Here is a 144,179-nt window from a genome sequence, read left to right as displayed (position 1 = left end):
CTGCATATAAGGATGAAAACGGTCGGAAACGGTCGAAAAACTCCTAAATTATTTTCTACTTTTACATTTGAAATACGAAAACGAAAACGGTAAAGTCGGACACGAAAACGAACGCGAACTTACGAAATATCGAGAATTCCGAAAACGAACCAATTCGAGCGGATTTATGTCGAACACGGTCGATATACGAAAACTCAATACGAAATACCGATATGTATTACCAAGTGCATGACTAAGTATATACATGATCAAGTTTAAGTGCATATAATAATTAAAAAGTGCACGATCCTTGGTCTTAGTTATTTAATACAATAGCCCACACATAAATAAGAACAAACAATTAATAGCTAGCAGGAACGCAGCTAGCCACCAATAGAAAGAACGTAGATGCATGATGAGTCGTCTGTAATTAGGCTGTGTGACCGTTGCAGTTGACTAAATTCGGTTTAAACCAAATTTTGAATTCGAAATATTTCAAGTTAAAAGTAGAAAAGTAGAAAACGGTCGAAAAATGTCTAAACCGTTTTCTACTTTTACATTTGAAATACGAATCATCTAAAATACGAAAGCAAAAACGGTAAAGTCGGACAAGAAAATACGAATTCGATCGGATCAAATATAGAAAGCGGTTCGGTTTGGTTCGGGATATTTGCGTTCCGTTTTCATCCTTAGCTGCATACACTTAGTTATATCTTTCTATGAATATTCACTAAAGAATAGCCATACAGAGATCCTCAACAAATTGCATGATGTCCAAATGGGTACGAATAGGATGTCGTCTTTGCTTGCCAAGATGTAATGCAAAATCATGTACGGAGTATTGATCCTTTTTTAATTGAAATTCATAGGCATGCATAAGGTCTAACTTATGGTGCATTAAACCAGATACAAAATTGCAGCCTGTCTCTGACACAAACAATGAGATAGCACGAGCTGCCCTGCCTCAGTGGAGTCGATCACAACAAATCGGATCGAAGGGAAGGGATCACCGCGCCACCCTTGGCCTGCTCGGTGGTGACGCCGTAGTTGTCGCTGCCACCGACGAACCTAGCCCCGTCGATCGATCGAGGCACGGAACTCCTCACGGTCGGTGCCGCCGAACCTGGCGGCTCCCCGTTCACAGGGGCGCAGGCGGCTCGTCGGCGTGACGGGTGCGCGGACAGGCGCCTCCTAGCCGGTGGCGCGGGCGGGCGCCTTCCCCAGCTGGTGGCTCGACGGCTTGCAGGCTTCTCTTCCTCCACAGTGACAACGGTGGCGCCGAACCTCGACGCCGACTACTATCACAAGGAAATAGGCTCCGGGGAGGACAGGGAAGGAGGTTCCGCTGTTGGGGGATGGCCGCCGCAAGCGGCAAAGGGCAAGCGACCGTAGGAGAGAGCAGACGCGCCGCCCGCAAGGGAAACGGCGGCGGCGTCAACACGTCAATTTCCCTCTGCGGGCTGGTCTTGGACTGGACTTGGACGGGCTGGGCCCAGACGGGACCCAGTTGTAAAATAACATAAAAAATAATTTAATTAGCTGCATTAAGATTCGTGCATTTTTAAAAAGAGGAGTACCGGAGCAGTTCTCATATTATTTATTTGGAAATAGAGGGAATACTAGAAGGATGTCCCATGTGTTGTTCCGAGGACCACGAATGGTTTGGAATAAAAATTATACAGCGTATAATTATTTGCTTATGTTGCTTATTATTATGGACATGTTACATAAATAGATGGACTATGATAAATGAATATTAGTGGATGACATGGCTCATTAATTTATATCGCTAAAATATTAGATGATATGGCTAACTAGCGTGGATACTCTGCATAAAAAGGTTGTTACGCTAGTTGTATTTTCTTTTATATGACACATATTTATAAATTTAATAACGCTGAAAAAGTTTTATTCAGCGCTGCTTCGTCGATCGTGTCCACTTCTATCTCTAAGTTAAAAAAAAATGCGTACCTTCAGATCTTTCTTATGCTTATTTTGGGCTGATCCACTACTTCTTCCAAAAAGTCATTAGAAAAAGAAAAACATAGCTAGCCTAAATAAAAGTTGAGCTAAAAGTGTAAAACTTGAGAGAAGATTTGTAAGGTAAAGGGTCTTCCCCGCTTTGGAAATACAAAGTTCACATGCATGTTTTAATGTTTTCAATTTGGCACCACTCATGACCTAAGGCCAGTCTCAATACATAGGTTCATAATACAGTTACCAAGACTATAAACTAGGTAACCGAGCCACACTGATGAAATTCCTTTATTCAATGACCCTGCCAAGTCAGTAATTTTACTTATGTGGCACCATATTTAATGTGCATGACACTCTTATAAAACATGTATTGAGACTGACCTAATAACCAACGTGTGAACGCTGCAGCCTCAGAATCTGCAGCTTGTCGCCAAAAAAAAAGGCCCTTCACATACTCCCAAGTCCAAAGTCAGTCCACACCTCTATTTATAGATTTTTCTTATATGATATTTCTCTAAAATCAGTCATCACCTGCTAAAAGTACTGCATATCAAAAAGTATATATAGGTCGTTGATGACTTGGAACGCATATCCGATCCCTCACTCCGTCCAAAGCGTGGTGCTATATTGCTTCCGTAATCCGTACAATACTCGCCACCAAGTCACCAACCTTGTGAAAGCAATCGTCTCATTATCATGCGTTGACGGCTTGGCTGCGACAGCGTATTTGGCCCTATTTATTTGGGCTTTATATTGGCTTTTGGTTCTTAGAAATTAAAAGCCCAGACAAATACATGGCTTTTGGTTTCAGTTTTCACAAGCTTGGAAACTTACAAAAGCCACCGTAACACAGAAAGTCTATCTGAAAGCCCAAAAGAACAAGCCAAGGTGTCACCCATTATTTTACCGAATCATCATTTTTCATTAGACTTCTTTCTCCGGAAACTCTAATTGATGACTCGCCGTGCTTCTGCTTGAGTGCACGACCCATGCTCACAAGGTTTGGCCTGCCTTAGTGCCTGACGCCCATGGGCCCTGGGGTCCTGGCCCATCTAGCGCATGGGAGCGTAAGCTGTGAGATTGCAACTTGAGAGAGACACAAGTAGGCTGCTCCATACATTTTTGTTTTGCTTTTTTTCCTTTAAAAAATACATTAACTTTCTTATACTTTAGTCTAGAGCTCCTAGGTTCACCATTGTATTTTTTTATGATTAGATCTATAAAACGAGACTCATTAGACCATTATACCTATATTTTAATATATATATTTAATATAGTGGTAACTTATATTGTATATATAGTAGCTACTTACGTATTTTATATATTATGGTGATCAAAATAAGTAGCCTCTTGCTAAAAAAATAACTTACCGCGTACACAAAATTATACTTGACACAAGCACATAATTTTAAATGAATTTGGGGAAAAGTATTGTTGAGGCTCTGGATTGACAATTCTTTGTGTTTTCTTGCTGATCCAAGTATTATAATAAGTATTTATGTATTATTTGGAATGTTTTTTCTTTAGTTTTCATTTTATACTTTGTCAGTTTTAGTTTAGTTTTATAGTTGTCAATTTATGTTTCATTTACTTATTTTTCATTGTGTCTACTTCAGTTTCAGTTTTATGTTTCTTCTCTTTATTTTTCATTGAGTCCACTTTAGTTTTCAGTTTTGTGATTTCAGTTATATTTTCTGGTTATCAATTTCTGTTTTGGTATTTGGTAATTTCAATTTCAGTATTATATTTTAGTTTATTGTTTTTCATTGTGTTTACTTTAGTTTTTGGTTTCTACTCATAATTTGTAACTGCATTTGTCTCATATAACAAATAAATATTTTGATACTCACGTTCACCAAAGAAGCTCGCTGACTTCTTTTTTCACGTCTGTTCATATGTCATGACTCATGAGTATAGGCCCAACCGCCCAAATTCACTTTTGCGTTAAACAAAGAACAACATTGGGCTAAACAAATACTAGGCCAGCGAGTCCAAATAAGAGCATACACCTATGGCTGACCGAAACACATAAAGATCATAAAAAAAAAATAGAAAGCGTCAGATTAAAATCTGATGGCCCAAAATTCCAGTGTTTCCTGTATGTCTTCCACACTCAGTTGTCGTAAGACTTTGTTTAGTTTTCAAAAAGTTTGCAAAATGAACATGGTAGTACTTTCATTTGTATTTTTGATAAATATTGTTCAATCATAGACTAACTAGGCTTAAAAGATTTGTCTCGCAAATTACATATGTGTAATTAGTTATTTCTTTTATCTATATTTAATGCTCCATACATGTGCCGCAAGATTCGATGTGACGGGAAATCTAAAAAATTTTATAAAACTTTTTGGGAACTAAACAAGGCCTTAACCGAACAACAGGTAGACATCCCCTTGTGTTATTATGCACTAGTAAATATGGCCATGCGTTGCAACGTGAGAAAAACATCAAATGGATGTTAAAAGTCTATAATTTATTTTATTGATAACCATAACATATATAATATTGGATAGTTAATATTTACAATAATATATAGTTCGGAGATATATTTATTTAATAATAAAAATAGAAGTTAGTTAAACCTTATCTTAATCTAATATTACCTCTTAATATACCTTAGTATTATATTAAAACATGAGAAGTTTGTTGCTAGCTTTATTTTTTTATTTATATTAGGATTCCTATAAAATATGATATACCAGTTAAATGCATGTAGATTATAAATACATGGGCTTATGAAGTGTTCATATGACATAACAACACATCGTACAAAGGTAGTGGAAGCATCCTCAAACATAAATTTAGTTAAATTAGTAAATTAGTGAGATATGTAGGAATGGTGCTAAAAGTTTTACCATAAATCAAGCATCACATTATAGGCTACTATAAAATTTCCATAATAATTGGAGCAGATAACTACAATTTCAATTTTACACTAAAAAGCATAGGCAAGCATCTCCAGCAAAAAAAATATACTAAAATTTGTGATATTTTTATTTACTGCATGGATCTACATATGTGGAGCTGAACAAAATTTATTTTGTAATTTTTAGGTTTTTGTATGAGTTACTACGCATTTATAAATTTTCAACTGATCAAATTTACACTAAAAAGCATAGGCAAACATCTCCAGCAAAAAAAATGTATTAAAATTTTGATATTTTTTGTTTACTACATGGATCTACATATGTGGAGCTGAACAAAATTTGTTTTATAATTTTTAGATTTTTCTATGAATTATTACGCATTTATTAATTTTCAACCGATTTAAAGAATAAAAGAAAAAAAATTAATAGGATAAACATTTTATACCTAGACTCCTGTACTTTTTTTGTTTTTAATATATTTTGATGTGTATAGAATATTTTGTATTGGAAACCTTAGAAAATTTCTATTTTATTTTTGCACCACCGGTTCTGAACGGCTCGACGGAGGCGGACTCAGCAGCGGACAAAGAAAAGTAGGAATACTTTGCACCTAGATCTTTGTATTTTCCTTATTTTTCAATGTGTTTTGATGTGTATAGAAGATTTTACATTGGAACCCTAGAAAAGTTTGTTTGTTGGACACCGGTTCCGGGCGAAGGCAGACAAATTTTTTGGACAGATGAAATTTTCACAATTTAATAGTAGGTATAGATTTTAATTAAGGATGAAAACGGATCAGATACGAACGGACAACACTGATATCATAATTGTTTTTATATTTCTAGTTGGATTCGGATTCGAATACAGATAATGTCAACTAAGATACGATTGGATGTCAACATCATAAATATACAATTTAAATATTCAGATTTTCATACGGTATCAGATATTGAATATTCAAACTCAGATACGGACAGATCTAAACACCTCTAAACAAATTTGGTCTCGAATACGGTTAAAAAACATCCATACCATTTTCATCCCTAATTTTAATTCATTTTGGGATTGGATTTTGAATTGCGTGTCTTGATACGTTGCTCTTAGAAGAGAGTAACAAACCACAGAAAAGACTCCTCCATCTATATTCTAACGCCTTGTTTAGTTCACCCTGAAAACCAAAAAGTTTTCAACATTCTCCGTCACATCGAATCTTGTGGCACATGCATAAAATATTAAATATAGACGAAAACAAAAACTAATTATACGGTTTAGCTGTAAATCATGAGACGAATCTTTTGATCCTAGTTAGTCTATAATTGGATAATATTTGTCATAAACAAACGAAAATGCTACGGTACCGAAAACTTTTCACTTTTCAGAACTAAGGCCTTGTTTAGTTCACCCCAAAAAGCGAAATCTTTTCAAGATTCCCCGTCACATCGAATCTTACGCCACATGCATGAAGTATTAAATATAGATGAAAATAAAAACTAATTGCACAGTTTACCTGTAAATCACGAGATTAATCTTTTGAGCCTAGTTACTCTATGATTGAATAATGTTTGTCAAAGAAAAACGAAAATGCTACAGTTCCGAAAACTTTTCAGTTTTCGGAACTAAACAAGGCCTAAACAAGACCTAACTTACCTTAGGATTAGACCGAGGAAACGTACGACAATTCAATATTATTATTATTATTTAAATATAAGGTGGTGGTATGCATGCAATCAGATCCAATTAAACAATACAGAGATATCATAAGATATGATAATGTTTGTTTTCACTTTCCAGGCTTACCGAGGCCTTGTTTAGTTTCGAAAAGCGAAAAGTTTTCGGTACCGTAGCACTTTCGTTTGTTTGTGACGAATATTATCCAATTATCGACTAACTAGGATCAAAAGATTCGTCTCGTGATTTACAGCTAAACTGTGTAATTAGTTTTTGTTTTTGTCTATATTTAATGTTTCATGCATGTGCTACAAGATTCGATGTGACGGAGAATCTTGAAAACTTTTTGGTTTTGAGAGTGAACTAAACAAGGCCCGAGTATTCTGACCATTTGAACAACCTTGCTGACAAGTCTATTATATTTGTCGTTTATCTTGGGCCTTGTTTAGTTCACCCCAAAAAGCAAAAAAATTTCAAGATTCTCCGTCACATCGAATCTTGCGGCACATGCATGAAGTATTAAATATAGACAAAAGCAAAAACTAATTACACAGTTTAGCTGAAAATCGCGAGACGAATCTTTTGATCCTAGTTAGTCCATAATTAGATAATATTTGTCACAAACAAACGAAAGTGCTACAGTGCCGAAATCCAAAATCTTTTCGGAACTAAATAAGGCCTTGGTGCGATTTCTGCATCAGCCAAAATTCTCTTTCCCACCATCAACAGTCAGCATGTATAGTAGTATAAAATAGATTTTGCTAAATCATGTCAGAAGCACATGAGATCAGGCCAGCTCCAAGTTCAAGGACGTCTTTGCGCCATTCCTGCCTAGCTTCTCGGGTCGGGAATGGAGGCGGCGCTCCTCGATGCCACAGGCACTGGGAAGCATGGTAGCAACAATGAGGCGGAGGCCGGCGCTGTGGTGCGCGAGGTCAAGAAGCAGCTGTACCTCGCCGGGCCGCTCGTCGTCGGGTTCCTCCTGCAGAACATGGTCCAGATGGTCTCCGTCATGTTCGTCGGCCACCTCGGCGAGCTCGCGCTGGCCAGCGCCTCCCTGGCCACCTCCTTCGCCGGCGTCACCGGCTTCAGCTTGCTGGTAATTAACCGCGCTCCTCCCAATTGTTCGTTCCCCAGCTAGCTAGTGTGCTACTGCAGATCGATACATTTGTCAGGCAGGCATGGCGTGCAGCCTGGACACGCTGTGCGGGCAGGCGTTCGGCGCGGGGCAGCACCACCAGCTGGGCGTCTACAAGCAGCGAGCCATGGTGGTGCTCGCTCTCGTAAGCGTCCCGGTGGCGGTGGTGTGGACTTACACGGGCGAGATCCTGGCGTGGTGCGGGCAGGACCCGGAGATCGCCGCGGGCGCCGGCAGCTACATCCGGTGGCTGATCCCGGCGCTGTTCGCGTACGGGGCGCTGCAGTGCCACGTCCGGTTCTTGCAGACGCAGAACCTGGTGGTGCCCGTGATGCTGAGCGCCGGCGCCACCGCCGTATGCCACCCGGCCGTCTGCTGGCTGCTGGTGCGCGCGCTCGGCCTGGGCCGCAACGGCGCCGCGCTGGCCAACGCCGTCTCCTACCTCGCCAACCTCTCCTTCTTGGCCGTCTACGTCAGGGCGTCGCCGGCCTGCAAGTCCACCTGGACGTGCTTCTCGGCGGAGGCGTTCCGCGGCGTCCCCGACTTCCTCAAGCTCGCCGTGCCTTCGGCTGTCATGGTGTGGTAATGGATTATCGCATTCTTCCAATTTCTTTCTCCATGCAATTGCAAATTGCGATCGACAGATCATCAACCTCATCTGGTTGCATTGCAGCATGGAGTGGTGGTCCTTCGAGCTCCTGGTGCTGCTGTCCGGACTGCTCCCAAACCCCAAGCTGGAGACGGCCGTGCTGTCCATCTGGTGAAGATGAACATCATCATTCCACAATTCCCTGCAGCTTTACCTCGTTGCGCCCTGCCCGAAGAATCCCATCCCATGCCCGTTTCTGTGATTCTTGCAGCTTGAACACTAGCTCATTGGCGTTCATGGCCCCGCTTGGGCTTGGTGCTGCCGTAAGCACGCGCGTGTCGAACGAGCTTGGAGCAGGGCGGCCTCAGGCGGCGCGACTGGCGGCGCGGGTGGTGGTGCTCCTGGCGCTCATTGTGGGCATGTCGGAAGGCCTGGTCATGGTGCTGGTACGCGATCTGTGGGGGTACGCGTACAGCAACGAGGAGGAAGTGGCCAGGTACACCGCCAGGATGATGCCGGTCCTCGCCGTGTCCGTCATGCTCGACAGTCAGCAGTGTGTGCTTTCAGGTGTCGTTAGGGGCTCTGGCCGCCAAAAGACCGGCGCTTTCATCAACCTTGCTGCCTACTACCTCGCTGGTATCCCTGCCGCGTTCGCTTTCGCCTTCGTCTGCCATCTCGGGGGAATGGTAGTCTTCTGCTTTCTTTGTTACAAATTTGATTGGGAGCAAGTTTAGCTTTCAGTACATATCATCCTTCAGTTGAACAAGATCTTGTTCAAACTCTGAACAGGGTCTCTGGTTTGGGATCTTGTGCGGCCTGGTGGTGCAGATGCTCTCGCTGCTCTCCGTTACCTTATGCACCAACTGGAATGAAGAAGTAAGCACCAGTTATTAAGGTTCCACACGTGCTGTTATTGTTACTTGTTTTATCCTCTTGTGTCCTGAATGTTGCTTTTGGGTCTGCACTCTCCAGGCACTGAATGCGAAGAGCAGAGTTTTCAGTGATGCTCTTCCTGTAGACATGGAAACATGAGATCCTGTCGACGACATTCGCTTGAACTTATCCGCCATGGCATAGTATTTTTCTCTCACAACAAATAAGCATCAGTCTTGCAAGCGTTTAAACTGGAGAGGGAAGCCAAACGTGGGAATTGTGTCTGACTAATAACATCATCGTCGTCTAGAGTCTTCATTTTTCTCAAGTACTCTCGATTCCTCTTTGGGCGTGGTCGATGGAGAAATCCACATATGCACAACTTGAGCTCCAGTGTTCGATGCGAACATAACTTGGATGGATCCCCATGCCTCAACTGTCGTGGAACATGCATGTGGTGACCTGGGTGAGGATGTACGTATCTGCTGGTTAGAGACGAGCCCCAGGACCTGCTGTCATCAAATACCAGATTTTGACGCCATCACTTCTTTGCCGTTAGTCCTTTTGATGGTCATCTCGGCGGGGAACGCCGATATATATGAATGAAGAAACGAACAGTGTATGATTGCTCTTGATAAGCTCCTCAGAAACAGGTTGGACAATTATATTAAGACAGAGTTTAGTTTATGTCTGATGAACTTGCCATGATAAATTATCTACGGCGATGTGATCTGTTTTGAATAGACAAGCTCTAATTACCATGAACGACTGAAAAGAAAACAGAGGAATGGAAGACGGTAGAACACCAGCAACCTATCCTAGGGTCATGTGCCTGGCACGAAACAGCCTATTGCGTGGCCCTTTAGGCCCTGTTTAGTTCCCTGTCCAAAATTTTTTCATCTATCCTATCGAATCTTTGATACATGCATGAAACATTAAATGTACATAAAAAAATAAACTAATTACACAGTTTGGTTGAAAATCGCGAGACGAATCTTTTAAGCCTAGTTACTCCATGATTAGCCTTAAGTGCTACAGTAACCCACATGTGCTAATGATAGATTAATTATACTTAATAGATTTGTCTTTCAGTTTTCTAACGAGTTATGTAATTTGTTTTTTTATTAGTATCTATAAACCCCTCCCGACATCCTTCCGACACATTCGATGTGACACCCAAATAATTTTTATCTCCAATCTAAACAGGCCCTTACATAGCATGGCGCAGTCGATCATACCAGTATATATGATGGCTACAATCTTATCATATCTACCAAGTTGTCGTCAATCGTCATCTCCTTTTTGTTCAAAAACAAAAGTTGTTAGAGCAACTCCAAGAGTTCATCAAAAATATAACCCCCAAAACTTTATATTAAGAGCTCTCTTAAATAATTATTTTCTAAAAACTAGTTTCCTCCACAGCAGCTCTCCAATATTTTACACCCAAAAATATTTTGAACTTGCCACAACGTTAGTTAGTTGGACGAGGACGGGGCTAGAAACAAAATTAGTTGGATTAGGACTTTTCCATCCGCTTGACTTGTTCCGTTGGCCAGTTGTTCCATCCTTCGTAGCTCCTCGAGTCTCACCTTTTCTTATGAACGGGAGAAGGAGCACGGGAATTTTCTACCAGAACGGGGCACGAGCGCGGGAAAAGAAGCACCGAAGAAGATTGGGGGCACGCCGTCGGTCTGAACATATGAGGGGCGCAGGCTCAATTTTCCAGAGCGAGTAAATTTTGGGAGAAGGTTTGGGGAGCTATTGAACCCATAGGTTTTCTCCTAAGCACGCAAGTTTTAGTTTTGGGAATATTATTAGCCTTCTCTTGGAGATGCTCTTATCTCCTAGATTCTTACTAGTTGGTTGCAATCATACCCCGCAAAAAAAGAGAAAACATACACCCTTGTCCTAAAATAAATGTATATATCGATTTTGATACTATATTTATAATTTTACATTAGATCGATATGAATATATTTTTATAACAGATTTGTTTGTAATCAAAATATTAATATATTTTTCATATATTTAGTTGAACTTAAAAATGATTGACTCATAATATATAACTGATTAAGTATACAATATATCTAACACAAGAGCATCTCCACTAGATTGAGAACGATCCACTTTCTCTATAATAAAAAATGATGGGGATACACACAAAAAAAACTCTAGCAGATCCCCTTCTAAATCCTATTTCCTTAGTTTTTTTTCTCAATTGAGAAAACAAGCCCCTTTCCTTGATTTCCTATCAAATATCTCCATATCTCCAAAGCCCACATTGGGAGAGTTGCTGCCCACGCCAATTTTTGCATTTAGGGTTTGTATTTTTGTGATTTGCTAAAATTATCGAAATGAGGTATCCAACCGTTTTGCATTTGTGTTTTTCAATTTTAGGCAACTTGGCAATTGAGATAGGGAACTTGGCATAAATGCGAGGCCATGAGCCGCTTGGCAAACACCGATCGAGCGCTCCTCCCGCGCTACTCCCGCGTGTGGGGAACTCTTCGCGCCGTATGTAGTCCGTCTAGTACTTTGTCGCGACAGAAACTTCCTCCTCTGCGCCGCCGTTCTATGCCGCAAGGGTTTGCACCGTCGTTCTTTGACAAAGTTGATCGCGCCGTCCTTCTGTGCCACAAGACATCGCAAGGTACTCCACGGCAGCAGAACGAAGGACTCTATGACAAGAAGGACTCTATGGCAGGAAGCGCTCGATGACGATCTGCAACGTCTTGGTTACAGGCACCAAGAAACGGTGGCGACTTGGATGCTTGCGAACTGGTAGCACAGCGATGAGAAAATGCCGCGAAGAAGAAACGCGCGCGACTAAAAGCGCGGGAGCGCGGGACCAGATACGGCGCGGAAGAAAAGTCGTGGCAAATATAGTTGAGTCCATAATTTTGGTTTCTGTCAAGTCAATTATGCCAAATACTTGGAAATGATCTTTTTTCCACTTGCCATATTATTTTGGGAGTTGGCAAACTATAACAAATGACAACAAAAAATACCAACCTGTTAGAGATGCTTAGTTATTCCCACGTTGGGAAAGGGCGCCGCCACACCAGGAGGGCCACGCCACTGCCCCATGCCCCACTCTACGCCTGTGGGTAGCATACCAGGCGAGCCTGCGCCACCATGCCAGGGTGCACTACTATATTGCATTCGCTGATCATTGAGGGTTGTGCCACATCGCGTCTCGGTTAACATATTAACGGAAGCGGTTGCTTTGAAACAACCGCCTCCGTTAATCTTATTAACTAGAGCGATTACATAACAGCGGTGAAGGGTCAAGATGGCGGACTAGAGGGGGGGGTGAATAGTCCTTTCTAAAACTTATCACGCCGGCATACCGAAACAAATGCGGAATTAAAACTATCGGTCTAGCCAAGACTACACCCCTTTATCTAAGTTCTCTAGCACCTTGAAAAGATCCTAAACAAGCAAACAAGGTGCTACCTTAGCAAGAGCTCACCTAACCAATTCTAGGAGCAAGGTCACACAAACCTATGCAACTAGTACTTTGCAAACTGGGGGAGCTCCTATTCAAACTAGTGAGGCAAAGCGCACAAAGCCTAAGCTCACTAGCAAGCTCAATAACAAGGCAACTAATGCCAAATTAGAGAGCGCAAATTACTTAGCTACACAAACTAAGCAATGCGACTAACAAGGTTACACAAACCAAATTAGTCACGCAAGGGAACTACTTCTAGCTACACAAGCAAGAAGGTAACTAGCAAGCTACACAAGCTAACTAATTACAAGAGCAACTACACAAGCACAAGTATATGAGTGTAAGAACAAGCTTGTGTTAGGGAATTGCAAACCAACGGGAAGAACAAAGTTGACATGATGATTTTCTCCCGAGGTTCACTTGGTTGCCACCAAGCTACGTCCCCGTTGAGACAAGCTCCAAGGTTGCCGCCGGTCCTCTTGCTAGTGGTGACCCACAAGTCACACTCTCCCACGTGGAGTGCTTACCACAAGCTCTAGCACTTGACCCGGCCGGACCACTTGTCGCTCTTCACGTCTCGCTCAACTAGAGTTGCTCTTCGCGATCCCCGCGGGGTGAGCACCGTACCCCTCACAATCTCTTCTCCGGAGCACCGCACAATCTCCTTGCGTGCTTCGACGGAGTCACAAGCCACCAAGCCATCTAGGAGGTGGCAACCTCCAAGAGTAACAAGCACCACCGGCTTGCAACACAAACACCTAGTGCCACTCGATGCAATCTCTCAATGCAACACACTAGAATCACTCACTCGCTATTGATTCGCACTCTTGCAAGCACAAGTGAGTTAGAGGCTTTCCTAGCACTCCCCAACCATGGACACTAAGTCCCAAGGGTGCTCAGCACCAGCCAAGGCCGGTCACCACTTCTATTTATAGCCCCAAGGGCTAAACTAGCCGTTGCCCCTTCACTGGGCAAAACACGTGGGCACTGGACGCTCACAGGGAGCCACCGAACGCTCAACACCCAGCGTCCGGTGCTCAGCTAACCGCCACGTGTCACTAGCCATTTGAAGTCGACCGTTGCCGCCAACGGCTACTGCGCACGCGCGCCTGCACGGCACCACCGGACGCTCTACTGCGTCACACCGGACTCGTGCGCAGAGAGCTCCGCAAAGTCGCGCGGTCACCGGACGCAAGCCACCGGACGCACCCTGAGCATCCGGTGCTCACCGGACTCATGCGCAGAGAGGGTCGCCAAACCGCCCGCCACCGGACGCTGAGCACCGGACTCTCTCCGGTGCGTCCGGTGCACTCTGCTGCACCCGACAGCACACCGGACTCTAAAGGCCAGCGTCCGGTGCCTCCGCGCAGAGCGTCCGTTGAGTGTTTCTAACTGAGAAACACTCCCGCGACTTCTCCAAAAATTCCCACCGGCGCAATAGAAAATATGCACTTAATTTTCTCAAAAGTGCCGAATCCCGCCGAGCTCTCAACCCTAGGAACTCCACCTCCTTTGCAAATGTGCCAACACCACCAAGTGTACACCACCATGTGCAAGTGTGTTAGCTTTTCACAAACATTTTTCCCAACGGAGTTAGCCTCTCAAACTTGCCACGCCACTCGATCCTAACACGTATGCAAAGTTAGATCGCTCAAGTGGCACTAGATGACCGATATGCAAACAAGTTTGCCCCTCTTGATAGTACGGCCATCTATCCTAAATCCGGTCATAAACTTCTCTACACACCTATGACCGGTGAAATGGAAATGCCCTAGGTGATACCTTTGCCTTGCGCATTCCATTCCATCTCCTCCAATGTTGATGCAACACATGCACCAACCAATCACCAAATGATATGATCCACTTCATATCATCACGTGACCATATTGGTTCATCGATCTTGACCTCACTTGCTCTTCACCGTTGCCTCGGTCCATCGGCGCCAAGTCTTGCTCAAGCTTCACCGTCACACGCGGTCCCTCGCTTCAAAGCCTCCGACTTGCCCTTCACTCTTGCAACCGGTCCATCAAGCCAAGCCTCATCTTGATCTTCTCCACCTTGGTCACATGACTCTATGTCATGTCTCATATGCAATGAGCTCCTTCATCATCACATCATCACCTGTGGACTAATCTCCTGTGTATCTCACATAAACACTATTAGTCCACCTAAGTTGTCACTCAATTACCAAAACCAAACAAGGACCTTTCAATCTCCCCCTTTTTCGTAATTGATGACAACTCTACAAAGATATGGAAATTAAGCTTTTTCAAGCTAGCACTTCACACAAGTGTAAATTGCTAACTTGTTTTGGATTTTATGCTACTTATCCAACGTTTAAGCTCTATGTCAAGATTTGGATAAGCACCACAAAACCCTACTAAGTGCTAAGGTGTATAGAATAAACCTTTGTAGCTCGATACCTAAATCGATAGCATTTGAAGCATTCAATGTACACCATCCTTAGCACCATGAGTAGCTAGACAACAAAAACACTAGAAAACCCCGTGAGATCCACATTAAGAGCAAGGGTCTAGTTTTGACTTGAAAAACACAAGTCTAGCTACCAACCTATGCATGCTAGTTATGATATCATCAATCAAGTTCTATAACTAGCATACACCACACAAGCATGCATATTGAATTTAAAAACTTATGCAATGCAAGCAAGCACATGAATATGCACAAATCAAATGCAAACAAACAAGGTTCATGAGCTTGCTCCCCCTACTTGTGTGCTTCTCATGTTCAAGAATTTTGATCCAACTCTTTTTCCTTAATGTTGCTCCCTTGTCCATGTCCATCTTTGATCTCTCCCCTTTGAAACATATCTTTTGTTGTCCAACTTATCCCATGATCATATCTTTGTTCCAACTTCTCCCCCTTTGTCATCAATTTCCATAAAAGGTATGTGATACCAATTAAATCACATGACACCAATTGTAAAAATGTGAATCTCATTGTGACAAAGGATTGCATTGAGATAGATGGTTGAGGCTTGAATCTTGTATTTTTGATGGACATCACCATGTGTTGGAATGACATTACTTAAATTGCTCTTGAGATACCACATAGGATCTTTGACCTTGATACCATTTGGTGGGGCACTCCCCCTATGTCATATCATGGGTCATTCACTTGTCAATCTTGTTGGTGAGGGAACTTTCTTTGCTTGATGATCACTTAAAGTTGAGGATCACTTGTGGAACCACCTTCTTGTATGATAGATACCATATGTATAAATGTCATATTTGAAATGTCTTGTCCGATACCATATGGAAATCTTCTACCAATTAAAGGTCTTCTAGTATGGAACCACTTGTTTACTTTCTTGAACATTTGCTATCAAGAGTACCAATTGTAGGATACCAATTGAAGAACCATTTAGGTCTAGATATCCATTTGCATAGTTGTCTTGCTCTTGTACTCTAATCATCATGAGCTTCTAATTGTTGACTTGAACTATGTTGATTTGTCTAAGCTTCCAAGTCCGGTTTGAACCAATGACAAGCTTTTTCACACCTCACATTAAGGGTTATCTTGCCAATGTTGTACTTGTTACTTGTTAACAATCCAAAATAGATCAAGTACTTAGGTTCACTAGCTCATGAACAAACTCATATACATACCACTAGATCAAATAATCATTCAAGCAATAGTGGTAAGCCATGAATTTAAAACTTTTCATTTGTCATGCATGATCCTATTAAGCATGTACTATATGCACTAACCGCATACTAGTAAAGGATGAAATGATCATGCACATTACAATGATACCTTTGCTATCTTGGAGTAGAGGATAGTCAATAAGATTCCAATTTAGCTCCAAATAGCAATGTGAAGTCCAACTATAAGCTTGGTGAAGACCAAATATAAATGCCAATTGATAGATCAAATCTTCACCCACATGAATGGAGAACCACTTATTGATCAAGTGCATTGTCTTGTTGTGGTTGGCTTGCTTTTTCTTTTGACCATTGCTTGCATGAGAGAACTAATAAGAATATCACTTGAACATCATGACTAGCTCTCTTTTGGGTGTTGCTTGCTCTCTTGATCAATCCTTTTGATTGCTTCAACTAAGCATCTCAAATGTCCTTTAGATCACCACTTCCATGTTAGCCTTCCAAGCACCACACTTGGTTTACCCACTCCTTGGGCGGCACGCCCCTCACATAGGGAGAAGTGACCTCTCTCCAAAGAACTAATTTTGATACTCACTTGAATTGTTTTGATTGATTGATTCAAGTGATGGACTTAATATGATGAGTAACCATAAATCCTTCTTTAAGTCATTTTCTTTCTTCTTGTTTAAGTTCTTTTCTTTCTACTAAATGATCTTCAATAGTCACTGTTGACGGTATTTATACCATGTTTTCTACTATCATAACCGTCAACATAAGACTCATTTTGGGAGAAAACAACCAAACAAAGTAGTAATATAGGTACATATAACCTAGTTCCACATGTACATGCTACTATTTGGTTGCAGGAGTAAGAACAGGTACTTTTCAAGGGTCCAAACACTAAGAAGGGGTGAATAACTAAAGATCAGTGACACCAGTAACCAAGACAACATTATAGTCATGAAGAGGAAGACATGTAGGACAGGGCTGACACCCTAACCCCATAGAATTGGGGTCGGGCGACCCCACTTTGGTGGGTCCCACAGGTCAGCTCAACTCCACCGACATCAGAGAGCCTCCAGGACACTGCAGGTGGGCCCAACCAGCCAGATAGGGGGTCGGCCGACCCCACTTCATGGCGGTTCCAGGGTCGGTTGGCCTCCCACCGACCTTGCCCACATGTTGCACATGTTAGTTTGCCTCTACCGTTGATCAGATGGCGGTTGTGAAGTCGGTTTGATCCAATGGTGCATGATGAAGATGACGCGGATCGCTGACGTGGCACCGGAGTAGCCCCTACTCCATCTCCCACTATAAATACCCCCCTATTCCTTCACTTAAAGGTCATGTATCTTAGGAGTAAACTACTTTAGTAGCTTAGTGCTATCATAGTGAGTAGAGAGTGAGGAGTTCCAAGGAGGAGTCCCGGCCTGTCGGGAGTCTTCTTCGCGGAGCACCTCAGCGGAAGCAGGTCTTCTTGTAAGTCTTACTTCTGAGTCTTTTCTAGTATTTAATATTTGGTCTGGTACTTTAAGTATAAGAATCCTTTACTGGCACATTGCTTGATCTTGAGTGCTCTTAGCTTTAGCTAAGCTTAGGGTAGCAAGAGCTAGTTTAGACGTGGTGTCTAGACTACTTCTTGCCAGTGTGGACTCCTTGTCGCAGTTGTGTAGACACCTAGTGTGAGAGTGACAGTCCTCGCTAGGCGGAAAGCTCCTCGCATCTGTTGTAGGCAAGTTGCAAATAATAGTTGGGCTGAGCAGGGTAGTCGCTTAGGAGACGGGGAGGTGAAAAACCTCGTTAACTCAATCCTCCTTTTCGGGTATCGCCCTCAGTAAAGAGTTAGGTGAAAAACCTTGACTATACTTAATTACCAAGACCAGGCATTAATACTAGTTAGACCTCTCTACCCCATTATCCTAGACCCTTTGATCATCACCTAACGATCTAAAGCCTAGTTAATTCACTTCGCGTTCCCCGTGGAAATCACGATACCTGGAATACTCCCGGTGAAGGCTACATTGACTACCGTACGCTTGCGGTATAACCGTTTGCCACTTCTGGTGTCAACAAGCTTTCTGGCGCCGTTGCCGGGGAACGGTAGCTGTTTTAACTAGGACAAAAAAATCGTTAAGTTATCTTTGTTTGATTTAAAACTTTATACACATATCCAAATGGATCAAACAACCCTCTTCGATTACTCTGCTCCAACGGGCGCTGAGTTGGAGCCAGCGAGTTCATCAAAAGCCATTTTGGCCTGTCACTATGAGCTTCGCCCGAGTCTCGTAGCGATGGTTCAGGAGAATCCCTTTTCGGGAGAAGGAGATGAAAATCCTTACACACACCTACGAGATTTCGAACAACTTTGTTCATGCATCCACATCCAAGGGATGAGGCGAGTTACCCTCAAGTGGAAGCTCTTTCCGTTCTCTTTGACAGGAAAGGCCAGACGGTGGTACACTCGCTATGCAGGTAGTGTAGGAGGAGAATGGGAAAAGCTGCAAGCCAAATTCTGCCTCACCTACTTTCCCATCTCTAGAATAGCTCGTCTCCGTAGAGAAGTCCTAGACTTCAAGCAAGAAGGGAAGGAGTCTCTAGGTGCGGCCTGGGCGCGTCTCACCGACTTAACATCATCTGGCCCAGACTTAGGTATAACCGAGCCAATTCTTATGCAACATTTTTACCTCGGACTTAGCCAACAATCCGCACAATTCCTTGATTTAGCCTCTAAGGGAGCATTCCTTCATTTACCTATCAGTGAAGGTAAGGCCATTCTTGGGACTATTCTCGAGAATACCCCTTACACTGATGATCATATTGAAGCTCCTGAGGAAGATCGAACTCCTAGGGATGAACCTTCGACAGCCAAAACTCCTTTAGCCGCAACCCAAGCTGTCGAACCTAAACCAATACCACAAGCACCTCCAAGGGAAGAAGTAATTCATCCCTTGGATTACCCACTTAACATCGAGACTGATCTATTTGCCGATTTTGGCAATGTCTCGAATCAACCTGTGCAAAGGAGATCTACATCACGCAGAGCTCCGAATAGCCATATCCCAGCTCATCTTGAGGCTGGTTACCTCAGGGCAACTGCCCAAGAACTCACGGCTATTATGAGTAATGAATGGTTTAGAGAAGTTGAGACATCATCTGATGTCATCAAACTTCTCTCGAGTTTTACACCCATTCCCTGTGTCATAAACTCCACTCCTATAGAATCCCTTTATGACCCTGCTGTAGGAGTAAGCCTAATGTCCAAGACATTAGTACTGACACTCCTAGGCGAGGAACCATTAACCCCGACCAGCAAATTTCTTAAATTACCCTCTGGGGGAATGGTCGAGAGTTGTGGGATTGCACAGAATATTCTTGTCTCCATTAACAAAGTCAACATTCTGCTAAACTTCTTTATCTTTGATATGAAAGAAGTTGACTTGTTAATCGGGCACCCCATCATGAGGTTCCTAAATGGATTTCATGAAGGGCGTTTCAAGGGTAACCTCGGGAAGGGCTTAGACCTTTCTATGCCTTTTGCCGGCTCTATTAATTCTAAAGCCGAGACCCCGCCCGAGCCTGACCCAATAGAGGAGGTGATATCGGCATCTCTTCTGGACACTTCTCAGCCTGACTTAGAAGAAGACGCCGAAAACTTCATCCAAGAAGAAGATGAAAGCCCTAGTTTGGTTTTTGGATAATTGATGAAACCCTAATACTAACCTCTATACTAAGTGTGTGTAGATTTAATGAGGTTGGTACATGCCAAGTGATGGAGCAAGTGATGATCATGGTGATGATGGTGACGACCACAAGATGATCAAGTGCTCAACTTTGAAAAGAAGAAAGAGAAAAACAAAACCCTATGGAGATCAAGGCAAAGGTATTGCTTAGGGTTTTGGTTTTGGTGATCAAGACACCATAGAGGGTGTGATCACATTTAGGATAGATAGCCGTACTATAAAGAGGGGAATTCTTTTGCTAAGCGGTTATCAAGTGCCACTAGGTGTCATTGTTCATGTGCATGCATTTAGAACCTAGTAAGCTAACTTAACTCCTTCAAAGAAAATGTTTGTGAAAATGCTAACACACGTGCACTTGGTGGTTTACACGTTGTGGTGTTGGCGCACTTTGAGAAGGAGGTGGAGTTTGAAGGAGGTGGAGTTTGATTCGGCGCTTTTCGAGAAAATGAAGTGCATATTTTCTATTGCGCCGGTGGGAAATTTGGAGAAGTCGCGGGGGTGTTTCTCGCTGAGAAAACACTCACCGGACGCTGGCTTCTGGAGCACCGGACGCTGTGTCTGAGCGTCCGGTGCAGACAGTGCCTGGCCCAGCTAGGGTAAGGCACCGGACGATAGGCACCGGACGCTGGCTTGAGCGTCCGGTGGTTAGCGTCCGGTGTGCGGGCGTTTTGCGACCCTCTCTGCGCGTGGGTCCGGTGAGCACCGGACGCTGAGGGTGCGTCCGGTGGCTTGCGTCCGGTGATCCTGCAAGTTTGCGACCCTCTCTGCGCATGAGTCCGGTGTGCACCGAACTGTCCGGTGCTCACTTCCTCAGCGTCCGGTGCACTGCAGGTGACCGTTAGATTCTGACACGAGCGTGACACGTGGCTGACGTTGGAGCACCGGACGCTGGTATTGTGCGTCCGGTGCCCCTTTAAGAGCGTCCGGTGACCCCGCAGTTTGCCCAGTGAAAGAGCCAACGGCTCTATTTGCTTGAGGGGTTATAAATACGTGTTTGGCCGGCTTGGGGCTGACACTCTTGGCATTCTAGCATACATAACATCCTTGTGAGCCTAAGCAAACACCTCCCACTCATCTCCTTCATAGATTATACATCTTTGTGAGATTGGGAGTGATTCCAAGTGCATTTGCTTGAGTGATTGCATCTAGTGGCACTTGGGGATCGTTTTAGCTGCGGTTTTCTTGTTACTCTTGGTGGTTGCCGCCACCTAGACGGCTTGGAGCAGCGGAGGAGCTTTGGCACGAGTTGGTGATTGTTCGTGGCCATCTCCCGGTGATTGTGAGAGGTTTGTGCCTACCTCGGCGGAGTGCCAAAGGCAACATTAGTGGATTGCTCGTGTCATTGAGCTACCTCACTTGTGGGTAGGTTCTTGTGGTGTCCTAGTGAGGACGAGGTTCGTGCTACACCTCTTAGTCACCGAACCACCAAGTGTTGGTCGACACAACGGGGACGTAGCGTGCCGGCAAGCACGTGAACCTCGGGAGAAAAATTGTGTGTCTCCATTGTGATTGTTCATTGGATTTCTCCCGGTGATTGGACTTCATATTATTGATTGGTTCATCCCCTCTACGCGGCGGTATAAAGTTCAAACCATCTCTTTTACTTTCCCGCAAACTAGAGTAGCTTACTTACTTGTATAGAAACTTTAGGTAGCTTTCTAGTGTAAGTAGTGACTTAGTTCTTGTGCGCATAGTGATCATAGCAACTAGAATTGTTGGGTAGGTGGCTTGCTTACACCCCATTAGAGCTAGAGCAAAAAGCTTCGCTTTGTTATTTTCTAACCTCTTGCTCTAGTGAGTTTGTAGAATTTTTAAATAGGCTATTCACCCCCCCCCCTCTAGCCATATTAGGACCTTTCAGAAGAGAACAAATTAGAAGAACCATTAGACTTGGATGAATCTAAACCACCACCAAAACCCTCTATAGAACTTAAGCCACTTCCCTCTGGACTTAAGTACGCCTTCCTTAATGGTGATAGAGAGACTCCGGTAATCATTAGTGATCAACTGACAGAAGAAGAAGTCACCAAACTCATCACCGTCTTAGAAGAACGCCGCTCTGTCTTAGGATACTCGTTAGAAGACCTTAAGGGAATTAGTCCTGCACTCTGCACTCATCGCATCCCTATCGAACCCGATGCTATACCTTCCAGGGAGCCTCAGAGAAGGCTAAATAATGCGATGAGAGAAGTTGTGAAGAAAGAGGTCTTAAAACTATTGCATGCGGGCATAATCTACCCTGTTCCGAACAGTGAGTGGGTCAGCCCCGTTCAAGTAGTTCCTAAGAAAGGAGGAATGACGGTCGTTAAAAATGACTACAATGAACTCATTCCTCAACGGACCGTCACGGGATGGAGAATGTGCATAGACTACCGAAAACTTAACAAGGCCACTAAGAAAGACCACTTTCCGTTGCCATTCATCGATGAGATGCTGGAACGGTTAGCCAAACACTCTTTCTTCTGCTTCCTTGATGGGTATTCGGGTTACCATCAAATCCCAATCCATCCCGACGACCAAAGTAAGACTACATTCACATGCCCCTACGGAACATATGCATATAGGCGCATGTCTTTTGGCCTATGCAATGCTCCTGCCTCTTTTCAAAAGTGCATGATGTCCATCTTCTCCGATATGATCGAGGAAATCATGGAAGTTTTCATGGACGACTTCTCCGTCTATGGGAAAACTTTTGATGATTGCCTAAAGAACCTGGACCGAGTCTTACAAAGGTGCCAAGAGAAGCACTTGATCTTGAACTGGGAAAAGTGCCATTTTATGGTTCGAGAAGGGATAGTGTTAGGACATAGAGTGTCCGAACGTGGGATAGAGGTAGATAGAGCTAAAATTGAAGTTATAGAACAGCTCCCTCCTCCCACAAATGTTAGGGGCGTCCGTAGCTTTCTTGGCCATGCAGGCTTTTATAGAAGGTTCATACAAGATTTCTCTCAAATTGCTAGACCTTTAACAAACCTGTTAGCTAAGGATGCACCCTTTGATTTTAATGATGAGTGCTTGGATTCCTTTTACTATCTTAAGAAAGCACTTATCTCTGCACCAATCATTCAACCCCCTGATTGGTCGCTACCTTTTGAGATAATGTGTGATGCTAGTGATTACGCTGTAGGTGCTGTCTTAGGACAGACTAAAGATAAGAAGCATCATGCAATATCTTATGCTAGCAAAACACTAACAGGACCACAGCTGAATTATGCAACAACTGAAAAAGAACTGTTGGCTGTAGTGTTTGCTGTAGACAAGTTTAGATCTTATTTAGTTGGAGCAAAGGTGATTGTTTACTCCGATCACGCAGCTCTAAAATACTTGCTCACTAAAAAAGATGCTAAACCAAGATTAATAAGATGGATCCTACTACTCCAAGAATTTGACTTAGAAATTAGAGATAAAAAGGGAGTAGAAAACTCGGTAGCCGATCACTTGTCTAGGATGCAAATCGAGGATAAACAGGATCCACCTATCAACGACTACCTTCGAGACGACACACTCCTCCGAGTTTCAGAAGCCTACCCATGGTATGCAAACATAGTCAACTACCTGGCGTCCGGATACATACCACCTGGGGAAGACAAGAAGAAGCTTGTTAAAGAGAGTAGGGTGCACCTATGGGACGATCCTTACCTCTACAGAGTCTGTCAAGATGGCATACTCAGGAGATGTGTTCCCATGGACGAGGCAGTAAAAATAATGGAAAAATGCCATGGGGCAGAGTACGGAGGCCACTATGGAGCATTCAGGACCCATGCCAAGATATGGCAGAGTGGATTCTACTGGCCTACCATGTACGAAGATACAAAGAACTTCGTGAGGAGATGTGCAAGGTGTCAGAAGCATGGGAACATCAATACTCGTGATGCAATGCCACTCACAAACAACTTACAAGTCGAGATATTCGATGCTTGGGGCATAGACTACATGGGGCCATTCCCTTTGTCACAAGGGTGTGAGTACATCCTAGTGGCAGTAGACTATGTGTCCAAGTGGGTCGAAGCAATGCCCTGCAGAGCAGCCGACTCTACACATTCGATAAAGATGTTCAAGGAAGTCATATTTCCACGCTTCGGCACCCCCAGACTAGTTATCAGTGATGGAGGGAGCCACTTCATTGACAGAAGATTCCGACGGTTCTTAGCTGAAGTGGGGATAAGGCACAACATTGGAACACCCTATCACCCTCAAACGAGCGGACAAGCAGAAACATCTAACAAACAAATCAAGAACATTCTGCAGAAGACTGTCACTAAGATGGGAACCGGCTGGAAAAGCCATCTACCAGATGCACTTTGGGCATACAGGACCGCATACAAGACCCCAATTGGTATGACACCATACCAACTTGTATACGGTAAGACATGCCATCTACCGGTAGAGCTAGAGCATAGAGCTCACTGGGCAATCAAGAAATGGAACATGGATTTGCCCTCGGCCGGAAGAAATAGAAAGCTCCAAATCTCCGAACTAGAAGAATGGAGAGATAAAGCCTATCACAATGCCAGGATCTACAAAGAGAGAACAAAAAGATGGCATGATAAAAGGATCAAGCAAAAGGAATTTCATCCTGGGGATAAGGTTCTCATGTTCAACTCAAGGGTCAAGTTATTTGGCCATGGAAAGCTAAGGAGCAAATGGGAAGGACCATTCTTCGTTGTTGACGCCGCGACTCATGGAGCGGTAACACTGCGGGACGACGACGGTAACATCTTTAAGGTAAATGGTCATCGTCTTAAAGTTTTCCATGAACATGAACCTTTAGAAAAAGAAGTTGATATGATAGAATTTGAATCTGACATAAAGTCTTAAAATCCACATGTCCTTCTTTTTACCTCCTTTTGTTAAAAAAAAATTTTGCTAAACCAATATATTTAGTTCCTTTTGTTTGGAAATAGGTTTTAAAAGGGTTTTAGATGATGTAGGATCGAAGTTGGGCCGCCGAACACCCCAAATGGGGGTCGGCCGACCCCTCTTCTAGGGGTTTTGGCCCAAGGGGGAATAGGTTTAGAAAGAGGGGAATGAATAGAGTTCGGTGGTGAAATTCAAAATCCTGAAATATAGGGGTCGCCCGACCCCCAATATTTTGAGTTTTGAAATCCCCTGGAGTCTCGGATCGTCCCTCAAACGTTCCACGACGCTCCTTTTCAAAATTCAAACTCTCAGGCTCCAAACACATCTATTTATCCCCCCTCTTCTTCTTCTTCCTCCCCTCAATTCATTCCTTCTCATCTTCACCTCGAACCAGACTCTCCTAGCCTCCATTCCTTGCCAAGAGATCCATCTCCATGGCTCCTCCAACTAAATCTTCCAACCAAGCCATTCGCTCCAACTCCCCACGTCCGCAAAGGTCTCTAACTGAGAGCATGGAGTTTGCCCTAGCCGTCAACGTGCTGGAGCCTGAACCACTAGCCATGGTGCCGCCGGCTGGAGGGCCGACGGGCCCCATGTGGGGGTCGCCCGACACCAAGAGGGGTCGCCCGACCTCGCCCCGGGTGACCCAGCGCTCCGCGTCGGCCTCTCGTTCGCTCACACCGCGCAGGGGCATCGGCAAGTCCCTGCTCGAGCCGTAACGCCGGTTCGACCTACCACGGGCCAACTTGCGCTGCGGGAGAAGGCGCCGATGGCCACCAAGCAGGCTATCACCATCTCCTCCGACACGATCCACACCTCTTCCTACTCGCCGTCCACCCCAACCTTTTGGAGGAACCAAGTGGTGGGCGGTGGGCCGGGAAAGGGGAAGGTGCTGATCCCGCCGTTGAACTCTAAGGAAAAGATGGAGTTGCGAGAGTCCTTTGACTCGTCAGCAAGTCCATCCATCCGGCGGAAGATGGATCCACCTCCGATCAACGGTGCGCCTGGCAAATACGAAGAAGATCCAGAAAAAGGCGACATCGAGAAGCTCCTGGAAGTCACAGCTAGCCTTAGAAAGAAAAATAGGATCTTAGAGGAGACAGTGTCGGAGCTCAGGATGGAGAATCTTGAGTTAGAAGATCACTTCCGCCACCTGCGCATTAGCACCAGCGCTAAAATCAAGCGTTTGGCACAAGCAATTGGGCGGGAGGATCTCCTCAAACCTCCATCTCCCTAAATAAATTAGTTAGTTTAGGTTATAGGCACTATTTGATTATTTAGGTTTGATTACTCAATTTTATTTTCCAATTTGTCACTTTGAATTTCACAATGTAAAAGTGCCTATACAATTGAAATTTGATTTAATAGAGTTGTTTTTGGTCCTGCTGGTGTGTTGCCACCAGCAGGACGTCTGCATTTGATCATCTCTCTCTGTTGTAAGTTCAGCTGCACGAAAACTGCAAGTATGGGGGGGTCGCCCGACCCCCCAACTTCATCTCTGAACTGCCGTGAGCATGGAACAACACTGCATACACCTCGGCACGTCATGGCACCAAAAACAGGCGCGATGAGGGGGTCGCCCGACCCCCTTTCTATGGCAAAAGGAAACGACACAAGTGCAGAAAGACTTCCCGAGGGACGTAGAATCGAGTGGCAGGGCCAGGAACCTCCAGGTGGGGTCGGCCGACCCTTCCATGGAGCCCTGGGCCCACCAGGCAGCTTCTATACGACGAAAGACATTTTTCCTGCCCGGTTTGCTAATTCTTCCCCCTCTCAGTCTGTCCAATTCTTTACCTTTGTGTCACAATTAAAATAAAATTTGATAGTTTAAACTTGTTTGCAAAATAAAAAGTGAACTGGTACATGATTTAAGAGAAATAGTGACATAAAGTATAGTTCTTACAATTGTTCATCCTCATGGGTAAAAATCTATAGGAACCATATTGACTAAGTTGTTGATGAAAGTGATATAACTCTTGGCTAAGAATTCATAACATTTCTATTCAAGGTACTTAGAGAATTGTTTCAAAAATATCACAAAACCATAGTATCATTTACTCCTCATTAGCAAGAAATTCCCACTAAAAGCCATACACTTAGATATTCAAGTAATCATTTTATGAAATACAACCTGCTTTTGTAATGAGTTTTGTCAAAACCTTGTTGACCCTAGTGAGAGTTGTATCATAGTCACAAGATCAAGATCACGTACACACCACATATATATATGCTGCTTCTACACTGGAAGTACGCAACCACATGTATTGTGCATCCACTAAATAGGTTGCTCCATACTCTAAGTGTTAGAACACCTCTCTAAATATTGTTTAGAAAATGAGACATAAAAGGGCTTGGCAAAATAAAAGAAAAAGAAAAGATGGACATGTGCAAGTCCATGAAAAAAAAATTGAGCACATAAAGCTCGAAGAAAAAGAAAATCTAGCCATGTCTCAATATACAAGTAGAGAGAGTGTAGTAAATAAAGGAGCAACCTAGTCCACCATATAACACACTTGCACATCTTGATCTATGACTATGACACTCCTCTCTTTGGATCCTTGTTTTTGACTTAACAATATTTGCAAAGTAGAGTATGCTACCTTGTTTATCCCTACCAAGCCCCATATAAGCCTATAATTATAGGATGAAACAAGTTGGCATTCATGCCTTGGTGAGGACTACTAAAAAAAAACTTTGAGTGATCTAGAGCGCTAAATGAGGAGTAGGATTGAACTATGTGACTTATTTTAAAAAGTGTCATAAAAACTCTAAGTACCAAGAATATGAAATTGGAATTTGATCTTGTTCTGAGAGTTGTTCCTTTTCTCAACCTCTGAAGGATATATGCTAGACACTTACACAAAAACCCATTTGGATGAACTATGTTCGAACTAGCATTTTATGCTCACTACTATCTTAAGTTAGAAACCATTGATCACTCATTTTTAACCTTTACTCGAGGACGAGCAAAGACTCAAGTGTGGGGGGTCTTGTTGACGGTATTTATACCATGTTTTCTACTATCATAACTGTCAACATAAGACTCATTTTGGGAGAAAACAACCAAACAAAGTAGTAATATAGGTACATATAACCTAGTTCCACATGTACATGTTACTATTTGGTTGCAGGAGTAAGAACAGGTACTTTTCAAGGGTCCAAACACTAAGAAGGGGTGAATAACTAAAGATCAGTGACACCAGTAACCAAGACAACATTATAGTCATGAAGAGGAAGACATGTAGGACAGGGCTGACACCCTAACCCCATAGAATTGGGGTCGGGCGACCCCACTTTGGTGGGTCCCACAGGTCAGCTCAACTCCACCGACATCAGAGAGCCTCCAGGACACTGCAGGTGGGCCCAACCAGCCAGATAGGGGGTCGGCCGACCCCACTTCATGGCGGTTCCAGGGTCGGTTGGCCTCCCACCGACCTTGCCCACATGTTGCACATGTTAGTTTGCCTCTACCGTTGATCAGATGGCGGTTGTGAAGTCGGTTTGATCCAATGGTGCATGATGAAGATGACGCGGATCGCTGACGTGGCACCGGAGTAGCCCCTACTCCATCTCCCACTATAAATACCCCCCTATTCCTTCACTTAAAGGTCATGTATCTTAGGAGTAAACTACTTTAGTAGCTTAGTGCTATCATAGTGAGTAGAGAGTGAGGAGTTCCAAGGAGGAGTCCCGGCCTGTCGGGAGTCTTCTTCGCGGAGCACCTCAGCGGAAGCAGGTCTTCTTGTAAGTCTTACTTCTGAGTCTTTTCTAGTATTTAATATTTGGTCTGGTACTTTAAGTATAAGAATCCTTTACTGGCACATTGCTTGATCTTGAGTGCTCTTAGCTTTAGCTAAGCTTAGGGTAGCAAGAGCTAGTTTAGACGTGGTGTCTAGACTACTTCTTGCCAGTGTGGACTCCTTGTCGCAGTTGTGTAGACACCTAGTGTGAGAGTGACAGTCCTCGCTAGGCGGAAAGCTCCTCGCATCTGTTGTAGGCAAGTTGCAAATAATAGTTGGGCTGAGCAGGGTAGTCGCTTAGGAGACGGGGAGGTGAAAAACCTCGTTAACTCAATCCTCCTTTTCGGGTATCGCCCTCAGTAAAGAGTTAGGTGAAAAACCTTGACTATACTTAATTACCAAGACCAGGCATTAATACTAGTTAGACCTCTCTACCCCATTATCCTAGACCCTTTGATCATCACCTAACGATCTAAAGCCTAGTTAATTCACTTCGCGTTCCCCGTGGAAATCACGATACCTGGAATACTCCCGGTGAAGGCTACATTGACTACCGTACGCTTGCGGTATAACCGTTTGCCACTTCTGGTGTCAACAGTCACTAGAACTTAAACTTCATCTTCTTCTTGAGTTTGATCTTGATCTTCAATTTGAGTACTAAATGTGTACACCAAGTACAATTCACAATCAAATGACCTTGTACTCATTAATTTTCATGCTTCTAGATCAATTCAAAACCAAACTTAGGTGCCTCAAATACTTATAATCATAATTCCAACTTGAGGACCTTTCAATCAAAGTGACTCTAGATCAATCCGATAATTGTCACTTTTCTGGCAGATTCTGTACTCTTTAAATAAATATCCATATCTCACAATGTACAGATCCAAATACCACAAAATTTGGTGGAGATGTGGCTCACTACAAAAATTTGAGCTTCTTTTGACTTCTAGATTGCTACCAGATTTCAGTTCTTCCACCACTGCTATATGCTAAGAACTGCTGCACTATAGCTGATAAGATCCACTCCAAAACTAGAGTATTCCTTATCCAATTTCCATAAAATTTCTACAGCACTTTCTATCATAACTGTACAGCATGCACACCAAATTTAAAGCCATTCCAAATAGATATGATCACTCAAACTCAGACTTGATCTCAGCTAGCTCAGATTTTCAATATTGGACAGATTTCAAGCAATTGAGCTATACTTGTTCAAATTGAATCAAACTTGAAATCAACTTGATTAAATGCATTCACAAGACATATATCAATTCAATCCACTTACTAAAAGTCATCTTATGAACTTATCCAACCCAAATCAATCCAAACTTGATTACTAAGCATTTATCCATTCAAACACCTTATAGCAAGCAACATTGCATATATATCCAATTCAATCAACTCATATGCACCCAAATGAATGTGATCAACAAATATATACCTTGGTTAGCTCCTGATCATCCAATTTGCAAGCTTCAACTCATGTATTTGCAAGCCATCAAATAATCCAATAAATCACCACAACTTAAATATTTGCACTTGTATGTTGTAGCACATTTGGACGTCACTATCTTGTCATGGCATTGGGTTTGGATGCGCACTAAGCTTCAATACTTGACTCAATCATATAATGAACAATGTAGGATCAATTGAATAAAGCCTCCAATGCCGATGGTACCTACACACAATTATCCACTTTTTGATGGTACCCAAACTAGTTTGGGTCCTCTCAAGTTAGGTGCAACATACTTAGGCATAGACTTAGTATGAGTAGCGGGATGTTTTGCAATAGCAACCATAGAGGTACCATTACCATCCTTTCTAAGCATAGTATTATCATCAATTGAAATGGGCTTAGAATTATTACCTAGGGGACATGAATGAGCCATGTTTCCCCTTTCCCGGCATAAGTAGCAACTTCTTTTAGATTGAGCCTTTTCTTCCTTGCTCATGTGTTGCTTCTCATTGCCTTGCCTCTTGAGAGTTGCTTGAGCCTTCTTCTCAAGCTTGGTAGGACACCTCGAGGCAAAGTGTCCATCATTCTTGCACTCAAATCACTTGATGTGAGCATAACCTTTCTTCTTGTCTTCATTCTTGCTCATCATCTTGGCATCTTGGATTTGCATTGGATGCCTTGCTCTTCCACCCCTTCTTGTTTTCTTCTTCATCATCATCAAGTCACCGTGATGGTTGAACTTGACTTGAGCTTGGGGCTTCTTTGCTTGCTCAACTTGTGGCTTAGGTTGAGGCTCTTCTTGTTGTTTCACCAATTGCTTGGTTGGGCACATTGAGGTGAGATGACCCCAAGTGCGGCACTTGAAGCACTTGACATGCTTGAGCCTCTCTTCTTCTTTTATCTTCTTGAGCTTCTCTTTGTTTGGGCAACCATTAGCAAGATGTCCCATTTCATGGCACCGATAGCACATGAAATGAGAGAGCTTTTCTTTCTTTTGCCCTTTGTCATCTTCTTCTTGAAGCCAAGGCCACATTTGTCACCATAGTTTCTTTGAGTCTTCAATATATGCTCAAAGGTGACTTTTGAGTAGTAGCACCTCTCCAACTTGTTGCTCAAAATCTTCACTTGTTCATTAAGCTTATTGTTCTCCTTCAAAAGGTTAGTCTCACAAGACATAGAAGTAGAACAAGCATCCATATGTGAAGAACATGGCATAGATAATAAATCATCGCAAGAGGTGGATACATGCTTCTTGCCTACATCACAAGGGTTAGTAACAATATGTGATTGATCATTTGACCCAAGTGATGAGCTCTCACTAGTTTTATTTTCTACATTAGAAAGCCTCTTAGTGAGAAAAGCATAATCTTTTACTAAGTTATCATGAGCAACACAAAGTTCCTCATGAGTCAATTTTAGCTCCTCATGTGAACAAGTAGTAACATAAAGTAGATGCTTTTGTTGTTCACATGTGGTCTTTAGAAATGAGTTTTCATTTTTCAATTTACTTGTTTTTGCCATCTCATTTCTTAAAGCTTTAGTGAGTCTACATACAAGCTCAAAATTTGGATCATCACAATCAACAATCACACCTCCAATAGATACCTTGCCGTCATCGTGAGACATGGAGGAATGTGATGAAGTGGATGAGCTTGTAGAAGCATCACTCTCATAGCCATCATCTTCATCCTCACTTGACCATGAGGTGGAGCAATCCTCCACAACCACCATGTTGTGGTCATGCTCAACATCCTCACGTGCATCCACCTTTGGCACATCATCTTCTTTGGTGAGCGCCCCATATTTCTCATTGAGATAACTCCAAATCTCATGAGCGGACTTCATATCCATGATCTTACCAAAAATGTTATCTTTCATGGATGAATAGAAGATGTTAGTAGCTTGGTAGTCGAGATGTAGACATTTCTCTTGTGCTTGAGTTAGATTCTCTTCATCCAACACATGAGAAAGGCCTACATCTACCATCCACCACATTTGAGGAGAAATAAACTTAAAATTGCATGTCATCCAATTTCTCCACTGTGCAAAGTGTGTGCCATCAAAAATGTGTGGACACTCAACATCTAGCCCATAAGCCGCCATCCTCTCGGGTCGGTGAAGACCACAAATGAGAGACCTAGCTCTGATACCACTTGAAGGGTCGAGATGGCGGACTAGAGGGGGGTGAATAGTCCTTTCTAAAACTTATCACGCCGGCTAACCGAAACAAATGCGGAATTAAAACTATCGATCTAGCCAAGACTACACCCCTCTATCTAAGTTCTCTAGCACCTTGAAAAGATCCTAAACAAGCAAACAAGGTGCTACCTTAGCAAGAGCTCACCTAACCAATTCTAGGAGCAAGGTCACACAAACCTATGCAACTAGTACTTTGCAAACTGGGGGAGCTCCTATTCAAACTAGTGAGGCAAAGCGCACAAAGCCTAAGCTCACTAGCAAGCTCAATAACAAGGCAACTAATGCCAAATTAGAGAGCGCAAATTACTTAGCTACACAAACTAAGCAATGCGACTAACAAGGTTACACAAACCAAATTAGTCACGCAAGGGAACTACTTCTAGCTACACAAGCAAGAAGGTAACTAGCAAGCTACACAAGCTAACTAATTACAAGAGCAACTACACAAGCACAAGTATATGAGTGTAAGAACAAGCTTGTGTTAGGGAATTGCAAACCAACGGGAAGAACAAAGTTGACACGATGATTTTCTCCCGAGGTTCACTTGGTTGCCACCAAGCTACGTCCCCGTTGAGACAAGCTCCAAGGTTGCCGCCGGTCCTCTTGCTAGTGGTGACCCACAAGTCACATTCTCCCACGTGGAGTGCTTACCACAAGCTCTAGCACTTGACCCGGCCGGACCACTTGTCGCTCTTCACGTCTCGCTCAACTAGAGTTGCTCTTCGCGATCCCCGCGGGGTGAGCACCGTACCCCTCACAATCTCTTCTCCGGAGCACCGCACAATCTCCTTGCGTGCTTCGACGGAGTCACAAGCCACCAAGCCATCTAGGAGGTGGCAACCTCCAAGAGTAACAAGCACCACCGACTTGCAACACGAACACCTAGTGCCACTCGATGCAATCTCTCAATGCAACGCACTAGAATCACTCACTCGCTATTGATTCGCACTCTTGCAAGCACAAGTGAGTTAGAGGCTTTCCTAGCATTCCCCAACCATGGACACTAAGTCCCAAGGGTGCTCAGCACCAGCCAAGGCCGGTCACCACTTCTATTTATAGCCCCAAGGGCTAAACTAGCCGTTGCCCCTTCACTGGGCAAAACACGTGGGCACTGGACGCTCACAGGGAGCCACCGAACGCTCAACACCCAGCGTCCGGTGCTCAGCTAACCACCACGTGTCACTAGCCGTTTGAAGTCGACCGTTGCCGCCAACGGCTACTGCGCACGCGCGCCTACACGGCACCACCGGACGCTCTACTGCGTCACACCGGACGCGTCCGGTGCTCACCGGACTCGTGCGCAGAGAGCTCCGCAAAGTCGCGCGGTCACCGGACGCAAGCCACCGGACGCACCCTGAGCGTCCGGTGCTCACCGGACTCATGCGCAGAGAGGGTCGCCAAACTGCCCGCCACCGGCCGCTTGAAGGGTCGAGATGGCGGACTAGAGGGGGGTGAATAGTCCTTTCTAAAAGTTATTACGCCGGCTAACCGAAAACAAATGCGGAATTAAAACTATCGGTCTAGCCAAAACTACACCCCTCTATCTAAGTTCTCTAGCACCTTCAAAAGATCCTCAACAAGCAAGCAAGGTGCTACCTTAGCAAGAGCTCACCTAACCAATTCTAGGAGCAAGGTCACACAAACCTATGCAACTAGTACTTTGCAAACCGGGGAGCTCCTACACAAACTAGTGAGGCAAAGCGCACAAAGCCTAAGCTCACTAGCAAGCTCAATAACAAGGCAACTAATACCAAATTAGAGAGCGCAACTTACTTAGCTACACAAACTAAGCAAGGTGACTAACAAGGTTACACAAACCAAATTAGTCACGCAAGGAAACTACTTCTAGCTACACAAGCAAGAAGGCAACTAGCAAGCTACACAAGCTAACTAATTACAAGAGCAACTACACAAGCACAAATGTAGAAATGTAAAAACAAGCTTGTGTTAGGGACTTGCAAACCAACGGGAAGAACAATGTTGACACGATGATTTTCTCCCGAGGTTCACTTGGTTGCCACCAAGCTACGTCCCCGTTGTGTCGACCAACACTTGGTGGTTCGGCGGCTAAGAGGTGTTACACGAACCTCGTCCCCACTAGGACACCGCAAGAACCTACCCACAAGTGAGGTAGCTCAATGACACGCACGATCCAATAGAGTTGCTCTTCGCGATCCCCGCGGGGTGAGCACCGTACCCCTCACAATCTCTTCTCCGGAGCACCGCACAATCTCCTTGCATGCTTCAACGGAGTCACAAGCCACCAAGCCGTCTAGGAGGTGGCAACCTCCAAGAGTAACAAGCACCACCGGCTTGCAACACGAACACCTAGTGCCACTCGATGAAATCTCTCAATGCAACGCACTAGAATCGCTCACTCACACAATCGGATGAACACTATCAAGCATATGTGAGTTAGAGGCTTCACTAGCACTCCCCAAGCATGGACACTAAGTCCCAAGGGTGCTCAGCACCAGCCAAGGCCGGCCACCACTTCTATTTATAAGCCCCAAGGGCTAAACTAGCCGTTGCCCCTTCACTGGGCAAAACACGTGGGCACCGGACGCTCACAGGGAGCCACCGGACGCTCAACACCCAGCGTCCGGTGCTCAGCTGACCGCCACGTGTCACTAGCCGTTTGAAGTCGACCGTTGCCGCCAACGGCTACCACGCGCTCGCGCGCCTGCACAGCACCACCAGACGCTCAACTAGTCCACACCGGACGGTCCGGTGCTCACCGGACTCGAGCGCAGAGAGGGTGTCAAACTCGCGACCTCACCGGACGCTATGCACCGGACGGTCCGGTGCTCAGCGGACTCGTGCGCAGAGAGGGTTGCAAAACGCCTTCACACCGGACGCTGAGCACCGGACTCACTCCGGTGCGTCCGGTGCACACCTGCGCCACAGACACCACACCGGACGCTCTGGACAAGCGTCCGGTGCTGCCAGCACCAGCGTCACTCCCGCGACTTCTCCAAACTTCCCACCGGCGCAATAGAAAATATGCACTTAATTTTCTCAAAAGCGCCGAATCCCGCCGAGCTCTCAACCCTAGGAACTCCACCTCCTTTGCAAATGTGCCAACACCACCAAGTGTACACCACCATGTGCAAGTGTGTTAGCTTTTCACAAACATTTTTCCCAACGGAGTTAGCCTCTCAAACTTGCCACGCCACTCGATCCTAACACGTATGCAAAGTTAGATCGCTCAAGTGGCACTAGATGACTGATATGCAAACAAGTTTGCCCCTCTTGATAGTACGGCCATCTATCCTAAATCCGGTCATAAACTTCTCTACACACCTATGACCGGTGAAATGGAAATGCCCTAGGTGATATCTTTGCCTTGCGCATTCCATTCCATCTCCTCCAATGTTGATGCAACACATGCACCAACCAATCACCAAATGATATGATCCACTTCATATCATCACGTGACCGTATTGGTTCATCGATCTTGACCTCACTTGCTCTTCACCGTTGCCTCGGTCCATCGGCGCCAAGTCTTGCTCAAGCTTCACCGTCACACGCGGTCCCTCGCTTCAAAGCCTCCGACTTGCCCTTCACTCTTGCAACCGGTCCATCAAGCCAAGCCTCATCTTGATCTTCTCCACCTTGGTCACATGACTCTATGTCATGTCTCATATGCAATGAGCTCCTTCATCATCACATCATCACCTGTGGACTAATCTCCTGTGTATCTCACATAAACACTATTAGTCCACCTAAGTTGTCACTCAATTACCAAAACCAAACAAGGACCTTTCAAGCGGCCGTCTCGGTTAACTTATTAACCGTGGCGGTTGGGAAACCGCCTCGGTTAAGGCAACAACTAACCGTGGCCTTTGATCCGTGGCGGTTGTCGTGCCCGCCACGGTTAACTTGTTTTGTCCGCCACGGTTAAATATTTCTGTAGTAGTGCTACCCTATATCTGTGCCATTCGTTCATCGGGTCAACATCGAGTCGTCCATCGAGACTCGAGATGGGATGAGACGAAAGAGAGGAGGAAAGAGAGAAAGGACCAAGGAGAAAGAGATGTCTATTTGGCACCAACATGTTGGACCATGTATAAAGGGATGATGTTTTCTCTGGAATACACCTCCTCTATAATCTAGAATTCTATTTTCTCAATGTACCAACTTTTAAGGGAAAGGGGGAAATGGGATGTGGTGGAGTTGCTCTAATAAAAGAGAGTTAGACAAAAGTGAACACTTCACTTCTCAAATGGACACACCACTGATATTGCTTAGAGCATCTCCAATAGTTTTTCTTAAACGCACACTCTAAATCATCATTTGAAGAGTTGTTTGAATAAAAATACTTTTCTATATCTTTATTTTGTAACCGCTTTTCTATATCTTGTATGCACTCTCGGCTATGTATCTCTGCTAACGAAAAATTCAAACGGTAATATTTGAAGATTAATTAAAAACTTGTTAAAGGATATTTTTTTTACTAAAATCTTTATTCTAATTAATAAGAAAGGATATAGTGATACTCTTGGAAATGCTCTTAGGTCATCATTATTGGAAGTTTTATGACTCAGTTTCCAACATATTAATATTTTGGAAACAATGCAGAAGAGTTTTATGGGATGAAACTCCCCTCATTCCCATAAAACTCTTATCATCTCTCTTTATTAATATAGTGTCATATCAGTATATTTAATGGTATGAAACTCTAAGAGCAAGATCAATAATAGAGCAAGTGCTTGACTACAAGCCAAGTAATTAGAGCCAAATTATTATAATAAGTTGTATTTTACTTGTCTCTAAAATATCTTCTCTTTTCTATTTCTTCTCACAACACTTGCTATTTGGACCCACCACTACCCTGTGCCTAGTTTGATGCTTACATAAGAGCCAAGCTATCATCTCTCTCATCTCTTCTCTCCTCTATATTAGCATTAGCTTGGCTATAAGCTCATTATTGTATCTGTCTAATAAAACTCCATTAAAACTGGCCTAGGTTCAATCACAGAGTACCATGATGTGCTACCCTGCGATTGGCTACAGTAAAAAAATTCGTTTGGATTTCCCGCTCCATTACCGAAAGAGTCCCCCCATCTCAAAGTCAGATGTGTTAACGCGCAAAATGACAAATCCTAGTGACACCGACAAGATCCGATCAGTGGAGAAATGGACACAAAAGATAAGGTATAATTTGGGGTTTCACAGTCACAGCATGCATATCCATGTTACCATCAAACATCAAAGCAGCATACTCGGTACTTCTGAAATACAGCATATTTTGACTTTTAACATTTATACTAAAATATAATATATTTTGTGTAGTGTCTATTTAAATGTTTAGAAAAAATTGTAAAAATAAAACAATAATTTAAAAATTAATTTCTTAATCAGTTTTAATCCATAAATACATAATCATTTAAGTATTTTCTTAAGTTATTTTGTTTCTTAAAATATACTATATCACACGATGAGAGAGTATATCATATACTAGTTGATATGTTGTGTTATTATATACTCTCTTAAAATTTTTTTACAAATAAGTCAAAATAATTATCCACATTTAGTCAGACTGCATGTGAATTTTTTGCCGCTAAGTGCCATGGTTGCATATAAAAAATAAGTAATTCTCAAGACTTCAACCTATACCTTCACACTCATACAACACCTCCCTACCAATAATTACAGACTCATTTGTGAGTTTACACATGATGCTACCCTTTCTTTATATATATTAAAATTTCATAAACTTGTTTTGAATATTTTTCCTACCAGATGAATTTAAATGGAAAAAGGTTCAACTAATAAAAACCTTTAAATGTTTTCAAGCACTGCAACTTTGGTACAACATGTGTCTCTATCAGAAATTGTTTGAAAACAATTTGAATCTCAAATATGTGTTAATTTGAAAAAAAAATATATTTGAGACTCTAAACAACTTCAAATCAAAACTTATATCAACAACAAATTTGTAGATTTGACCGGCCACTATAACTTTGGTATTAACGATGTGAACATTCAAGGTAGTTTGATAATTTTAAATTTTAATGAATTTAAAAATATAAAAACTTAAAAATACACATTTGGGACTCTAAACAACTTCGAATAAAAAACTTTTCAACTATTAAGGTGTAGATTGTATTGCGGACTACAACTTTGATATAGATCATTTCAACATTCGAGGTTGTCTAAAATTTTAAATCCTTCATATTTAGATCCTTGCAAAAGTTATTAATTTGTTCTTTGTCCATATTGCAGTCATGCCGTTTGGACTTTTACTTTCCTTGCAAATATGTCTGCACGTTATGATAGAACTCAATATGTCTTGAAATCAAATTTCATACTATTGTTGGATGTGAGTTGTTCTAACTCACATGAGCAAAGATCATGAGTTCGTGCCACATATGGGACATGGAAGAGCGTAAGTGCAAGATTGTCGTAACAGATTTGGATTATGTTTATTGTCATGTGGACAATGGAAACAAAGTGACTTTTTAAAAGCGATGATAAGAAGAAATTTTTGCTCTTTAATATTAGGTATCGTCACATTGAAATAGGTTTTCCTATGGTCGATGAATTAGGCTTTGTTTGGTTCTCCTAGAAAACGCTTCTACTGCCAAAAAATCAAAATGTTAATCAAACAAGTGAAACCTAAAGTTGTTGTTTTTTAAGAAATCATTGATTTTTGTTTTCGTAGCACCTTGGAGGGCCTTTGGTTTTTGGTTTATGTCGTTCCAAATAGATAGAAACAGAGACATATATGCTTCATTGTTGTTTTAAGATAAATAGCTAGAGGAAGATGGTATGTTTGAACCAAATAATTTGTAAACAATTTTACACACATACTCCCTCCATACCTATAAAAAAGTCGTTTAGGACAATGACACGGTCTCAAAAGCCTAACTTTGACTTCTTGTTTCTATAAAATATTTATCAAAAAATGGTATATGTATATTTTTACGAAAATATTTTTTTAAGACAAATTTATCATATAGTTTTCACATTTTCAAACTTAACAAACTAAAAGTTATTTATGATTTATATTCCCAATGTTTGACTCAAACCTTGTCCAAAACGACTTTATTTGTGAGTATGGAGGGAGTAGTTCATAGCTCAGCTTATATCAAGGTTTTCACGGCTCATACATGAACCAAACAAATTGTGTCCTAGTGACTTCAGATGTAGGGCCCACACCATGTAGTTACCAACTTACCATCCAGAAAATCAGAATTTTTTTTATAAAAAAAAATTGATTTTATTACGACATGCTATTTTTTCCATTCACCTTTGAGGATCAGTCGTGGTCTTCTAGACTCTACCAAAAGTCTGGAAGAATTTGTTGCTTTATCCAAATGTGTAAAAGATCATAGCCGCACTCGATTAGGGATACTTCAAAAATTTTATTATTTGTTTGAACTCATGATCTGAATGAGTCGCACATACACCCTAGCACATGATCCTCGACGCTGAGGACATCCCTTAAGTGCGGCCGATTTTCTAGCATTTCGTATTGGCTGTCTTGCATTTCTAATAAGTTGTTTAACCGTTGGCATGTCGTATGTATTGTATATACAAAATGGATTGGTTTAGATCGATCTTAACCTGATGATTCATCATCATGAAGTATTTCTATTTTCTATAGAAAAATTCCTTTTCATCTAAGTGAAAGGATCCAGTATTTTTTTACTAGGAATTCCGCTTCCTCGAAAAGTTTTTCTTTGGGGAAAACAAAAATAAAAAGAGAATGGAAGAATTCTTCTTATTCCATAAGAAAACAAAGGAACCCTAGAATTCTATTTGCATAAGGTACATTACGCCATACAATCTAAATATAAAAGGGGTATGAGGGCAATTAATTACTTTGAAAACGTGAAATAGCTGATGGGAGAAGTTGTTGTTGAGAAATAGGAAAGTGGAATGAAATCCAGTCTTAGTCAAATATTTCATATCTCTTCTTGTCCAAACACAAGGAAAAGGATGTCGTTTTACCTTACAATTTTGCTAGATACAAAGCATAAAAATAAATAATATATATACAAAAAATCCAGATGTTGATGAAATTCCATTTTTTGTGTTACTTTAGTAGATTTTACTCTATTTATCCTTTAGTTTAATTCTATTTGAATTTCGCTGTATTCTGTAATGTAAATAGAACGAAATTTATTGTATAAAATGAAATTTCAATAAAATAAAAAAGGAGTCTTCATGTCCCGTTGAGTATCGAATCCCGTTATTGCGCCGTGGCAGGGCGAATTGCTGGCCTCTAATCAAGTATTTTGTCCGCTATATTTAATTGTCTTGCATGTATGTCTTGGAAATCAACCTCACTAACGTGAGTACATAAGAGCAAAGCTAGTCGGCTTCTAGCTATAAAATTTCTTTATAGCTTTTTTTGTAGCTTATTTATATAATGGTTAGTTCATCACTATTAATATATGATCTACTTGTCTCTTTTACAAACTTTTTTGGTTCTTGTGAGTTTACATCCTACTTTTTCTCTCTTCTCTTCTCTCTTCTGCACCTCAGTATTTAGTCGACTTACTACCTATTATAATACTTGCTCTAACAAGGTTTAGTGTTTCGGGCCTTTTTAGCATGGCTCTAGCTCTGGTTCCAGCAAAAACTTTTGTGGAGTTATACGAAATATTTTTAGATCTAGAGTTGTTTTTTATGAGGACAAAAGTTGTTTTAGGATCAAGAACCGGAGCTGAAGAAGTGGCTACCTCTGCAAACGGGCCAAAGAATCATCATAACACAGCGAAGAAATTTTGTTTTGTACATGCTCTATTTTAAATTATAAGATGTTTTGATTTTTTCTAGATATATTTATTTCTGTTATGTATTTAGATATGCATATAGTATATCTAAGTGTGTAACAAAAATTATGAAATAAAAAAAAATCTTATAATTGGGAACGGAGAGGGAGTATAATTTGGAGTGAAGGGAGGAGTAGGTTCTTTTATTAACGCAAGCAGTTTTCCTTTCGGCGTTAGGCGGCCAAAATGGAGCAGCTTTTTTATTTACTGCATATTGCTGCACCTACGGCTACATACAGGGTTTCTTTAGTTTAAAAAAATTCAAAAGTTTTTAATGTATGAAATATTAAATATAAATAAAAAAATATTTAATTACATAGTTTACTTATAATTTGTAAGACAAATTTTTTGAACTTAGTTAGTTTATGGTTGAATAATAATTACTAAATACAAACGAAAATACTACAGTAGTTAAACCTAAAAATTTTCGCGAACTAAACAAGCTCCTAGTACTCCAAACTACTACTAATAATATGGTCGATCCGTACAGTATATAACAAGGCCAACAGTGATCAGTGCCGTCTGTCCGGCTGGATCTCCATTGCTGCCTTCTCGGCTTGTCACTCACTGTCACTGTGAAGCAAAGCAAGAGAAGGCAAGCATGGAGGAGCCGCTGCTGAGCGCACCGTCGACCACGGAAAAGCTTCTTCACGGGGTAGGAGGAGGCAAGGAGGAGGAGGAGGAGGAGAGCTTGGCGTTGGCGGTGCGCGAGACGAAGCAGCAGCTGTACCTTGCCGGGCCGCTCGTCGTCGGGTTCCTCCTGCAGAACCTGGTCCAGATGGTCTCCGTCATGTTCGTCGGCCACCTCGGCGAGCTCGCGCTGGCCAGCGCGTCCCTGGCCACCTCCTTCGCCGGCGTCACGGGCTTCAGCTTGCTGGTGCGGTGAAGAAAACATCCCTTCACATCTCCCGCACGCCGTCTCTCTCGTTTCTCTGATTCTCTAGCTCGTTTCTGTCCATGCTCGGCACTTGGCAGGCTGGCATGGCGTGCAGCCTTGACACGCTGTGCGGCCAAGCGTTCGGAGCGAAGCAGTACTACCAGCTGAGCGTGTACAAGCAGCGAGCCATGGTGGTGCTCACTCTGGTGAGCATACCGGTGTCGGTAGTCTGGGCCTACACCGGCGAGATCCTCGCCTGGTGCGGGCAGGACCCGGAGATCGCGGCGGCGGCAGGGATCTACATCCGGTGGCTGATCCCGGCGCTGTTCCTGTTCGGGGCGCTGCAGTGCCACGTCCGGTTCCTGCAGACGCAGAACCTGGTGGTGCCCGTGATGCTGAGCTCCGGCGCCACCGCGCTGTGCCACCCGGCCGTCTGCTGGCTGCTGGTGCGCGCGCTCGGGCTGGGCAGCAACGGCGCCGCGCTCGCCAACGCCATCTCCTACCTCGCCAACCTCGCCTTCCTCGCGCTCTACGTCCGCCTCTCGCCGTCCTGCAAGTACAGCTGGACGGGGTTCTCCGCCGAGGCGTTCCGTGGCGTCCCCGACTTCCTCAAGCTCGCCGTGCCGTCCGCCGTCATGGTCTGGTGAGTTTTCACTTTTCACTTCCGGGATGCATTAATTCTTGTGCTAGCTAGCTTCTTCCTGTCACTGTCATGAACTGGTGGACTGCAGCATGAAGTGGTGGTCCTTCGAGTTCCTGGTGATGTTCTCCGGCCTCCTCCCCAACCCCAAGCTCGAGACGGCCGTGCTGTCCATTTGGTAAATATACCCATCTATCTGAGCTTCACTTCGATCTCATCTCATCGGCCATTGCTCGATGATCATGGTTTCGTCTTGTGATGTCGTCGTGCGTGGTTGCTTTGCTTGTAGCTTGAACACCAACAGCTTCGCATTCATGGTTCCGCTGGGACTCGGTGGTGCCGTAAGCACGCGTGTGTCGAACGAGCTCGGCGCGGGGCACCCGCGGGCGGCGCGGCTGGCGACGCGGGTGGTGGCGGTGCTGGCGCTGGCGGCGGGCGTGTCGGAAGGGGTGGTCATGGTGCTGGTGCGCCACCAGTGGGGGTACGCCTACAGCAACGAGGAGGAGGTGGTCCGCTACACCGCCAGGATGATGCCCCTCATCGCCGTCTCCCTCGTCTTCGACGGCATGCAGAGCGTGCTCTCGGGCGTTGTCCGGGGCTGTGGCCGCCAAAAGGCCGGCGCGTACATCAACCTCGCCGCGTACTACCTCGCCGGCGTCCCGTCGGCGTTCGTCTTCGCCTTCGTTTGCCGTCTAGGAGGAATGGCACGTACTCTGCCTGCCTTTGCTTCTTTGAAATTTTTCAACAGTTTCAATTCATTCAACAGTTTCTCTGCTCTGCCTAGCTTCTCTGAATTTTCCAATTCGAGAGGTCGTGCTTACAATGTAACGCTGGTGGTTTGTACGCTGATCGAGCAGGGCCTGTGGTTGGGCATCATGTGCGGCCTGGTGGTGCAGATGCTGCTGCTGCTCTCCATCACACTATGCACCAACTGGAACAACGAAGTAAGCATAACTAGTTTTTTTTATGTGAAGCCGCGCATGCATTTCGTTTTGATGGTTCTCATCTCATGCATGTTTTTCGACTTGATCTGAATGAATTGAATCCTGTCGTTGGTTCTGCACTCTCCATGCAGGCGCTGAAAGCGAAGGATCGGGTGTTCAGCTCTGCTCTTCCTCCATTAGATTAGACATGGCAGCCGGCCACATGAGATTGCGCGGAGGGAGAACACAAGGGGATGCAGTCTTGTTGAGGTATTGATTGGCACAAGGAAGAAGAAACGCTAATGTGGTGTGGTGGAAGGAATAATTTACCGATCGATAATGGCCATGTGGCAGTTGAAGCAGTTTTGTCCGTCAATCTGTCTTAGATGCAGATTTGAGGCATCAACGCAACTAATGATTCGTTCTGACACCCAACCGGGCCATATTTTAAGCAGCATGGTTTTTTTTTTTGAATCTTGATGCTTTCGACGGTGCTGATGCAAACTTGCAAGTTTCCACTTATCTTGACAGAGCTTCGGGAATGCATCGCCATCACATATCCGCTGATCTGCTACATCCTTGCCTCCTTCGTATGGCATCCATCTGGACCTCATCCACACACATTCCGAGAAAAGTTTGCTAGACATCGTCTGAACCTCATCAATACACATTCCGAGAAAAGTTTGCTTGACATCCAACGCTCGGTATCCTAGCTAGGCAAAGGCATCACGGTACAGAACCAAGAAACCAAGCACGCCAATAGGTGAAGTGAGGCTTGTTTAGTTCCAAAAAAAAACTTATAAAAATTTTCAGATTTTTCGTCACATCAAATCTTACGACATATACATAAAACATTAAATATACATTAAAAAATAACTAATTGTACAGTTTATCTGTAATTTACAAGACTAATCATTTGACCTTAGTTAGTTCATAATGGATAATATTTATCAATTATAAACGAAAATGCTACAATGATCATTTTGCAAAAAAACAAATTAGCCTGAGCATGGTGATATTATACTACGTCACTGCAGCATTCTGCAGAGCTGAGTGAGCAGGTTGTGTCCGCATATGGAAGTGCTAGATTTTGAACACGCCACTAAAGGTACATCTAATTCATTTTTTTAAAAAAAAACAATAGGGAGATCTAAAGAAGCACGTATTGCGATCTGAAAAAAAAGCATGCGCACATGACATAAAAAAGCCACTAAAATTCATCATAACTAGAGGGTAGTTTGCTTTATAAAAAACATGTCCACAATGAAACACACTAACAAAATTGCTACAACTTTCCTCCTGGCCGTCCACTCATTGAGTCCATTTCAGCGTGCACAACTTAGATACGAAAAACATCGCTATTGTGTTACATATAGCTTATACTCACTCAGGATGTGCTATTTAGAGTTCAGATAAGGCTATATGAATAGAATATCGACCAACCAGATTTGCATGGCAATCAACCGCAGATCTATTCAAGCAAACTGGTTTGAAAACTCCTGACGCATATTCAGTTCTCAGTTGTGACTCCAGCCACAAACCACAGTACCCAGATAACTGATCCAAAACTGCACTAAAAACAGAAAATTCTACTAGTGAACAGTAACAGAACAAAACTACTTGCATCACTAACTGGAGTGCTGGATCTAACATAGATACTTCAAGTTAAAACTCAATAAAAGGAAATTCCAAGAATTTAGCACCCCATTAAGTACACATGCTCAAGTCAAATACTAGCTCAAATGGATTAGCAGGATCGACAGCTTAAGTAGCTTAGAAGACACTAATCCTCGCCCCCATGAAATTGCAAAAGATGCCCACTGCTCGCATCTCACCCATAAATTCAAAACAAATCGCCTTTTGTAGATTGAATCTTCTATCCGCCATCTGATTATAACCAATGAACAATACTCATATAAGCGCATACACAATGGAATAACATAAAAAGTAAAAGAAAACAGAAATGCAATGTACATTAAAATAAATTTTAAATTGGCATCTCTACATAAAGAGTTCTACATGAATCCATTGTAGCAGAACATGGTTGAATAAAATTTAGATGTAATATTGAGTTGGATCCTTTTTTTATGTAGCCTCAAGTTGGTCCCAAACGATGAGTCCTTAAAAAAGGATCAGGAGATTAAGTTATTTATTATCTTCTACGTGTAACAAATTACAATGATATCACAAAAACAAATTAAGTTCATAAATCATTTATGTGTTAAGACCCCCATATTGGAAGAGGCTCAGAACACATCTCTGCACTGAACCTCAAAATTTTATTCATGTCTAAGTTCCCAGTTTGGGCAATAATTCTGAGCAGAGATTTTTTATCCACTGCAGTTGAGAACTCAAGTCCCTCCAACAAAACTAATATCTTAGTGATCAACTACTAACAACATTAATTGTTGCCCATTATAAACTATCATTTGAAATCGATCTCTAATAGGTAATAAATCCACCAAACTGATCATCTACTGTGATACAAGCTACTTTCAAGGTGAAACATATGTCCAAATGTTTATGCCAGTGACATCAGTGTAAGTAATGGGAATCAAATTTACAAGGAGCTATCATTTCTACACTAAAAATTCATCTAGAGCCAGAGCCATTTAAGAAAGGATTACTAGTTGACATCGTACATATGTAGCTAGTACCAACTCCAAACTGATTATTCCTGATCCTGGGTTAAATCTAAATACAGTAGAACCTATTAGGAAATTTTACACTACAAGAACTATCAATTCTACACTACAAATTCATCTAGAATTCTAGATACACTGGCTAATACTTTGAACAATTACCAGAGTCATCTAAGAAAGAATTACTAGTCAACATCGGATGTACGTAGAAATTACCAACTCCTTGATTGTTCCTTTAACCAAAAAAAACTACACAACATTTATTAGTTTCAATCTAGTGAAGAACTACACATTAGACTAAAGGTGAATCTAATCTAAATATTTAAATAAGAACAGAATTCATGAGATGCTACATCAATCTTGTGCCTCTTGTACCATCTGTGACAAATTTGGCTTCCACTGTAGTCACTAGACAAGTGCAGCTTCACACATGTGAAATGAAACTCCCACAAATCTGCATGCTTCATGCGGCTAATTCTAGAGATATGTGATAAAGTTAGATCAATTTTTCATTGCATATATGTCAAATTTTACTGCGGACGAATATAACATTTCGTTCATTGTTTCAGATGTGAAATCCAAGCTTTAGACCCATGAATTCTACAAATTTAGCAATAATAGTACACCTGACATCAAGAGGAAACATAATAACTCAAGTAGAATGTTATATTACCACATTAATCCAGAAAGGCTTAGTCCACTAAGCTGAGCAACAAATTAAGAACCTCCTTCTTTATGTCCCCTTGACGGACCTTCGCCTTCGCCTCTGCTACTCTTTGCTTCTTGATCTTGGATTCCAGACCTTCTGCCCTCTCATCAGCAATGGATCCAAATGCTCTCTTCAGAGTCTCCCCACATGGATGATGGGCCTCAATCTCCTCCACATAAACAGCAAGGTTGGAATACAACTTCTGCAGTTCATCAAAACCTCTGCGCACACCTTGCACATTAGCATCTCCTTCTGTTTCCTGGTCCTTTATTTCTCCTTCCTTATCCCTAATCAGAGTGCCACCATTCTGATTTGCATTTATGGTTTCCTCTGGTGTCACACTGTCTGTATCTCTGTCCATCTTCCCTTTGTCAGTTTTCCCCTTCTTGCCCTTGGCCAGATGACCACCATCTTTGTTCAATTCCTCATTGTGACTTTCCTGCTTCTTACTCTTCCTTGGGTAGGCAGTGGTGGTAGCCTCCTCTGACAACCTGGGCTGCCCCTTCTTACTTCCTTGCTGAGAATCACCACATTGATTGGCAGTACTGGGGGCAGCCTCCTTTGCCACACCGCCCTTTGCATTTCCATCCATCTTCTCTTTGTTAGCCTGCCCCTTCTTACCCTTTGTAACAGCACCACCCTTCTGAGACGTAACAGCAGCAGCAGCCTCCCTTGCTTTCTCTCCCCAGACTTCTTCTGAGAGATTATACATCTGGAGTCCATCTGGTGTACTTGGCACAATGCCCGTGCTCACTGCTTTCTCGTACCGGTCCTTTAGCCTTCGCACCTTCTCATAGATATCTGAGTAGGTGCAGCTCTTCCTGACAAGGCGGTCACGAACACTAGCAAGAAGTAAATCAGTCTTTGGCAGCACGCCCTCACTCTTGACATGCGCCGCAAGGGCCTCCAAGATCTTCTTCTCATCATCTTTCCCCCAGCGCACAAGGCCTGTGGGTGTGGCCTCAGGAGCTGCCTTCTCTGCCTTGCCCTTCTTCGCCTTTCCTGCTGGACTGGCATCAGGCGCCGGTTTCTCTAGCTCAGCTTTGCCCTTCTTTGCCTTTCCTGCTGGACTGGCCTCAGGCGCCGGCTTCTCTAGCTCGGCCTTGCCCTTCTTCGCCTTAGCAGGAGGAGGGGAAGCCTCAGCCCCCGCCACAGCCTTCTCCTCCCCGGCCTTGGCCCTTTTCGCCTTCCCGGTAGGAGCAGGATCCGAGGCGGGCCTCTTCTTCTGAACCACAGGCACCGGGTTCTCGGGCTCCGACTCCGACGACTCGCCCTCCTCCTCCTCTTCGCCACCGGATTCCGGCTGGGGCGCCGGGTGCGAATGCTTGGTGGAGGAGCGGGGCACCTGCCGCATCTGGAACGCTTGGACATCGGTGTCGGATTCCGAACCCGCCTCCGACGAGTCGGCGTTGTTGGCCGCGGCCTGCGCGGACCTACGGTGCGCGGGGAGGCGAGGAGTCTCCTCCAACTCTTCGGAGCCAGATTCCTCGGAGGACGACTCCTCCTGCGGCGGCGGAGGAGGCGGCGGCGGCGGCGGCGGCGGCGCACGGCGCTTGCGGGCCATCGCTCGCAGCTAGGGTTTAGGTGGCGGTGGGGAACGGGGAATGGGAAGGGTCCGTCTGATGCGGGACGACTCGGTTGGGACTTGAGTGGAGGCCTCTTGGACTCTTGCTTGGACGACCGTTGGAGTACTGGACTGGTGTGCCAGGTGTCCAGCGTTTGTATCGTGTTGGGCCGACTCCACGATAAACTTTTGCCAAAGTTTTGTGTTGAATTCCTTCCAAGGACATTATCAGTCAAAACTAAACACATTTGTTAGATTCATTTGAAGTGTGTTCGATTCTAGAATGAGGTGATATAGATCAAGTCACAACGGGATGAACATATCCCTATGTTCAATATGAGAGATAGGTCTTTTCCCTATTACATATCTGGTAGAAGGGATGGAGATCGGAGGAACTTGTCACTCTTTTATCTCTGTTAGACTACCATTAGGTGAGACTTAAATATTAGCGTCTTTCTCTTCTATCTTCCAGTCTTGCACCTCGCGTCTAACGCTAGTCCGTGACCATCACGCCCACCTTGTCAACACATGGCGACATTCATGCCTTCAGCCTTGTTCGCTGCCACCATAACCACCCTTGCCCCCATTTGCTGCCACCGCCCCCGCCTAACATGGTCAACGGCGTCTACAACTATCGCCACCCCCAGATTAATGATGTGAAGACAAGTGCGGCTAGCACCAAACTTCCTCCTGCTATGGGATCTCGGTGTGGGACAGACTTCGTGAAGCTCGACGGATCTCAACCAGAGCAAAGTCAGATGAGGCTTCCTCAAAGGAGAGCGGATGTAGCTCAATGGCGCTGACAATATACGGGATGAGAGACCGCGTGAGCAAGGCAACCGATGACATCTTTGGAAAGGGACAAATTCATAACTCATTTTTGAATAGAAGAGACGAGTCCATCATCTAATCTAGAAGTACATTTCTTCATGAAAGTAGGCTTTTTGCTCCACTACTCGAAATAAAAATAAAGAGAATATAGAAATAGATAGCATAGAGAGAATTTAGGTAGCAACAAATCGATGGACCAAATAGATAGCTTGTTGGAGATCCGAAGGGCAAGGCATCCAGTTGGAGATGGTTTTCTTTTGCTCCACTAAAATATATAGAGTAGAGGGTAAATAGGTGTTTTTTTCCTCCGCTACTCAAATACAAGCGTAAGAGAGACTGTTTAGGTAGCCCGGAGATGCTCTTCGCCTAATTGCTTTCTTCGCACAGAGCTGCCGCCCTATGAGCTTCACCAGGCAAGATATCCATAATCAGTGAACGTCTCAGCAGGTGATAAGGGCACTCCCAATGCAAGACTCTATCACAGAGTCCAAGACAAATTAATTATATATTTTTTATGGTATTTTGCTGATGTGGCAGCATATTTATTGAAGAAAGAGGTAGAAACAATAAGACTCCAAGTCTTATTTAGACTCTAAGTCCACATTATTCGAGGTAATAAATAACTTTAGACTCTATGATAGAGTATGCATTGTGAGTGCCCTAAGTACATTGCACATCCAAACATCATACTGTTGTGCTTTAATGAACTGTTGTTCTTTAAACAAACAGCACACAATATAATCTGTTCTGCAGGAGCAATACTTGGACAGACATTCTTGAACTCAATTTCACATGAGCTTGCATCATATAACCCTCAGACATGTCTGGCATACCTAGCTGATAGCCTGTGCAGCACTGTATTTCACATGAGCTGGCACATATATAACCATTGGATAACCAAAACTTGATCTGGACCTATGCACTAGAACAGAACACAAAACGAACATAAATAAACCAACTATTGGTCTGAAAACACTACGAGCATAAACCAACATTGTACACTCTGGCCTTCAGTCCTGATAAAACTTCAAACATAAATGCAGGTATGTAAAACAGCTAATTAAGTCAACCTCTTGCCCTCAAGTCACATTACATAAGTCAACCTCTTGCCCTCAAGTCACATTACATACGGCACTCCTATTATTATATAGTAATTGGCACTACTGCAACCGACAAATCAGCAATTCATCTGTTGCCTCTCTTTCTGAAGATTCTCATGCCACCTCCATTTAAACGTTGAAGTGCCCCTTACCTAGCAGCATGCAAATGTTAGTAGAATATCTACCTTAACAACCATCATAATATTACTTCAAGATGAAAAGGATTACATTCTTATAATAGCAAATTGTGATTAGCAATGTCAAACCGTTGATACATTGCAGAGAATTGAACATCATATTTGTTCCCTATCAATTTCAATCTTAATTCTTAAAAATCTCCGTTCTCATATATGGCATTTCCATTCAACAATAATTAACATGAGAACATCAGGTAAATATAGTTCTTACACAACAAATTCCAAAACAGGCACACCATGTGGAGAATGACTGAATGAGCATATGAAAACTCCAGCAACAACTTAAGGACATAACTATGAGCTAGACAAGAGCCAATGAGCTAGTGAACTTGGTCCCATGTGATCAAGAAGGAAGACAAAAGTTGGCAGAAAGTCACTTTTAGCTAGCGGCAAAAAATTAGCATCGCAAATACTGCAATCTGTGATTAGAAAACAACGCAGTTTGTTCTTTTCCATGGATCGCCGTAGCCTTTGGTCAGTATCATATATACTGAATAAGTGAATAATACAAAAATCTGCACAACTTCATCTATGGTAACTTACTGTGAAGTGTGAAATATAACAGGCTTTGGTAAGCTATATCACTACTACCTCAATCCACACTATATCCATGAATTTTCACAAACTAAATTGCATGTTGCAAGTGCGCGACCTCAACTAACACGAGTTATGCCTCTCGTCATTTACCATGCAATATAGCTCTTTATCAGCTTTGATTAACTGCTATGATGGAAAAACATTGAAAGCCTTGAGTAACTTATATGTCTGAAAATACTGGGAGAAAACAATGTGAATGTCGTAATTCGTATTGTTGATATTATAGATCTCCAGAATTTTTTTTCTTTCCTGTACTATTCATTTGTTGCTCACCTGCCAATTAGCAGTATAATAATACTCCCTCCATCCCAAAAATAAGTTCGTTTTGGACATGATTTAGGATACCAAGGAGTGATTAATTAGGGTCTATTTTTTCCTGTTTGCCTTTATTAAATAGCATATTGGCTATCCATTAAACAAATATCCATCTGAACCCTGTTGGTTACCGAGGTCCCTCTTAGGCGAGCAGGCGTGGTTCGATTCCTCGCTCATTCATTTTTTAGGTGATTTTTGCATCCGCTGGAAACGAAAAGGCCACATTAATGACTGTGCGGCGATTTTTGCATGCACGGGAAACGAAGGAGGCCGCAATAATGACTGCACGCACAGGAAACAAAGGAGGCCGCATTAATGACTGCATGCAAGGCCACAGGGAAAACTCATCTTAGTTATGGTAAACCAGCTAGAACGAATTCCTTTGCCAAAACTATACAAACCTCCATAACAAAATTTTTTAAGGGATGGAGGGAGTACTGTAAATAAAGGTGGGAACCCAAAAATCTGTCAAATTTCATCTTTACATTGATTATGTGCACATGATATTCTTGGCTAAGAAGTAAATAAAAACATGAAAAATCATCCTCCTGGTTAACTCACGTAAATAGCTTTGACAATGATCACAGCAAAAGATTTTAATATTTATAGTTCAGGAAAGGCACTAAAATTGTTGCTAAGTAAGCACACGACAAAACAGCCTAAGGTACAAATCATGTACCTAAAATAAACTACAATCATTCTACAGCTAACAGATTATGATGATGCCCTATAAGGACAAGATAACACATTACCACAATGCAAATTGCAAAACATTACCCTACACTATAGCACTATGCAGTTCATAGAAGACAAACCTCGTGCAATCATTCTTGCAGTGCAGGAAATACAGGAGGCCAGGTCATCATAAAGGGATGAATAAAAGAAATCAATGTATTCTTTTCTGTCACGGTGTGCACCTTGTGCAGTGCCCTGCTCCTAACATCCAAATAGAGAATATATCGATCCATCTCCAGGAATACATACTCTGCATTGCCCCCCACCATATGTACATAAGCATCAAGGTCATCCCCATTATCAGGGTCATCCCCATCTTCAGTGGTGCTGCTATTCGATATTTTCAGATTAGCACACAAATCATGCAAAGAAATGGTATCAACCAGCAACCAGTCTCCTATGCTGCCATTGCAATCCATGTGCAGCCAGATGCAAAGTTGGAGGTCCTTGACATGGCTAAGATAAATCCCAGCGCCATTGGCCCGAGACAATATGATTTGTCCATCAAATGACATCTTGTCAGGGAACTTGATTGTGGAGAAGGTTGAGGATGTCAAATCCAAAACAAGAATGTTGTGCATAGTAATCCCCATGTAGATTTTATCTTCAGCAAGGAAAATGCTCAATTGCTTCAACGACGACCCTTGCAATCCGGAAATCTGTGTTGTAGCTGAAGTTTGCATTCTCCAGGCATTATCTTGCAGCCTATATACACACGTTGTAGCTTTCTCTTCATTGACACAATAATCCAATGAGACCGCGAAGTAGGACAGCCCATCAACACTTTCTTTAGAGAGGATCTCATAGAAGATACGGATTTTGCTGCTGTAACTGTCACTGTCAGGGACATCCTTCTTTGGGAGCTGCGGGAAGATAACCAAGTCTCTCGCTGGATGGAGCGGGCTGTGCACTCCGCGTTTGAAGTCTCCGCCGCAAAACAAGCTGACGATGACTCTGCCGTTCCGGCAGTCCAGGACGCGCGTGGATTGGCTGTCGTAGGTGTCCAAGCTGAAGCGCCCCCGGCGGAGGACGGCGGCGAGCTCTGGGGGCTGAGGCTGCATCGGCACAAATTCAGCGTAAAACCTCCGTTTTAGGGTCGGATTCGGATAGCTGTCGATGTAGAATCCGTGGAGGCGGGGCGGGTGGAGGTCGCGGAAGCGGCGGAGGAAGACGGGGTCGGACGCGGCGCGGAGCCAACGCCTACAGACGGCGGCGGCGCGGACGAGGTCGGTGGCGAACCCTAGGCGGAGGAGGATCTCGCCGAGGAGGTTGTCGTCGCCGAGCACCAATGAGATCACGGCCGCGGACGCCACCGCCAGGGTTGATTGTGCCATATCCCTCATCTCCTCCATTGCTGAGCGACCACGGAGGAACCCGATCGGGGAACACGAGCGAGCAGCCGAAACTCGGAGAGGGGGGTGGCAGCACCGCAAGGAGGATGTAGGGTTTAGAGGCCGGCAGACAACGGCGGATGGCGATCGATTTGGGTGGGGGGGGAAGAGAACGGGAGCTTCGGCGGCCTTGGGTTGGGCCGTGCCAAAGTTGGTGCGGGGTCTGTGTTGTTTCCCGACTCCCGCTACGGGTCATGCCCAGTTGGGGTGGGGCAGGTTTTCCTTTGCTTTGGTGAGTCATCCGAGTGGTTCTGAATATCAAAATAGAACGAACTAATCGGCCTCTGTGAATAGTAGGCGGAAGCCACAGAAATAAAAAGATCATTTCCATTACTAGTCTATTTGTCATTAATAATTAACTCTCGCTGACCGTGCCCTATGGAAATCATCGAATCAATAGCAATAAGCTATGCTTGAGGGGGGAGGGAGAGAACAAGAAGTTGGTGCATGTGGGTAAGTTTGGACGTGTTTGCTAACTTGGGTCTTGTTTAGTTCGTAAAAATTTTCAAGATTCTATGTCACATCGAATCTTTAGTCGCATGCATGGAGCATTAAATATAGACGAAAATAAAAACTAACTGCACAGATTACCTGTAATTTGTGAGATGAATCTTTTGAGCCTAGTTACTCCGTGATTGGACAATGTTTGTCAAATAAAAACGAAATGCTACAGTCAATGTTTTCCTAAACGCTAAACGGTAAACAGTCGGTCACCTGCCGTTTAGCCATTATTCGGGCTAAACAGTCCATTAAACGGACTAAACGGTCCATTAAACGGACTAAACAGATGATTAAACGGAAACGGTGTACCATTGTGTAGCGTTTACACGGCGTTTAAACGGTCTAAACGGCCGTTTAGGCGAACAGTGGCTACAGTAGCCAAAAATAAAAAATTTTGCGAACTAAAGAAGACCAAGTTCAAGTGGTGCAAGCGACCATGATTAATTGTTGAGCCCTGCATCGCTCAGTCCAAACCAGAATGTATTTGTTTACCTGTACAGACAAAATATGGGCTACTGTACACAAGAATACACAAGAATACGGTAGCTTTACCGACACAGTACTTCTCAATGGCATTCTATAAGTAATGGACGTGTGTCACTCCAGTGTCAAGGAATGGAGAAGCCAAGGATTCATTGCAATAGTGATCTTGGCATGACCATGGAAGCACCACACGTGCGCGGCCAGCGTGGCAGGACTCGGCCACGACAGTAATCCCGCGTGCGTGCGGCCGACTCTACGCAACGGTGGTGTGCCACGCAAGCACGCTCTGCTCAGTGCGGCGGCGGCACCACACACTCCAGCACTGCTCGGCGCAGCAAGGGCTAGCTCTGTGCTCCTGGACAGCTTCCAAAGGCTCCGCGGCAGCGACAGGGAGAGCCTCGTGCCCAAGGAGAGCGTCCTCTATGGCGCCCTCGCGGGAGCCATCTCAACCGTTCTCACGACCTCATAGTTTGCGCAAGGCCATGATGGTGAGCTCCATGTAGGGCGTGCTGGTGAGCTCTGTGCATGTGAGCTCTGCACTAGAGGACACTGGATCTCATGGAGAGGAGCTGCACGGGAGGATGCCAGATCTCGCACGGAAGAGGGTGCGCCAACTTCTTCGGAGGGCATGGCGGTGGTGCGAGCCGCACTAGCTTGGTTGTCGCAACGGAGGCCTTGGCATTGGGCGGCGAGCGCGCATGACGTGTGGACGGACTAGTTGTGGGAGGTGAGAACACAGAGACGTCCGGGAGGTAACTTAAGCAGATGTGTGAGTGCTTCGCCGAGCTAGGCCATGGAGAAACGGACGGGGAATTCGTTTCCCCAAAGCCAAGAGAGAGGACTTTTTGCATCGAACGGCCCAAGATCACGAGTGGGCTAATGACATCAAACACAAGAGCTATAGCCTGAGAGCACAGGTGGACCGCATGACCACGATAGCAAACACACCCTTTCTTTCCCTCTAGGACGTAGGGGCATGGCCACGGAGAGGGCAAAACTGGCATGGAGTCAATCTCGGGAGAATCAAAATCTATATTCATTTCTCCCCAGCTCGTCTACTGCCATGTTCGCCTATGTCATTTCTACCTTTTGCATGGGTGGGGCTAGTGGGCTCACACACCATTGGGTAATTCCACCTCCCACATCGTGTTTAGGGTTTTGCCTCCTTTTTATGCGGCCATCATCTCTTCCGCCTCACTCCCTCGTTCTCGCTTACTCCACCTCCTCTCTCTCCCTTCTCTCGTTTAGGGGCGACTGGCGAGTGGTGGTGGTGTTGGTGGGGCACAGTGTTGTCACAGAGGTTTGGGGCCTCAGTCGCTCCGCACTTGTCGGTGGCATGGAGCTTCCTTGCCTTCTTTGTCTCCAATAGTAGCACAAGTAGGGTGGTTCTTCTTCCCCTTTCTCTGTATTGCTGGTCAGTGGAGTGCTTGGTGGTCTGATACACCATATCTGCTTCCTCGTCACTAGCTTTGGCCTGTTCTTCCTTCTTCCCCTTCCCCTCCTTCGCTTGAAGCTAGGTAATTGAGAAGTTGACCCTTCCTATGGTTGAACCAATGATTCATGTCCTGCTAGTTTTTTTAGGTTCTTTATGCTTATGAATCCGTTCTTCATTTGTTATTTTCGCTTACATCTCACATTTTTTGCTTCATTATGTGTCGATTGTACGAAATATGTTTTCTAGTAATATGATGTTGTAGATCTAGCCTTTTGTATGTTGTTGTTGCTCATGTCCATGTCATAGTTGCTTAGATGATTCATTTTGGTGTTCTAGGGTTTACTTCTCCTCTTACTATTAGTTATGGTGATGATTGTTGATGTTGTGCATCACCTATTGATGTCGGTGCTTGGGCCTGTTTGTTTACCCGTCTCTTTTTGTTGATGATGTCAAGGTGTAGTAGCTAGGTGGATTCTATCTTTGACACAACCACTGTTATAGCTTGTTGCCCACTATTCGATGACCTCTGAACAAGTGTTGTACATTAGGAAGCCAGCAAGGCATGCCAGAGTTCTAAAATTTGTAAATTGCAATGCTTTATATAGATGGAACACAACAAACTAGGTCTACTATGGCCTCACAGGCTGCAACTATCGGTGGTTGTTATAGTAGCTTTCTTGTCTACCAGGATGAAGAGGGTTAGGAGGGACACTGAACCTATAGTGTATGGACCTAGGCTTGTTGATGATGAGCATAGACACAAGAAATTCCAATTGATATACAACTCAACTGACAAAGAGTGTTTGGCCATGCCAAGATGACTAGAGCAACGTTCTTTTCTTTTTGCAACCTATTTAGGCAAAGGGGTTTGGTTCAAGATAGCATCAATACTAGTGTGGAGGAACAAGTTTTCATGTTTCTCCATGTAGTTAGCCATAACCAAAGGTTTAGGGTCATCCACCAAAGCTTTAGGGGGTCTATACAAACAATTAGCCGCCCACATCTAACTAGATATTATATGCTGTAGGGGAATTAAGCGATGAAAATCATAGGAGTCCAAGCAATGATGTGCACCCCCAAATTTTGCATGTAGCAGTTACCAATTCAGATTTCTGCTGCCCACTTGGAAGCTCATGTTATTTATTATTACCTTTGACATGTTCTTGACCTTTATTTTAGGCCTGTGATGGTACATTTTGAAGGATGAGGTGGCAATGAACATTTTTTTGCACTATAACCGGTTACTGTAGCCATGTGATGATGACTTACAGTGAATGAGATGGCATTAGTTTCCTATTTGTATGGTGGTTCGTCCTTAACCTTTCCTTGGCCGGTTGGCCCAATGTGGCTGTGCTTCATGCTTGGCCCCGGCTCTAAGTCAGAGTCTGTTCGCTTGTTTTATAAATCGTACTTTTTTTTTAGTCAGTAGAGTGAAAAGTACTATTCGTGCCCGTGGCTAGAGTTCGTCCTCCCTCCTCACTTCCTCAGTTTGGGCACCGCGTCTGCCATGGCAGTTGCACAGGATCAGATTTGGGCTATCTGGAACCACACTGCAGAAAACGCACTGAGCTTGGAACGTACGGGAAACAGAAGAGGCAGGAACTTGGTGATTCCGAAACCCATGACATGAACGCGCCGGCGGCACCACGAGACGATCGAGCACGAGGCCATACCCATACGCCGGCCCGCCGATCGGCCGAGGCGTCCAGCCCATGCATCCGTGCAGCCTCAGTCACTCGCGCCACCGCTTGCCACTCTGCTGCTTCTGCTGCTATATAAGCCTATAAAAGAGGACCCCTGGCAGCACCGGAAGAAGAAAGGGAGAACGGAATCTCCCAAGGCCGGTGCGAGCACATTCACTAGCTAGCCACCCCTGCTCTCTGCTCTCCCGATCAGGACTCAGGAGCGCGCCATCATCCGCCGCGCCATGGACCACCACCTCCTCGCCCGTCGCCTCGGCGCGCCTCCTGTCCTCCTCCTCATCCTCTCCTGCCTGGCGCTCATTCTCGCCGGGTGCAGCTGCAGCTGCAGCAGCGCGCACGCAGCCTCAGCCCCGCGGCCCCCGGTCTTCGCGTTCCCGGCCGCCGCCGCCAAGGCCAAGGCGCAGCATGCAGTGGCGCGCCACCACGAGTCGCGCCTGCGCGCCGCGCTCGACGCCGCCGCCACGCGCGTGGGCGAGGCGCTCGGCGCGCTGGCCGCCACCGTCACGACGCCGGCCTCCTCCTCCTCCTAGTCGTCGCCGACGCTCGCCGCGGCCGCCGCCCGGGAGGACTGCGCGGAGCTGCTGGACGAGGCGCTCCAGCTCCTGGCCGGCGCGAGGGCGGCGGCCCGCGGCGACGCGCTCACGTGGCTCTCGGCCGCGCTCACCAACCACGACACCTGCGCCGACAGCCTCGCGGAGGCCGGCGCGCCGCTCCACGCGCACGCGCACCTCGCCGCCGCCCGCGCCGTGGTCCGCGACAGCCTCGCCACGATGTACGCCTCGTCCACCACCACCACCGCTGCGACCGCAACCGGAACAACCGAGGATGCCGGCGGCGCGGCGGGCCTCGTCCGCAGCTGCTGCAACAAGAACGAGACGACGACGAGACGGCAGGGCGGCCCGTGCCGTTTCCCACGGTGGGTGCCGGCGAGGGACCGGCGGCTGCTGCTGGCCCCCGCGGCGTCGCTGGCCGGGACCGCCGACATTGTGGTCGCCAAGGACGGCACAGGGACGCACGCCACCATCGCCGACGCCGTCAAGGCGGCGCCCGAGTGCAGCGAGCGACGGACGGTGATCTACGTCAAGGCGGGGCGGTATGACGAGAACGTCAAGGTGGGGATGAACAAGACCAACCTGGTGTTCGTCGGGGACGGCAAGGGCGTCACCGTCGTCGCCGGCAACCGCAGCGTCGCTGACAACTACACCACCTTCCGGACCGCCACCTTTGGTACGTGCATGACGCCACCATCCTTCTCCTCCACAGTTCACACTACACTAGCGATTCATTCCAGAATCAAACTTTTACGATCATTTTCATTACTCACATTTTCATAAAAACAGATTTTTTTTTTAAAACGGAATCGAAACCTTAATTAGAAGTATCCTTCAAAGCTTGCATTTGCTCTGTCACAATAACTTGTAAAGTAGTAGCTTTCTGAAAGTTTCGTGAATTTGGTAAGCTTTCTGAAATGGATCTTTTGGAAGTGAAGTGGCAGTAAGTAATCTAGTACCGAGTACAAATCAAATTTCATGAACTTGGAAAGGTTGGTGAGTTTCGTGAAATGGAGCCGGTAGGAGAAATATGCGGCAGACGACATGGTACACATTTGCCAGTTGGTACGTGTGGGGTAGTAGTAGCAGCAGCGGCGGCCTTTAACTGATGAGATGCGCGTTACCGATGGCCCGGTGAGGTGGGGTGGCCGGCACTTGGCTGCTGCATGCTGCGACGACCGAGACGAGATGTCACGTCGCCATCGATGGCTCTGCATTTTCTCTGTGCCATGCTCATGTTGGGGTTGATGGACGTGCAGCCGCGTCCGGGTTCGGGTTCATGATGCTTGACATGACGGTGGAGAACTGGGCGGGGCCGGCGAGGCACCAGGCGGTGGCGCTGCGCGCGAGCGCCGACCGCGCCGTCGTCCACCGCTGCGGCATCGCGGGGTACCAGGACACGCTGTACGCGCACTCCAACCGCCAGTTCTACCGCGACTGCGACGTCTACGGCACCGTCGACTTCGTCTTCGGCAACGCCGCCGCCGTGCTGCAGCGCTGCGACCTCTGGGCGCGGGTGCCGCTGCCGGGGCAGAGGAACACCGTCACCGCGCAGAGCCGGAACGAGTCGTGCCAGCGCACCGGCATCGTCCTCCACGGCTGCCGCCTCCTGGCCGCACCGGCGTCGGAGCCGGACCTGATCCTCGCGCCGCCGACGACGTACCTGGGCCGGCCATGGAAGCCCTTCTCCAGGGTGGTGGTGATGCTGTCGTACATCGGCCCGCACGTGCCGCCGCAGGGGTGGCTGGAGTGGAACGCCACCAGCGACACTCCGTACGCGCTCGACAGGCTCTACTTCGGCGAGTACATGAACAACGGGCCCGGCGCGGGGTTGGCCGGACGCGTGCCGTGGCACGGCCACCGCGCCATCAACAGCACCGCGGAGGCGGAGAGGTTCACGGTGGCGCGATTCATCGACGGCGCGTCCTGGCTGCCGGCCACCGGGGTCTCCTTCGTCGCGGGGCTCTCGCTGCTGTAACTGTAAGGAGCTTGAGTGCGTCTGCGTCGTCTTGATGGAAGTCTAAAGGGGCACGGCCACCGTACGCGCACCAGGCAGGATGACAAGTAGACGTGGAATTGTACCTACCTACGTGGGATGTACTTTGAGTGGCGGTGGCGGCAGTTCAAGTCATTTTGCAGTGAGATACTGAGATTTCAGATAACAAATTTGCAGCACAAAAACTGATCTGATTGGCAAATGCACATACCATCTCTTGATTTCCCCCACATGTCTACGTAGTTCACAAGAAGTCAAGATGGTGGATTCAGACACAGCCGGCAGCAGCCTATTCACTCCGGGAAGAGCTCATCACCGCAAGTGAAGTTGAAGGCAAACGCCGCCAAGGCCACCGGTTTATCCCGTGAGCCGTGATGAAGATGCACTATACTACTCGGTGAGTTTATCCCGTGATGAAGATGCAATACACTACTCGGTGAATAGACAGATGGTCAGGCATCCTATGTTCCGATGTCCGTTCGTTTGTATAAACCGTATTTTTTTTAGCCAGAAGTGTTTTTCTTTCATAACACATCAGCGAACAGTATTTCCAACCACGGCTTTCCAGACAAACGAACAAGCTGATGTGCTATTTGTACCTCTCTTTTCAGACATTTTCATGCGGTAAAAAGACTGCTTGCGTGCTATTTATACCCCTGTAACCAGCCATTTTCATGCGGTTGAAGTCACCTGAGGCCTTGTTTGGATGCATTTGGATTCATGTCATTCCACATGTATTGAGGTAGAATTAATCCCATTCCAACACATGGGGATTGAGGTAAATCCAATAACATCCAAACAAGGCCTAAGGTGTAGACACATATCTGAGAGCTTCGCCAATCACCACCCAAAGAGTAATCTTGGTTTAGTCTACTTAGCATAATGTTTAAGGTGGGCTTGTACCCTAAAACAGCATCTAAAGAAAATACACATTCAACAACATAAAATGCGAGCAGTTCCAACATCTAAAGAAAACACAACATGCAGTTCAAGCACTGTATTTCAGGCATCTGCGGCATCTATCCTACATTCCTACATAAACTGATTGTAGAGCAATCAATGTTCACACGCCACGGTCCTAAGCGACATCCTTCCATATCAACAACAGTACCAGACTCACCTACAAGTCCATCGAAAGATGTTACATACAAAACGTTCAGATGCAATCATTTGGTTTTAGCCCCATCTGCACTTTTACGACCATCATCGTACACGGTGGTAAAGAAGGTGCTCTGATTCTTCTGAATAAACCTGACAGAAAACCCATCGGAATGATTGAAGTTAAGCTTTAAAAATGGTTGGCAAGCATAACACTGAAGCAAGAAAGCATACTTGAGAATGTCCAGCAATTTCATCTGTAGCTTGTTCAGCGCATCTTCCTCCATATTGACAAAAGCAAGTAACTCTGGCAATTTCACTGCAAACTTGCGAGTCAGCAATTTAAGATATTTGGTATTTTATTATGTAAACAAGGGCATGTGGCATGGTTCCATACTCAACATGTTTCGGTAATAGCCATATTAATATAACCAAGATATATCAATTACAGTAGCCATTAGATTACTAAATATGAATATCGTGTGCTGAAGAACAAATCAACTTGTCATGTTTGTACTTTTTGGGTTTTCTTCTCGAACTGAAGCCTGGTGTGCTAACTACTGTATCAACATGGTACATTCATCATGACAAAGCACATAAAGATCCCCATCATTCATCAAGAGGAAGGGGATCTGATCTATGGATTATTTCCCACCAACCCACACATCATCATGTATTACCAATCAGCAGTGGACCTTCGGTTTTCAAAAGTTCATTCAAACGCCTAAAGAACACAAAATACTCCCAAAAAAAACCTGAGCAGTCTACTAGAATACTACTCTCTAAATTTCAAGTACATAGTTTTAGTAGTACCATGACAAACAAAATACTATATTTTAGGGAAAACCTAATTTTCAAAAGTTTCTGTTTGTTTTCAGTTTCTTTGGGGTGCGCTAGTTGTTTTCAAAACTACATATTTGTTTCCAAAAGTGGACCTTCGAAGCATTTTATCTGTTACCCCTTCCAGTGAAGATCGAAATTTTTAACTGAAAATTTGGAGGATGGCGGACCACTTCGCTCCCCCCCCCCCTCTGGAATTAAGCAAGAAAAATATCAAACTAGTTAGTACCCAACTCCACTCCCTATGTCGTTGTTACAAACTTCTGTAAATTTGTTGCTTTCCAGTAATGAAATTCGACTTGGGCTGTGGTGGAAAAAATGTCAGAACTCAGAAAGTTCTCACTTTCCCAGTTTGAATTATATTTTGCAAATGGGTCCTGAACAGAAATATGGGCTCACACTAGCAGGGAAAATGACAAGAATAAACACCTTCCTGGAAAAAACAAACAATTTGATAATACAACAAACATAATTGTTCTGACCTCTTCCAGAGCATCTCAACAAACAGAAAGAAATGATCAAAGCATAAACCAAAAACACATAAGAACTCATTTAGTGGACAATTGGACATACCAAAAAGGCGCAATAGGTGCTCAGCTCCATATACAGTTGACGGTGAGACATCACCTTTAACTTCTTCAGCATACTGATCTCGCTCTTTCTTATATAAAAGCATTGCAGGCAATGCTTTATCAAAGTAGCAGCGTATTCCTTTCAGAATCTCAGCATAGGAGTCATTTATCCTTCAACACAAAGAAAAGCTATAACTACAGAAGAGCCAAACAATGCTGGTACTGACAACCAACCAAAATGAAACAAAAGGACTGAAAAAAAAAACTAGATAAATGACAAGTGGGATAAAATGGAGTTAGGAAAACTGTAGCACAAAGCGCAATAAAAAAGTAAAAGCATAATCACAGCTATCAATATGATTAAGCAAACTGGAATTTATTAGCTTAAGCTATCGTCACATTCATTGATGTAATTGAGATTATTCAATCCTGCTTCATATATGTTTCTATTGTTAGCATGACTAAACGAATGCCATGACATACTAAAGATTATATTTGTTTCGGTTACATGGTAACAACAATATAATCAAACAGCAAAGGACATCCAACTGACTATAAAGTATTGCTAAAACTAATGAAAGAAAGCTATCTAACTGGAAAAGGAATTTGCAGGGGCAGGAGCCAGCTTTGCACAGTCAACATTCTGTAAATTTCAATTATATAATGGCACACAAAAGGGAGCATGGTTCAGGTAAGGCTATTGCACTAGACCATGAGCAAAATATGCAAATAAAAAAAATTCATGTCAGGTTGTCAGCAATAGAACACTCACTTGCCATCCTTCTTTGTCCGGTGCTCCAAATACTTCTTTAGAATATCATCAACAGTAGGTGATCGTGGTAGCTTCACAAACTGCAGGCCAATGAAATCTCAGGTAGTTGTGGTGAACAAAAATTGCAAAGCAAATATGGTTATCTATTTCCAAGAAGACTTTCATCTGGTGTTCAGATCAGTTTATCACTAAGATTACTTGTTTTCTTTTAGCTGATGTACAAAATTCCTATTTATCAGTGGGTCCAGAAAAAAATGAATCCAAGCTCAAATATTACAGTGTTCTTTTGGATCCTATTGCATGGACAAATTGTTCTTGAGGTTTGTTGCTTTGGAGAAATAAATAAATATGGAGAATGTTTGGTGCATTCTTTGGATCATATTGCATGGACAAATCAGATATTTCTTATTTGACTGCGAATCCAGTGAATTTCTGTAATACTCCAGAGGTTACCACAAGGGTTGACAAATTGCTGGATTTTCATTCAAAATAATTGGAATGCATGGAATTCCAAAGTCTTTTTCTGAATGAGCTTGCCACATGAGGCTGCTGAAAATTCTATGCCAATTAACACAAAACACTATATTTAGTCTAGGAGACATCAACTGGTACATGAGAAACTAATGAAAGGTAACACAGACAGAGAACTAATACCTTACCCATCTGCGAGACAAACTCCCAATCATCCACAAGTTGCTTCTTCAGTGTCAAAGGAAACTGCAACACTAGTAGACTCTGTGATGATCTTTTTTCCTTTTCCTGAATCTTCAGATATAGCAATAAATATGTTACAAGATTAGCACAGTGGTGTCAATCTCTTAGCTTGCTAGAGCAGATAGCTAAAACGTTGAATTTATGAGTTGCTGGCATTAAGGATGGGTGGGTAATAAATTCATACTGGTAGTATGACAGCTCCAACACTTTGACATTAAGTATGCAACATTTTCAGTGCTTTTATTTTGTCACGTTCAGCTGCAAGTAATTTTTTGTTGAATGCCATTATTATTGATGTCTAGAAGATGAATTCCAGTTTTTTGGATCGGTTTAGAAAGCACATCTGCATGGATTGCCCAATATTTCTTTTAAGATGTGGAAATAGAGATAAAATGGTAGAGCCATCCTTATAAAATGGAAAAGGAAACAAGAGCCTTGATTTGTCCCGGGGAAGGGAGTAGCCATTTAAAGAAAGGTAGGTTACTAGGTTACAACCAAGGGAAAACATTCCTAGCCAATGTGACACTGCTGGGATTGCAAATACGAGTTTTGGGCCCTCCATAATCTCAAGAAATGAACTAGAACATGGAAGACACAACATTCCATTTGGCAAATTGCAAAAAATACTCGAATGGAACCAAGCGGTAGAAACAATGTAATAAATTCTTAGTAAACAGTAATTAGCAGAGCATGGAAAGGAAAATTACACTAGCTCAACATTACAATCTGAAAAGGCAGTGTATTATCAATTATCATTTTGGATCAAGAAAATGAAAAGAATAAAAAAATCAAGGAAGCATAGGCATATAGCACAAAAGGTTAAGCCGTTAAGGAATAGTCACCTCAGTCCCAGGCTGACTTTTACGTTTCTTCCCCTTCACTGAAATTTAAAAATGAATGTACTTAGTTCAGAAGAATAAATGTGTTGACTGCCATCAGAAGGTAATAGACGAAAAATACTAAAAAGAAAAGCTTGTACTCACTGAGACTCTTAGTGTCATCTTTATCAGCTTTTGCATCTGCTGAACAATGGCAATAGCCAAGTTAGTAAGACATTTCAAGAGCAAAGTACGATCACAAAACATGTAGAAACAGACATGAAGAGGTAGAAAACATGTACTAATGAACAGCATGAACAAGAAGTCTCCAATAAGAACTAATAAAAATGAATAATTTTCTACTATCAAAGGTGGTTCACTTTATATCACAAAATTATTCCAGCAATGGACGATAATTTTACATTAACTTTATATAACCCCCAGTTTGCAATGTCACCTTGATCTGTAAATGTTAAATGATGTCCAGTTGTAGCGAAGTTGTCATAATTCTTGCCATTCTTGTTTCAACTCTAACTAGGCACCAACATGACATGAATTCTTTGCACATGACACTCTCAGAGAGTAAGGAATTGAAGATAATAATTTGGCAGAACTATTACCACAACAATGACTTAACTGGAGTGCAATCTTAGAACTATCCATAATAGTTGAGATAGATTGTCCTAATAGATAAAGGATCAGTACAACAAACAGACAATGCGTCGTATACAGGAGTAGAATCTATCAACCTGGTCATAACCAATGCCCTTTATAAAGACAAAACACGGGGAAAGGAGGCGAGCTAACCATTGGAGCCTTTTGGTTTATGCTGTGTTGACCGTCCAGACTTCATTGTTTTGTCAACTACCTGGTTCTTGTCAAGCTCTTGTTGTTTGCGCATGTTTTCCTCTGTTAATGCCAACAAGCGGTCATTTGCAACCCATTCATCCCAGCTACAAAGAAAATGGAAATTAAATATGTTGAGAAGAATGTCGGCTTAGTGGAAGAACAGCAGGGAAGGAAAACTAATTAAGTGTGATGACAAAAAAAATAGCAAGCTGCAATCTGATGTTAAGATATAGTAAAAGCTATCACTTGTTAACCTTTGTTTCCTGGAACATGCAAGTATCTTTATATCAATAAGAAAAAGGGACAAGAACTCTTACAACACATACCCTTGTTATTTGTTAACCTTAAAAAACAACAGTGGTTCACTTGAACAGCAGTCTGCACCTAAACTTGAGCCTAGCATGACTTATTTACAAAGCCTATTCTGTGATCCACTCAAACAATGTTCAATTTATCAACATAATCTTTAGCCAAAACAACAGTTTGCTTTACCATGGCTTGGCTTAATAAGGACCCAAATGAATGAAATCTATGAGCCAACCTTTTATACACATCTATTAAATAGTTTGACCATATGTTACAATCTAACATAAGGCACAACCTACAAACACCCAACCCAACTGACCAACTCCCAAAACTATACCATATGAAGAACATAAAATGAATTCTCCAGCTAAGAAAATAACGATATCTTGTATATGAACATAAAAGCTGACTAAGCCTCTATATGTAAATCCCCCAGCTACTCGAAATAGGAGGCACAGAATCTGAGCATCAATCAACTATGAAAGAAACAAAGTAACAAATAACTCAACAATGTAGCTGTTAGTCATCATAGCTACTGGGAATAGGGTGCATAGAAGCCACAAAATGTTTGTGATGTGCTTACATGTACTTTTGATATAAAACTTGCTCCTGCCTGCATTGATTATTTCCTTGGGGAATGGTTACATGCTTTTTCTAAAGACCATAGGAATTTGGCAATGTTGGGGATTGGAAATTGATGTTGATTTGGACATTGTGGAAATTGAGGAGCTTGTTTCAAACATCAATTCTCTACTGACCCTATACAGACTATTTTCAGTTTGTGTTATTGGTTTAAATTATGGTCTTTCTTGCAGAAAAAAGGAGGGCGAGGAATGTTGCCTGAATGAGCTCAGAGACCAAAGACTCACGATGCGACTTGTCACATGGTTGGGCACCATTATAAGAGGGTAACTATTATAGACTTTTTTCAGTTTCTGGTACAAGGAAGTTTGGTTGGATCATGTTTGGTTCGATCTATTGGCGAGAGAGTTCACACAATGTTGTAATAATGCTATTCATGCAAACATTGGCCATCCAGTGACATTGTGTGGTATCAAAGTCATTTGGTAGTCTGATGGTTTCAGTAGCTACAGGTTTTATTAATGTTCTATGTCTTTGTTGTGCTGGTCCATATCAATGTTAATGAACTCTGCAATGGAGCTGATTATCCACTTCAATATGAAAATTGGAAGGGGTGTTTACCCTTCTATCTCAAAATTAACAAAAAAAAACATCATGACTTAAATCACAAGACAAGGCTGGAATTAGGGAATATTTGCCAGATGGTAATCAACCCAAGCAGAGATTACAAGTGAACATCAAAATTGGTTAGGCATAACAAAGTTCACATAATGCAGAGGCACAACATGTAGATCAAAACTCGCTCATGATTCATAACTTGTAAGGCATTTTACATAGGTAGTGCTAATCAATGGCAGACCAAACAATAAATCATATTATTATAAGGAAAATATATTTTGTTAAATGAAGAGGCGTCTGGTTTAACTGTATCACAGGCTCATGGCTGAGAAATGAGCAGTGTGTAGTGTCAAATCTCTGAAACAAACTGGTTCAGTGTAGGCCACCATTTAGAAAATGGACACAAAACCATCTGATGAGCTAGAACAAGCACAGCAACAACCCATTGGAGTTTTATCGCCATGGAGTAGGGATCTATCTAGGAAATATCACAGAAGATATATGTACGAATGTGAGGGAGAAACATGGAAGACTTATCTAACATCCATCCACTCATGGAGTATGAAACACTTACTTCTTATTCCAACCCTACAAGAGAAGTGACAGAAAAATTAGAGAACAGCAGAAATTGCCAGGTATAAGCTGATTTTCAGAAAATTGGAGAACAGCAGAAACAATGCCTTTAAGAATATAAAATCTGCACGTAATCAGTTGTGTTAAAAGTACATCTAAGGGAGTAGATTTCATTTGGGTAGGATGCTTTTAGGTGACAAATGTTATTCAATTCGTTCGCTCCTTTATAGTATAGACTTGCACGATATGGAGTGAATTAAGACTTACGAGATAATGGACAAAGTAGCGCCATTCATCTTCATGATTTTCGATCCTTTGAACCTTGAGAAATGGGATAGAACAGATAAGTTCCATTATCAGTGAATTGAAGAAGCAAAGAAAGAAGAGAAGGAACATGAAAAGATCAGATGGGATGTGAGTGACATACAGCCTAAACCCTAACAGCTAGCACAATGTATGCAGGGGAAGTGAATCGAATCGACCGACGGGCCGGCCCGATGGTATCCTATTCGGCTATTCCTAACCCCTAACCCTAACAAGGATCCAGGAACACAACACAAGCGCAACGATTGTATCTAGCATCCAGTACGAGGTCGTCATCCTAGGTCCAGCAAGGGAAGGGGGAAGCGACGGCGAACCTTGGCCTCGTAGAGGAGGGGGCCGTGGTAGGCAAGGACCCTTTCGTTCTCCTTGAAGGATGGCTCCGACGAGTCCTTGCCTTTGACCTTGTCCTCCTTCTTCTTCTCCTCCTTGTCGCTGGCCCCGCCGCTCGTGTTGGTATTCGAGGAGCTGCCCATGGATTCGATGCAACTCGATTCGCGCCTCACCGGAGATGGAGGGGGAGGGACTGGGAGAGGACAGAGGCGGCGACAGGGCACAGTCGGACAGCGGAGGGAGATGAAGACGAGGACCAACTGACGGTAATAAGTCCGGGGCAATGGGCCGTCTTTCTTTGCTTGGACGTGGAGAGGCCCAAATGGCCAAATGGAACTGCCTGTGTCGTACAGGTGAGGAAAAAGATTTTGCTAAAAAAAAAGGTGAGGAAAAAGACCCCCCTAAAAAAAGATCTGCTCGCCCTTCAATCAATTATTACTGGGAGTTGCTATTCTTCAGAAATCTGGCTTTCTTTCGTACGATGATTTTCCACCGTCAGATCAACATCTAACATCTAACAAATCTTAGGCGGTCACTATTATCTTCCACTCGCCATCGGGCGAGCCCTAGTGCACCTATGGCAGCTGCCTTCCTACCCCTTCTCCCTCGCCCCCGCTCTGATATGGGCTGACCACCTCTATAGTCGCCTGCCCGCTAGGGCCCCTAAACCGTCCTCCACTATCTCTACCGTCTGGCCTATCTACCTTCCCATGGCCTCTTCTTTTTCTAAGCCCGTCAAAGTTGGAAGAGAGAGAGAGAGAGGGAGGAACTCATCAAAACCCTAGATCCAGGAGGAGAAGGGGGGCTTACCTCGCCGACAGCGCCATGACCGCCGTTGCTACCAGATCCGCTCGCTGGAGTTGGGGAGGTCGCTGAATCCACGGTGGGGAGCTGGGAGGAGCTAGATGAGGTCACCATGCATCGGGGAGAGAGAGGAGCCGCCGCCGCCAAAGGAAGAGAGGGAGGAGCTACAGCGGTGCGGGCACGGGTTGGGGATAGAGGAAGCGCGTGGGGAAAGGCATCGCATGACTCGACTTGCTTATAGGAAATATGATTATTATATTAGGTATGAATTTAAATTCCAACCAAACCAAAAAACTAAACATTTGACATCCCTCGACTATCAAAAAAAACTAGGAGCATACCCCGCGCGTTGCTGCGGGAATTTGCGGATTAGTGGATTGCGTAGTATGATGATGTAGACTATACTTATTTGTCTTGCTGGCATGGACACTACAATTGTCATATGTGCTATTGGATTTTAATTGTATATATGTGGTAGTGCATTACATGTTGAGATAAATAGTTATTGTGGTTCTACTTAGTGGATTTTAATTTAATATGGTAGTGCATTGCTTAGGTGGATAGCTTGCATGCTTAGAGAAATTGTTAGTGGGGTTTAGGATTATAAGAGTTATAGATATCAAAACCATATTTAAAAAACTATCAAAACCATATAAATAACCACCTTGTCCTTTACAGAAGTGTTTTTGTGTTGATGTGACACTAAGGACTTGCTGAAGGATCAAGATAGCCGACTAGAGTGTGGGTGAATAGTTCTTTCTAAAATTTATCGCGTCGGCTAACCGAAACAAATACGGAATTAAAACTATCAGTCTAGTCAAGACTACACCCATCTATCTAAGTACTCTAGCACCTTGTAAAGAGATTCTAAACAAGTAAACAAGATGCTACCTTAGCAAGAGCTCGCCTATCCAATTCTAGGTGCAAGATCACACAAACCTATGCCACTAGTACTTTGAAAACCAGAGAGCTCCTACACAACTAGTAAACAAAAGCACAAAGCTCCTAAGCTCCCTAGCAATGCTCAAAACAAGGGAACCAATGTCAAATTAGAGAGCGCAAATTACTTAGCTACACAAACTAAGCAATGTGACTAACAAGGTTACACAAACCAAATTAGTCACGCAAGGGGAACTATTTGTAGCTACACAAGCAAGAAGATAACTATCAAGCTACCTAATTACAAGAGCAACTACACAAGCACAAGTATATGAATGTAAGAACAAGCTTGTGTTAGGGACTTGCAAACCAACAGGAAGAACAATATTGACACAAAGATTTTCTCCCGAGGTTCGCTTGGTTGCCACCAAGCTACGTCCTCGTTGTATCGACCAACACTTGGTGGTTCAGCGGCTAAGAGGTGTTACACGAATCTCGTCCTCACTAGGACACCGCAAGAACCTACCCACAAGTGAGGTAGCTCAATGACACGCACAATCCAATAAAGTTGCTCTTCACGATTCCCGCGGGGTGAGCATCGTACCCCTTACAATCTCTTCTCTAGAGCATCGCACAATCTCTTTGCGTGCTTCGACAGAGTCACAAGCCACCAAACCATCTAGGAGATGGCAACCTCTAAGAGTAACAAGCACCACGAGCTTGCAACACGAACACCTAGTGTCACTCGAAGCAATCTCTCAATGCAATGCACTAGAATCGCTCACTCACACAATCGGATGATCACTATCAAGCATATGTGAGTTAGAGGCTTCACTAGCACTCCCTAAGCATGGACACTAAGTCCCAAGGGTGCCAAGCACCAGTCAAGGCTGGCCACCACTTCTATTTATAACCCCAAGGCTGAAATAGCCATTGCCCCTTCACTGGACAAAACTCATGGGCACCGAACACGCTGTAGGGAGCCACCAGACGCTCAACCCCATTGTCCGATGCTCAAACGACAGCCATGTGTCATTATCCGTTTGAACTCGACCATTGCCGCCAACGGCTAACATGCGCTCGCACCTAAAACAGTAGCACCAGACACTATGCTGGTCCACACCAGATGCGTCTAGTGCACACCAGACCCGTACACAGGGAGGGTGTAAAATGCGTGGGGTCACCGGACGTGGACCATCAGATGCTCTCCTGCGTCCGATGTTGCGAGCGCTTCTATAGTGAATCATCGAACTCACATCACCGGACTCACTCAAGTTACTGTGTGTGTGTCCGATGAATACTCCCCGGCGAGTACCGCTCACCGGACGCACAGAGCGTGTCTGGTGCAGCATCTGATGCTGCTAACACCAACATTCAATGAGTGTCCCGTGACTTCTCTAAACTTTTCACCGGTGCAATAGAAAATATGCGTTTCATTTTCTCAAAAGCGTCGAATCCCGCCTCGCAAGCTAGAGAGGAACCCAAACCTCTCTCTACCCTTTAAACTCCACTTCCTTTGTGAATGTGCTAACACCACCAAGTGTCCACCACCAATGTACATGTGTGTTAGCATTTCATAAACATTTTATCAAAGGAGTTAGCCTCTCAACTTCCCATGCCACTCGATCCTAACACGTATGCAAAGTTAGATCGCTTAAGTGGCACTAGATCACCGATATGCAAGCAAGTTTGCCCCTCTTGATAGTACGGCCATCTATCCTAAATCCGGTCATAAACTTCTCTACACATCTACCACCAGTGAAATGGAAATGCCCTAGGTTATACCTTTGCCTTGCGCATTCCATTCCATCTCCTTCAATGTTAATGCAACACATGCACCAACCAATCACCAAATAATATGATCCACTTCATATCATCATGTGACCGTATTGGTTCATCGATCTTGACCTCACTTGCTCTTCACTGTTGCCTTAGTCCATCGGCGCCAACTCTAGCTCAAGCTTCAACATCACACGTGGTCCCTCACTTCAAAGCCTTTGACTTGCCTTTCACTCTTGCAACCGTTCCATCGAGCCAAGTCTTATCTTGATCTTCTCTACCTTGGTCACATGACTCCATGTCATGTCTCATATGCAATGAGCTCCTCCATCATCACATAATCATTTGTGGACTAATCTCCTGTGTATCTCACATAAACACTATGAAAGGTCCTAATATGGCTAGAGAGAGGTGAATAGCCTATTAAAAATTCTACAAACTCACTAGAGCAAGAGGTTAGTAGATAACAAAGCGAAGCTTTTTGCTTTAGCTCTAATGAGGTGTTTGCAAGCCACCTATCCAACAATTTTAGTTAATATGATCACTAGGCACACAAAAGCTATGTCACTACGAGCTACACTAGTGAACTATGCTACACAAGGTAAGATTAGCAACTAAACTAGTTATACTACTTTGCGGTAAGTAAATAGAGAGGAAGAGATATTTATACCACCGTGTAGGGGATAAACTAATCACCAATGTATGAACAATCAAGCACCGGGAGAATGCCAATCAAACACAAATTGAGACACCAACTTTTGTTTCAAGGTTCACGTGCTTGCCGGCACGCTATGTCCCCTTTGTGTCGACCAACACTTGGTGGTTCGGCGGCTAAGAGGTGTAGCACGAACCTCGTCCTCACTAGGATACCACAAAAATCTACCCATACGAAAGCCCAAGTTTGGTTTTGGTAATTAATGTCACCAAGTTGCTAATGCCTTGTGTTTAAGTAATTTGAGTTAGGCATAGAAACACATGTGATGAAGGTGCAAGGTGGCATGGAAAGGTGGCCACATGATCACAAAGAGATGAAGCATGAAGTGTAGATCATGATGATAGATAAGGAGTAAAGTGATCAAGGCAAAGGTATAAACATAGGGTTTTGCTTTTGCCGGTCTAAGTTGAGTAGAGAAGTGATTGACCGTATTTAGGATAGATAGCCGACTATCAAGAGGGGAAATCACGGTCATCTCTCGAATCAAGTGCTACTAGGTCCATATCTTGAGCATATGCATTAGGATCTAGTAAAGTGCTAACTTAACTCCTTTGATGAAAATGTTTGTAAAAAGCTAACACACATGTACTTTGGTGGTGGACACTTGTTGGTGTTAGCACATTTACAAAGGAGGTGGAGTTCCTAGGGTTGAGAGGATTCGGCACTTTTGAGAAAATGAAGTGTATATTTTCTATTGCACCGATGGGAAATTTAGAGAAGTCACGGGAAACACTCACTAGACGCAGCACGCGGAGGCACCGGACGCTGTCCTGAGCGTTTGGTGTGCTCTCAGTGCTTGCCCCTGTTAGGGTTGAGCACCGGACGCACTGCACCAGACGTAGGGTGTTCCCTGTTCATGCGTCTGGTGTGGCCTGACTTAAGCAGAGGGCGTCTGACTGAGAGCACCGGACGCTCTGAGTGCATCCGGTGGTGTGTGTCTGGTGTGAGGGGATTTTGCAACCCTCTCTGCGCATGAGTCCGGTGAGATCTGAGTTTGACAAACTCTCTGCGCACGGGTCTGGTGAGTACAGGACGCGTTCGGTGCTCACTTGGTCGCGTCTGGTGGTCCGCAGGTGACTGTTAGAGTTTGACACATGAGATTCAGAGGTGGACATGTGGCTAACATCTGTGCACCAGACGCAGGGGGTCGAGCGTCCGGTGGCTCCCTGCTGAGCGTCCAGTGCCTCCGATTTCAGCCCAGTGAAAGAGCCAACGACTCTATTTGTTGAGAGGGCTTATAAATAGAAGGTGGCTGGTTTTGGGAGGTTCTCTCTTGCACATTTGATTACTTGAGGCATACATTGAGCTAGAGAACACTCCCTCCACTCATCTCCTTGTTTGATTGCTAATCCTAGTGAGATTGAGTGAGATTCAAGTGCATTGCTTTGAGAGTTACATCTAGTAGCACTTGATCTTTGAGTTTGCTGCGGATTTCTTGTTACTCTTGGGTGTTTCCTGATGCCCTAGATAGCTTGGAGCAGCGGTGGTGTTGAGCTCGTGATTGGAGATTGTTTCGAGCCTCACCAAGTGATTTGTGAGGGGTTCTTGAGCCTTCCCCGTGGGAGATCACAATTGGCTACTCTGGTGGATTGCTCATGGCTTGGAGGATCCATCTTGTGAGTGGATGTGCGGCACTTGCTGAGGGTTTCGCTTTGGGTTGCCAATTAGCTCGCGATCCATCAAGTGAGTGTATCACCACAACGAAGACTAGCTTGCGGGGAAGCAAGTGAACCTCGGTAAAAAATCTTGTGTCATCTCTTGCCGAGGATTCTCTTGTGATTGTGATTGATTGATTGGTCATATATCTACTCTACAACGTTGGTATAACAATCACTCTCTACTCCTTTACATACTTACTTATCTTGCTAGTTGTTTAGCTTGTTTAGCTTAGTTCTTGTTTAGAGTAGAGTTGTTGTGTAGCCTTCTCTTGTTGTTGTGGATTAGTGTTTAGCCTTATACTAGTTTGTATAGGTGGCTTGCATAGTTTAGTTGAGCTAGTGCTAGGATTGCTGAGCCATTTGTTCTACTAACACACTTGCTTAGTAAAGTTTGTAGATTTTTAAATAGGCTATTCACCCCCTCTAGCCATTTGGACCTTTCACCATAAGTGAGGTAGCTCAATGACACGAACAATCCACTAGAGTTATCTTTCGGCTCTCCGCTGGGGAAGGTACAAAACCCCTCACAATCACCAGAAGATGGCCACGAACAATCACCAACTTGTGCTAATCCTTCTTCGCTGCTCCAAGCCATCTAGGTGGTGGCAACCACCAAGAGTAACAAGAAAACCGCAGCCAAATCGATCCCCAAGTGCCACTAGATGCAATCACTCAAGCAAATGCACTTATAATCACTCCCAATCTCACAAAGATGGTTAATCTAAGAAGAAGATGAGTGGGAGGTGTTTGCTTAGGCTCACAAAGATATCAAGTAGTCATGAATGCCAAGAGAGTAAGCTCCAAGACGACCAATAACTATTTATAAGCCCCTCAAACAAATAGAGCCGTTGGCCTTTTTTACTGGGCAGAACATGGAGTCACCGGACGCACAGTAGGTGACCATCTGGACGCTCGACCCATACGTCCGGTGCTTAGAACACAGTGTAACATCCTAAAAATTCACATTCAAAAATCACTCGTATTAAAAATTATTTTCAAAATATATTTAAAAATATAAATCATTTGAGCTCTATAGTATCTCCATCCAATTCTTTTCTATCCATCTCAGTTATCTATCTTCAAATATATCCTGCACAACATGGCATAAGCATCACTTGTCCTCTCCTCATCTCTCTTTCTCGCTCACTCGCTCGTTTTGCCCGATACCCGGCAACGGCGCATGCGCTGACCCCACCACCACTGCTGCCGCAGCGCACTCACGCCCGAGCCCCCTCGCTCGCACGCGCACCGCGATATGTGAGGCCCACCTCCCGCCTTTCCCTCGCTCCTCTTTTGCTGTACAAAAGATAGCAAGTTATAACGCACAACTGAGCACCATTCATCATATCTTTCGTGTACAAATAACAGCAAGTACCAGCAAGCTTACATGCAAGAAAGCATAGCAGAGCAGTTCACCCACACACACATGAATATATCTCATACATGCATGTAGGACATGCCACCGTCCATTTGCATGCACCTGCATGTAAGGACACGGTAATTAGACACCGTCCATTTGTATGCACAGTGCATGTAAATTAGACACCGTCCTCGTCCCATCAGCCGTGCAATGCAAATTAGACACCACCCTCGTCCCATCAGCCATACACTACAATAACATCTTTAATGGCAAGTAGCTGAGTGCTTTGGCCTATAAAAAGACACTCTCGGGTGCTCACTCTCAACACCCAGAACAGCACGTTCACTCACTCGCTTACTCACTCATTTGCTCTCAGTTCACATATACCGTATACGACTATACACACAAGCCGAGCTCGACTATCGTCATAAGACGAGGTGAGCAGCTCATGACCATCTTATTGTTCTCCGCTGTATCTTGTATTTGTCTATACCGATTTACTGCCAAGAACTCCACGAGCTGAACCATGACGTACAACATGCATAGCTTTTCTCTCCTCATATATGTGAGGACCCACAGACAAAAGCCAAGGCTCATTTATTATGCATGCACTCCATCACTCTCAAGCAATCACGTGCATGCAACCACCAGGAGCTAATCACATCCAAGGCCACTATCCAAAATGTCTTGTTTATTCAGGAAGTCAGTCAGCTTGCTAAATTAATATCTTCTCCATTCGAACTTCGATTTCATTATTTTTTTTTCCTAAATTCATCTAAAATCATGATCTACCATCCATATTAATTTCATGATTTTTAGGGCTCATTTAAATTTATGTGATTTATTTATTTGTGCTTGTTGTATGTGTCGGTCGTCGCGTATTTTTGCTGACAGAGTGAACGAGCCGAAGAACGAAGACGTTGGAGATGAGTACCGTGAGTTCGACGCCGAGGACCCGGACTGTCAGCAGGAGTTTACCGAGGACGCCGACGGAGGCAAGTCCAACCGATTCCCTTTGATGCATATTGATCCTATTTTTAAACACAACTCGTAAAAACCATTTTAAATATTGCATGTATGATATATATATATATATATATATATATATATATAAAAGGTATTTTCGCTGCTTAGTTAAAACCTGTTGAATAACCATCCTTAAATTAATATTATCCGATAATTGTCTTATTCAAACCTATGAACAAATAATATGCTATGACATAAATATTATTATTTAGTATGCTTAGGACTTGTTACTCATCCTGGATACTCATTGCTATATTTTCTTAAGTATAATGATTTTAAAAGTAAATCTGTGTGAATGGTGAAAATGAATTGTGGGTATTGTGAAAGGGTTAATGAATAAGTTATAGATATGATTACTATGAAGATAGAGTGGATGGGATCTCTTGTGGGGGATGCCCTGGTGTTGTGGCTTATACCTTGCGGGGTTAAGTGTGAAGATATCCACCTTGTCTCGATTAAGGACTGAGTTGATAATTCATCTTGTCTAACTTATTTATCGTACAACCACTCGTCTTGCATGGGAAAGGCTTAGTCTAAATCCCTCTAGTATGGCAATCACCTAGAGGCAGGTGTGCAATGGGATACTAAGAGATGTATGTGAAATGGTGGAAATATATGAAATATAAAAAGCTTTGTGAATTATTGTGGTATCATGAGATGTGGCCTTAGTGTTCCCGTGGTGAGCGCCATTACTCAGCTATGGAGGGTAATGACTTCGATGGATCTGTGCTTGCACAACGGTGTAAGTTATAGTATCCTACTTATGATGAAAATATACAACCTCTGTAGAGTGTAAATATATCTGGATAGCCGTGTCCTCGGTCTCGGACTGGTTATGGTTTGGTTTCAACAACTAGATGGGTTGGGATGAGTGGAAATATTAGAGTGAGTGTGATTTTGGAAATAAATAGTTGACTCCCATTGTGTTGTGGGAACAAGGGTTCAACAACACTTAAAATTGTGATCAAACCCCTATTTTTAGAAACAATAATATATGTGGAAAAAGTGATCTTTTATAAAAGTATTTGTGAAATGAAACCTTACATATGTAAAAAGATAGCTTTATACAAATAAAACTAACCTTTATCCTTGATTTATCTATATGGATATATATTGTTATCCCCTTCCGTAGGGTAAGGTTGGATTACTTTGTACTCACCCTTGTTTTATTAAACAGAGGAAGATCCAGACTTCGAGTGGCGTTCGAGTAAGGTCGTGTCTGCACCCAACTAAGCCTGTGGCATTGGGACTCATCGGATGTTCGGTTGTGATATCATCTGTTTCTGGGTCCTTTGGACCTATGTTGTATTTTAGTGTCTTATTATTATAGCGTGCCTTCATTATCCACGTTTATGGAGACTACTGTGCTAAAACCTATCTGATGTAATAAATATGTTAGTAGCCTCTTGGGACTAGTATTGTATCACATTTGAGTTCCTAGATTTTCAAGGGCGCTTCAGGTGGTATCAGAACCGTAGTTGGCTGTAGCTGGACCAGTATTTTACTAAATAAAAGTATTTTACAAAAGTTTTTACCCTCTTCCCTCTATTTGAAAAAATATTTACTCTCATCTATATCTCTCAGATGGCAGAAGGAGTTTGGACCAACAGTTACTGTCTAAGTGTAGAAGGTTTTTCCAAGTTTTTGTATGCTACCATGCAAAAACTTAGAATCAAGGATTGCCCAGAATATGAATGCAGAGAATATGAAGAGCATGAAACCGAGCGGTGTGAAGTTATCATCTATATTAGAAAAAGTGAGGACTTCCCTAACATAGGTGAAGCTTGGAATATGACTACGACCGGATTTCGGTTTGCAGATACATACCAAGCCGTCACCCACAAAGCCTTTAGGTACCTATGCCAGATCTACGAGAAGCCCATCACCCGTACACCCATGAGGTTCTTTCCACCCGAAGAAAAAGACCGACCAGTTTGGAGGACCCGCATGGAGCTCTTGCAAGGACGTTATTCACTCGAGGATGACCCAACTGTGGTATTCATGACCACATACCTGCTTGCTCTAGATAAGTAATATAATGAGCAGGCCTCAGAGTTAAGGAAGTGCATCCATCGTGCGGAGGAAGCCGAGATCATATCTAGAAAGCTCCATGTGCAGCTTGCGGAGGCTCAGGCCCAAGCAGCTGCAGCCGAGAGTCGTGAAACTACCATTGCGGAAGTCTTAAAGGCAGCTGAGGACCGCCATGCTCAGGAGTCGAAGGATGCCTAGGATCAAAAGAAGGATGTTAGCAGTGGAAGGCCAAGAGCCTATAATCCTAGAAGGAATCCCAATTATGTCCCTGAAAACCAAAAGAAAGATGGACATAGAAGGGCGATCAGCTCCTCCACCCACATAAACCTCTCATGAAGCTTTAGAGTTGGAGCCCAGTAAGGAAGAAGGATTTCCCCTCCTTACCCAGCCACCACCAAAAGAAGATTGTGACCCAACAAAACCCATGTCACGACCGAGTTGGTTGGCACTCTCGGTTACATTCCCCCTGATTATGTGCAAGGGTGGGTGGCTATTCTAAATGAGATATGTATAGTTTTGGGTAGTCTTGCTTGAACTACTCACAGGTCAGCGGCCCATTGCAATCTCTTTTGTGTCAAAGGAACTCGTCCATTGGGTATGGGATATGAGATCTGAAGGAAAGCAGATTGAAGTTCTGGATCGAGCACTCTGGGGCACAGGGTATGATGAGCAAATGCTGATGGTGCTTGAAGCTGCCTGCCAGTGTGTCAATTGTAATCCATCCATGAGGTGAACAATACAGTCTCTTGCCTGGACAGCATAGCCGCCAACCTGAACATGCAAGATATTTCAGTGAACATGGAGTAATGTGCATGATAAGTGTACTTGAATTCATAAGATGTATAGGTTCACAAGCACTAGTTCTGCTAAAATATCGCACTACCTTTTGTACAGTTTAACAGACTGATAGACTTTTGTAAATTCACCTCTCTGCCCCTCTGGTGAACAACCGTCCATAACAATTCATGAGAAACAACTATATTGTAAGACTAATCATGAGGGGAACAGATGTTACTGAAAACTATTCAGTTCTACCATTTGTTCGCGTGAATTTTTGGTAAAAAAAACAACACAGATTTGGTCATTCATGCGGCCACAGTTGCAGTGTCAAAACAGCCAAGTAAATGCAAACCGAAAAGGTATCTAGTCTAGTGATACAATAAAGTAGGGAGTCACCAACACCGAAACGGCAAAGCTTGATAGCCTCCCAATGTCAAGGCCCATCCCCAGTCCGCTCAACGCATCGAAATCACTGATAAAGTGGCAAATCGAGTAGACAGTAGTCCGATCCAATAACATCATCTCACACTGCAACAAGCGAAGAGAAGGCAAGATCGAAGATCAACTGACCCTAGTAGGCGCGCAGCTGGCTCTCCGTGCGGCTGCGCGGACCTCCAGAGACGGCAGCGCGGCCGTTGACCAGTGCGGCGCGAGGAAAGTGGGAAGCGGAAACGCGAAACGTGGTAAAGGCAATTTCGCATAAGTATGGGCTGGCATGTGGAGTATGACCTTCTGGTAAGGCCGTGAGGGAAGGATAAACATTTTGAATTTTCTCCATCCTTTAGGGAAAAAAAATATCTACCAGCATCAGTTTTGTACAGAACATTAGTATAGAGGTTTGGCCACCTCTGATGTTGGATTTTATATGCAGTATAAATACATGTTTTTACATGTTGAAACTTGTATTTCATCCTGGCTTAATGAAAAACGAGTCGTGAAAAAGAAGTCCAAAATTTGGTCATGTCTGTTTTACCAGTGAAGAATTGCTTTTTTTATTGTAAAGTGAAGAATTGCATTCACAGGTAATTATAATTTTATTTATACATAGTGCATAAGTGTGATAAAAATTAATGTCAATAAAATTTAGTTTCAAATGGAGCCACGAAGGGAGCCATATCCTTTTCGAATTTCGGCCTGGTACTGCACGCGTTAGTAGAAGAGCTGTCGGCATCACAATTCACAAACCATTTGTGCAGACTGCCCAAACCATTCTAGCAGAGGGCAAAACAGCCCCAATGAAGATTTGGAGCGAAAATGAACTCTATAAGCCCACCGTAATTGCACTAAACTCTCAAATCATTGCCCACAAGTCATGGTGCTTTACAAAAAGATAGGAAAAAAATGTATGCGGTAATTTTTCTGAGATATTTACTGAGTCAAAACACAAGCCGGCCGGCCTGAAATCACCAGCTGAGCCTGACACATTTGCACCAGGTCGTTGTCCAGAAACCCACAGGTGCCGGCACAATGGAAAATTGCAATTGTCAAACGTGTAGGACAGCAACAGCTAGCTAGGCTTAATTATGACGACAGCTAGAAAGTAAACGATTCCTTGGGTGAGCAAGAACAATAGTGCCCAGCGTAAACTCATCCGTTAATCTGAAAAATCTTCTTGCCCTTTTGCAGCCATGTTCATACCCCCATCAATGGATGCTTTGAATTATAGCGTGCAATTTGTCCTTCATTCAAGATTTTTTCTACGATTTGTTATAACGAAAAGTCGAAAACTGATAAGAGAAGTGATCCCAAACAAAGTAAAGCAAGAGATGTTATAGTATTTTTAAAAGTAATCAGTCATGGATGGCTAGTCCTCGTATTGCGTACCGTTTCGCACATGGAAATCAGCTTACAAGGTGTTGTATAGCAGATGTTAAATCTAGACAAGGATGTGCCTATAGCAGCCGGTGCTTGACTAGGTTTTTCTTCTTGTTGAATATGACTAGTAAAGTCAAATAAGACAGATAAATGAATAATGATGACAGCGGCTGCTCCTGTTTGTACTCCGCGCTCTTTCTTCATCCAATCTCTTCTAAACTTATAAACTCTCTGGACACAGCTTACTCCTATGCTTATGCTTCCATGCTGATTTCTTGAGAAAATGTGGACTCTCCATTTCTTATTCACGAAAAACAGCAACAGATTTCCCACTAGTTTCCTTGGCCTTGCTCTCATGCTGCTCATCCTCTTCTTGGCATCTCCGATGAGTTCTTGCACCGAGCAGGAGAGTAACTCCCTCCTACACTTCCTCGCAGGGCTCTCACAGGAAGGTGGCCTCACCAAGTCATGGCAGAATGGCACAGATTGCTGCACTTGGGAAGGGATCACCTGCAGTCCAGACAGGATGGTCACCGATGTCTTCTTGGCATCTAGGAGCCTTGAGGGGGAAATCTCACCATTCCTTGGCAATCTCAGTGGCCTATTGAGGCTCAACCTATCCTACAATTTGTTGTCCGGTGTCCTACCATTGGAATTGGTGTCGTCTAGTACCATCATCGTCCTTGATGTCAGCTTCAACCAACTTAACGGAGGCCTACAAGAGCTGCAATCTTCAAACCCACTCCGACCTCTCCAGGTACTGAACATCTCGAGCAACTTGTTTTCAGGGCAGTTTCCATCCACCACATGGGACACGATGAAGAGTCTGGTTGTGCTAAATGTGAGCAACAACAGCTTCACTGGGCAAGATATCAGCTACCTTATGTGTCAGTGTCCCATCCTTTGCTGTGCTTGAACTCAGCTACAACCAGTTCAGTGGAAGTATCCCTCCAGGGCTCAGTAATTGCTCCAGGCTGACATCTCTAAGTGCTGGGGACAACAACCTCAATGGGACTCTTTCAGATGACCTTCTCCATATTGCCCTGTTGGAACACCTCTCTTTTCCAAAGAATCAGTTGGAAGGATCGATCGGTGATGTCAGCAAGCTAAAGAATCTGGTAACCCTTAATCTTGAAGGGAATGGGTTCAGTGGCAATATACCAGATTCTATAAGTGAGCTTACAAGACTGGAAGAGATTTCTTTGGGCAACAACAATATGTCCGAGGAACTACCATCAACTCTGAGCAGGTGCACAAAACTCCAAATTACGGACCTCAAGAGCAACAGTTTCTGTGGAGAACTTGTTGGCGCTGACCACCGCCGGCGACACGACGTCGATGGATGGGAACGCGACTTGTCTGACCTGGAACGAGTTCACGGTCACCACGAATAGAATATTCGACAGACAAACTGTTTTAAGCCGCTATGGCATGACCTGACCAAGACTCCTTTATTGATATATCTCCAACCAGGATCCCCGCCATGCCCGCTCACGCTGCGTCATGCCCGTCTAAGCACGGGAACGTTTACATGAGTGACGTGGCGAGATCGGACACTGACTTCGTCGTGAACGCAGCACGAGTCTGGTCTATACAATGCATGATCTAACTAGCTAATCAAGCTTCTTATACTGCTACGATATGCAACTAACTTAGCTAATATGGTGGAACATAATATGCACAGGATTATGGCTAACAATCACCCCCTAATCCTGCTGCACCTGGATCACCCCCAACTACTGCCGTAGCTCTGTAAATCTGACTCTCCCAAGAGCCTTAGTCAATATGTCCGCCAATTGATCTGTTGTTCCCACATGATCTATCTCGACTTCTCCTTTCTCGACACAATCACGTATAAAGTGATATCGTGTGTCAATATGCTTGCTCCTGTCATGATGAACTGGATTTTTGCTCAGCACGATTGCTGATTTATTGTCCACCAAGAGCTTCACTTTCGGTGTCTGAACTCCGAGCAATCCACCCAGAAGCCTACTCAGTGAAATGCCTTGACAGGCTGCATTTGCACTAGCAATATATTCTGCCTCACAAGATGATAAGGCCACTACTCTTTGCTTCTAAGAACATAAAGTCACCAGGCTTGATCCCAACAAGAACACTGAACCACTTGTACTTTTTCTGTCACCAATATCACCAGCTAGATCACTGTCACTATAGCCAGTAATTTTTGTTTCAGACATGCCCAGCTTCTTGTATACGCAGCCATAATTCATAGTACCCGCTAAGTACCTTAAAATCTGCTTGACTTCTGCCCAATGACTCCCTCTTGGATCCTCCATGTATCTGCTAACAATTCCCACCGAATAAGCAATATCTAGTCTGGTATTTACCAAATATCTTAAGCTTCCAATGACACTTCAGTATTTAGTCTTGTCGACTGTAGGAGACTTGTCATTCTTATCAGCCTCAACCTGTTCTCCATGGGTACATGACAAGGATTGCATCCCTTCATGCCTGCTGTCTCCAGGATTTTTCTTGTGTATGAGCTCTGAGAAAGTGTTATCATCCCCTCCTTCTGTGTCACTTGGATCCCAAGATAATAACTCAACAGTCCCAAGTCACTCATGCTGAAACTTCTCTGCATCTCCCTCTTGAAAGCTTCAATATCTGCAAGACTTGGACCAGTGATGATTAAATCATCTACATACACACCTACCAGAAGATATCCATCACTGTGAGACCTTCTATAGACTGCATGTTCTAATGGATTCCTCTCAAAACCAAGCTTGAGCAATTCCATGTCCAATCTTGAATTCCATGCTCTCGGAGCGTGACGAAGTCCATACAAAGCCTTCTCCAGCTTGAGTACTTTACCACTGCTCCGTTTGGCAATAAAACCAGGAGGTTGTTGGACATAAACCTCCTCTACCAGATCACCATTGAGAAAAGCCGATTTAACATCCATGTGATGTATCTTCCAACCCTTCTGAACTGCCAATGCTATCATGAGTCTTACTGTTTCTATTCTGGCAACAGGAGCATAGACCTCTTCAAAGTCCACCCCCTCACACTGAGCATATCCTTTAGCAACCGGTCGAGCTTTGTGCTTAATGATCTTACCTTGAGGATCTTTCTTGACCTTGAAGACCCATTTAAGCCCAATTGCTTTATGACCTGCAGGTAGCTCAGACAGAGACCATGTTTTGTTTGCCTCAATTGACTCCATTTCAGATAACATTGCTTCCCTCCAACACTGTTCACCTAGTGCCTCATCTACACTTCTTGGCTCTTCTGCTGCAAGGTAGCACACACCACTGTATTCAAAGTCATTTAACACCTCTGTAGTATTAAAAATATTGTCAAGGGTCCTGAACCTTTGTGGCACCCCTTCTGAATCATATGACTCCCCAGATCATGGTGTTGCAAATTCCACTTGAGCATGGCCCTCATGCTGTGGTGTAGATGGATTTAACTCTTGCTGTGAACCAGTGTTGATACTCTAGTCTGCCTAACCAGGAGTCTGCTCCTCGGGTTCAGCTGTAACAGCTGCGTTTTCAGTTATCGGACAATTTGGTGTTTCCTGTCCGACAATAGAGTAATACTCCACATCGAAACCTGAATCCACGGCTTCAGCTCGAGTTTGCTCCTTCCAATCCCATGCTCGTCGTTCCTCGAAGATCACATCACGAGATATATGGAGCTTCTTAGCTATAGGATCATAAACCCTATAGCCTTTTGTGCCAGTCTCATAACCAATGAACACCATCTTTGTTGATGTGTCAGTAAGCTTGCTAATCCCTGGCCCAATCTTCTTGACATGCACAACACAACCAAATGTGCGAAGATGATACACTTTGGGCTTCTTGTTGTGTACGCCCTTGCAGACTTTTGGTGGGAGCACGGTTAAGCAAATATACTACAGTGGTTACCGCCTCACCCCAAAATTCAGCCGGTAGCCTTTTGCTTTTGAACAAACACCTAGCCATCTCCACCACCGATCGATTTCTTCTCTCTACCACCCCGTTCTGTTGGGGTGAGTATGGCATTGTGGTGAAGTGTTTTATCCCCAGTTCATCACAGTACTCCTGAACTCTAGTGAATTAAATTCGCCACCACGATCACTGCGGAATGCTCTTAGTTTCAGACCTCATTCAGTTTCTGCCAGCACCTTGATCCACTTAAAACACTTGAATGCCTCATCCTTTGATGACAAGAGCTCCACCCACATGTAACGACTGTAGCCATCCACTACCAACAAGAAGTAATTCTTTCCTCCTCGCGTTGTGGGTCTGATCTATCCACATAGATCGGTGTGCACAAGGTCGAGAGCCTACTTGGCTTGATAACTAGCCACCTAAGGAAAAGTGTGTTGCTGATGCTTGCTCAATGCACAACCATCACAGACCTCTTCAACTCTTTCTACCAGTGGTAGTCCTTCCACCATACCCTTTGATCCGAGTTCTCTAAGAGCTCGAAAGTTGAGATGGCCATACCGACCATGCCACAGCCAGGCTTTGTCATCTGTCTTCGTCATCGGACAGACCAGGGCAGCCAAGTGTACCTCCAACAGATAGAGCTGATTCATGACTCGAGGTGCACGTGCCAGCAATGAACGCCCAACGTCGAACACCTTGCACCAGCCATCTTCCAGTACAACCTTGCAACCTCCTTCTTTTAGCTGGTCTAAACTCACAATATTGCTTCTCAACTTAGGGATATAGTAGACCTCAGTAAGTACCTTGTGACCCTGATTTTTGGTCTGAAGCACAACGGAGCCGATCCCTTCAATGTTCACCAGCGAGACGTCGCCGAACCGCACCGTGCCGTGCACCGATACATCCAGCCCTAAGAGTGCATCCCGCCTCGCCGTCATATGATTGCTTGCTCCGGTGTCGAGGACCTAGATGTCCTTGGCTTCATCTTGTTCATCTGAATACACCTTCTTCTCATTCAGGTGTACCTGATGCCCCACTGCGAACGGAGCCCGATTGACACACACGGCATCCATGGTTGTAAGGAGCAACGATGGATTCTCCTATTCTGCTTGTGTGACATGGGATTCCTCCTTGCGTTGCTTGCGTGGCGGTCTTTTGCAGTCTTCCTTCCAGTGGCCATAGGTGCCACAGTTCCTGCAATGGCCTTTTCGCCTTGGGGTTCCCTCCGAAGTATACTTGGGGCTGTATTCCTTCTTGCCACCGCAGTCACCGCGTGCTCCACTGCCACCACCCTTTGGTTTCCACCACTTCTTCTCACTCCCTGCTAACAAAGAGGGGTCAGACATGAGCCTATAGCAATTCTTTGCCTCCCAATCTTCTTCCGACAGCATGAGCTTCTGTGTCTTGTCAATGATAGTCTCCAGGCTGAGCCTGTCTTCTGCCATATTGAGCCGGCCAACGAGCTCCTCAATGGTCAGGGTTTTCAGGTCGAGCAAGGTCTCGATCGAGATCACGATCTAGGCATAGCGTTGTGGTAGTACTCGCAACATCTTCTTCACCATGCGCGAATCTTCCATCGACTCTCCCGACGTGCGCAGATCTACAGCCAAGCCACCAATCCGCAAAGCAAATTCATCAGCCGTCTCTGAATCTTTGAATTTGATGTTCTCAAATTCTTTCAACAGGCGCTGTGCGTCACATGTTCAGCACCAATGCGCATGCTCTTCACCGCCTCCCACGCCTCCTTGACGGTCTTCTTCGCTCCAAGCAACTGCCACATCTCTTGGGGCATCGAGCGCAAGATTGAAAGCCCTAGTTTGGTTTTGGATAATTGATGAAACCTATGTGTACTAACCTTTGTCATGTGTAAAATATAAAGATAGGTTGGTATACACTAGGGATGAAAACGGTACGGATATTTTCCGATCGTATTCGAGACCGAATTCGTTTAGAGGGGTTTAGATCTGTCCGTATCCGAGTCCGAATATTCAACATCCGATACCGTATCCGTATCCGAATACTTAAATCGCATATTTATGATGTCGACATCCAATCATATCTTATCCGACATGATTGACATTATCCGAATTCGAATCCGAATTCGACTAGAAATATGAAAACAAATATAATATCAATGATATTCGTTCGTATCCGATCCGTTTTCATCCCTAGTATACACCAAGTGATGGAGCTAGATAATGGTCATGGTGATGGAGGTGACCAAAAGATGATATTCAAGTGCTCCAACTTAGAAAATAAGAAAGAGAAAAATAAAATGGGCTCAAGACAAAGGTATTTTTAATAGGGTCATTTTGTTTTGCCACTCAAGACACCTAGAGAGTGTGAGTGGATTTAGGATAGATAACCGTACTATAAAAAGGAGAAATGTTTAATTGCAATGGTTATCTAGTGCCACTAAATATGAATCTTATGTGCATATATCTAGCGCTTAGTGACGTGGTGAGCTGCATGAGAAAGCCTAAAAATATTTGTGAAAAGCTAATTTAAATGTCCAATTTTTTTGGAATATTTTGGTGAAATTAGCTACTTAAAAAGGTGCTGAAAATTTACAGAAGTGAACTGCTGTCCAGACGCAAAAGAACTGCAAGCTGCTGAAACAAGCTGAAAAATTTTTGTAAGTAGCTGAAACAAGTTGGAAGCAGTTGGAACCAGCTAAAACTAGTGCACAGCTTAACAGCAAGCAAGTGAAAGCCTTTCCAAGAAGCTGGAAGTAGTTGTGACTAGTTGGAACCAATTAAATTCAGTGCACAGCTCAACAGCAAGCGAATGAATGTGATTGCAGGACTGTGGAAGCCGTCGCAACTAGTTAAATCCAGTGTGCAGTCCAACAGCAGGCAGGTGAAAGAAAGTTAGAAACAGTTGCTGCTTGCTGTCTGTCTCGTGCGTAAGAAGAAAAAGACACGGGCGATGCTTGTATGCGTTGCATGTTGTGGAGCTCTTGCCACATTAAATGAGAGAGAGAAAGAGAAAGGTGTTTTGCATGGTTGCATGCATATGTGAACACACTTTGAGAAAAGGGGGCAGCCATGGACCTTTGCTATTCATAGCATGGGTCCACTCAAGTACAAGGAGGTACTTAATTATTTTGTGGTACAGCTCATCCCATTCAGAATGGAGAGTGGCAGGCGTGCATGCGCGTGGACTGCTGGAGGTTGCAGCTCTTTGCCACTTGCTCATTTATTTGACGGGGCTCATTGCTGAGAGAATACAAAGAGCTACTCAATGCATGTGCTGCTGTCCGTTGTGGCAAACGGTACTGTAGTTGCCCGTTAGGAGAGCTGGCTGGCCAAGTAATTTAGGCCGAGCGCTCCTCTTCCTCTTACTCTGGCTCTCGCGAATACAGAATAGAATGCTTTACTTCTTTTCTTTCCAGAGAACAGAGAACTCGAGCTCTCCTCTCCCATCTCTCCCAAGTGCTAATCCTACGAGAAATTTTTGAGAGGCCTGCGTGATTGATCCAGTGAGCTCGTGAGCATCTCCTCTCTCTCCTCTCAGTCTCATAGCTTGGTGCTCATCTGAGAGAGGATTGAGGGAAACCCTAGGTGCATTTGAAACTTCATATTCTTGTGACACTGGGTGATTATTGTGATTATGGATTTCTTATTACTCTTGGTGATTGCCGTCCCCTAGATGGTTGTGGATTTATTGATTGGTGAGGGGATTTGGTGATTATGTCCACCCCCAATCAAGGTGATATTTGTGAGGGGTTCTTGGGTTTATTCTCCGGTGGAGTGCCAAAAGCCACTCTAGTGGATTGCTCATGTCATTGAGCTACCTCACTTGTTGGTAGGTTCTTGTGGTGCCCATTTGTTGGGATAGGTTTGTGAAACACCTATTAGCCATCGAACCACCAAGTGTTGGTCGACACAACGGGGATTAGCGTGTCGGCAAGCACGTGAACCTCGGGAGAAAAATATTGGTGTCAATATTGTGATTGGTATTCTCCCGATGAATCTATTGATACACATTGTGATTGGTTCATCCTCTACACGTCGGTATAATTATCACTCATCTCTTTACTTTCTTGCAAACTAGTTGTAACTAGCGGTACCTAGTTTTAGCTAGTTGTAATTAGTTGTAGAAAGTAGTGACATAGCCATTGCTTGTGTCTAGTGATCATAACAACTAGAATTATTGGATAGGTGGCTTGCAACTCTTGTAGAGCTAGAGCAAAATTGCTTTACGCCTTTTGTTATATTAATACTTTGCTCTAGTGCTTTGTAGATTTTTTAAATAGGCTATTCACCCCCCTCTAGCCATATTAGGACCTTTCAAGTGGTATCAGAGTCGTGGTCACCATTTAATCAAGGCTTAACAACCTTTGGTGTCAAAAGATGGCTCAAATTGTGTTCAACCATGTGAGGGGCAAACCACCGTTCTTTGATGGTACATGCTATAATTATTGGAAGAGAAAAATGATGATGTATTTCGGTTCAATCAATGATCAAGTGTGGGATGTGACCGAGAGTGATTTTGTGATTCTTAATCCCACAAATCTCACCAACCAAGATAAAGCAAACAAGCTGAAAGGATCAAGATGCCCAAGAGGGGGGTAAATTGGGCTTCTCTAAAAATTTAAGCAACCTATAAGCTCCAATTCAACCCCTTGTGCCTAGTGTGACTAGAGAGCTACCGGATAAAAGTTTTGCAACCTATTTCCAATCCTATTTTAGCATGGCAATTCTAGGAATGTAAAAATACAAAGTAGTTGCACAAAGTAAATGCTAGAAAGTAAAGGATTAGTGGGAGCAAATGCTCGGCGATGTTTTGCAGAGGTATCGGAGAGTCGCCACTCTCCACTAGTCCTCGTTGGAGCACCCGCACAAGGGTCTTGCTCCCCCTTGGTCCGTGCAAGGACCAAGTGCTCTCTACGGGCTGATTCTTCGACACTCCGTCGTGGTGAATCGCCCAAAACCGCTCACAAGCTTGACACGAGCCACCCACAAGAACTCCAGGCGGTCTTCGTGCCTCCAATCACCACTGAACCATCTAGGTGATGGCGATCACCAAGAGTAACAAGCAAAGAACTCTCACTTGACCCAAACAAGGTACTAGAGAGTGGTGGGTGCACACTTGACTCTTGGAATTTCACTAGAGAAGGATTCTCACAAGAAATCTCTCAAATCTCAATCCTCTCTAGGCTCTTGCTTCTCTCTTGCTCCACAAAGTGTTTCTCAACTATTCAAATGGGCAAGAGACCTCCCATGGACGAGATGAAGGAGTATAAATACACCCTACAAAGTCCAAGGGTCAGCCAACCATTTTGCATTGAAAATGGGGTCACCGGACGCTGGTTATGTTGCACCGGACGCTCAGCACCGAGCGTCTGGTGACCTCATAACGACTAACTGTACTCTGTCTAATAGAGCACCGGACGCTACATCCTAGCGTTCGGTGACACCGTCCGGTGCTCGGAGGAACTTTACATCCTCCCTGAGTTTAGGACTAGACGCTACCCGGCGAGTCCGGTGCTAGCGTCCGGTGACCTCGGTCACGTTTTGGACCTCCCTGGGTTTAGGACCGGACGCTACCCGGTGCGTCCGGTGCCTAACCCTAGGCACTCAGTCACTCTGACTGCAAACGACCTCACCGGATGCACTCACAGAGCGTCCGGTGCAGCGTCCGGTGCCAACTTAGGCACCCAAACTTCTTCGAAACACGACCGTTCCAAAACGAAGTTTGTTCCTCTCGATCTAAGGACTATCTCTGAGCTTCCTAGTGCTAGGTTTACCAAGTGTGCACCACACCTAAACTAAAGCCTTGCCTAAGTCAAGCTACTAGATCAAAGCCCCTCTTAATAGTATGGTCAAAGGAAAAACAAGGTCCTAAACTACTCTAAGTGCCCTTCTTCACCATATGGCACTTAGACCTAGTCTAGTCTTGACGATGTCCATCCATCCTTTGAAAACTGAAACAATTTCCACTATTAAGTAGGCATGTACGTCCCTGTTCATCGAGTACCTATTACCATGACCTAACACTAATGACTTTGCCTCTGCAAAACACACGTTAGTCACAGTAATCAACATTGTCATTAATCACCGAAATCATTAGGGGCCTAGATGCTCTTTCAATCTCCCCCTTTTTGGTGATTGATGACAATAACCTCGAGTATGAAGGAAATGAGGTTTTCAAATGACTTGGTTTCTATAAGCATGAGGCAATAAGAACACAAAGGGATTAGGCATGCTTGTATCAACCAAGTCTATCATCCTGCATCCAAATATGTGAGATGTATACAACAGTATATAATAACATATGGCTCATAGAACAACGGAGTAAAAATGCGGAAGCAAAGGAATATGAGCCAACCACATGACAAAAAGATATCACAAATAAGCATAAGTCATGTCTCACAACCAAAAGTATCTCACAAAGCTAAAGAGTATCTCACACAAATATGCATAAAGTAAACATGATGCAAGCTAAAGAGTATCTCACACAAATATGCATAAAGTAAACATGATGCATGAGGTAGCACACAAAATATCAAACCTTCACTAGCTCTAGCTCCCCCTAACTATCATACTCTCAACTCTCTCCCCCTTTGGCATTAATCGCCAAAAACCTAAGACGAAGGAGGTGGAGGTGGAGCAGTGGAGTCCCTCGGCACGGCCTGAAACTGAGCTGCATCATCTGATCCATCGGCCGTCGACTCAGAGGAAGTAGAGTGACCCTCGGAAACTGCTAGAGCTAGAGAAGCGGTCCGAGTCTGCTCTGTGGGCTCTGTAGCTGTCACTGGCTACGCTGGATGCTCAAGTCCTGCTAAAAAGGCTGACACAGACTCTGTAGCTGTGGCTGACGTCTTTGGCACTGTAGAAGAAGGTGCAAGCTGCTCAGACGAAGCCACTGACGATGACAGGCGCTCAGTAGTGGTGACTGGGAGCATAAAAGCTGCAGGAGCCTGCAGAGGTGAAGGCGTCGGGTCACCAGTCAAAGCACTATACAAGAAGCTAATGTGCTGTCCTACTGACGAATCCAACACAAGCTATGATGATGAAGTTGACTGAGGAGTGAATCCAGAGTGTAGCAGGGTAAACTGAGGCACCTGGTCAAAGCCAGAAGAGATAGCACCCTAAGAAACCTGGTGCTGAGGAGTCGAGAACGGCTGACTCTGAGCAGGGAGCTGAAGCGGCGGCTGAGACTGACTCTGAAACTGGCTCGGTTGAGATACTGGAGTCGGGGGCCTGACTGATGAGGTGTTTGGAAGCTGAATCTGCGGTAGCTGAATCCCCGGTGCAGCCATAAGAGCAGCCATCATGGCAGTCTGCTGGGCTTGGAACGCTAGCTGCTGCTCCTGGAAGGTCAGGAGCTGTCTCTGAAGCTCATCCTGCCTGGCCTGCATGGCTGCATTGATGGCAGCCTGGTCCCTGTCCCTCCTAGCCTGCTCCAAAGCTGCTCTACGTTGATCTGCCCTCATCTCCTCAAGAATAGCTAACAGAGCTGGGTCTGTGGCACTGGAAGAGCCATCTGCCTCGTGGTCGTGCTACCTCAGAGGAAGATCTGGCACTAGAAGATGATAATCATCGTCTGAACTGTCGGAAGCAAAGTCGAACTCCTCCTCGGCCTCAGCGTCTCCAACTGCCCCAATAGCAATATCCTGCTCCTCCTCTGTCTCTGGGACTACCCCTGAACTGCGGGTAGCCCTAGGTGAAAGTGGTGGCACCTGGCCACGTGGAGCTGGAGGAGGAGGTGGGGCTCGGAGATCATGATGCGCTCTCAACATCTGACGGGGGTCGTAGTGGGGGAACACAGTATCTGCATCTGTCAGCTCTCTCTGAAGGTGAGCTGGAAGGGGCTCAGGCCTAGCACGGAGAATAAGTAAATTGACCCAGTTTGCGTATGGCAACTAACGACGACCCCTGAAGCCCTTTGCTGTAGTGTCCTCAATCTCTGACACTATCAAATCCCACAAGTCAAATGGCCTCTGAGCAATGAGGTGAGCTATGAGCCACTGCTGAATCCTAGTGAACCCATCTCTGTAGCCTGTCCTGGGGAGAAGTGTCTTCCTCATCACAAAGTCCGGAATCCTAGCTGGGCGAGTCAGATCGCCCACTGTCCTGCTGGAGCCCTCACTGTTGACGGTGGATATACCATAGAAATCCACATACAAAACACCGTCAACATGCCTCGGTTGCAAGGGGAAACGACATGACATGAACATATTTTATCCATAACTAGTTCCACTTGTACTCTTAGCTTGTTTATGCAGGAACAACAAATTCAAGACATTATTTGACAAAGCCAACATCAGAATCATCAAGAGGAGATCGAGGGGACAACAGGTGACACCCTGGGCCCACAGGGAGGGGGTCGCCCGACCCCTCTTTGGTGGGACCCAGGTGTGCCACCTAGTCCACCGACATAAGGGACCCCTGTGGACACTGCTGGTGGGCCCAGAGGCCCAGAAGTGGGGTCGCCCGACCCCACATCAAAGGCGGTTCCAGGGTCGGTGGCCTCCCACCGACCTTCCCCACATGTCCCACATGTTGATTTGCCCCTGCCATTGATCAAATGGCGGTTGTGAGGTCGGTTTGATCCAAGGGTGGAGAGAAGATGTCACGCGGATCGATGACGTGGCGATGGAGTAACCCCTACTCCATCTCCCTCTATAAAAGGCAGCCTCCATCCTTCATTTCAAGTGTGCAATTCCAAGGCCAAGTGCATTACAAGTTCCAAGCATACAAGTAGAGTAGTAGTTAGTCTAGAGTGGGAGTTAGAGTCGAGTCGAGCAAAGCTCGGGGTCTCCGGAGTCGTCTTCTGGAGAGTCTGGTATAGCTCTTGTACCTTTCTACTTTTGTAAGACTTTCCTTTTATTAATATATTATTCTTACTTTACTTTACTGAGTTCTTACTTAGTGCAAGTCTTTTAGTCTTGTTGTGCATTTACTTTAGTAATATAGTTGTCTTAGTGAAGTTAGTGACCTGTAACCACTCCTGTGTGTGCATCATCGTCCTATCTTGTATAGGAGCTCTAGCTAGCTGCAACTAGTTAGCGTTGTAGGATTAAGTGTGAGCGTGGTGCTCATACTTAAGATTACCTTTGATTACCGCTGGCTTGAACGGAAAGTAGGAGCGCACTCCCTAGTAGGTGACAGATCGTGGGCGGCATTAGGTTCTCCTCACGTACAGGCTAGTTCTTAAAAGGTAAGGCGTCCATAAGCCCAATAGTCGCTTTCGGTAAGGGGTTAGGTGAAAAACCTTCTAAGCGTCTTACCAGCTCGGCTATCCCTCGCACACAGTTAGTAAGGCTCTAGCGTAGTTAAGGCAATTATCTATTAAAGTAAGTCACAGAAGTCAAGTTAGATACATAGGAGTCCTTTACTCGCTCGTTGTCCTCCCACCTAGCTAACTCTACCATTTACCTTTAGCATAGGACCTTGGATTCACCACTACCCTTCCTATTCGTTATTTACCACCCTTATTCAATAGTTGATACTAGATAACTCAAGGAATCTCATTCCCCTTTTTGTTAAACACACTTAGCCGCTTTCCCTTGGGAAAATATAAATTACGATACCTTGGAATACTCCTTGGTGAAGTGCTACAGCGGTACATTCTGTGCGCTTGCGGAATTATCCAATAGTAAATAGAGTTACCCTACCAGGGCACTTCTGGCGCCGTCGCCGATATCCGGTGGTTGCGTTAAGAAGTGTCAACAAGCATTTCTGGCGCCGTTGCCGGGGAGAGCGTCTGTCTAAGAGTTTTAACAAAAAGAGAATCCAGAGTTTGCTAGTTATCAAGTAGTGATAGGGATAACCCATCACTTGTCTTGTCTTCCTTTATTGTGAAGCCTGACAGTGTATGAGCGGTTTCCAATTGCCGTCAAACTTCGTTGAAGATCCTGAGCAACTGTTGAGGAGAACTAGACGTCGTCAAGTTCCACCTCAAAGGTTCATCTCGAACCTGAATCCGTTAGAGGAAGGAGTATCTGCACCGGTTATCAAAGAAGCTATGGCCCAGAAGACCATCTCTGAGTACTCTGCGCCGTCGGCTGACAATGTCGCCACGGGTCCGCAGCTTAACTTGGGGGATGCGACTTTTGAGTTGAAGCCTGCGCTTATCAATATGGTGCAAGCTAATCCCTTCTGTGGAAAGCCACACGAGGATGCCAATGCCCATCTCCAACACTTCTTGGAGGTGTGCGGCACCTTCACCATCAAGAATGTCACCACAAACGCCATCCGTCTTCGCCTCTTCCCATTCTCGTTATTGGGGAAGGCGAAGCAATGGTTCTACGCCAACAAGGATGAAGTGACCACGTGGGAGAGGTGCGCCAATGCATTTCTCAAGAAGTTCTTTCCGATGGGCAAGACCAGCGCCCTTCGTGGAAAGATTTCCAGCTTCCAACAGCAAGCAGATGAGACGATTCCCGAAGCATAGGAACGTCTGCAGGAGTACATTCGCGCCTGTCCTCATCATGGGATAGAGGAGTGGCTCCTAATCCAAGGTTTCTACCATGGCCTGACCGGTTTGGCCCGTAGTCACCTTGATGCTGCCGCTGGAGGAGCATTCTTGCAACACAATGTCAAGGATGCCAAGGACCTCATTGAAAAGATGGTTATAAACCAAGGATGGAATGAGGAACGCCTCCAACCCAAGAGAAGAGGTGTCCATGCCTTGAATGAGGTGGACATGCTCTCTGCTAAGATGGACCTCTTAATGAAGAAGATGGAAGAAAGTTCCAAGCAAGAGACCATTCAACCTTACGCCACTGCACGGGCCATTGAATCTGATTCATGGTGCGAAGTGTGCGGAGGAGATGATCATTCGGGAAACAATTGTCCCGAAACAAAGGAGGAAGTGAGCTTCATCAACAACAACAACAATGGGTACCGGCCCCAACAACAGCAATGGAACTCGCGCCCCTTCTACCAAGGTAATCAAGGTAATGGTTACAATCAAAATTTCAATAATTCTTTTGGTAACCAACCTTCTCTTAGAGATCTTGTCTTAGGCCAATCTAAAATCAATGATAGCATTAACAAGAAAATGATGGCTAATGATAAGATCCTTGAAAACTTAAGTGAAAAGTTGGATAGCTTTAACTCTGCTATGAAAAATCAGTTGAGCTTTAACAAAATGCTAGAAACACAATTAGCTCAATTAGCAGCAGCTGTCCCATCCTTCGAGCAAGGTAAGATCCCAGGGAAACCTGAGGACCCAATTGAAGGAGTTAAACTAGTTACTACGAGGTTCGGTAAGCCTCCGGTACAATCCAACTGGAGCTATCTTCTGGATTCGCCCTTCATCACCAAGAAGGACGACCCAGGCCTGCCGACCATCACCTGTGAGATCGGACCGCAAATCTTCCACAACGCCTTCTGCGACCTTGGATCGGGTGTCAACATCATGGCCAAGGTAACTTATGATAATTTGCTAGGGGGGCCTTTGCACCCCACATTTGTTCGTTTGCAGATGGCAGATCAGACGATCAGGTTCCCTGAGGGGTTGGCAAGGGACATACTGGTAAAAGTTCAAGACGACTACGTCCCTGCCGACTTCATCATTCTAGATATGGGATCCAATAATGATGTCTCGATCATCTTGGGAAGGCCATTCCTCAACACGGTCAATGCAGTCATCTATGTGGGGTCCGGCCAGATTCACCTCCAATTCCCCGGATGGAAGGTAAAATGTCCATTCAATGGTTATAAAGCTAACATGCAGGTGAAGGACAAAGAACCTCCGACTAAGCCTCGCCACATCCGACGCCGAAGGGACAAGAGAGGTAAGTCGGCCAAAAGGGCCGAAAAGAAAGAAGAGGAACCCGCTGAACCAAAAATCAATACCAAGCAAGTATGGCGGGAGAAAGAGGTGCAATCAAGGTCCACGTCTCCGGGACCATCTGATGCACCCGAAGAATGAACAAGATGGAGAGGTCCTGCTCTACGGACCTAAAACATGGAGCCCTTGCTGATAAGGTAAATCAGTAGTTATCCCATATGTATTTTCTGCATTTCAATTTCTACTATTCACTTTTCAATTGCATTCTTACTTTGAATTTTGCATATCTTATTTCGACAAAATGTTTAGCCATAATAAATAAAATCTTGAGAATAACTTGTCATAAAAATTTGAGCTGCTGGAGCTCCCAAAGGGGGGTCGCCCGACCCCACCTTGGGGCCCACTTCACCACATTTCAACCTTGCTAGTCATAGAGGTTCCAACCCAGCACTTGGATGCTCTGGGAGCTCCAATGTGGGGGTCGGCCGACCCCCATATTGGCCCCACTTGCCTCCTGCTGGCCACCATTTGAATCACAATGGAGTCCTATGCTTGTAACACTAGCTAAAGTTTGAAAAAGAGTGGTCCCTTGATCCTTTACTTTAGTCATAAGATGCTCCTTTCATCTTTGATTCTTTTGGGACCACTCCACTAGCTTAAATTCTGCAAAGTGGTCATCTAGGCATGCTTGAGTGCTCCCATGGTCCATAGGAATCACTTTAGACATGTCTCCACTTTTGCCATTCATCTTTTACCTTTCACAAAGCACTAAAACAGGGAATCTCAGAAACAATTTGAAAACTTTTGGTCCACACCTAGCCTTTACTTTTCCGGACAATCAATGACACAATGTTTAAAGTGGAGGAGGGGCTAGGATGGGGGTCGGCCGACCCCCATTTTGGGCCATCTCTGCAAAATCTTGAAAGCATGCAGAATGGTTCCCTGTATAAAGCTAAACTCAAATTCAAAGTGCTTCTAGGGGGGGTCGGCCGACCCCTATATTGTGGGTCCACTACTTGCCCTTCTCCCCCTATAAATACCACAGCATTGTGAGCTCAACTCCACACCCAAAACCACCAGAACCATTTCGAGCTCACAATCCTTTCTCTTCTCTCTTTGTTACAAGCCATTTCTCAAGTTTAGTTTAGAAATAGTCATCAAAACAAAAACCCAAAAGATTCCCCTTGCATAGTAGTAGTAGTAGGAGCTTGGTTTGCCTCACTTGTGTAGGAGGATGAAGAAGCATATCTTCGGCAAGTTCAAGAAAGCAAAGGGTGAGAGCTCTTCTCAAGGCTCTCACCATGCTCATGGAAGGGAGGAAGAAGAAGGTTACCATGGGATGGTACCCTACGAGCCTCCATCAAGGATGAGAGAGCCCGAGAGCGGCCTCATGTTTAGCCAAGAAGAGTTGCAAAGGTACTACATCATCCGAGAGGGTCTCTTCCTACACACTAGCATCATCGATCCGGACCTTTTGGCCCGCACAGGTATGGATGTTGAATTCGATAAGGTGTTTAGAGCAATTGGTTGGAGTAGTTTTTGGCAAGTGCCTGAATTTGGAAAAGAATTGCTTGCTAAGGAATTTCTATGCACCCTAAAACTCACAAATAATGGAATATCTTTTCGCATGTGTGAGCAAGAACACCAATTAAATTGGAGTTTGCTAAACACTGCTTTAGGGTGTGAACATGAATGTGAACTTGATCTAGATCATGCCACTAGAATGTTCGATAAATTTAGATTCTGGAAAGCAATTTCTGGCTCTAATGATTGTTCAAATCCTACTCCCATTGAAATCCATAATCCAACCTTGCGCTTTCTTCACTTCTGGATCATGTGCACTCTATATCCTGGCATGGGAACTGATACTTTAATTGATGATGAACTTAAAATTCTCTATGCCATGGTTAGTAAAATCAAGGTCTCCCCTGTGAAACTGCTAGTGAACTATTGGCTTAACTCTATTGAGTATGGGAAGCCCATCTATTTCACATCCTTTATTACTCGAATAGCCGATACTTTTGGATTACTTGAATCACATTATTTTGAAGACATTGGCTATGTTAGAGGAGTGGTAGATGAGAACTTCTTCATCAATGCTAACATGCTCATAAGAGATCCAAATGGTGAACTTAAAATGATTTATCCGGGCTATACAACCGAAATTCCTCTCCCATGTGCGAGGCGCCGGTTGTATGGGGTCCGCACACTTACCATTAGACTAGCCCGAGTGGCAAGTCCAGATGTTGCAGGGACACGCAGGGTGACAAGAAGGATGATGCAAGCCGCCCAGATGGAGCAAGGAGGATCCTCGCACCATGACGTTGAAGAGGGCGATGAAGCGATGTCAGTGGATGCTTCAGACTCCATGGGTCTACCTCCACAACGCACTCCACGCCCAAGGGACAGGGCTAGGCGTCACCAGCCCACTGGTATGGACAGTCTCATTAATGACATGGGCGAATTGCAGATTGGGCAAGAAGCAACATTGCAACTGGCGTTACAAAACGGCCAACATATCCGACGTGTGCGAGAGGAAGACGCACAACGCTGGGCTGGATGGTACCAAAATTTCCCGCTACCACAGTGAGCGAAGATCTAGCTTGGGGGAGATCCTCTCCCCCACTAAGGTAAGTATTCTATCCTATTTATTTTCATGCATTTTATCATTCTTACTTAAAAAAAAATAAAAATAAATATTTATTAGCATTTCCCTTTAGCATATATGCTTCATGTATGTTTATATCCCTCATGGAAATTATGACTAGTTGCTTGTTAATGTTTCTCTAGTGCCTAGTATACAACTTAGTATTTCTCTAAGTATGGATCACTTAGCTCACTTAAACTGCCATGAACCTAAAAACTTTGTGGGTTGCAAGTGCTAGAACTAAGTCTAAGTTGTTGTGGGACATGAGATAGTAAGACAAGAGCTACTATAATATTTTTCTAAGCATGCATGATTATCAGAGATTTATTCTTAAAATGATCAAAACCTTAATTGTTCCTCAATGGTGATGAATTCCTACCACAGCCATATCTACTTTACATAATTGCAACCTTTCCACATAAGCTATTTGCTTTGTGTTGAGTGTCGTCAAGTCTTGTTGACCCTTGTTAAGAGACTTTTCATGCTCCTAAGATCAAGATCACGTACACACCACATATATATATGCTGCTTCTACACTGGAAGTACGCAACCACATGTATTTCGCATTCACTAAATAGGTTGCTCCATACTCTAAATGTTAGAACATCTCTCTAAGCATTATTTGGTAAATGAGACATCAAAAGGCTAGGCAAAATGAAATAAAAAGATGGACTTGTGCAAGTCCACAGAAAAAGAAAATTGAGCACATGAAAGCTCATATATAAAAAAAAAGAGAAGAAAAAAAATGCTAGCCATGTCTCAATACATAGAGAGTCTATCAAATAAAGGAGCAACCTAGTCCACCATATATCACACTTGCACATCTTGATCTGGGAGTATGACACTTCTCTTCAAGGATCCGAGCTTTGACTTCGCAATACATGCAAAGTAAGTATGCTATCTCCTTTCATCCCTACCTTGAACTCCACATAAGCCTTTTAGAAATAGGATGAAATAGAGAAGGCAACTCTTACCATATGCCTTGGTGAGGAATCATACACCATTTGAGTGACATGAGAGAACCATAAGAGGAACATTTAAGCTTTCTTTTGAAAATATCACAAAACCTCTGATATGAAACTTGCTAAGAATGAGAAAGTTAGTGCTCAAGTCAAACTGTTCTGTCTCTCAACCACCTAAGACAAAGGAAAAGCCATAAAGCCCCATAAGGGACTAAGGTAATAGGGGTAAGTTTACATAGCTAAATTTTTCATGCAAAGAGAAGAACTTTGTTGTACACATGGTACTCTTGAAATGTGAACATAGTAACAATACCTGATCCACCGAGGCTAAGTTTGATTGTTTGCTCGGGACGAGCAAAGGTTAAGCTTGGGGGATCTTGTTGACGGTGGATATACCATAGAAATCCACATACAAAACACCGTCAACATGCCTCGGTTGCAAGGGGAAACGACATGACATGAACATATTTTATCCATAACTAGTTCCACTTGTACTCTTAGCTTGTTTATGCAGGAACAACAAATTCAAGACATTATTTGACAAAGCCAACATCAGAATCATCAAGAGGAGATCGAGGGGACAACAGGTGACACCCTGGGCCCACAGGGAGGGGGTCGCCCGACCCCTCTTTGGTGGGACCCAGGTGTGCCACCTAGTCCACCGACATAAGGGACCCCTGTGGACACTGCTGGTGGGCCCAGAGGCCCAAAAGTGGGGTCGCCCGACCCCACATCAAAGGCGGTTCCAGGGTCGGTGGCCTCCCACCGACCTTCCCCACATGTCCCACATGTTGATTTGCCCCTGCCGTTGATCAAATGGCGGTTGTGAGGTCGGTTTGATCCAAGGGTGGAGAGAAGATGTCACGCGGATCGATGACGTGGCGATGGAGTAACCCCTACTCCATCTCCCTCTATAAAAGGCAGCCTCCATCCTTCATTTCAAGTGTGCAATTCCAAGGCCAAGTGCATTACAAGTTCCAAGCATACAAGTAGAGTAGTAGTTAGTCTAGAGTGGGAGTTAGAGTCGAGTCGAGCGAAGCTCGGGGTCTCCGGAGTCGTCTTCTGGAGAGTCTGGTATAGCTCTTGTACCTTTCTACTTTTGTAAGACTTTCCTTTTATTAATATATTATTCTTACTTTACTTTACTGAGTTCTTACTTAGTGCAAGTCTTTTAGTCTTGTTGTGCATTTACTTTAGTAATATAGTTGTCTTAGTGAAGTTAGTGACCTGTAACCACTCCTGTGTGTGCATCATCGTCCTATCTTGTATAGGAGCTCTAGCTAGCTGCAACTAGTTAGCGTTGTAGGATTAAGTGTGAGCGTGGTGCTCATACTTAAGATTACCTTTGATTACCGCTGGCTTGAACGGAAAGTAGGAGCGCACTCCCTAGTAGGTGACAGATCGTGGGCGGCATTAGGTTCTCCTCACGTACAGGCTAGTTCTTAAAAGGTAAGGCGTCCATAAGCCCAATAGTCGCTTTCGGTAAGGGGTTAGGTGAAAAACCTTCTAAGCGTCTTACCAGCTCGGCTATCCCTCGCACACAGTTAGTAAGGCTCTAGCGTAGTTAAGGCAATTATCTATTAAAGTAAGTCACAGAAGTCAAGTTAGATACATAGGAGTCCTTTACTCGCTCGTTGTCCTCCCACCTAGCTAACTCTACCATTTACCTTTAGCATAGGACCTTGGATTCACCACTACCCTTCCTATTCGTTATTTACCACCCTTATTCACTAGTTGATACTAGATAACTCAAGGAATCTCATTCCCCTTTTTGTTAAACACACTTAGCCGCTTTCCCTTGGGAAAATATAAATTACGATACCTTGGAATACTCCTTGGTGAAGTGCTACAGCGGTACATTCGGTGCGCTTGCGGAATTATCCAATAGTAAATAGAGTTACCCTACCAGGGCACTTCTGGCGCCGTCGCCGATATCCGGTGGTTGCGTTAAGAAGTGTCAACACTCACCAAAAGGCGGACGGAAACAAGGAGCGACAAAGTCAACCGGTGGAACAGCACCACCATGTGGTCGTCGAGGAGGCTAAAAGTTCCCATAGCACAGCTGATGGATCCTGGTAGCAGATGCTGTCAGTCCAAGAACCTCTCTACCTCTCCGAGCTGTCACCCTGTAATCTGTGTCTGCCAGTGCGTAATGGATATTGCTATGGTCTGGAGCAACCCACACTGAGGCATAGAACTCATGTACCCACTCCTCAACGTAGGTACCAGGTAGGGCAAGCAACTCTGGGAAACTTGACAGATAGGTGAAATACTGCCTCATGTCTGTTGACGGTCCTTAAGTATCAAATTTAATTATCAAATAAACAAAGAAAAGGATCCAAATAAAATCAACATCTAGACTTAGGGTTTTATCTGACAGAATTCCATGAGTTTTGGTGTTTGTCTATTTCTGCAGGGGGTTATCAGGAAATATGAAAGAAAGTCCCACACGTCGGGTTTACATAGAGATATTAACGTGCCGCGCAATTTTCTACCATCTAGAAGACTCCAGAAGCCACGGGAACGAACGGGAGGCCGATCGGGCTCGGGGGCAAGGCGCCCGCCCAAGTCCCTTGGGTTTCCGCCCAGCTACAGTAACCAATCAGCTTCAACTTCGCGGATCATGCTCCACCGACCTAATACTTCAAGGAAAACCACACGATCAATGTTGGTTTGATCCAACGGCCCAGATTCATCTGAAAAGACTATATAACCAGACCCCCTGGCCCCTGGAGGAGGAACCCCTTGATCATTATTCATTATTCATAGACAGAGCAAAAGCTAGGGTTTAGAGATGAGAGCTCTCCTCTCTTCTCTAAACTAGAGTAGATCTAGATAGTAGCGAGATGGAGAGCGAAGGAGGATTAGAGGAGAGGCCGGCCTGTCGGTTCTTCCTCCGGTTGTACTTCGTCATGATCAAGCTCTAATCAAGCTTGCTCATGGGATGACTCTGGTAATCTACTTCTAATTCATTATGCAATTACTAATCATATATGTTCTGGTTCACAACTCTTTTGAGTACTTCTAATCTATAGGACGCTATAGGTTAGAGTTGTAGTATAGGTGTAAGCATGGTGCTTAGACCTAGATTACTTGTGGATATCCCCTGTCTAGCTGGATCGTGTGGTAGGCCGCGTAGGTGACAGTTACGTTGGTCCTCTGTAGTCCACCTCTCGTTAGCAGGACGGGTAGGGTTTATCGGCCTAAGGATAAGCATCCTTTGTGGTGTACTGTTATCACGTGGTTCGTCCCAGACATAGACATACCCCTTTGAAGTAGAGAAACCATAGTTATACTCTCTATTCTGCTACCATCGCCCATATACTAGAATTGCTCTATTCTCTATTCCCATATTATCACTCACTGTTATCTTACCTTTAATATTGTTCTTATTCAATTCTACCATCTTTCCTATTTACACTTATCTATTTATCTTGGTTAAGTTAGAGCGTAGTTAGTTCTCCCGTTTTCCTGTGGATACGATAAAACCTTTAACCGGGTAAAAGCTTCAACGGTATCCGTGCGCTTGCGGATTATATGTGTGCGTATAAATACCATAGTACACTCTAGTGCCATGCTGGGGATGACAACCTAGTATTCAAGTGGTGTTAGCAAGTGTCAACAAGCATTTTTGGCGCCGTTGCCGGGGAAACGGTTGCTGAGTTGACTACGAACTAGCTTAATCATTTTCTAAAAAAAATAATAAAAAAATATATATACTTTTCCTTTTATCCTTTGCCTCATCTCTGCTATTCTTTCTTCTTATCTAATCCTTGATCTCTGGTCTATCATGAATTCAAACATGTCTATCTATGAATTTCATAGACCTACGGGCACACATCTCGAACCACCAAAATCTTCAAAGCCTATCATAGCATCTAGTTTTGAGATAGACCCCGAATACATAGAATTTGTTCAAAAACAACCTTTCTTAGGAGAAGGTGAGGAAAACCCATACACACACCTAAGAGAGTTTTATCGAGTCTGTGACCTCCTTCGCATAGAAGGAATGTCCGATGAGACCCTTAAATGGAAGCTCTTTCCGTTCTCTTTAACGGGAAAAGCTAGACATTGGTACAAACTCAAAGTAGGGAGTGTTCATGGAGATTGGAAGGAGTTACATAATAGTTTTCTTTTAAAATATTTTCCAATCTCCAAAGTGGCGGAACTTCAGCGTGAGATTATTTCTTTTAGACAACTGGAAGAAGAATCTCTTAGGAAATCATGGGACCGCTTTATTAACCTTACTCTCACTGGCCCAAAGCTTTCTATTCCAGAAGAAGTTCTTCTAATTCACTTTTTTGAGGGCCTTAGTGGGGAAAATAAGCAAACCTTGAATACAGCCTCTAGAGGATCCTTCTATCACCTACCTGCTAGTGAAGCTTGGAATTTGATTGATTTATTAAGTGGAAAGTCTCCTAGCTTTTATATCCCTGAGAAAGAGAAAGAACCAATTCCTAGACAAGAAGAAGAAGTTTCGATAGCCAGATCACAACCACTTCAATTCCAAACTTTAGCTATCGATCCTAAACCATCAATTCCCCAAAATTCTCCAAGGGAGGAAGGAATTCCGACCTTAAATCTTTCAGATGCTGATGGTTTAGACTTCTGGTTCCATAAGAGACCTTCAAGCAGGGATAATTCAAATCCTCGCAATAATGGTTCTCTTAGAGAATGTCCTGGTTCCTGTTATGAAGAAGTCGAGGATGGCATATCAAGTGAAGGAGAGCTAAGCCATATTGAAAATTCTAACACCTCCCCTTTCCTGATCACAAGTTCTAAATGGCTAGAATGTGTAGAATGGATGGATAAGGAAGAAGCCTTAATGAATTCTGACTTTGGTTCAATTTCAAATGGTGAGTTCTTGACTCCCTTTGAAGATGGGATTCATCCAACTACAGAAGAGGACATAAGTGAGACCAATCCAAGAGGAACTCTGAACATTCAGATTGGAGACGAAGATAACATTAATGAGCATGGAATTTATTTCATAGCCACTTTGTTTACTCCATGCTCATATGCAACATCTTTCCAATCTATTGGTCTCTCCAATATCACCACATTTGAGATCTCCAACCCCCTCTTCCTTTCTATTTATAAAAACTTTAAAAGGGCGGTTGTCGATGCATATGTCTATAATAAATATTGCAGATCTCGTTGAGTTGATCTTGATTTAGGTCAGCGTTGGAAGGGAAACCACTTCGCCGACATAAATTGATGGTTTCCCAAGGACAAGCTTAGTGTCCTAAAATAAGCACTGATCAGATCGTAACATGAGTTTTTAATTATTTGCAACATTACCTTGTGTATTGAGCATATAAGGATAATTGTAAAAATATTCCTTCGGGTATTCTTGTCACTAACCTTTACAGGATTGGAGCAAGAAGATCGGATGAATGACAAGCACAAGGTATGTCCAACCAATCATCATGCAACACTGAATTAAATTCATCCAAACTTGAATTCTACAAAATTCAAGCTTGGGGGAGTACTTTACATAAAAACATCCTTTGCCATGTTGCTATGTTGGTTGTCCCTACATTTAAGACATGCTCAAATTGTTAAATACTAATCACACTACTTCATCTCCACTTGAGTAGATCTCTATAAATGGTGTCATGTTACCTTTGTCTATTTACTAGTAAGTGTTAGTTTGGAAGTACTGCACATACTTCTATTGGCTTTTAAATTAAGCATGGTGCTTAGGTTAAACAACCTTCCTTAATCTGATTAGACATGGAGTCTAGTTCGGTTATTGAACTAAAAACTGCTTGTGTAGACATTGGTATATTTTTATCGGACTAACCCCTGCAGAAAAACTTTCAATATCGATTTGGGAAGTCCTGAGATAAACTCACATCAGAGACGAAGAGAGTGACACATGAAGTTTAACAATTTGCACAAGAAGGACATAGCTCATTCATCATAGAGAGATGATCCATGGAGGGTGCCACAAACACGATGCACAACCACTAAGAAAGGAAAGCTTCCACAAGGTGATACTGTACTGTCACTCTTCAAGTAAGGTAACACCTTAAGGTACTTGCCTATCACTTTTATAAGCATCTCTTTGGTTCTGGCGTTCACATAAATAAAGAGACAAACATGTATGAGTTACAACTCTAGATTAACCAACCCAACTGATTCAACATGTTTAGTCCTTTAATCCTTGTTCTTAGTACTACCTCCATGATCCCACACTCCTAATCATATGAGCTAAAATGTTATACATTCAACCATTGAGAGATATAAAGAAAAAGACATATACATAGGTAGATTATCTTTCCATAAGGTTGAGCGATCTGATCTGACAAATGTTATAAGTGCTACACTCATGAACTTTTCATCCATCAACTTTGTCTTGCTCACTATGCTTAGGGTTAGAGAAGAACATATACACTTTAGGTTCTGTTGGTGTTTTCCACCAACAGGACCCATGCACTTGATCTCTGCCTTGTCTCTATGAGCAGGTACACTTCGAGCAAAACACGGAGGAGTTTTATAACTCTCAGACTCTACCAAGCGAAGGACCTGGATCTACGAGCATAAACACGCTGAGCAGGATACTGCCAACGCTGCACTTCGAACTGCTGGGCAAACGAAGAGGTGCAGACGTCAAGGTCCGCACCTGAATCAAATGACGCACCTGAAGAATGAACACGGTGAGAAGTCTTGTTAAGAAGACTTAAAACATTGAACCCTCGCCGAAAGTTAAGATCGGTAGTTATCCATATTTATCCTTTCTGCATTCCCTTTTCTCTTTAATTATTTACTTTCCTTAAATAGATTATTAGTTAATCATGCTATCTTGAAAAGAAAATAAAAATGTTAAAAAAATACTAAGCCCCATGTGAGTATACGAGTGGCATAAAACCCATAAGTACCTTCACTGTGGTGGCATAAAAATAAAATAAATATTTCTTTTCTGCTTTATAAATAAAAATATAAAAACAGGGAGTAATATTTATTGAGGAAGCTCAACATGATGAAGGCTAGATATTTATGCTAACACTTAATTAGTTCCACAAGCTTTGTTGTCTATTTGAGCTCCACAGAATTTAAGAATCAAGAAGACTAGTAGACGGAGGACATTCTAATCGCTGTCAGAATGCTGCTGACTTTCAAATACACCTCTGCCACCTGCTAGCTACATCAAGAGAAATTACGTCAAAATTCAGCTTGGGGGAGAGCACCCCCATTTATCTCGCTAAGTATTTCTACCTATCTTTATACTTATATTATGTTAGAATATTAAAATACATAAACTATGAAAAACCAAATAAAGATTTTGTGCTTATATATATATATATATCTTTTGCTTAGTGTGTTTAATAAATAAATAAAGTAGCTATGCTAATCTGAATCTTAATAATAAAACTCTAGCATGGATATGATGAATAGTTGCTCTGCCTAATTTGCAAATTTGAAGTTCTCTCTCAAGTTTAGACATAACTGTTATAATTTAAAGCTTGCTCTAGATCTAAACTTGTGGGATGAAAACTTGATCTGAAATCTAAGTTGTTAACGGATATGATATGGGAAGGTTGAGCTGCTGTTTATCTGTTCCTAGAGATGCTAGAATTCTGGAGAATTTTATCTTTGAAAAATCTTTAAAATATTGCATGATGAGTTCCTGTATGATGAGAGTTTAAATTCCTACCACAGCCATATATATACATGCTTGCTAGACTTTGAGCCACACATTTATTATTTACTGCTTATGAGCATTGAATGTGGTCAAGCTATGTAGACCCTTAGGACTTGTCATGTGGTTAAATCAAGATTCACTTGCACGTTCACTCATATATGCTACTTCTACTCCGGAAGTACCATCCACATATATCCATCCATGTCCATCTCCAGAACCACCCAAAAATATTCTACTCCTAATCCGGGAGAGAATAGCCAAAAATATTTCTGTTTTCCCTTGTGAAATAAATGCTCAAGTTATCTTGCTACTACCACTTGCTATATTATCTCAAGAGATGAGTGCTCTGAAAAAAAAGAAAAAAAAGAAGAAAAGAAGAAAAAAAATAAATGAGGAAATAAAAAGGGGCAAGTGCCCGGAACCTCGAAAGAAAGAAAAAGTGAGACGAGAGGTAAAAATGGACAAGTGTCCGACAGTAGAATTAGGGGTACAAGATACCCACCTGAGAGGAAAGAAAAAGAAGAGCATCTCATTCTCCTCATAAAGTTTCAAAAAGCAAGGAACCCCTCAAAAGAGCAAAAGTAGAATTAGACTTTCACCATTGTTATCACCATCATCACCATACACCATTCATTCGCCACACATGCACATCTTGATTTGGCTTATTGATTTGTTTCTTTGGATCCATAGTTTGACTATACAATAAATGTCTTGTAAGTATGTATACTTTATCTCCCACCTATGAGCTCCAGATATTAAAGCCTTATTAGAGTAGGGTGAGAGAGAAGGCAATGTCACTATGCCTTATACCACAAATACCACATATCTTAAGAGAAGGCATATACCATCACTGCCTTGGTAAGGATCCAAAAATACCACAAAAGAGAGATTTAGAGAGTCATACAAGGAATCTCTAAGTTTTATTTGAAAATCTGCAAAAACTCCAGAGCTATAGCTGATCAAGAATAAGAGACATGGCACTTGGCTAGACTGTTCTATCTTTTAACTACTCAAGACAGAAGTGACGGTTACAAGTCCCATGGTGAAAGGTAAAGTAAGTAAGTTTTAGTTCTTGACAGTTTACTCTAACTCAGAGATGAGATCTTATTTAAAAGCATGTGTACCATCAAATTTTTAAGATATTGCAACAACTTCTGATCCATTGCTGAGTCTATCCTTGCTCAGGGACGAGCAAGAGGTAAGCTTGGGGGAGTTTGTTGACGGTCCTTAAGTATCAAATTTAATTATCAAATAAACAAAGAAAAGGATCCAAATGAAATCAACATCTAGACTTAGGGTTTTATCTGACAGAATTTCATGAGTTTTGGTGTTTGTCTATTTCTGCAGGGGGTTATCAGGAAATATGAAAGAAAGTCCCACACGTCGGGTTTACATAGAGATATTAACGTGCCGCGCAATTTTCTACCATCTAGAAGACTCCAGAAGCCACGGGAATGAACGGGAGGCCGATCGGGCTCGGGGGCAGGGCGCCCGCCCAAGTCCCTTGTGTGCCCGCCCAGCTACAGTAACCAATCAGCTTCAACTTTGCGGATCATGCTCCACCGACCTAATACTTCAAGGAAAACCACACGATCAATGTTGGTTTGATCCGACGGCCCAGATTCATCTGAAAAGACTATATAACCAGACCCCCTGGCCCCTGGAGGAGGAACCACTTGACCATTATTCATTATTCATAGACAGAGCAAAAGCTAGGGTTTAGAGATGAGAGCTCTCCTCTCTTCTCTAAACTAGAGTAGATCTAGATAGTAGCGAGATGGAGAGCGAAGGAGGATTAGAGGAGAGGCCGGCCTGTCGGTTCTTCCTCCGGTTGTACTTTGTCATGATCAAGCTCTAATCAAGCTTGCTCATGGGATGACTCTGGTAATCTACTTCTAATTCATTATGCAATTACTAATCATATATGTTCTGGTTCACAACTCTTTTGAGTACTTCTAATCTATAGGACGCTATAGGTTAGAGTTGTAGTATAGGTGTAAGCGTGGTGCTTAGACCTAGATTGCTTGTGGATATCCCCTGTCTAGCTGGATCGTGTGGTAGGCCGCGTAGGTGACAGTTACGTTGGTCCTCTGTAGTCCACCTCTCGTTAGCAGGACGAGTAGGGTTTATCGGCCTAAGGATAAGCATCCTTTGTGGTGTACTGTTATCACGTGGTTCGTCCCAGACATAGACATACCCCTTTGAAGTAGAGAAACCATAGTTATACTCTCTATTCTGCTACCATCACCCATATACTAGAATTGCTCTATTCTCTATTCTCATATTATCACTCACTGTTATCTTACCTTTAATATTGTTCTTATTCAATTCTACCATCTTTCCTATTTACACTTATCTATTTATCTTGGTTAAGTTAGAGCGTAGTTAGTTCTCCCGTTTCCCTGTGGATACGATAAAACCTTTAACCGGGTAAAACCTTCAACGGTATCCGTGCGCTTGCGGATTATCTGTGTGCGTATAAATACCATAGTACACTCTAGTGCCATGCTGGGGATGACAACCTAGTATTCAAGTGGTGTTAGCAAGTGTCAACAATGTCAGCACCTACGACATTCCCTAGCACCTCGAGGTCTAGCACCCAGTGCTCTCTGAACTGGGTCTCTGAATGGAGAAAAGCCTCATACATATCCTCCTAGACCACTGTGTAGAATCTGGCACTAGTCCTCTGATCTCGGGCTGCTGGAAACCAAACAAGGAAAGAAGCAAACCTCAGCTCCTGGATCTCTCGAGTGGGGGCCTAGGTGTAGTCCTTATGTATCCTGGTAGGAGCTGGACGTGGAGCTGGAGTGCCACGTGCTGGAGTGGAGCGAGCAGAGGAGGTGGACTGACCCTGCATACCAGTCCTAGAGGCGACCAGAGTACGAGTGCGAGTCGACCTCCTGAGGGGCTGCTCCTCCTGCTGAGCCTGTGTCGGGCCCTCTGCCTGGGCCTCTGCCTCTGCCTCTGGCTCCTCCTATGCTGACTCAGTCACGTCAATCCGAACATGCTGACCCCCTAGCATGATGGTGCCAGGTGGAGTCCCATGTCGTGCCTCAACCTAAAGGACTGCACGCCTCTGAGATGGCGTGAGATCGGCCCCAATCCTCAGTGCACCTGAGCGGCCACCCCTCTCTGCTGCCTCAGCAGCTGCTGCCACTGCCTCAGCCACCTCGGCCTCTCTTCATTGGCCTTCCTCTTCTTGGTAGCCAGCTTCTTGCCTTTGCCCTTCTCTGCAGCTGAAAGGCGACAGGGAGGATCGCCTCCACCAGCACCACCTGGAGAGCCACCACTGCTAGCTGTCGGACCACTAACATTCTTGCAACGTGCCATTGCAAGAACCTGAACCTGAGAAACTGTTGACAACCAACAATCTGACACTCGTGAGGCTTGGCCTCAATCCGTACTCGTGGGCTTGGCCCCGAGTTGACTGTCAATGCCAAGCTGCCGAAAAAGAGACCACGTGCTGCAAGAGATGGAAGAGATAGGGTATATATAAGCAAACATTATAACTAGAGATGAGAAAACCCTATAGATCATAAGAAAAGATAAGGAACGGGTGCGAACAGCTTACGATCGGGCGACGAGATGTGTTCCAGATGAAATATCTCGAACAGAATCCACCGGAGGACGTGAATCGACTCATCAAGGTGCTATAGGAATAGAACTAATGAAATTGTTGACAAAAACAACAATTAGATCCGTTGAGGCAATGGAACGAACACCTTAAGGGCAGGGATCGAGAGACTTACCCCAAACCCTAGAAACTACGCAAAAAAAGGAGAAGCTGGGGGCGCAAGCGAGGCTGGGAGACTTCTGAGCGTCCAATCTGCCGTGAGGAGGAAGCATTCGCCGGAGAAGTCGCGAGATCCACGGCTGCGACGGCGAATCGGTGGCTAGGGCTTGCGCGCGGTGCTGGGCGAGGTCGAGGGAAGAAGAAAACATTTGGCTGAACAGACGCCCGATCGCGACCTTATATCCGCTCGCAGTGGGGTCACCAGACGCTCTTAAAGGGGCACCGGACGCGTCCGGTGACCATCGGACTAAAACACAGAGAAGGTTGCAAAACGCGCAACCACCAGACGATGGTCATCGGACGCTGGACTTAGCGTCCGGTGCGTTAGGGCACGCCAGGCAGACCACCAGACCCACCTCATCGGACGCCACAGAGACAGTGTTCCAGCGTCCGGTGAGTGCTGTCCAGCAGACTCACCACACCGGACGCACTGCTGGAGCATCCGGTGCATCGTCCGATGCACTTCTGGCCTGATTTTCAGATTGAAACTTCGCCCGACTTTTACCCAACCAAGTTCCAACTTCAAGAAGACTCAAATAAGCACAAATTGGAACTGGTATGAGTGACCACTCTCAAACCCTCAAATTTTCACAAATATTTAGCCTTAGGCATAGTAGTTTTTATGAAAATAGTCAAGTGAAAGCACCAAGGAGCATCGTGTGGCCATAAAGCTAGGGGTTTAAATCATAATGTGCTTTCAATGCTCCCCCTATCTATGGATGAACACAGCGGATGCTCAAGACGTAACCAAAAAGAAACGAGAAACCAACAAGCATGCATATGATATGAAGTGCAATGCAATACTTGAAAGTAAACTAATGCTTGTCAAGTTTGATCCAAGGTTAAGCTTTTTCACACACACACATGGGGGTTATCTTAACCATGTTAGACAAGCCCTACACACAATCTTTTTGTATTTTTAGGTTGGGTATGCATGAAATGCAAAACAAAAGCTATTTAGAAGGTCAACACACAACTTCATTTTTTAGTGAAGTTAGAGAGATCAAGCACATTAAGTTCATTTCTCAACATACAAAACCTAGCTTCATCAAGGGGTTTTGTGAAGATATCCGCCAATTGATTTTCCGTTCCCACATTCTCTAGGGATATATCACCTTTAGCAACATGATCCCTAAGGAAGTGATGGCAGATGTCAATGTGTTATGTGCGGGTGTGTTGAACCGGGTTGTTTGCAAGTTTTACGACACTTTCATTGTCACACAACAAAGGTGCTTTGTCTTGTACTACTTCATAGTCTAGCAAAGTTTGTTTTATGTAAAGTATTTGTGCACAACAAGCACTGGCGACAATGTATTCCGCCTCAGCCGTTGACAAAGCAACACTATTTTGTTTCTTTGACATCCAAGAGACAAGTGATCTACATAGGAAGTGACACCCTCCGGATGTGCTTTTTCTATCAATGCGGCACCCGGCATAATCCGAATCGGAATAGCCTACAAGTTGGAATCTTGCACCTTTGGGATACCACAAGCCTAGGCAAGGTGTGTATTTTAGATACCTAAGAATTCTCTTGACGGCAATCAAGTGTGATTCCATAGGCATTGCTTGATATCTAGCACACATACACACACTAAACATGATATCGGGCCTAGATGCGGTGAGGTAGAGTAGACTTCCTATTATGGAACGATAGAGAGTCTTGTCAATTGGGTTACCTCCCTCATCCAAGTCGAGATGCCCATTTGATGCCATGGGAGTCTTGATTGGCTTGCAATCCATCATCTTGAACCTCTTGAGAAGATCTTGTGTGTACTTCTCTTGAGAGATGAAGACCCCTCCTTCATTTGCTTGACTTGAAATCCTAGGAAGAAAGATAGCTCGCCAATCATGGACATCTCAAACTCCTTGGACATCAAATCACCAAATTCCTTGCAAAAATCTTCATTAGTGGAGCCAAAAATAATATCATCAACATAAACTTGGCAAATGAAGATTTCCCCATTCATCTTCTTGGTGAAGAGTGTTGTGTTAACTTTCCCAATCTTGAAGCCCTTCTCAATGAGGAAGTCTCTAAGCTTCTCATACCAAGCTCTAGGAGCTTGTTTGAGACCATAGAGAGCCTTGGACAACCGGTAGACATGCTTGGGGTACCTAGGGTCTTCAAAACCGGGGGTTGCTCAACATAGACAAGCTCATTAATATAACCATTTAAAAAAGCACTTTTCACATCCATTTGAAACAACTTGATATCATGACTAGATGCATATGCAAGTAGGATATAGATAGCTTCAAGTCTTTCCACCGGTGCAAAGGTTTCACCGAAGTCAAGACCTTCCACTTGTGAAAAGCCTTTTGCCACGAGCCTTGCCTTGTTGCGCACCACTTTGCCTTAATCATCTTTCTTGTTCCGGAAGACCCATTTTGTTCCAATCACTCTTGCATCTTTGGGTCACTCTTCAAGTGTCCACACTTGGTTGTGAGAGAAGTTGTTCAACTCCTCTTGCATGGCAATGATCCAATCGGCATCACGAATAGCTTCCTCTATAGTCTTTGGTTCATCTTCAAGAGACACAAAAGAGTGATGTTCAATAAATAAAGCATGTCTAGAGCGTGTAGTTACACCATGTGATGGACTCCCGATGATGAGATCTTGAGAGTGATCTTGGAGGAGATGTGATGATCTTCTTGGCGCCACATGAGGGGTTGCTTGGGGAGCATCAACATCTTGAGCTTGTGCCACCGCTTGCTCATGAGTGACTTAAGTGTATTCATGAGCATCTCTCACTTCCTTGTCTTCATCTTGTGGTACATGTGAGGTGGATGGTGGCTCAATGATTTTCATGGCATCCCTCAATGGTTTACCACCTACATCATCAAGATTATCACTTGCTCCTTGGGAGCCACTAGTTTCATCAAATTCAACATCAAATGTTACTTCAACCATGTTTGTGGCATGGTTAAAGACCCTATATGCCTTGGACTTTGATGAATAGCCAACCAAGTAGCCAATGTCACATCTTCTTTAGAATTTTCCCAAGTGTTGGCGCTTCTTGTAGATATAGTATTTGCACCCAAACACTCTAAAGAATGAGACATCAGGCTTCTTCCCATTGAGCAACTCATATGGTGTCTTCTCTAGGAACTTATGAGGAAAGAGCCAGTTTGATGCATAGCATGCGGTGTTGATTGCCCTGGCCCGAATCTTCTCCGAAGTGTTGTACTCATCAAGCATTGTTCTTGCCAAGGTGATCAATATCTGGTTCTTTCTTTCTACAACCCCATTTTGTTGTGGTGTGTATGTTGAGGAGAACTCATGTTTGATCCCAACTTCATCACAATACTCTTCAATGTTGGTGTTGTCAAACTCTTTGCCATTATCACTTCTTATCTTCTTGATCTTGACATCAAATTGATTTTGGGCATTCTTTGCAAACTTCTTGAATATTGATGCAACTTCGGCCTTGTCTTGCAAGAAGAATGTCCAAGTGTACCGGGAGTAATCATCAACTATGACCAAGCAATATTTGTTGCCTCCAAGACTAGCATATGTGGTTGGTCCAAATAAGTCCATGTGGAGTAGCTCAAGCACTCTTGAAGTAGAGAGATAGGCTTTGGTTGGATGGGTGTTTGCAACTTGCTTGCCGGCTTGACATGCACTACAAAGCTTGTCCTTTTCAAAGGTCACATCCTTCAAGCCTCTAATCAGTTCTTTCTTCATCGACTTCTTGAGTGTGCCCATTCCAACATGTGCTAACCTTCTATGCCACAACCACCCAAGTGAGGTCTTGGTGAATAAGCAAGTCTTGACATCAACTTCATCGGATGAAAAATCAACTACATATAAGTTGTTGTGTCAGAAGCCTTTGAATACCATTTCATTGTCATCCTCCTTGGTCACAATTACTTCCTTATTCTTGAATAGACATTCAAAACCAAGATCACAAAGTTGTCCAACCGAGAGCAAGTTGAAACTTAATGATTGCACATAAAGCACATTGGTGATGGAGTTGTCATTTGATATAGCAACCTTTCCTAGACACTTGACCTTGCCTTTTGAATTGTCACCAAATGTAATCTTCTCTTGGTTGTCAACATCTTCATCAAGTGAGGTGAACATCCAGGGATCTCCGGTCATATGTTGAGTGCAACCACTATCAATTACCCAATGTGATCCACCGGTCTTGTAGTTCACCTACACACAAGAGATCAAGCTTGAGATTTAGGAACCCACATTTGCTTAAGGCCCTTGACCTTCTCTACTAGTTGCTTTGGCACCCAAATCTTCTTTGGCCTTTGCTTGTTGGGCGGCCCCATGAAGCTAACCTTGACCTTGCCACTCTTGTCTTTCCTTACAATGTAGTGAGCATTGAAGGCAAATGGTCTAGCATGCTTGGGCAAGGGTGGTGGTAGTGATGCCTCACACTCATGAGCAAAGTGTCCTTCTTGTCCACACTCAAAGCACCTCTTTGGCTTTAGCTTGCTTGGTTGATCATGAGTGGCTAGTGACTTGATGAGCTTTGTTTGATGAGCCTTGTAGCCAATCCCACTCTTGTCCATCTTCATGACGGTGTTCATGAATAGCTCACTTTGAAGGTCCTTTCCTTTTGTGAACTTTGCTAACCCCTTGGTTAGATGTTCCTTCTCTTTCTTGAGCTTGCTATTATCTTGAGTTAGCTTCTTGATGATTGGGTCATTGTTGTTTGCTAACTCTTCTAAGATGAATGACTCATCTTCTTCTTGCTTGTCATACATCAAACCAAGCTTGAGGTATTGATTCTCTTCTTTGAGCAACTTGTTCTAATATGCAAGCTTCTTGTCATGATCAAGTGACTCAATCACTATTGTGTTGTGCTTGGAATGCTCTTACAACTCTTTCTTGAGCATGGCATTTTCTTCCTTGAGCTTGATAGTGTCCTCATAGCTCTCAGCCACTACCACTTTCTTGCCCTTGCAATCAACACATTTGCTTGTGCTCTCCACAAGTAAGTCATCACAAGATGTGGCTACATCAAGCTTAGCAACATGGTTAGTAGCATCATGTGTTTCATTGATTGCAAGATCATAAGCTATATCAAGGTTGTCATAGTTTGCTTTTAGAGTTACAAGTTCTTCCTTCAAAGCTCTATGTCTAGTGATAAGCTCATCTTGAACACTCTCAAGTTTATCATGTTTTTCTTTGAGCTCTTTTAAAGAGAGTTTGAGCTCCTTGAGCTTAGTGGTCATGATCTCATTTTGATCTCTAAGCTCATCACTAGCTTCAAGCTTTGCTAGAAGTGATTCATTTTCAAGTTCAAGTTTTTCATTTTCACTTCTAGTTTTTCTTATGACCTTAGTGTATTTATTTAGCAATTTTACAAGTTCGTCATAAGATGGTGATTCATATTCACTATCACTCTCACTACTCTCATCCTCACTTTGTACCTTCCGGTCACCCGTAGCCATGAGGCATAGGTGTGTAGAGGATGTAGATGGTGGTGAAGATGATGGTGATGAAGCATCTATGGCAATGGCGGCAACCTTCTCATCATCACATTCGCTGCCGGAGGAGTCACCACTTGAGCTTTCAATGTCGGTGAGCCAATCACCAACAATGTAAGCCTTGCCATTCTTCTTCTTGTGGTACTCCTTCTTCTTGCCACCTTTCTTCTTGTATGGCTTCTTGTCATTCTTCTCATCATCACTTGAATCATCTTGCTCCTTGTTCTTCTTCTTGTACTTGTCCTTCTTGGGCTTTGGACATTGATGGGCAAGATGACCAAGTTCACCACAATTGTAGCAATCCATCTCGGAGATGGGCTTTCTCTTGCTACTTGTGAAGAACTTCTTCTTCTTGGAGTCAAAGTGACTCCATTCTTGTTGAGCTTCTTCAACATCTTGGTGGTTCTTCTCACCAAGAGGGCAATGGATGCATCATCATCACTAGAAGTTCATGACTCAACTTCAATCTTCTTGGCTTTGCCCTTGTGAGAATCTTTGAGGGCCAAGCCTTTCTTCTCCTTCTTGGCCGATGAGGAGCCATCTTGGGGGTTCATGTGCATGTACATCTCATGAGCATTGATCTTCCCCAATATGGATGTTGGCGTGGCGGTGGAGAGATCGCCTTGGTGAAGCACGGTTACTATGTGCCCATATTTCTCAACGAGAAGGACACATAGTATCTTCCTTGCCACATCCACCGGACTCATTTGATTGAGCCCTAGTCCATTTAGCTCCTCTACAATAACATTCAAGTGAGAATACATTTCATTAGCATTTTCTTTTGGAAGCATCTCAAATGTATTAAGCTTGGTCATCACAAGATGATAGCGTTCCTCACGCTTACTCTTGGATCCCTCATGGAGCGCACAAAGTTCCTTCCATAAAGCATGGGCAGTTTTGTGGTTCCGAACGCGGTTGAACACCTCTTTGCAAAGACCTCTAAAGATGTGGTTTTTGGCCTTTGCATTCCACTTCTCGTTTCCTTGTTCTTGTGGAGTAAGAACGACGTCTTTTGCCGGAGGGGTAAACCCTTCGGTCGTGGCTTTTAGGCACTTAATGTCACATGCCTCAAGGTATGACTCCATCCGTATTTTCCAATACGGGAAGACATCCCCATCAAACATGGGTGGCGGTCCATCCCCGTCAGACATCTTTCTCTAGGTGGTAAACCCTAAATAATGAGCACTAGGCTCCGATACCAATTGAAAGGATCAAGATGCCCAAGAGGGGGGGGGGGTGAATTGGGCTTCTCTAAAAATTTAAGCAACCTATAAGCTCAAATTCAACCCCTTGTGCCTAGTGTGACTAGAGAGCTACGGGATGAAAGTTTTGCAACCTAGTTCCAATCCTATTCTAGCATGGCAATTCTAGGAATGTAAAAACACAAAGTAGTTGCACAAAGTAAATGCTAGAAAATAAAGGAGTAGTGGGAGAAAATGCTCGGCGATGTTTTGCCGAGGTATCGGAGAGCCGCCACTCTCCACTAGTCCTCGTTGGAGCACCCGCGCAAGGGTCTTGCTCCCCCTTGGTCCGTGCATGGACCAAGTGCTCTCTACAGGCTGATTCTTTGACACTCCGTCGCGGTGAATCGCCCAAAACCGCTCACAAGCTTGACACGAGCCACCCACAAGAACTCCGGGCGGTCTTCGTGCCTCCAATCACCACCGAACCATCTAGGTGATGGCGATCACCAAGAGTAACAAGCAAAGAACTCACTTGACCCAAACAAGGTACTAGAGAGTGGTGGATGCACACTTGACTCTTGGAATTTCACTAGAGAAGGATTCTCACAAGAAATCTCTCAAATCTCAATCGTCTCTAGGCTATTGCTTCTCTCTTGATCCACAAAGTGTTTCTCAACTGTTCAAATGGGCAAGAGACCTCCCATGGACGAGATGAAGGAGTATAAATACACCCTACAAAGTCCAAGGGTCGGCCAACCGTTTTGCACTGAAAACGGGGTCACTGGACGCTGGTTATGTTGCACCGGACGCTCTACACCGAGCGTCCGGTGACCTCATAATGGCTAACTATACTCTATCTGACAGAGCACCGGATGCTACATCCTAGCGTCCGGTGACACCGTCCGGTCCTCGAAGGAACTTTACATCCTCCCTGAGTTTAGGACCGGACGCTACCCGACGAGTTCGGTGCTAGCGTCCAGTGACCTCGGTCATGTTTTGGACCTCCCTGGGTTTAGGACCGGATGCTACCCGGTGCGTCCGGTGCCTAACCCTGGGCACTCAGTCACTCTGACTGCAAATGACCTCACCGGACGCACTCACAGAGCATCCGGTGCCAACTTAGGCACCCAAACTTCGTCGAAATGCGACCGTTCCAAAACAAAGTTTGTTCCTCTCAATCTAAGGACTATCTCTGAGCTGCCTAGTGCTAGGTTTACCAAGTGTGCACCACACCTAAACCTAAAGCCTTGCCTAAGTCAAGCTACTAGATCAAAGCCCCTCTTAATAGTAAGGTCAAAGGAAAAACAAGGTCCTAAACTACTCTAAGTGCCCTTCTTCACCATATGGCACTTAGACCTAGTCTAGTCTTGACGATGTCCATCCATCTTTTGAAAAACGAAACGATTTCCACTATTAAGTAGGCATGTACGTCCCTATTCATCGAGTACCTATTACCATGACCTAACACTAATGACTTTGCCTCTGCAAAACACACGTTAGTCACAGTAATCAATATTGTCATTAATCACCAAAATCATTAGGGGCCTAGATGCTCTTTCACAAGCAATGCAACACTATGGCTCTCAACACTATATATAATGCAATTGATTCAAAAGTGTTTGAGCAAATCAAGTATTGTGATAGAGCAAGTGAAGTGTGGAAGAGATTGGAGGAAACATATGAGGGCACATCGGCGGTCAAGAGTGCAAAATTGTATATTCTCAAAGATAAATTGACAAGCTTCAAGATGAAAGATGATTAGAGCATTCCGGAGATGTTCCATAGATTGCAAGTAATTGTGAATGATTTAAAGGCCTTGGGTGAGAAGATAAGTGATGATGATGTATCCCATTGGTTCTTGATGTGTTTACCTCCAAGATTTAAGACACTAAGATTAATCATTATAAGAGGAGGATTGAAAGAACTTACCCCTAACCAAGTACTAGGTGATGTCATGACACAAGAGACATACCGTGTGGAAAGGGAAGGGGTTGACCAAGATGAGAAGAAGGATGATGACAAGAAAAAGAAAAGTGTGGCATTCAAGGCTAGTCCATCCAAGAGCAAGGGCAAGGCAAAGAAAGAAGAATCAAGTGAAGATGAGGAAGCTAGTGACATTGATGATGAAGCACTAGCTCTCTTTGTGCGCAAGTTTGGCAAATTTATGAATAAGAAGGGCTATGGTGCAAGAAAAAGAAGAGATCAAAATAAGAGTAAAGAATATGTGAGAAGATGCTACAAATGCAAGAGCAAGGATCACATTGTAGCGGATTGTCCCTACAATAGTGACAATGATGAGGATGAAAAAAAGAAGGAAAAGAAAGTAAAGAAGGAGAAGAAGGAGAAGAAAATGACATTCTAAAAGAAGAAGAAGGGTGGCGGCTATGTGGTGACTTGGGATAGTGATGCTTCTTCGGATATTGATGAAGTGATGATGATAAGAAATCCTGTTGATGCAAAAACGGATCTGCAAACACAAAGGGCTAATACTCGATTTAGACGTTGAGGCGTGCCAGCCGATTTGACCTAGCAATCGACAAAGGTGATAACTTGAATACTTTGGTCCTGACAACAGCGATGCGCCGGATGCCACGGCCAAGAGGTATTCACACAGAACTCGAGAATTCGCCGAGTATTGCTCGATGAATCCTTAAGAACTCATAAATAAAAGAAAATATGCGAGTTGACAAAGTTGTCGAAAAGTAGATGTAAAAGTAGATGTAAAACTTGTGTATGATATTGATTGATTGTCCTCTTACATCGCTACTAGGCCTATATTTATACTCTGTCCTAAAAAGTTACAACCGTATATGACTAGGATTTAATTCTAAACCAAACAGGACTCTTACATAAAGTAAACTCTAACAAATATGGAAAATAACCACCTATCTATCCTAGTGATCGGCATATCACCGTTGCCATCCTAGCAACTCCCACGTCTCCCTTCATCATCATCGGCATACTCTTCTCCATCGGCATCGGCAATCATCAACATCGGCAATCAATCAGCAACGATCATCGACTACCGTTAAGCTTAGCAACATCTTCCACCAATCATCCGGTCATCGACATCATCAGCTATCGACAATCTTCTTATTGGCTAGACACAACACCTCCCTGACTGCCAATCAAGTTTCACTGACCATTCTGACTTGTGCCCTAAAACGGTGTCAACAAATCCAAGAAGAAGGCACTTGCAAGCATCACCATCAACAATAAGCCTTCTCTCTTCGACACTCCTTCGACATGCCTCATGGCTAAACCCACTAAGGTATAATATGATGAAAGTGATGATGATTGTGAAAGTGATGATTGTAGGAGTGATGATGATGATGAAGAGTCAAAGGAAGAACTCATGGACATGTTGGAGAATGCTCACACATGTCTTGAGATGAAGAGAAAGGAGTGCAAATAATTGTGAAAAGAGCTCAAAGCTCTCAAGCAATCCTTTGATGAGCTCCAAGCTTCTCATGAGAGTCTAAGGGAAGACCATGACGAGCTTGGCAATACTCACTCTAAGCTTGAAAAGGCTCACTCCTCTCTCCTCGAGCAAGCTAAGAAAGAGGAAGTTATTGTGACTTGTGACAAGGGCTCTACATGTGATTTAATTAATGAATCTTTCATTGAGCCTATTATTATTGCTTCCACTAACTCTTCTTGTAGCACTTCCACTTCTACCTCATCTACTAGTGATGGTTTCACTTGTGATGCCATGTTAATAAATGAAAATGAGACTCTCAAGAAGGAGGTCAATGAGCTCACTCGCGCCTTAGGAAATGCCTCAGAGGCCCGCTTGCTAAAGTGCTTGGGTAGCCAAAGATTTTCTCTCAACAAAGAAGGATTAGGCTATACCACCAAGAAAGGCAAGGTGGCTTTTGCTACTCATAAAGCTAGCTTTGTGAAGGGCAATGGTTGGTTTTGCACTAGATGCAAGAAAGTTGGGCACATAGAGCAATATTACAAGAACAAGAACAAACCAAACAATGTATCCTCAATTAAATTTGATTCTTGTTATATGCTTACCAAAGGTGTTAATGGGGTGCAAGCTAGGTTCATTGGTGCACCAATTGTGGGCTCAAAGAAGAAAGCTATTTGGATACCAAACAGCTTAGTCACTAACCTTCAAGGACCCAAGAAAGTTTGGGTACCTAAAAAGAATTAATTTTCTTTTGTAGGTGAATTATAAAGCCGGAGGAAGGCATTAGGTTCTTGATAGTGGGTGCACTCAACACATGACCGGTGATTCAAGAATGTTCAATTAAATCAACACAATAATAATGATGGAATTCACAATATAACATTTGGTGATAATGGCAAAGGCAAGGTCAAAGGGCTTGGTAAGATTGCAATATCCAATGATTTGAGTATTTCAAATGTGCTACTAGTAGAGAGCTTGAACTTCAACCTATTGTCAGTAGCTCAACTTTGTGATCTAAGTTTCAGGTGCATATTTGGTGTGGATGATGTAGAGATCATAAGTGTAGAAGGCTCTAACTTGATATTCAAAGGATTTAGATATGAGAATCTATACTTGGTTGATTTCAATGCTAGTGAAATTCAATTATCAACATGTTTGCTCAATAAATCTAGCATGGGTTGGTTATGGCATAGAAGGCTTGGTCATGTTGGAATGAAACAATTGAATAAGTTGATAAAGCATGATCTAGTTAGAGGCTTGAAAGATGTCACATTTGAGAAAGATAAGCTATGTAGAGCATGTCAAGCCGGAAAGCAAGTTGGCAACACACATCCTAAGAAGTGCATCATGAGCACATCTAAGGCATTTGAGTTATTGCACATGGATTTATTTGGGCCAACAACATACACTAGTATTGGTGGAAATAAATATGGCTTTGTGATAGTGGATGATTTTACAAGGTATACTTGGGTATTCTTTCTTGTTGAAAGAGTGATGTGTTTGCAACTTTCAAATCATTTATCAACAGAGTACATAATGAGTTTGAAACAACCATCAAGAGAGTGAGAAGTGACAATGGTAGTGAATTCAAAAATACAAGAATTGATGAGTTATGTGATGACTTTGGAATTAAACATCAATTCTCAGCTAAATATACTCCACAATCAAAGGCCTTGTTGAGAGGAAGAATAGAACTTTAATTGATATGGCAAGGTCTATGCTTAGTGAATACAATGTTAGTCATTCTTTTTGGGCCGAAGCTATCAACACGGCTTGCTACTATAGCAACCACCTCTATTGTCATCCAATGTTGGAGAAGAGACCATATGAGATCTTGACTGGTAGAAAGCCCAATATTGCATACTTTTGGAGTTTTTGGTTGCAAATGCTACATATTGAAGAAAGGCACTAGATTCAGCAAGTTTGAAAAGAAATGTGATGACGGCTTCTTGCTTGGTTACTCCACTACTAGCAAAGCTTATAGAGTTTGGAATTTAGCTAATGGTACTCTTGAGGAAGTTCATGATGTGGAATTTGATGAAACAAATGGTTCCCAAGGTGAAGATGAGAATCTAGATGATGTGAGAGGTACTCATTTAGTCAACGCTATGAAGAACATGAATGTTGGTGATATAAGGCCTAGAGAGGTGATTGATGTTGAAGATAACAAAAATCAAGTGCTCTCTAACTCAAATGTGCAAGCTAGTGGTTCTCATGATATATCTCAAGCTAGTACAAGTGGTGCTCAAGTGAAAGATCAACAAGTGGCTAGTTCGTCATCTCAATCAAATGACCAACCAAGCGCAAGCAATCAAGTTCAAATACTCCAACCAAACAATATTGCAAGAGATCATCCATTGGATCATATCATTGGTGATATATCAAGAGGTGTGCAAACTAGATCAAGATTGGCATCATTTTGTGAACATTTCTCATTTGTATCATCCATTGAACCAAAGAAGATAGAAGAAGCTTTGAGGGATGTTGATTGGGTAAATGCTATGCATGAAGAGCTAAATAATTTTACTAGAAATCAAGTATGGGAGTTAGTAGAGAGGCCTAAGGATCATAATGTGATTGGAACTAAATGGGTCTTTCGAAATAAACAAGATCAAGATGGGATAGTAATAAGGAACAAAGCAAGATTGGTAGCATAAGGTTACACACAAATTGAAGGTCTTGACTTTGGAGAAACATATGCCCCAGTTGCTAGATTGGAAGCAATTAGGATCTTGTTAGCCTATGCTTGTGCTCACAATATCAAGCTATATCAAATGGATGTGAAGAGTGCATTCTTGAATGGATATATAAATGAGTTGGTTTATGTTGAGCAACCTCCCGGTTTTGAAGATGACAAGTACCCCAACCATGTTTACAAGTTGAAGAAAGTTTTGTATGGTTTGAAACAAGCACCTAGAGCATGGTATGTGTAACACCCCAAATTTTGCAATTTTCCAAAATAGGATGAATTGTTAATTTGTGTATTTTTGTGCCCATGAAATATAGGAAAAATAATATTTTTCTTTGAATTAAAATTTACTATAGGAGTTAACAACTTGTTTGAGCATGCATGCCGTTGCATTGGGTTTATTGTGATGAGTGGTTTTGACTAAAGTTTAAAAGGAATTCAAATTTGGTTTTGAAATGTGTTTTGTTTTAAAAGAAAAAGGGAAACAGAATTTAGAAAATGGAAAAGAATTTCCTCTCCCCCTCCCTGTATCGGGCTCGGCCCATTCTTTTTTTTCCCCGCGGCCTGCTTTCCCCTTCCCCCTTTCTCCTCTTCGCTCCGGCCCAGCGCCAGCTCGGCCCGCCTCGCGGCCCAGGAGGACAACCAGCGCCGCACACCTCCTCTCCCTTCGCCGCAGCGGATGACAGGGCGGGCCCGCGTTCCAGCGTCACTGCCAGGTGGGGCCCGGCAGTCAGAACTGTCCCCTACCTCAGTCTGGGTAGGACACGAGTCCGGTCGCACCCACCGCGCGCGATTCGCGCAAGCAATCCTTGCTCCGCACGTTTGCTCCTTTAAATAGCGGCCTCCGCTGCCCCGCGACCCCCTACTCCAATCCCCGAGCTGGTCGCATAAGCTCTCACCGAGAAAAACATCGCCAAAATCCACCCCGAAAGCTATCCGCCGCCGCGACGCATTTTGATCACCGTGAGTACCTTGCCGAGCCTCGTCTCTCTCTTGCGAAGTCGCTGAACCCCTCCTTTCGCGATTTCGTGTTTCCTATGTGTAGTTAACCCTCGCTGAACCTGTGCCGAAGCTCGCCGTTCGCCTATCTCTGTCGCAAGCACGCCCTAGTCTCTCCCCGACCTCGGTCTTGCCCTAGGTAAGTCCGCATCACGCTCCTCTACGCCCCAGTGCAAGCGGTTCACGTTCTACCGCCCTAAATCGCCGGACCGAACAACTCCGGCCGAGTCCGGCCATGGCGCCGCCGTGGGCACCTCCAACTCCGGCGGCCGCTCCCCTCTCATCCCCCCCGATCTAATCTCAACCATCCAAATGCGATCCAACGGTCTATATCAAAGCATACCCCTTCGGCCGATAATTTTTCAGAAAACCCCCCGTGCCTTTTAAAGAGTTAACCCGCGGTCCTTAGCGAATTTTTCAGAATACGTTTTCTAATTCTGAAAGCGTACTCCCGTCTGCTCAGTTTCAAAATACGCTTTCACAGCTTAAAAGCATACTCTGTGCTGGTTTATTCAAAATACGTTTTCAGGAAATTACAAGTTTGCCACTGGGTTTGTTTTACACATAAAATATTCATCTTAATTCCGTTTTGGCTCGTTCAAATTGCGTTGGTTTTGTCTTTGAAAGATCTACATGTTAGTAAAACTGTTTTCTCAGTTTGAAACTTTTTAATTCCGTGACCCAAATTAATTAATTGTTTTTCTAAAGAAAATCTTAGAAAATTCATATATTCTTCGTTTTAACTCCGTTTTGATCCGTTTAAATTTCGTTAGATTAGTTTTTGCATAATCTATAGATTAGTAGCTCTGTTATACATGCTTCCAACTTTTTTAAATCTGAACTTAGTTTTAATCTATTATTTTATTACACGAAATCTTAGGAAATCATAACTTCTCCGTTATAGCTCCGATTTTCGTGATCTTTACGTCTGAGTGATCGTAGAGCGATGTAGATTTGTTTTATAAAATTTTTATCTTTATTTGCTACTGTTAGTGTATTGTTATAATTATAGGTTTGTTTGCTTTGTATGATTGCCTCTGGATGATTGATGTTGATGTGATGACTGAGTTTAGTCGGTGAGCTTTTACGTGGTGATCAAGAAGCAGTTTGTGGAAGGTTTGGAACTAAAAGAAGGATCTAAGTTTCAAGGCAAGTATAGCATGGGATCATCCTTGTTTCCTAATAACTTTAATTACACTATTCATATTGCATGTGTCTCCTTTTTAAGGATTTCCTAGTATTGATCTTATACCTTGTCACCTATGGTTTTGCATTGGGTAGCTTATGCTAGTGCTCCACTAAACCATGATCTTGTAATTTGATTAAAGGATTATGCAATAAACATTAAAAGATGACTTTTTAGCAACGTTGGAAAAGAGGGCTAGAGCATTGGGCTATCTTTTGGTGCTCTAGTTTCTCTCCATAAGGACTTATCTGTATCTGACCATCCGGGACATACAGTACAACTGTGAGGGCTACATGGCTCTGGCTTTAGCTCAGGATGAGGACCTTTTCTAGCTTGTTAGTGGTTACCCTTGTGGCGCAAGTGGGGGATAGCACACCGTGGATTCCTGCGGGTGAGTCACACGGACTGACTAACGAAACCTAGCGGTCCTAACTTGTTAGACGAACCTTTGAAAGGCTTCATAGTGAACCCTGCCGGTCTTCCTTGGTAGTGGGCTAAGAGGTCGACGGGCCTCGGGCGAAAGGGTAAATCATGACTCACAGTGAAAGTGTACAACCTCTGCAGAGTGTAAAACTGATATATCAGCCGTGCTCACGGTCACGAGCGGCCTTGGACCAATAAAGAATAAATGATCACTAATGGCAAATCATTAATGTTATTATTGTTAATATGTTGTTTATGCTATTCTTTATTCACTTTACTTGATCATGAGTTTGCTTTGGGACTCGACAACTTGATTCTACTCAAATGCTAAAATTGTGACAACTAAAAGCTACATGCAGTTAAACCAGTGTCTAGCCTTTGAGCCTCATGAACCCTATGTTATTCTCGCTGAGTACGAGATGTACTTACACTTGCCTTTACATTTTGTTTGGATAAAAATCCCGGATGGGTACCAGTTTGCAAGTTTGGAGAAAAGTTTAGGCTTGTGCTCAACCAGTCAGTTGTCCCTGTGGATTTGGAGCTTTCGCCTGAAGATCGGAGTGTCTTTCTACTGTTTGCTATCTAAGGTTATATCTTTTATACTAAGTTCGTTATATATAAGCATTGTCTATTGGTATTACCCCTATTTGTGGCTATATGTGAGATTTGACTTCCTGGGCTCACATATGGTGTGTATCTGGTTTTGTTCTTAAAACCGGGTGCTACAAAGTGGTATCAGAGCAATGCTGACTGTAGGACGCAAGCCTAGATAGCAATGGTCGTTTTAGTCATCTTTGCTTCACTACATTCATGCTTACTATCTCACCCTTGCTATTTGCTAAAATTTCTATGCTTCTATCACCTAATTCTATTATAAAATTATTGCCTCCATTCTAACTCCCTCTTGGTCTAATTCCATAGATGGTTCGTAACGAAAAGTTTGCTCGCAACAACTCCGGAAGACCATGTTTGACTCGGGGTATTTATGGCTTAACGGAACCAGAATATGAGGAAGCTCGCCCTGTCCCATCAAGACATATTGGTTGGCGAAAGGAGTACTTTATCACATCCTTTAGTGGGGAAGATTTCTTTCACCCTCGGCTTGTGCGTATACTACAAGACCATTATCCTGAACAGCAAGCCAAGGTGGAGTATAAGTGCACTAAGTGGACTCATCCTAAGTATGAGAGCCACTGGAGCACAGAAGCACACATCACAAGGTGGAATGAGTTTACTGGTTCACGCATGGTGGAATCCATTCATTCGTCTCCCAGTGACCGTTTCAGTAAGCATGCTAGCATATCTGATGCTGCCCATCAAGCTCTTCTGGCATATCATGGAAAGCACTACGAAGAGAGGAAGAATGACAAACAAAAGTATCTACCTCGTCGTCCACCAGGCAATTTGCAATGTGTGATGGCTGACCCCTACTTGGAGCAGAATGAACAACTAAAGGAGATGGCTTTGACTATCCAAGTCATGCATCAAAAGCTAGAAGATAGTCAACTGGAATTGGCAGAAGTAAGGCAACACTATGAGGAAGCCCTTGATGAGATTGATGAGTGGAGAAACCGTGGTGGATTACCCAAGATCAATGAGGTGGAGGACATACCTCGCTTAACTCCACGCAAGAGATGCTACCCTGGATGCCGCTGCAGTCACACCGTGTTTAAGAAGTAGGAAGTTCCCCTTTGTAATAAACGTTAGTAGCAAAAGTTGAGTCTAGTCAATATGTGTGCTTTGTGAACCTTTAATGATTGTTTGGTTTGTCTTAGTGCTTATGTTTGAGTTGGATTTTTGTAATGAGTGCAATGATCTTGTGGGTTCTCCACAATTTCATTTAGTTTACAGGCCTAAGGTATAAGGATTAATGAAATAAATAGTTAGGTTTTAGTTTCTCTTGTTTCTTTGTCCTTGTCTTTTGGGAGCAACTTATCTTCTTCAGTTCAAATCCCTAATCTCGGAGGACCATAAAATCATGTGAAAATTCTGGGTGATAGTAGACTTCAAGATCCTTCTCTGACCACAAGAATCACTCCCATAGCTGTTGTGGTTTGGGAATTACGAAAATCATAAGATGGTACAGTTGAGCTGTCAGGAATCTGAACCAGTTTTAGTTGCCTACTGTTTTGGACAAATGTAACTCCGGAATTTGGGAAAAGGTTCTATAAGAAAGTTTTAGGTCTTTTGATAAGCTTTCCAATGATGTAAGATGCAACTTTATCGGATTAATAGAACTTGCGTTATGACATCTACAAGTTGCTGTTGCTGCGCAGTTCAAAATCTGGACAGTTCCAGTCAGTTCCTACTTTTCAGCCAACTTAGCATCCGAATCTGGAAAAGTGGGATATACAGAAGTTTTGGAGGACTTCATAAGCTTTTCAACCATGTGAGACTCGCCCCCATATGATCTAAGTAACTCGAGATATGACTTCTGCAAATTGTTGTACCGATGCTGAGACATTGTCGGGACGGATATCATGTATGGCTGTTTTACCTAGGTTTAATGACAGAAACTAAGGAAGCCTTCTATATGAAAGATGTAGGGAATTTGATAAGGTTTCTAGTGGTATAAGCTAAGACCCTATTGGATTAACAGAAAAGGAGTTATTTCTATCTTACTGCACTGGTGTTTTCATATCATGAGGAATTTCAGATTACTTGTACATATCAGTACACATGAGTTTCTCTTTGGAATTAGAAGATCTGATGATAATAAACCAACTTGAAAGATGGATTAAACTACCCATTTAGGCCTTAGTTTACCTTTTCTAAGGGGGGTAGTCTTATCAAAGGAGTTACAAGGAGAAGAATTGGTTAATGTTGGATCGTCGATAAGGACCTCAAGTGGTTGGTAAATTTGGTTTTGGTACAAGAAATTGTTCCATTGAAGTGTGCTAATATGGATGGAGATATAGGTCATTGCCGATACTCAAAGCTTGGAAGTGGTGCTTGTGAGAATCAGGTGACACCAAAGTCTACAAAGTTATACATGGGATGTGAGAGCGAAGCAATTCAACTATGATAGAGGTACCAATAGATGGGACTGAGTGATGAAACCCACTCCGGATCATGAGACTTGGTACAATGAATTTAAAAGACTATATGATGTGTAGCATCTAAACAGAATATGAGAGCTAGTCCATACTGTCCCCCGACCTATCATTTTAAGGGGGGTAGTACCTTGACATTATTGGTTAATGCCCTTTCAATTTATCATGAAATGAGGAGTTGTCTTTGGAGATATCCCATGATTATAATCAGCTATCCTGGCTCAAGTTAGTGAAATTGGTCACTTGACAACTTAGGAAGTGGATAAGCTGCATCTACTATTGATTCTACTGAAATTCAAAAAGCTTCATTGCTAAAGAGAGCATGAGCAGTATGTTCTAGTTCTCGTCTAGGAGATGTCATCCTTAATGATGGATTTAAGAAAGTTAAAGATACAAGAGTTGGAAACCACCAAAGGAAAGTGAATGGGACTTAGAGTTTTATAAATATGGCAAGAGGCTATCATAGGTTTGCTGGGGCCAATGTGATCTTGACATAAGAGTAAATAACAGATTGACTTGGAATGATAAGATTCTATCAGTGGTTCATGGAAAGTGTTATAAAGATTGACAAATAGAGTTATTTTATCCCAGCAAGACTTTAGATGTGCTCTACACAAGAAAAGTAAAGGCTTGTGCGTAAGTCAACTAAGTGGGTTGGATTAACTGACATGTAATGTGGAGGTATCCATAGTGGATCATGGAGATACTATCCTCTGGAATGTAGTAGTGATATTTGCGTAGAAGGTAAAGTATCTAAAGGGCATCTTTAGGAAAATGGATTTGAGTTGGTCACATCATTGATGGATTTGAGTAAATCAAGAGTTATGACTGGAAAAAAAATGCTATCACTTGAAGGAGAAAAAGCCCTTGCGAATGCTCAGAGCATAAAGAGTGTGCTAGAGAAGTTCAAATGACACTGAAATTTGAAGGGTTGAGTACTGCCAAATGAGCTTTACTAATACTCATTTTGGGGACCACAGGAATTGAAAAGATTACTTGGGAGATATGTTGTGAGCATGTGTATTGCAGTATGGTACAAAGAGGTCATCGTATGCGAAGTTTTCTTAGAACAACAGTTAGTAGAGGAGCCTTCAGTGGGAGCCATTTGAAGCCTGGTATGGATGTAAGAGTAGAACCCAGTTGATTTGAAATCAAACGGGAGAACACAAGTGTTTGGGCTAGAAGTTCTAAGTGATGTAGAACAACAACTGAGAGTGATCAGAGATAATCTAAGGGTGGCACAGTCTCGATAGAAGAGTTATGTTGACGCCTGAGAAAAGAATTAGTCCAAAGTGTGAAACTATGTGTATTTGGAGGTGTCACCTAAGAGAAGTGTGTGGAGGTTTAATATGAAAGAAAAGTTAGCACCAAGGTATGTCAGGCCTTTCAGGATGTAAGAAATATGGAACGAAGTGGCTTACCAAATAGAACTACCTAAAAGTTCAGGAGGAGTGAATGATGTCTTCCATGTGCCTCAACTTAAAGAAGTACTTGTGTGTGTCATAAGAGCGGATATCGTTAGAGGAATTGATTGTTAAATCAGATTTCACATACAAGAGTACCTAGTAAGAATTTTGGAAACAAGGTGACCAGGAGTTGGATATACAGGATGTACAAAGTCCAGTGGAATCAGTGCACTGAAGAGGAGGCTGTTTGTAATAGAGAAGAGGATCTAAGAAAAGCATATCCGCATTAGTTTGAGAAAGCACCAACCGAATCTCGAGAACGAGATTCATTTTAAGGGGGGTAGAATTGTAACACCCCAAATTTGGCAATTTTCCAAAATAGGATGAATTGTTAATTTGTGTATTTTTGTGCCCATGAAATATAGGAAAAATAATATTTTTCTTTGAATTAAAATTTACTATAGGAGTTAACAACTTGTTTGAGCATGCATGCCGTTGCATTGGGTTTATTGTGATGAGTGGTTTTGACTAAAGTTTAAAAGGAATTCAAATTTGGTTTTGAAATGTGTTTTGTTTTAAAAGAAAAAGGGAAACAGAATTTAGAAAATGGAAAAGAATTTCCTCTCCCCCTCCCTGTATCGGGCTCGGCCCATTCTTTTTTTCCCCCGCGGCCTGCTTTCCCCTTCCCCCTTTCTCCTCTTCGCTCCGGCCCAGCGCCAGCTCGGCCCGCCTCGCGGCCCAGGAGGACAACCAGCGCCGCACACCTCCTCTCCCTTCGCCGCAGCGGATGACAGGGCGGGCCCGCGTTCCAGCGTCACTGCCAGGTGGGGCCCGGCAGTCAGAACCGTCCCCTACCTCAGTCCGGGTAGGACACGAGTCCGGTCGCACCCACCGCGCGCGATTCGCGCAAGCAATCCTTGCTCCGCACGTTTGCTCCTTTAAATAGCGGCCTCCGCTGCCCCGTGACCCCCTACTCCAATCCCCGAGCCGGTCGCATAAGCTCTCGCCGAGAAAAACATCGCCGTGATCCACCCCGAAAGCTATCCGCCGCCGCGACGCGTTTTGATCACCGTGAGTACCTTGCCGAGCCTCGTCTCTCTCTTGCGAAGTCGCTGAACCCCTCCTTTCGCGATTTCGTGTTTCCTATGTGTAGTTAACCCTCGTCGAATCTGTGCCGAAGCTCGCCGTCCGCCTATCTCCATCGCGAGCACGCCCTAGTCTCTCCCCGACCTCGGTCTTGCCCTAGGTAAGTCCGCATCACGCTCCTCTACGCCCCGGTGCAAGCGGTTCACGTTCTACCGCCCTAAATCGCCGGACCGAACAACTCCGGCCGAGTCCGGCCATGGCGCCGCCGTGGGCACCTCCAACTCCGGCGGCCGCTCCCCTCTCATCCCCCCCGATCTAATCTCAACCATCCAAATGCGATCCAACGGTTTATATCAAAGCATACCCCTGCGGCCGATAATTTTTCAGAAAACCCCCCGTGCCTTTTAAAGAGTTAACCCGCGGTCCTTAGCGAATTTTTCAGAATACGTTTTCTAATTCCGAAAGCGTACTCCCGTCTGCTCAGTTTCAAAATACGCTTTCACAGCTTAAAAGCGTACTCTGTGCTGGTTTATTCAAAATACGTTTTCAGGAAATTACAAGTTTGCCACTGGGTTTGTTTTACACATAAAATATTCATCTTAATTCCGTTTTGGCTCGTTCAAATTGCGTTGGTTTTGTCTTTGAAAGATCTACATGTTAGTAAAACTGTTTTCTCAGTTTGAAACTTTTTAATTCCGTGACCCAAATTAATTAATTGTTTTTCTAAAGAAAATCTTAGAAAATTCATATATTCTTCGTTTTAACTCCGTTTTGATCCGTTTAAATTTCGTTAGATTCGTTTTTGCGTAATCTATAGATTAGTAGCTCTGTTATACATGCTTCCAACTTTTTTAAATCTGAACTTAGTTTTAATCTATTATTTTATTACAGGAAATCTTAGGAAAATCATAACTTCTCCGTTATAGCTCCGATTTTCGTGATCTTTACGTCTGAGTGATCGTAGAGCGATGTAGATTTGTTTTATAAATTTTTTATCTTTATTTGCTACTGTTGGTGTATTGTTCTAATTATAGGTTTGTTTGCTTTGTATGATTGCCTCTGGATGATTGATGTTGATGTGATGACTGAGTTTAGTCGGTGAGCTTTTACGTGGTGATCAAGAAGCAGTTTGTGGAAGGTTTGGAACTAAAAGAAGGATCTGAGTTTCAAGGCAAGTATAGCATGGGATCATCATTGTTTCCTAATAACTTTAATTACACTATTCATATTGCATGTGTCTCCTTGTTAAGGATTTCCTAGTATTGATCTTATACCTTGTCACCTATGGTTTTGCATTGGGTAGCTTATGCTAGTGCTCCACTAAACCATGATCTTGTAATTTGATTAAAGGATTATGCAATAAACATTAAAAGATGACTTTTTAGCAACGTTGGAAAAGAGGGCTAGAGCATTGGGCTATCTTTTGGTGCTCTAGTTTCTCTCCATAAGGACTTATCTGTATCTGACCATCCGGGACATACAGTACAACTGTGAGGGCTACATGGCTCTGGCTTTAGCTCAGTATGAGGACCTTTTCTAGCTTGTTAGTGGTTACCCTTGTGGCGCAAGTGGGGGATAGCAGACTGTGGATTCCTGCGGGTGAGTCACACGGACTGACTAACGAAACCTAGCGGCCCTAACTTGTTAGACGAACCTTTGAAAGGCTTCATAGTGAACCCTGCCGGTCTTCCTTGGTAGTGGGCTAAGAGGTCGACGGGCCTCGGGCGAAAGGGTAAATCATGACTCACAGTGAAAGTGTACAACCTCTGCAGAGTGTAAAACTGATATATCAGCCGTGCTCACGGTCACGAGCGGCCTTGGACCAATACAGAATAAATGATCACTAATGGCAAATCATTAATGTTATTATTGTTAATATGTTGTTTATGCTATTCTTTATTCACTTTACTTGATCATGAGTTTGCTTTGGGACTCGACAACTTGATGCTACTCAAATGCTAAAATTGTGACAACTAAAAGCTACATGCAGTTAAACCAGTGTCTAGCCTTTGAGCCTCATGAACCCTATGTTATTCTTGCTGAGTACGAGATGTACTTACGCTTGCCTTTACATTTTGTTTGGATAAAAATCCCAGATGGGTACCAGTTTGCAAGTTTGGAGAAGAGTTTAGGCTTGTGCTCAACCAGTCAGTTGTCCCTGTGGATTTGGAGCTTTCGCCTGAAGATCGGAGTGTCTTTCCGTTGTTTGCTATCTAAGGTTATATCTTTTATACTAAGTTCGTTATATATAAGCATTGTCTATTGGTATTACCCCTATTTGTGGCTATATGTGAGATTTGACTTCCTGGGCTCACATATGGTGTGTATCTGGTTTTGTTCTTAAAACCGGGTGCTACAGTATGAGAGGTTAAGGGATTTTCTACTCTCTAAAGGGTTTATTATGGGTAAGGTTGACACCACTCTCTTCACTAAAAAGATAGGCAAGGATATTTGTGTTGCATATCTATGTCGATGACATTATACTTGGCTCAACCAATCAAGAATTTTGTAAAGAATTTGGAGATATGATGGCAAATGAGTTTGAGATGTCCATGGTTGGAGAGCTTAGTTACTTCCTTGGTCTTCAAATTAAGCAAATAAAGAATGGTACATTTGTGAGTCAAGGCAAGTACATCAAAGATATGCTAAAAAAGTTTGGAATGGATGATGCTAAAGCTATTAGTACACCTATGGGAACTAATGGAAACTTAGATAGTGATGCTAGTGGCAACATGGTGGATCAAAAGTTGTATCGGTCTATGATTGGAAGCCTACTCTATGTGACTGCATCAAGGCCGGATGTGATGTTTAGTGTATGCATGTGTGCTAGATTTCAAGCCTCACCAAGAGAAAGTCATTTGAAGGCAACAAAAAGAATATTGAGGTACTTGAAACATACACAAAATGTTGGATTGTGGTATCCCAAAGGAGCAAATTTTGAGTTGATTGGTTATTCTGACTCTGACTATGCGGGATGTAAAGTTGAGAGAAAGAGCACATCAGGCACATGTCAATTATTGGGAAGGTCACTTGTATCTTGGTCATCAAAGAAGCAAAATAGTGTAGCACTTTTAACCGCCGAAGTAAAGTATATTTCAGCTGGTAGCTGTTGTGCTCAATTACTTTGGATGAAGGCTACTTTGAATGATTTTGGAATCAAGTTCAAGCAAGTGCCATTGCTATGTGATAATGAGAGTGCCATGAAGCTCACCAACAACCCAGTTCAACATTCAAAAACAAAGCATATAGATGTTCGTCATCATTTCATAAGAGATCATCAACAAAAAGGGGACATTTGTATGGAGAGTGTGGGCACCGAAGATCAACTTGCCAATATATTCACCAAGCCACTTGATGAGAAGAGGTTTCGCAAGCTAAGGAATGAATTGAACATACTTGACTTCTCAAATATGTGTTGATGCATCCCCACAATATGACATGCCTCACCTTCAAGCAAAGCAAGGTAAAATTGTTTGACATGTCACCCATCCTTTGCTAAGGACTTGTTTTGTGCATCTAGTCATTCCTCACATGTCCTAGGCTCATTTATAAAAATAAAATGAATTTGATGCTTGTATGGTACCACTATTGCTTCTATGTTTGAAATGATCTAGTGGTACTATATGACATGTTTGTGGACTTGCAATCCTAGTGTTTGATCTAGAAAATGAGCTATAAGTGTTTAACTCAACATTGTCAAGATAACCCTTGAAATGAGGTGTGAAAAAGCTTGTTATTGGATCAAACCGAGTTAAATGTCTTAGGAAAGTAATCTAGATTGAACCAAATTTAGGAAAATGATCCTCACATAACATGGTTTCATACAACCTATCTAAAATTTGAGCTCACCTTTTGTGGTCATCGATGACAAAGGGGGAGAAGTAATTCCCAAAGATAGGTTTTACTAAAAGAAGGGGATCAAATTATTTTGAAGCACACAAGTAGGGGGAGCAAGCTCATAAACTTGTATGTTGCATTTGGATGTGCATTACATATGCTTCCTTGCATAGCACAATTTTTTTAATACATGCTTGTGTGATGTATGCTAGTTGTAAAATTGATTGATGAAATGAAAAACTAGCATGTATAGGATGATAGTTAGATATAACTTGCATATTTTATGTTTTACAAGTGGTACTAGAGCTTTGTTTATAATGTTGATCTCACGAGGTATCTAGTGTTTATGTTTGTAAGAGCTATCTAACTAACCGTGGTGCTAAGGATGGTGTTCAAATGGCAACTCCGATTGGTATCACGCTTCAAAGGTCCATTCTTTACACCTTAGCATCATTTGGTAGTCATTGTCTCCTATGTTTCCTATCTAAACATATGTGCAAGCTTTCAAATCTAAACTCTTAGCACATATGTAAGGGGAGCCAATGCTACCAATTTGGGTTTATGAAACTTGTCCATATCCTTTACACATGGTAAAATGCTTGGGCAAGCAACATGAACCTAAAAAGATTTTATTGAATATCTTTGTGAAAAGGTTGTCATCAATTACCAAAAAGGAGGAGATTGAAAGCCCAAGTTTGGTTTTGGATAATTGATGAAACCTATGTGTACTAACCTTTGTCATGAGTAAAATATAAAGATAGGTTGGTATACACCAAGTGATGGAGCTACATGATGGTCATGGTGACGGAGGTGACCAAAAGATGATATTCAAGTGCTCCAACTTGGAAAATAAGAAAGAGAAAAATAAAATGGGCTCAAGCAAAGGTATTTTTAATAGGGCCATTTTGTTTTGTCACTCAAGACACCTAGAGGGTGTGAGTGGATTTAGGATAGATAACCGTACTATAAAGAGGAGAAATCTTTAATTGCAATGGTTATCTAGTGCCACTAAATATGAATCTCATTTGCATATATCTAGCACTTAGTGACGTGGTGAGCTGCATGAGAAAGCCTAAAAATATTTGTGAAAAGCTAATTTAAATGTCTAATTTATTTTGGAATATTTTGGTGATATTAGCTACTTGAAAAGGTGCTGAAAATTCACAGAAGGTGAACTGCTGTGCAAACGCAAAAGAACTGAAAGCTACTGAAACAAGCTGAAAAGTTTTTGTAAGTAGCTGAAACAAGTTGAAAGCAGTTGGAACCAGCTAAAACTAGTGCACAACTTAACAGCAAGTAAGTGAAAGCCTTTCCAAGAAGCTGGAAGCAGTTGTGACTAGTTAGAACCAATTAAATTCAGTGCACAGCTCAACAACAAGCGAATGAATGTGATTGCAGGTAACTGGAAGCAGTCGCAACCAGTTAAATCTAGTGTGTAGTCCAACAGCAGATAGGTGAAATAAAGTTGGAAACAGTTGCTGCTTGCTGTCTGTCTCGTGCGTAGGAAGAAAAAGGCATAGACCATGCTTGCATGCATTGCATGTTGTGGAGCTCTTGCCACATTAAATGAGAGAGAAATAGAAAGGTGTTTTGCATGCTTGCATACATGCGTGAACACACTTTGAGAAAAGGGGGCAGCTATTGACCTTTGCTATTCATAGCAAGAGTCCATTCAAGTACAAGGAGGTACTTAATTATTTTATGGTACAGCTCATCCCATTCAGAATAGAGAGTGGCAGGCGTGCATGCGCGTGGACTGCTGGAGGTTGCAGCTCTTTGCCACTTGCTCATTTATTTGATGGGGCCCATTGCTGAGAGAATATAGAGAGTCACTCAATGCCTATGCTGCTGCCCGTTGTGGCAAACTCTACTGTAGTTGCCCGTTGGGAGAGCTGGCTGACCAAGTAATTTAGGCCGAGCGCTCCTCTTCCTCTCCCTCTGGCTCTCGCGAATACAGAATAGAATGCTTTACTTCTTTCTTTCTAGAGAACAGAGAACTCGAGCTCCCCTCTCCTATCTCTCCCAAGTGCTAATCCTACGAGAGATTTTTAAGAGGCCTACGTGATTGATCCAGTGAACTCGTGAGCATCTCCTCTCTCTCCTCTCCCTCTCATAGCTTGGTGCTCATCTGAGAGAGGATTGAGGAAAACTCTAGGTGCATTTGAAACTGCATATTGTTGTGGCACTAGTGATTATTGTGATTGTGGATTTCTTATTACTCTTGGTGATTGCCGTCACCTAGACAGTTGTGGATTTATTGATTGGTGAGGGGATTTGGTGATTGTGTCCGCCCCCAATCAAGGTGATATTTGTGAGGGGTTCTTGGGCTTATTCCCCGGCGGAGTGCCAAAAGCCACTCTAGTGGATTGCTCGTGTCATTGAGCTATCTCACTTGTTGGTAGGTTCTTGTGGTGCCCATTTGTTGGGATAGGTTTGTGAAACACCTATTAGCCACCGAACCACCAAGTGTTGGTCGACACAATGGGGATTAGCATGCCGGCAAGCACGTGAACCTCAGGAGAAAAATATTGGTGTCAATATTGTGATTGGTATTCTCCCGGTGAATATATTGATACACATTGTGATTGGTTCATCCTCTACACATCGGTATAATTATCACTCATCTCTTTACTTTCTTGCAAACTAGTTGTAACTAGTGGTACCTAATTTTAGCTAGTTGTAATTAGTTGTAGAAAGTAGTGACATAGCCATTGATTGTGTCTAGTGATCATAGCAACTAGAATTATTGGATAGGTGGCTTGCAACTCTTGTAGAGCTTGAGCAAAATTGCTTTACGCCTTTTGTTATATTAATACTTTGCTCTAGTGCTTTGTAGATTTTTAAAATAGGCTATTCACCCCCCTCTAGCCATATTAGGACCTTTCAAGGATGCCAACCATCGCTTGCCTGTCCCGTGACCTCTTCACCTTGTCACCTCCAGGATCAATGGTGTCCCATATCTCTAGCGTCTCAAAGTTGCATTGCAACATCTTCGCCCACTCGGCATAATTCGAGCGAGACAACATTGGCCACATGAGCGAGCTCTTGCGGACACGGTCACCACCGCTGGCACCTTGCTCACCGATCCTTCAGATCGAATCAGTTCTTCTCGTAGGCAGGCGACCTCTCCACGCGATGCCTTGCACCACCGTGACACCATCTCGCCGGAAGACACCACCCTTCGCTCTGATACCACGTGTTGGCGTTGACCACTGCCGGCGACACGACGTCGACGGACAAGACGCGACTTGTCTGACCTGGAACGAGTTCACGGTCACCACGAATAGAATATTCGACAGACAAACTGTTTTAAGCCGCTATGGCGTGACCTGACCAAGACTCCTTTATTGATATATATATATAGGCTGGTGTTCCATCCAACTAGGATCCCCACCACGCCCGCTCAGCTGCGTCGTGCTTGTCTAAGCACGGAAACGTTTACATGCGTGACGTGGCGAGATCGGACACTGACCTCGTCGTGAACGCAGCACGAGTCCGGTCTATACATTGCATGATCTAACTAGCTAACCAAGCTTCTTATACTGCTATGATATGCAACTAACTTAGCTAATATAGTGGAACATAATATGCACAGGATTATGGCTAACAGAACTCACCAAGGTCAATTTCTCCAACTTAACCAATCTAAAAACCTTAGATCTTATGGGGAACAAATTCAATGGAACAATTCCAGAAAGCATATACTCATGCAAAAATCTAACTGCGTTGCGACTATCCTTCAATAGGTTCCACGGCCAGTTGTCAAGAAAAATCAGCAATTTGATGTCCCTCTCATTCCTATCCCTTGTTGACATTTCCCTTACAAATATCACAAGTGCATTTCAGATCCTTAAGAGTTGCAGGAACCTGACCACCTTGCTAATTGGACTCAACTTCAAGCGTGAAGTCATGGCAGAGGATGATAGAATTGATGGCTTTGAGAATCTTCATGTTTTTTCAATAACTAGCTGTTCTTTGTCTGGAAAAATACCTCCTTGGTTATTGAAGCTCAAAACTTTGGAGGTGTTATCTTTATCCAACAATCAATTGTCTGGATCAGTACCTGATTCCATAAGGAACCTAAACTCCCTCTTCTATATAGATTTGTCAAACAACAGCTTCACAGGCAAAATTCCAACAGTTCTAATGGAGATGCCGATGCTAAAAACAGGCAGTGTTACAGCAGAGGTCTTTGAGCTACTTGTTTATAAGCTTCATACACCAAAAACACTTCAATATCGCATACCTAGTGCGTTTCCTAAATTGCTGAAACTAGGCAATAATAACTTCACTGGTGAGATCCCCAAAGAGATTGGTCAGTTGGAAGGGCTCCTTTCACTTGATTTGAGCTTCAACAAATTAACTGGAGAGATCCCAGAGTCTATTTGCAACATCACAAACTTGTAGGTGCTCGACTTATCAAGTAATGATTTCACTGGTACAATTCCAGCTGCACTGAACAACCTGCATTTCCTGTCTCAATTCAATGTTTCTGATAATGACCTAGAAGGGATTATTACAATGAGGCTAAAGATCGCACAAGGAGTAGGCCAGGGTCTATCACACATCCATAATGTCTGCAAGCCTCACATTATCCACCGTGATATCAAATCCAGTAACATCCTGCTGGATAAAGACTTCAAAGCCTATCTAGCAGACTTTGGGCTAGCCAGATTGATCCTTCCCGATAAAACTCATGTCACGACTGAATTGGTTGGCACTCTTGGTTACATCCCCCTGAGTATTGTCAAGGTTAGGTGGCCACCATTAGAGGTGACATGTACAGTTTTGGGGTAGTGCTGCTAGAGCTGCTCACAGGCCAGCGTCCTGTTCCAATCTCATATAAATTCAAAGAACTCGTCCAGTGGGTGCACGATATGAGATCCCAAGGAAAGCAGCTCGAAGTCCTAGATCCGGCACTCCAAGGCACAGGGTATGAAGAGCAAATGTTGAAGGTGCTTGAAGCTGCTTGCAAGTGTGTGAACCATAATCCTAGCATGAGGCCAACGATACAGGAAGTGGTCTCTTGCCTGGACAGCAAAGATGCCAACCTATGGATATAAAATTCAATCAGCATAGAGTGAAACTGCATAATAAATTGTAGGGCAATGCTACGGTATACTCTTTACTTCCTACGAGGTAATACCTCAAAAGAATCTGAGCCGTTGATTTTTTTTATTTTTAAAATTAATTAGTTAACTTAAGAAAAGAGAAAAAGATCTCAGATCGTTAAATCAAGGGAGAGACATGAGTGGGCGCATGGCCTTTCCTTGTTTGTTCCATGACGTGTGCAGCTCTCCATGCATGCGATATTATTTTATTTGAAAAATTTAGACCAATGCAAATAAAAACTAATACTACATGTGAATACGTTGTATTTTGTATTATTTTGTTCGACAAATTTAGACCAACGCAAAAAAAAACTAATACACATAATAAAAGATGTCATGCACCTCGTATTTGGTATTATTTTGTTTGAAAAATTAAGGCCAAAGCAAAGAACACACATTTTCTTTTGATCACTTTATAAAAAAGTCACACATTAAATCATGATGTTGTACACAACTTTGTCTATACCACGTTGTGTCACATTTAAAACAATTATTGCTAACTTCCATCGTGCCAAAAAAATATATCAGCACAAAACTTTCCAAAAAGAAGTAGACAACATATTTGGACACTTCATTTTCTTCCAAAATTAAAAACAATTAAATATAGTTTAATTATTACCTCTTATGAAGTAATATATGGTAAAAACAATCAGATCGACGGTTTATGGTTATTTGGGTGTACCATAGCAAAGGCCTAAATTGTATTTTGAGTGCACAAAGTAGAGTGACCTACTATCTGATCACATCACTTTTTTTGTACAATAACAGACTGCTAAACTCCTCTTGCAATGTATCTCCTTTTTCTGCTCTCATGAACTATTGTCCATGCCGAGTGATTTTAAAGAAGCTAAAATTTTACACAGGTGATCCTTAAACCAAAAGTAGTTTCATGCATAATTGTGGTATCAAAATTTCAGTTGTATTGTAACTAATTAATTGTTTTCTACTCTTTTCTGCCCTTGTTTCACAATTGTAATGGTGTACTTTCCACACGGCCTACCTAGTGCCTACTGCAATTTTGATTAGAGAAAAAAAATCTTCCTTTTTTCTTTTCCATTAACTGTGAGTGTGAGAAACAACAAGATTAATGTATGGGCAAACATTCTGTTCCTATTCAATTTGTTTTCACAAATTTCAGATTCCTCTTCGGATATAATTCATGAATTTAAGATAAAAAGGGCTTGGTCAGTTACATAAACCTAAAAAATATGCTGATGAATTTAAACAATCCTAACTCCACAAGGCAATGGTCAAAACATCAAAACATCGTAATAATAAACAAATTCTCCTAGAATAGAAATGCGAAGGAAACAAAGGAGTCACCATCACCAGGCAAATCGACTGGGACCCGAATGGTAAAGACACAATCTCCACGTACTGTGTCTCTATCCTCTGCCTAAAGCAGGATTCAAGTCCTCTAAACTCAACCTATCAGCTCGTGGCATCTCAACGCATCCAAACCACTGACCACTTAGAGCAGGTACAATAATACGCTTATAGCCAAGCTAATACTGATGTGGAGGAGAGAAGAGAGGAGAGAGATGATAGCTTGGTTCTTATGTAAACACCAAGCTGGGCACAGATGCATAGATAGTGGTCGACCCAAATAACAAGTGTTGTGAGAAGAAATAGGAAAGAGAAGATGTTTTAGAGAAGTATGAGACAACTTATTGTATAACTTGGCTCTAATCATTTGGCTTATAGTCAAACAATTGGCTCTATTATTGACCTTGCTCTTTGGACAAAATCTGACGGCATCCGCCGGGTGCGCAGTTACACCCAGTAGCGATGAGATGGGGTGGGTGCGTAGCTAAGATCAACTCCAACAGATATGCTATCCATGTTATCTATGTTATTTTTATATTTTTAAAGCAAAAATTAAAGTCCAAGAGGTGTGCTATTTGGTTTGCTAAAATAGCAAGTTTGCTATTCCTAAATTTTCGCTTGTCATATATAGCATGTCGTCCTCACTATCCTATACAAAGGTTGTTGTGAAACTCTATACTTTGAGTGAGTTTTTTTATTTTACACAATGGCTAAATCTTGTAGTTTAGAATATAATTTTACCTAGTCTCTTGGAGATGCTCTAACCCCCGTCGCAGATCACTATCGTCATCCTGGTGTGGTGAACCACATGACAGCACTCAACGCGGCATATTTTTTTAGATATAGATAATACTCAGCGTGCACATGCATGTCCCTCTAAATTAAGGCCCCCTTGCTAAATTTTAGCTAGCTAAAATTATTTTAGCTACTCTTGGGTGACTAATGG

General features: G+C 43.5%; 6 protein-coding genes and 1 pseudogene across 9 annotated transcripts; 4 read left to right on the top strand and 3 right to left on the bottom strand.

Moving 5' to 3' along the window:
• LOC8077750 (protein DETOXIFICATION 16) lies at positions 7,251-9,782 on the top strand. 2 transcript variants are annotated; one of them, XM_002453677.2, is made up of 6 exons: positions 7,251-7,590; positions 7,667-8,211; positions 8,303-8,389; positions 8,490-8,904; positions 9,008-9,094; positions 9,191-9,782. In XM_002453677.2, exons 1-6 carry the CDS (start codon positions 7,342-7,344, stop codon positions 9,248-9,250), a joined length of 1,443 nt encoding a protein of 480 aa, XP_002453722.1. In that variant the 5' UTR covers positions 7,251-7,341; the 3' UTR covers positions 9,251-9,782. The 2 variants fall into 2 exon arrangements, with proteins under 2 accessions (XP_002453722.1, XP_021314440.1); XM_021458765.1 differs by having other exon boundaries at positions 7,470-7,590; positions 7,671-8,211.
• Positions 41,465-44,083, top strand: LOC8081631 (protein DETOXIFICATION 16). Its single transcript, XM_002453676.2, has 6 exons — positions 41,465-41,829; positions 41,928-42,472; positions 42,561-42,647; positions 42,759-43,173; positions 43,327-43,413; positions 43,545-44,083. The coding sequence occupies exons 1-6, from the start codon at positions 41,554-41,556 to the stop codon at positions 43,596-43,598; spliced, it is 1,464 nt and encodes a 487-aa protein (XP_002453721.1). The 5' UTR covers positions 41,465-41,553; the 3' UTR covers positions 43,599-44,083.
• Positions 44,820-48,386, bottom strand: LOC8081630 (hepatoma-derived growth factor-related protein 2). The gene is made up of 2 exons (XM_002451925.2): positions 46,708-48,386; positions 44,820-45,279 (listed from the first exon to the last, which is right to left on the bottom strand). Exon 1 carries the CDS (start codon positions 48,305-48,307, stop codon positions 46,727-46,729), a length of 1,581 nt encoding a protein of 526 aa, XP_002451970.1. The 5' UTR covers positions 48,308-48,386; the 3' UTR covers positions 44,820-45,279; positions 46,708-46,726.
• On the bottom strand, positions 49,995-53,664 carry LOC8077749. Of its 2 annotated transcripts, none has more exons than XM_002451924.2 (2): positions 52,163-53,662; positions 49,995-50,390 (listed from the first exon to the last, which is right to left on the bottom strand). In XM_002451924.2, exon 1 carries the CDS (start codon positions 53,432-53,434, stop codon positions 52,172-52,174), a length of 1,263 nt encoding a protein of 420 aa, XP_002451969.1. In that variant the 5' UTR covers positions 53,435-53,662; the 3' UTR covers positions 49,995-50,390; positions 52,163-52,171. The 2 variants fall into 2 exon arrangements, with proteins under 2 accessions (XP_002451969.1, XP_021316220.1); XM_021460545.1 differs by lacking the exon at positions 49,995-50,390 and adding an exon at positions 50,397-51,629 and having other exon boundaries at positions 52,163-53,664.
• On the top strand, positions 57,820-60,124 carry LOC8077748 (probable pectinesterase/pectinesterase inhibitor 34). Its single transcript, XM_021458217.1, is given in 2 exon segments — positions 57,820-58,822; positions 59,406-60,124. Coding segments are annotated over 2 exon segments (1,722 nt in total).
• LOC110434696 (protein MRG1) lies at positions 60,971-68,825 on the bottom strand. 2 transcript variants are annotated; one of them, XM_021459366.1, is made up of 11 exons: positions 68,523-68,825; positions 68,152-68,205; positions 67,886-67,899; positions 65,764-65,909; positions 65,122-65,160; positions 64,981-65,018; positions 64,079-64,189; positions 63,425-63,504; positions 62,654-62,823; positions 61,475-61,559; positions 60,971-61,393 (listed from the first exon to the last, which is right to left on the bottom strand). In XM_021459366.1, the coding sequence occupies exons 1-11, from the start codon at positions 68,679-68,681 to the stop codon at positions 61,309-61,311; spliced, it is 981 nt and encodes a 326-aa protein (XP_021315041.1). In that variant the 5' UTR covers positions 68,682-68,825; the 3' UTR covers positions 60,971-61,308. The 2 variants fall into 2 exon arrangements, with proteins under 2 accessions (XP_021315041.1, XP_021315042.1); XM_021459367.1 differs by having other exon boundaries at positions 65,122-65,157; positions 68,523-68,823.
• Positions 81,669-141,593, top strand: LOC8081629 (annotated as a pseudogene).

Source organism: Sorghum bicolor, chromosome 4, assembly GCF_000003195.3.
Source record: "Sorghum bicolor cultivar BTx623 chromosome 4, Sorghum_bicolor_NCBIv3, whole genome shotgun sequence".
In the NCBI taxonomy this organism is placed as follows: domain Eukaryota; kingdom Viridiplantae; phylum Streptophyta; class Magnoliopsida; order Poales; family Poaceae; genus Sorghum; species Sorghum bicolor.
This window is presented reverse-complemented; position numbering and strand designations above follow the sequence as displayed.

What these genes read in the sequence shown, in the direction of transcription:
- LOC8077749 (XM_021460545.1), bottom strand. Translation starts at nt 53,434, where the DNA reads ATGGAGGAGATGAGGGATATGGCACAATCAACCCTGGCGGTGGCGTCC.
- LOC8081630 (XM_002451925.2), bottom strand. Translation starts at nt 48,307, where the DNA reads ATGGCCCGCAAGCGCCGTGCGCCGCCGCCGCCGCCGCCGCCGCCTCCT.
- LOC110434696 (XM_021459366.1), bottom strand. Translation starts at nt 68,681, where the DNA reads ATGGGCAGCTCCTCGAATACCAACACGAGCGGCGGGGCCAGCGACAAG. An exon ending in TAAACCAAAAGGCTCCAATG is followed by an intron (nt 65,161 to 65,763) that starts GTTAGCTCGCCT and finishes GCCATTGTTCAG; the next exon opens with CAGATGCAAAAGCTGATAAA. An exon ending in AAATTGCTGGACATTCTCAA is followed by an intron (nt 61,394 to 61,474) that starts GTATGCTTTCTT and finishes GTTTTCTGTCAG; the next exon opens with GTTTATTCAGAAGAATCAGA.
- LOC8081631 (XM_002453676.2), top strand. Translation starts at nt 41,554, where the DNA reads ATGGAGGAGCCGCTGCTGAGCGCACCGTCGACCACGGAAAAGCTTCTT. An exon ending in ACGGCCGTGCTGTCCATTTG is followed by an intron (nt 42,648 to 42,758) that starts GTAAATATACCC and finishes CTTTGCTTGTAG; the next exon opens with CTTGAACACCAACAGCTTCG. An exon ending in GCACCAACTGGAACAACGAA is followed by an intron (nt 43,414 to 43,544) that starts GTAAGCATAACT and finishes CTCTCCATGCAG; the next exon opens with GCGCTGAAAGCGAAGGATCG.
- LOC8077750 (XM_002453677.2), top strand. Translation starts at nt 7,342, where the DNA reads ATGGAGGCGGCGCTCCTCGATGCCACAGGCACTGGGAAGCATGGTAGC. An exon ending in TCACCGGCTTCAGCTTGCTG is followed by an intron (nt 7,591 to 7,666) that starts GTAATTAACCGC and finishes TACATTTGTCAG; the next exon opens with GCAGGCATGGCGTGCAGCCT. An exon ending in ACGGCCGTGCTGTCCATCTG is followed by an intron (nt 8,390 to 8,489) that starts GTGAAGATGAAC and finishes TGATTCTTGCAG; the next exon opens with CTTGAACACTAGCTCATTGG.